Source organism: Coregonus clupeaformis, chromosome 13 (assembly GCF_020615455.1).
Source record: "Coregonus clupeaformis isolate EN_2021a chromosome 13, ASM2061545v1, whole genome shotgun sequence".
NCBI classification, from domain to species: Eukaryota; Metazoa; Chordata; class Actinopteri; order Salmoniformes; family Salmonidae; genus Coregonus; species Coregonus clupeaformis.
The window spans coordinates 44594798-44706063 of NC_059204.1; the positions used below are offsets into that span (position 1 = coordinate 44594798).

Sequence of the window (111266 nt, forward strand, 5' to 3'; positions counted from 1 at the left end):
CAGAGCTACATGGCAAAATAGGAAGTGCAAGAAGATTAAAACCAGACTTCCAATGAGTTAAATCACAAAATGTTCTCTTTCTATGGTTATCCTCATATAAGATACTTACATTTTGAGCAACATATTAAGTTGGATTTATTCTAAAATGTTAGGTAAAATGAAATTAACAAATCATTGAAATGACTTACATTAATTTTTATTAAGTATACTGTATATATACACTGTATATAAGAGTGTGCAAAGCTGTCATCAAGGCAAAGGGTGGCTACTTTGAAGAATCTCAAATATAAAATATATTTTGATTTGTTTAACACATTTTTGGTTACTACATGATTCCATATATGTTATTTCATAGTTTTGATGTCTTCACTATTATTCTACAATGTAGAAAATAAAGAAAAACCCTGGAATGAGTAGGTGTGTCCAAACTTTTGACTGGTAGTGTATATTTTTTTTAATCAATTTCAATTCACTCCAGAATATTTTGTGGCTGTGTGGTTGAGTGTGTAAAATTCAAATGAACTGTACCATCTTACTGCCCCAGAAGTCAGAGGTTCAATTCCCACTTCTGCCAGTCCCACTTTCACTCCTTCTCTGTCTGCTCCTTTTTCTAATGTCTAAATAAATCATTGAAAAAATGAAGGTTGAATTCCACCAAAAATATTCTCTGTATGCCCTTATCATCAATCAATATTTAAGCTATAAACCTTTTGAATTTATTAACAATTTGATTGTATGAGAGACACTGTCAGCAAACTCCCCCCACAAAACATTTTTTGTTTCCACTCCATTAACAACACCGATATTCAGATTAAAAAACCACTTTGAGTGTTTCAGAGTACTTCTATTCTGTTTTAAAACACTTTCTGTGTATCATAACACTATACATTGGGTTTACATTCAAACACCATGGTGTTTTAAGTCTTTCTATTTTTACAATGTACTGAGTTGTGTCTATAACGTTTCTAATGGATGATGCCCAAAACGGCAGACACCACTGTAATGTGCAGGTCTCAATATATTACCTTTAAGAACCTTTCACAACTGTGCCCCATATGAAGTAATCAAGGCCCAAAGGATCTGCTGATGATTGGTATATATTTGGTATATAGCTCAGCTGGTAGAGCACGGCGCTTGTAACGCCAAGGTAGTGGGTTCGATCCCCGGGACCACCCATACACAAAAAAATTTTATGCACGCATGACTGTAAGTCGCTTTGGATAAAAGTGTCTGCTAAATGGCTTATTATTATCATTTAATTGGTAACTGAATTAGATCTACGAGATTAGTGAAGTTGTTTATTGTGATAATGTTAAATACAGAAAGAGACTGCACCCATGGAAGATTTTCCTATGGAATGCAAAACAGATAATGCCGCTCATTTGGCAGCAGAAGCACCATAGTTTGGGGGTAGTTTGGTGGCCTGTCTAGAAAACCCACCGATATGTAAACAGATTGTTCCAGTCGCTAGCTGCAGCGAACTGAAAAGAGGAGCGACCCAGCGATGTGTGTGCTTTGGGGACCTTTAACAGAATGTGACTGGCAGAACGGGTGCCTAAGAGGGTTTTATAAATAAGCATCAACCAGTGGGTCTTGTGACGGGTATACAGAGATGACCAGTTAACAGAAGAGTATAGAGTGCAGTGACATGTGTCATCGTGAACAGCGCCGGAGAAGATGGCTGCCGTTTTACAGCCCTCTAACCAATTGTACTATTATGTGTGTTTTTCCGCGTTATTTGTAATTTATTTTGTACATAATGTTTCTGCCATCGTCTCTTATAACCAAAAAGAGCTTCTGGATATCAGGACAGCGATTACTCACCTCGTATTGGACGAAGATTTTTTCTTCAACGAGGCGGCCGCGAAGGATATCATACAGACACCCGACAAGGCCCAAATCCCCGTCATTCGCGTGAGGAAGAGACGGAGATATCGTGGACGTAGATCGGGGTGCCTTGTAAGGATCCAACGGCGAGCGAGTAAACTGCCTCTTCCATCAATCCTATTAGCCAACGTTCAATCATTTGAAAATAAAGTGGATGACTTAAGATTACGGTTATCCTACCAACGGGACATTAAAAACTGTAATATCTTATGTTTCACCGAGTCGTGGCTGAACGAGCGACAATGATAACATTCAGCTAGCAGGCTATACGCTACATCGGCAGGACAGAACGGCTGACTCCGGTAAGACAAGGGGTGGCGGTCTGTGTATATTTGTAAACAACAGCTGGTGCACAAAATCAAATACTAAGGAAGTCTCGAGGTTTTGCTCGCCTGAGGTAGAGTATCTTATGATAAGCTGTAGACCACACTATTTACCAAGAGAGTTTTCATCTATATTTTTCATAGCTGTCTATTTACCACCACAAACCAATGCTGGCATTAAGATTGCACTGAATGAATTGTACAAGGCCATTAATCAACAGGAAAATGCTCATCCAGATGCAGCGCTCCTAGTGGCCGGGGACTTTAATGCAGGGAAACTTAAATCCGTTCTACCTAATTTCTACCAGCATGTTAAATGTGCAACCAGAGGAAAAAAACTCTAGACCACCTTTACTCCACACACAGAGACGCATACAAAGCTCTCCCTCGCCCTCCATTTGGCAAATCTGACCATAACTCTATCCTCCTGATTCCTGCTTATAAGCAAAAACTAAAGCAGGAAGCACCAGTGACTCGGTTAATAAAAAAGTGGTCAGATGACGCAGATGCTAAGCTACAGGACTGTTTTGCTAGCACAGACTGGAACATGTTCCGGGATTCTTCAGACAGCATTGAGGAGTACACCACATCAGTCACTGGCTTCATCAATAAGTGCATCGATGATGTCGTCCCCCACAGTGACCGTACGTACATACCCCAACCAGAAGCCATGGATTACAGGAAACATCTGCACTGAGCTAAAGGGTAGAGCTGCCGCTTTCAAGGAACGGGACTCTAACCCGGACGCTTATAAGAAATCCCGCTATGACCTCCGACGAACCATCAAACAGGCAAAGAGTCAATACAGGACTAAGATTGAATCGTACTACACTGGCTCTGACGCTCGTCGGATGTGGCAGGGCTTGAAAACTATTACAGACTACAAAGGGAAGCACAGCCGCGAGCTGCCCAGTGACACAAGCCTACCAGACGAGCTAAACCACTTCTATGCTCGCTTCAAGGCAAGCAACACTGAAGCATGCATGAGAGCACCAGCTGTTCCGGATGACTATGTGATCACGCTCTCCGTAGCCGATGTGAGTAAGACTTTTAAGCAGGTCAACATTCACAAGGCCGCAGGGCCAGACGGATTACCAGGACGTGTACTCCGAGCATGTGCTGACCAACTGGCAAGTGTCTTCACTGACATTTTCAACATGTCCCTGACTGAGTCTGTAATACCAACATGTTTCAAGCAGACCACCATAGTCCCCGTGCCCAAGGACTCTAAGATAACCTGCCTAAATGACTACCGACCCGTAGCACTGATGTCTGTAGCCATGAAGTGCTTTGAAAGGCTGGTCATGGCTCACATCAACAGCATTATCCCAGAAACCCTAGACCCACTCCAATTTGCATACCACCCCAACAGATCCACAGATGATGCAATCTCTATTGCACTCCACACTGCCCTTTCCCACCTGGACAAGAGGAACACCTACGTGAGAATGCTATTCATTGACTACAGCTCAGCATTCAACACCATAGTGCCCTCTAAGCTCATCACTAAGCTAAGGATCCTGGGACTAAACACCTCCCTCTGCAACTGGATCCTGGACTTCCTGACGGGCCGCCCCCAGGTGGTAAGGGTAGGTAACAACACATCTGCCACACTGATCCTCAACACGGGGGCCCCTCAGGGGTGCGTGCTCAGTCCCCTCCTGTACTCTCTGTTCACCCATGACTGCATGGCCAGGCACGACTCCAACACCATCATTAAGTTTGCCGACGACACAACAGTGGTAGGCCTGATCACCGACAACGATGAGACAGCTTATAGGGAGGAGGTCAGAGATCTGGCCGTGTGGTGCCAGGACAACAACCTCTCCCTCAACGTGACCAAGACAAAGGAGATGATTGTGGACTACAGGAAAAAAAAGAGGACTGAGCACGCCCCCATTCTCATCGACGGGGCTGTAGTGGAACAGGTTGAGAGCTTCAAGTTCCTTGGTGTCCACATCACCAACGAACTATCATGGTCCAAACACACCAAGACAGTCGTGAAGAGGGCACGACAAAGCCTATTCCCCCTCAGGAGATTGAAAAGATTTGGCATGGGTCCTCAGATCCTCAAAAAATTCTACAGCTGCACCATTGAGAGCATCCTGACTGGTTGCATCACCGCCTGGTATGGCAACTGCTTGGCCTCCGACCGCAAGGCACTACAGAGGGTAGTGCGTACGGCCCAGTACATCACTGGGGCCAAGCTTCCTGCCATCCAGGACCTCTATACCAGGCGGTGTCAGAGGAAGGCCCTCAAAATTGTCAAAGACTCCAGCCACCCTAGTCATAGACTGTTCTCTCTGCTACCGCACGGCAAGCGGTACCGGAGTGCCAAGTCTAGGTCCAAAAGACTTCTCAACAGCTTCTACCCCCAAGCCATAAGACTCCTGAACAGCTAATCATGGCTACCCGGACTATTTGCACTGCAAACTATTTGCACCCATCCTTTTTACGCTGCTGCTACTCTGTTAATTATTTATGCATAGTCACTTTAACTCTACCCACATGTACATATTACCTCAACTACCTCAACTAGCCGGTGCCCCCGCACATTGACTCTGCAACGGTACCCCCCTGTATATATAGCCTCCCTACTGTCACTTTATTTTACTCCTGCTCTTTTTTTTCTCAACACTATTTTTGTTGTTGTTTTATTTTTACTTTTTTGTTTAAAATAAATGCACTGTTGGTTAAGGGCTGTAAGTAAGCATTTCACTGTATTTTCTGCACCTGTTGTATTCGGCGCATGTGACCAATAAAATTTGATTTGATTTGATTTGATTTGATAAGGAGCGTTGGTGGCAAATCCGATGGCCGAATGGTAAAGAACATCTAGCCGCTCGAGAGCACCCTTACCTGCCGATCTATAAATTATGTCTCCGTAATCTAGCATGGGTAGGATGGTCATCTGAATCAGGGTTAGTTTGGTAGCTGGGGTGAAAGAGGAGCGATTACGATAGAGGAAACCAAGTCTAGATTTAACCTTAGCCTGCAGCTTTGATATGTGCTGAGAGAAGGACATTGTACCGTCTAGCCATACTCACAAGTACTTGTATGAGATGACTACCTCAATCAATCAATCAAATGTATTTATAAAGCCCTTTTTACATCAGCAGATGTCACAAAGTGCTATACAGAAACCCAGCCTAAAACCCCAAACAGCAAGCAATGCAGATGTAGAAGCACGGTGGCTTGGAAAAACTCCCTAGAAAGGCAGAAACCTAGGAAGAAACCTAGAGAGGAACCAGGCTCTGAGGGGTGGCCAGTCACCTTCTGGCTGTGACAGGTGGAGATTATAACAGTACATGGCCATTAAGGCCAGATTTTTCTCCAAGATGTTCAAACGTTCATAGATGACCAGCAGGGTCAAATAATAATCACAGTGGTTGTAGAGGTTGCAACAGGTCAGTACATCAGGAGTAAATGTCACTTGGCTTTTCAAAGCCGGGCATTTAGAGGTTGAAATAGCAGGTGCGGTAGAGAGAGAGAGTTGAAAACAGCAGGTCTGGGACAAGGTAGCACGTCCTGTGACCAGGTCAGGGTTCCATAGCCACAGGCAGAACAGTTATAACTGGAGCAGCAGCATGACCAGGTGGACTGGGGACAGCAAGGAGTCATCAGGCCAGGTAGTCCTGAGTCATGGTCCTCAGGACTACCTGGCCTGATGTTACATTTCTGTGTCAATTCAGGTAGCAGTCAATGTCCTGCATGGCAGCCAGCATTGTAAATAAAGAGATGTGCAGAAAGATAATCAGCCTCTGTGTCTGTGGATCCTTTCCCCTTAATTTTTTTATTTTTCTTTCATGTCAGCCAGGCCCATCTTTTCAAAGAAACACAATTTATTTAAATCTCTAGTTGAGTAAAATAAGTATATAGTTTTGTTCTGGTCACAAGATAATCCAGAAAATTGTGGTAAATAGTGCCACACTCAGGCAGAAAACTGAATGTTCTATTCTCAGCCAGGCCCATCCTTTCAAAGAAAACAAAATGTATTAACGTTATATCTCTATTTGAGCAAAATAAGTGGTTTTGTTGTGATCACAAGAAAATCCTAACAATTCAGGTAAACCCACCACCCCATTCCACTATTTAACCCAATTTAATCCTACTCCAGGCCAACGATCTGGGAGGACAGACCACTACCACTCAACACCCCCTGCAACGCTTATGCAGTAAAACCTTGCAATCCCAAGTAGTTCTCTGCAGCTGCCACCACAATCTCTATTTTCTGTGACTTCTGTTCATCTCATGCCCTCCTGCACACTTCTCACATCTAGGAATCTCCCTCAGACACTGTGATGCAATATGACCATAAGCTTGGCACCTTAAACACTGTAGTATTTTCGGAATAAAAGCTCTCACGGGATAACTGACCTTCTAACTTGACCTTGTTGGGCAAAGACTCTGCATCAAAACTCAGCAGGACAGACAATGTCTTCTCCGTTTCACCAGGCTCTCCACTGGATCTGCTTCGCACCAAACGGCGGGCGTGACAGACACCAGGAATCTTCCATTTCAGCTGATCCTCCTCAACACTTAATGCCACCCCCGTTATCACTTCTTTCAGCGGCATCCTGGTCCGGAGGGCAAAGCAAGTCACAGTTCTTGGCCCAAGTCGCGTGGGCCCTTTTCCCTCTGGACGAAAGAAACAATAAATCATCACGAGTCCACTTCTCTTTACTTTCACTGACTCAACAGTATCCAACCTCTTCTCCACCCAACCTGACACTAAATATGGATCAGCCAGAATAGAAGGATCCATTCTCTCCACAAATCTCACTCCCGCTGGGCCAGAATCATCCTTGTCATCATCGGGACGAGGCTCGAACTCGGTGGTCCTCACCACAGGTACTTAATCCTCACTCAGGTTCCATCTCTGAACTACTTGGGCACATATTCCTCTTTTTGCACTTGACGCCAACCTTCCACATCACATCGCTTCCCTCTACACTCAGCTCCTTCTCGGCAGTCATCACTGCACCGGCCACCGCATTTAATTCATCCTCACTCTCATCACTGTTCAATTTTCTAGCGCTTCAAAAGGTTCTGTGTGATCCTCAATTCCATATTCACTCAAAACATATTCCACTTTTCTTCTTTTTTTCTTGTCCGCCATATTTTCTTTCATCAGATCTTCCAGGAGGCTTGTGCAATCCCCCACTTCATATTTACTCATATATTCCACTTTCCTCCTTTTTTTCTTGTCCTCCATCTTCCAAGAGGACAACCGATCCCCCTCCGCTCAGTTCACCCCATTGTAAATTGAGAGACTTTTCATCATATTAAAACGTGTCCCAGTGCAACATTCCTAGCTCTGCCTACTGGGGTGTGGCTTACGGAGCGCTCTTTGAAATAAGCGCTCGTAATGCAGTATTCCTACGGATTTCACCACACCGGTATGGTCAGATATGGAACAGACTCAATTGTATACCACTCATATACAGACTCTCCACATTTCTTTACCCTACTCGAAATTGGTATAACGTCTGTTATAAGTGGATGCACGTGGCTTTTTGACAACTTTGGGAAAAAAAACACTTTATATAGTTGTGCCTGTTGTCGTAGAGATAGAAAGAGGACTCATCATTGATATAACCCGCTTTAACATGGACGTTGCCATTGAGGGCTTCCACCACTTTAAAGTAGTCAATGTTATTTTTCTTCATTGGCTGATTACTCCCAACTCATAGGAATCCCCACCCAGTTGACTACTTTAAAATGGTGGAAGCCCTCAATGGCAACGTCCATGTTAAAGCGGGTTATATCAATGATGAGTCCTCTTTCTATCTCTACGACAACAGGCACAACTATATAAAGTGTTTTTTTCCCAAAGTTGTCAAAAAGCCACGTGCATCCACATATATCAGTGCTTTCATAACAACCTAACCATTACAAAACTTCTATTAGATCAAATAAGCCTCACGTAGCCTCACGATTTGACCTCGTTTTTTCCCCCAAGTTCCCATTTGTCTTAAACGCATCATTAGGGCTCAGAGTTTTTTCCTGGTCAGCTCACGTGGGCAGAAAAAATTATAATTAGTAGGCTAGCTAACTAGCTAGATCGGTTCGCCATTTTGTAGGCTCTGAGATGCAGAGTAGCCCACGTTTTGCGAGCATGGAGAGGCCAGGGATAGCCAGACTAGTAACTTGGGCTAAGGAACAGAAGTTGGGTATTGGAGAAAGGCCATCAGTGTGTGTTCTGCAAACAATATAGCGGATGAAGGCACGCATGAGTGTAGTGATTGGATAGATGTGGTTATGGACAACAAGGAAGAAGGAGAAGAGCCGAGTGCAGAGGGAAGATGTGTGTTGAGGAAGAATTGCGCCAAGTACAAACTGTACCCTGCTGTCTCTGATGGCTCAGAAATTGAACCTGACGAGCGTGAGGATGAATTACCTGTGGTGGAAGGTGTGGTGAAGACCTCCGAGTATGAGCCTCGCCCCGATGGTCATGCAAAGGATGACCATGGAGAAAGTGGATCCATGCCTTTTGGCTGACCCATATGTAGTCTCAGGTTGGGTAGAAAATAATTTGGGTACTGTTAAATTGGTGAAGGTAGCTTGAAGTGGACTTGTGATGATTTTCTGTGTTTCTTCCGCCCAGACGGAGCAGGTGCTTCTCGTCACGTGCCTCGGGACAAGACCTGTGACTTACTTTGCTCTCCGGAGTAGGGCGCCTTTGAAATGAGTGATTACTGGGGTGGTGTTGAGCTGGAGCAATTGAAATTTAAAATTCCCTGTATCTGTGACGCCCACCATTTGGTGCAACCCAGACCCGGTGGCGTGGTGAAACTGAGAAGACTGTCTGTCCTTTTGAGTTTTGAAGCAGAGTCTTTACCTGACAAAGTCATGTTAGGATATGTCAGTTATCCCATGAGAGCTTTTGTTCCGAACCCACTAAGGTGTTTCAGATGCCAGGCTTATGGTCATGTTGCAGCAGTGTGTAGGAGGGAGATTCTGAGATGTGAGAAGTGTGCAGGAGAGCATGGGACAAAGGAATGTGTAGTATCAGTGGAACAAACTGTGTGTGCCAATTGTGGGGGTGCCCATGTTGCTGGGGATCAGAAGTGCTTGGTGCAAGAGAGACAGGTTGAGGTTGCCAGGGTTAGAGTAGAACCAGGTGTCATATGCTGTGAGGCAGTGAAGAGAGTAGAGGATGATGGGTCAAGGGTGAGTAGTAGGCCTAGGCCAATACAGAGGGAAACAAATGTGTGCTTCAGTAAGGTTGGCTTCTTAGCATTCATTGCCATGGTTATCAACTGTACCGCAGAAATGGAACTTAATCACAGAAAATATATGTTGTGGTGGCAGCTGCAGAGAAGTACTTGGGTGTACAAGGTTTTACTGCAGAAGAGTTACAAGGTGTTTTGAACTAAAGAGTCCCGTCCTCCTAGGCTGTCAGCCTGGTGTAGGATCAGTTAGGGTCAAAGTAGTGGAATGTAGTGGAATGTATGATTTTAGTTTTTTTGAAATAGTGAACTATTGTTGTAGGGTTAGTTGGTTGTGCACATTTTTCCTTTCCCCCTTCCTTTTTATTTTTGTTTCACAAAATGTAACGTGCTCGACCACACACTCCCGCACAGTAGATGGCGGCATGCACAAACAAAATGTGCGAACTCCATGATACCAAAGAACAAGAAGAAGCAGCTAGCTAGATCACACAAACCCACGTTTTCCTCCAGCGTAGGGTGTGGCAGGAGTCAAACTGGAAGTCTAGCTAACTAATCAGTCGGTGTCATTCAAATACACTAGATAAGGTCGGAGTCTTGTCCTCCTCTGCCTCGCAGTACGCGGGACAGAATGGCGTCTACACTAGCAAGGCATTTTAGCAGGATTTTCCAATTAACGTTAAATGTCCAAAGAAAATCTGTTACGTTTTCGGGTGAGTAGTTAGCTACTATAAAAGTGTTTGATTAATGTCGCAACTATTAAACGTATAATTATTCCAGTCATTCAAAAACAACGTATACAGGGGGCGGGTGTCGCTAACGTTAACTCTACAACCAAAGTACAGTGAACTAAGTAACAGCTACCTACTTAAAGCAGAGATTCCTTTTCTAATGGAGCGTCTGCTAAATGATGTAAATGTAATATCGCTGCCTAAAGCTAGCTAACGTTAGAGGCTAGCTATTTAGTTAGCTAACTTTAGCTTACTGTAGCTAATAGCTAAATGCATAACGGAAAACATTGAGTTGTTACTGGCTAGCTAGACAGATTTTCAAAATAATTACTGTTTCTACGAAATCTCTGCTTCAAAAACCAAGTCGGTTAGCGATCTTCCTTTCCTAGCTTCCTTTCCTTCCCTACCTCCATTTCCTCTCCTCCTTTCCTATCTCTTTCCTTATCTCCTTACCTTTCCTAGCTCCCTTGTTCTACCTTACTTTCCTCGCTCCATTTCATTCTTACCTAACTCCCTTTTCCTACTTTCCTAGCTTTCTTTCCTTACCTCCTTTCCTAGAATTAACCACGTCCAGTAGAAAGGAAGGAAAGGGAGCTAGGCAAGGAGTAATGGAGGTAGGAAAGGAGGAAGAGAGAAAGGGACCATGACATTTCTCTCTCTCTCTCTCTCTATCTATCTCTGGTGAGTTATCATTGTTATTAGCATTACATAAGGCTTGTGTTGACATAGATAGCACATTTACCGAACTCCAATGACAGTTGACCACAATGTGTGATATCTGGGGGTTTTGTGTGATGTTGCAAGATAAGTGGGCGGCAGGTAGCTTAGTGGTTAAGAGCGTAGTGCCAGTAACCGAAAGGTCGCTGGTTCTAATCCCGAGCCGACTAGGTGAAAAATCTGTCGATGTGCCCTTGAGCAAGGCACTTAACCCTAATTGCTCCTGTAAGTCGCTCTGGATAAGAGCGTCTGCTAAATGACTAAAATGTAAATGTAAAGGAATATAAGAAAGAAAATGGGGAAAGGGAGCGAGGAAAGGAATCTAGGAAAGAAAAGGAGTTCACATGTATGTGGTAGGGATTAACCACGGCCAGTAGAGGAAAGGGAGCAAGGAAAGGAATCTATTAGGGATGTGCATCTTTCCCTTTCAAGACGATTCAATACATATCAAGATACATGGGCTCCGATACTGTACAGGAACGATACGTTTTGGTTGGATTAGAGAACGAATCAATGCGATTTGATGCACTAACATTTTCATAAATGTTCATTTTCCATTCTAAATTAAAATCTGCTTCTGATGGAGCTCATGAGCTGGGCATCTGAGCTGGATCTGTCCGAGCTGATGTCAAAAATCAAATCAAATTTTATTTGTCACATGCGCCGAATACAACCTTACCGTGAAATGCTTACTTACAAGTCCTTAACCAACAATGCAGTTTTAAGAAAAATAAGAGTTAAGAAAATATTTACTAAATAAACTAAAGTAAAAAGAAATAACACAATAAAATAACATTAGCGAGGCTATGTACATGGGGCACCGGTACCGAGTCAATGTGCGAGGGTAGAGGTTAGTCGAGGTAAATTGAGGTAATATGTACATACAGTGGGGAGAACAAGTATTTGATACACTGCCGATTTTGCAGGTTTTCCTACTTACAAAGCATGTAGAGGTCTGTCATTTTTATCATAGGTACACTTCAACTGTGAGAGACGGAATCTAAAACAAAAATCCAGAAAATCACATTGTATAATTTTTAAGTAATTAATTTGCATTTTATTGCATGACATAAGTATTTGATCACCTATCAACCAGTAAGAATTCCGTCTCTCACAGACCCGTTTAGTTTTTCTTTAAGAAGCCCTCCTATTCTCCACTCATTACCTGTATTAACTGCACCTGTTTGAACTCGTTACCTGTATAAAAGACACCTGTCCACACACTCAATCAAACAGACTCCAACCTCTCCACAATGGCCAAGAACAGAGAGCTGTGTAAGGACATCAAGGATAAAATTGTAGACGTGCACAAGGCTCGGATGGTCTACAGGACAATAGGCAAGCAGCTTGGTGAGAAGGCAACAACTGTTGGCGCAATTGTTCGAAAATGGAAGAAGTTCAAGATGATGGTCAATCACCCTCGGTCTGGGGCTCCATGCAAGATCTCTCCTCGTGGGGCATCAATGATCATGATAAAGGTGAGGGATCAGCCCAGAACTACACGGCAGGACCTGGTCAATGACCTGAAGAGAGCTGGGACCACAGTCTCAAAGAAAACCATTAGTAACACACTACGGCGTCATGGATTAAAATCCTGCAGCGCACGCAAGGTCCCCCTGCTCAAGCCAGCGCATGTCCAGGCCCGTCTGAAGTTTGCCAATGACCATCTGGATGATCCAGAGGAGGAATGGGAGAAGGTCATGTGGTCTGATGAGACAAAAATAGAGCTTTTTGGTCTAAACTCCACTCGCCGTGTTTGGAGGAAGAAGGATGAGTACAACCCCAAGAACACCATCCCAACGTGAAGCATGGAGGTGGAAACATCATTCTTTGGGGATGCTTTTCTGCAAATGGGACAGGACGACTGCACCGTATTGAGGGGAGGATGGATGGGGCCATGTATCGCAAGATCTTGGCCAACAACCTCCTTCCCTCAGTAAGAGCATTGAAGATGGGTCGTGCCTAGGTCTTCCAGCATGACAACGACCCGAAACACACAGCCAGGGCAACTAAGGAGTGGCTCCGTAAGAAGCATCTCAAGGTCCTGGAGTGACCTAGCCAGTCTCCAGACCTGAACCCAATAGAAAATCTTTGGAGGGAGCTGAAAGTCCGTATTGCCCAGCGACAGCCCTGAAACCTGAAGGATCTGGAGAAGGTCTGTATGGAGGAGTGGGCCAAAATCCCTGCTGCAGTGTGTGCAAACCTGGTCAAGACCTACAGGAAACGTATGATCTTTGTAATTGCAAACAAAGGTTTCTGTACCAAATATTAAGTTCTGCTTTTATGATGTATCAAATACTTATGTCATGCAATAAAATGCAAATTAATTACTTAAAAATCATACAACGTGATTTTCTGGATTTTTGTTTTAGATTCCGTCTCTCACAGTTGAAGTGTACCTATGATAAAAAATTACAGCCCTCTACATGCTTTGTAAGTAGGAAAACCTGCAAAATCGGCAGTGTATCAAATACTTGTTCTCCCCACTGTAGGTAGGGGTAAAGTGTTTATGCATAGATAATAAACAGAGGGTAGCAGCGGCGTAAAAAAACGGGTGTCAATGCAAATAGTCCAGGTAGCCATTTGATTAACTGTTCAGCAGTCTAATGGCTTGGCGGTAGAAGCTGTTAAGGAGCCTTTTGGACCTAGACTTGTCGTGTGGTAGCAGAGAGAACAGTCTATGACTAGGATGGCTGGAGTCTTTTGACAATTTTTAGGGCCTTCCTCTGACACCGCCTGGTATAGAGTTCCTGGAGGGCAGGAAGCTTGGCCCCAGTGATGTACTGGGCCGTACACACTACCCTCCTGTAGCGCCTTGCGGTCGGATGCCGAGCAGTTGCCATACCAGGCGGTGATGCAACCAGTCAGGATGCTCTCGATGGTGCAGCTGTAGAACTTTTTAAGGATCTGAGGACCCATGCCAAATCTTTTCAGTTTCCTGAGGAGGAGTAGGTGTTGTCGTGCCCTCTTCACGACTGTCTTGGTGTGTTTGAACCATGATAGTTTGTTGATGTGGACACTAAGGAACTTGAAGCTCTCGACCTGCTCCACTAAAGCCTGTCGACGTGAATGGGGGCGTGCTCGGCCCTCCTTTTCCTGTAGTCCACGATCATGTCCTTTGTCTTGATCACGTTGAGGGAGAGGTTGTTGTCCTGGCACCACACTGCCAGGTCTCTGACCTCCTCTTTATAGGCTGTCATCGTTGTCGGTGATCAGGCCTACCACCGTTGTGTCGTCTGCAAACTTAATGATGGTGTTGGAGTCGTGCTTGTCCATGCAGTCGTGGGTGAACAGGCAGTACATGAGGGGACTAAGCACGCACCCGAGGGGCCCCCGTGTTGAGGATCAACGTGGCGGATGTGTTGTTGCCTACCCTCACCACATGGGGGCGTCCCGTCAAGAAGTCCAGGATCCAGTTTCAAAGGGAGGTGTTCAGTCCCAGGATCCTTAGCTTAGTGATTAGCTTGGAGGGCACTATGGTGTTGAATGCTGAGCTATAGTCAATGAACAGCATTTTCACGTAGGTGTTCCTTTTGTCCATGTGGGAAAGGGCAGTGTGGAGTGCAATCAAGATTGTCATCTGTTGGGGTGGTATACATATTGGAGTGGGACCAGGGTGTCTGGGATGATGGTGGTGTTGATGTAAGCCATGACCAACTTTGAAAGGCATTTCATGGCTACAGATGTGAGCGTTACGGCGCGATACCTTGGCTTTCTTTGGCACAGGGAATATATAGTAGTCTGCTTGAAACATGTAGGTATTACAGACTGGGTCAGGCAGAGGTTGAAAATGTTAGTGAAGACACTTGCCACCTGGTCAGCGCATGCTCTGAGTACGCATCCTGGTAATCCGTCTGGCCCTGCGGCCTGTTTAAAGGTCTTACTCACATCGGCTACGGAGTGTACACAGTCGTCCGGAACAACTGGTGCTCTCATGCATGGGCTCCCGAGTGGCGCAGCGGTCTAAGGCACTGCATCTCAGTGCTTGAGGCGTCACTACAGACCCCCTAGTTCGATTCCAGGCTATATCACAACCGGTCGTGATTGGGAGTCCCATAGGGCGGCGCGCAATTGGCCCAGCGTCATCCGGGTTTGGCCGGTGTAGGCCGTCATTGTAAATAAGAATTTGTTCTTAACTGACTTGCCTAGTTAAATAAAGGTTAAATTAAAATAAATGCATGGTTCAGTGTTGCTAGCCTCGACGCGAGCATTGAAGGCGTTTTAGCTAGTCTGGTAGGCTTAAGTCACTGGGCAGCTCGTGGCTGGGTTTCCCATTGTAATCCGTGATAGTTTGCAAGCCCTGCCACATCCGACGAGCATCAGAGCCAGTGTACTAGGATTCCATCTTAGTCCTGTATTGACGCTTTGCCTGTTTGATGGTTCGTCGGTGCGCGTATGGGGTATTTCTTATATGCGTCCGGGTTAGTGACACGCTCCTTCCGGGTTAGTGACACGCTCCTTGAAAGTGGCAGCTCTAGCCTGTAGCTCAGTGCGGATGTTGCCTGTAATCCATGGCTTTTGGTTGGGATATGTACGTATGGTCACCGTGGGGACAATGTCGTCAATGCACTTTTTATTAATAATAATAATAATATGCCATTTAGCAGACGCTTTTATCCGTGCATACTTAAAAAAAAATAATAATAATTGTATGGGGTGGTCCCGGGGATCGAAACCACTACCTTGGCGTTACAAGCGCCGTGCTCTACCAGCTGAGCTACAGAGGACCACGCCGGTGACTGATGTGGTAAACTCCTCAATGCCATTGGATGAGTCCCAGAACATATTCCAGTCTCTGCTAGGGTTGTCACGATACTGGGATACCTGATTTTCCATGGCGAAAAGGAAAACACAAAGCAGATTTAGCTCTTTGGTCCTTTAAAAAACCTATTGTATGTAAATCTATTGTGTTCTTGGAAAAGAAACGTGATTCTGGTTGACACATAAGGCTGCTTGTTTCCAACATTGACTGTTTTCCTCAGGAAATATTATCCACTTCATGTTTTGTTTCCTTGCCACGATACCTCAGAGTATCGTAATACTGGTATGGTGACAACCCAACTTCTCTTCTAGCGAAACAGTCTTGTAGCTTAGCATCTGCTTTATCGGACCACTTCTGTATTGAGCGTGTCAGATTTGCCAAATGGAGGGCGAGGGAGAGCTTTGTATGAGTGTGTGTGTGGGGAGTAAAGGTGATCTAGAGTTTTTTTCGCCTCTAGTTGCACAGGTGACATGCTGCATTACAATCACCGGCCACTAGGATCACAGCCTCTGGATGAACATTTTCTTGTTCGCTTATAGCCCTATACTGCTCATTGAGTGCAGTCTTAGTGCCAGCCTCGGTTTGTGGTGGTAAATGGACAGCTATGAAAAATATAGATAAACTCTCTTGATAAATAGTATGGTCTAAAGCTTAGCATGAGTTATTCTAACTCAGGCGAGCAGAACCTCGAGACTCCTTTAATATTAGAGATCGCGCTCCAGCTGTTGTTAACAAACACACCACCCTCGTTGAGCTTTCCTGACGCTGCCGTTCTGTCCTGCCGATGCATAGCAACACCAGCTAGAATATTATCCATGTCCTTGTTCAGCCAAGTTTCAGAGAAACATAGAATATTACAGTTCTTCAGGTCCCTTTTGATTAAACAGAGCTCATCCAGTTTGTTCTCCATTATACATCCGGTGTACATTCGCTAATAGAACAGAGGGTAGAGGCTGTTTATTTGCTCGCTGACGTAGTTTCATCAGCCACCTTGCTTGCCTCTGAAGCTAAGCAGGGTTGGTCCTGGTCAGTCCCTGGATGGGAGACCAGATGCTGCTGGAAGTGGTGTTGGAGGGCCAGTAGGAGGCACTCTTTCCTCAGGTCAAAAAAATAAATATATATATATCCCAATGCCCCAGGGCAGTGATTGGGTACATTGCCCTGTGTAGGGTGCCGCTTTTCGGATGGGATGTTTAACAGGTTTCCTGACTCTCTGGTCACTAAAGATCCCATGGCACTTATCGTAAGAGTAGGGCTGTTAAACCCGGTGTCCTGGGTAATTTCCCAATCTTCATCATCCCCAGCTTCCAATTGGTTCATTTATCCCCCCTCCTCTCCCCTGTAACTATTCCCCAGGTTGTTGCTGTAAATGAGAATGTGTTGTCTGTCAACTTACCTGGTAAAATAAGGGTAAAATAAAAAAATATCTCAAAATAATAATCAGGGTATCTAGATTCTAGTTTGGGAACAGAACTGTATTGAGATTGGGCTTTTGTTCGATGAGGACATCAGCAAAATGTAGGCCCAGTTCCATCTCGCTCCATACACTCCCACTGCCAGCCACTGGCCTTCCTCTCCTCCGGAAATTCCAACCGGATGCTTCAGATTTATACATCCGGTGAAACATCTGGCTCTTTGTTCTATCTGTGCTAATTTTACCCTAGCTAGATAGCTAACTAAGTTAGCTAGTTAGTTACTGGAAAGGAGCAAGTTACAAGTAGTACCTTGCTAGCTATTGCTAATGCAAGCCTGCAGCTAACTTTGCTAACTCGCCAGCAGTTATTCATCAGTTGTGAGTATTATGACGCTTTCAAGACAATTTGGCACTCGGAAATGTCAGACTTGGAAACTCTTTGTAGGAAAATTAGCTCTGAGTTTCCCACTTGAAAAATATCAGAATTGACCAATAGGATGCTCTAAGCAAAAAAACGTACAGAAATGTTAACTCTGAGTTTCCGAGTTGTTGTTTTGAAAGCACCATTAGCTAGCTAGTCAGAACAGACCATGATTGTTCAAAGGTGTGACCAGACCAGTGGTGTTCGAAACCACCTAAAGTGAGACAGACCAAGACCATTGCAAATCAAGACCAACACGGGGGGGAACATATGGATTGGATTCTATAGCCATTCAGAATGGTGGAAAAATATATTCTGAGGGCATATAGTCACTCTTCAAATTATCACTAACCATTGCCAACACCTCCTTTGGCCGCCATTCCTTCCAGTTCTCTGCTGCCAATGACTGGAATGAATTGCAAAAATCTCTGAAGCTGACAAACTATTACAATTTCCCCAGATCTTCTAGGGGAGCAAGGAAATTCCGAAGAGCGTGACAAGGTTTGAGAATATGTTTCAACAAAAGTAAAGGACAGTAATGTTACGAGTAAAGTAGAAAGCCCAGGTTTTAATAGACTATAAGATATAAATGTCATGAATGGAGTGTGGATCTCTGGCCTGGCAAAGCGCTGACTGAACATGGGCTCATAATTATGATTTTTTTACTCCACTGGGGCCTCATCTATAAACCTTGCGTAACCACAAAATATGCCCCAAAACATGCGTGTGCCAGTTATCATGCAAAAGTTGGCTCTTGACCTAAGAATGTGCTTATCCTCCCGCAAACTTTAGACCATGCGTTCGCACAGTTTCTAGTGGTTGCGGTATTGCATTTCAAGAATGCAAAAGTAGGCTAGTAGTAGCCTTGTGCAAATGGGAAAATACAGTATGATGACACGCTTATTCATTAAAAAAAGTAACAGGTAGCTGATATAATAAGATGCAATCATTTGCCGTTAGTGATAAGAGCAAAAATCTAGGCCTATATATTTTATTTGGATTCTAAAATAATTAGAAATAGTCACCTATTTCCTATTTATTTCATTTCCATGGTCATTGCAGAATAAATTCCTCACCTTTTCTAACTCGTGGTTTCATACTCGGGAAAATTCACTGAACAAAAATATAAACGCAACATGTATAGTGTTGGTTTCATGAGCTGAAATGATCCCAGAAATGTTCCATATGCACAAAAAGCTTATTTCTCTAAAAAATGTTGTGCAAATTTGTTTACATCCCTGTTTGTGAGCATTTCCCCTTTGCCAAGATAATCCATCCACCTGACAGGTTTGGCATATCAAGAAGCTGATTAAACAGCATGCTTATTACACAGGTGACCCAAACTAAATGCATGCTCTTCAATCGAACGCTGCTGGCACCCGCCCACCCGACTAGAATCACCACTCTCGACGGGTCTGACCTAGAGCATGTGGACAACTACAAATACCTAGGTGTCTGGTTAGACTGTAAACTCTCCTTCCAGACTCACATTAAGAATCTCCAATCCAAAGTTAAATCTAGAATCAGCTTCCTATTTCGCAACAAAGCCTCCTTCACTCATGCTGCCAAACATGCCCTCGTAAAACTGACTATCCTACCGATCCTTGACTTCGGCGATGTCATTTACAAAATAGCCTCCAACACTCTACTCAGCAAATTGGATGTAGTCTATCACAGTGCCATCCGTTTTGTCACCAAAGCCCCATACACTACCCACCACTGTGACCTGTACGCTCTTGTTGGCTGGTCCTCACTACATGTTCGTCGTCAAACCCACTGGCTCCAGGCCATCCAAATCCCTGCCTCATCTTAGCTCATTGGTCACCATAGCAGCACCCACCTGTAGTCTGCACTCCAGCAGGTATATCTCACTGGTCATTCCCAAAGCCAACACCTCCTTTGGCCGCCATTCCTTCCAGTTCTCTGCTGCCAATGACTGGAACGAATTGGAAAAATCTCTGAAACTGGAGACTCTTATCTCCCTCACTAACTTCAAGCATCAGTTGTCAGAGCACCTTACCGATCACTGCACCTGTACACAGCCCATCTGAAATTAGCCCACCCAACTACCTCATCCCTATATTGTTATTTATTTTGCTCTTTTGCACCGCAGTATCTCTATTTGCACATAATCTCTTGCACATCTAGCATTCCAGTGTTAATACTAATTGTAATTATTTTGCACTATAGCCTATTTACATTTACATTTACATTTTAGTCATTTAGCAGACGCTCTTATCCAGAGCGACTTACAGGAGCAATTAGGGTTAAGTGCCTTGCTCAAGGGCACATTTACGTCATTTAGCAGACGCTCTTATCCAGAGCGACTACAAATTGGTGCATTCACCCTATAGCCAGTGGGATAACCACTTTACAATTCTTATTATTTTTGTTATTTAAAAAAATATATATATATATATGGGGGGGGTTAGAAGGATTACTTTATCCTATCCCAGGTGTTCCTTAAAGAGGTGGGGTTTCAAATGTCTCCGGAAGGTGGTGAGTGACTCCGCTGTCCTGGCGTCGTGAGGGAGCTTGTTCCACCATTGGGGTGCCAGAGCAGCGAACAGTTTTGACTGGGCTGAGCGGGAACTATGCTTCCGCAGAGGAAGGGGAGCCAGCAGGCCAGAGGTGGATGAACGCAATGCCCTCGTTTGGGTGTAGGGACTGATCAGAGCCTGAAGGTACGGAGGTGCCGTTCCCCTCACTGCTCCATAGGCAAGCACCATGGTCTTGTAACGGATGCGAGCTTCAACTGGAAGCCAGTGGAGTGTGCGGAGGAGGGGGTGACGTGAGAGAACTTGGGAAGGTTGAACACCAGACGGGCTGCGGCATTCTGGATGAGTTGTAGGGGTTTAATGGCACAGGCAGGGAGCCCAGCCAACAGCGAGTTGCAGTAATCCAGACGGGAGATGACAAGTGCCTGGATTAGGACCTGTGCCGCTTCCTGTGTAAGGCAGGGTCCTACTCTCCGAATGTTGTAGAGCATGAACCTGCAGGATCGGGTCACCGCCTTGATGTTAGCGGAGAACGACAGGGTGTTGTCCAGGGTCACGCCAAGGCTCTTCGCACTCTGGGAGGAGGACACAACGGAGTTGTCAACCGTGATGGCGAGATCATGGAACGGGCAGTCCTTCCCCGGGAGGAAGAGCAGCTCCGTCTTGCCAGGGTTCAGCTTGAGGTGGTGATCCGTCATCCATACTGATATGTCGGGCAGAGATGCGATTCGCCACCTGGTTATCAGAAGGGGGAAAGGAGAAGATTAGTTGTGTATCGTCAGCGTAGCAATGATAGGAGAGGCCATGTGAGGATATGACAGAGCCAAGTGACTTGGTGTATTGGGAGAAAAGGAGAGGGCCTAGAACTGAGCCCTGGGGGACACCAGTGGTGAGAGCACGTGGTGCGGAGACAGCTTCTCGCCACGCCACTTGGTAGGAGCGACCGGTCAGGTAGGACGCAATCCAGGAGTGAGCCGCGCCGGAGATGCCCAGCTCGGAGAGGGTGGAGAGGAGGATCTGATGGTTCACAGTATCAAAGGCAGCAGACAGGTCTAGAAGGACAAGAGCAGAGGAGAGAGAGTTAGCTTTAGCAGTGCGGAGAGCCTCCGTGACACAGAGAAGAGCAGTCTCAGTTGAATGACCAGTCCTGAAACCTGACTGGTTTGGATCAAGAAGGTCATTCTGAGAGAGATAGCAGGAGAGTTGGCTAAAGACGGCATGCTCAATAGTTTTGGAAAGAAAAGAAAGAAGGGATACTGGTCTGTAGTTGTTGACATCAGTGGGATCGAGTGTTGGTTTTTTGAGGAGGGGTGCAACTCTCGCTCTCTTGAAGACGGAAGGGACATGGCCAGCGGTCAAGGATGAGTTGATCAGCGAGGTGAGGTAGGGGAGAAGGTCACCGGAGATGGTCTGGAGAAGAGAGGAGGGGATGGGGTCAAGCGGGCAGGTTGTTGGGCGGCCTGCAGTCACTAGTCGCAAGATTTTATCTGGAGAGAGAGGGGAGAAAGAAGTCAAAGCATAGGGTAGGGCAGTGTGAGCAGGACCAGCAGTGTCATTAGACTTAACAAACGAGGATCGGATGTCGTCAACCTTCTTTTCAAAGTGGTTGACGAAGTCATCCACAGAGAGGGAGGAGGAGGGGGGGGGGGGGGATTCAGCAGTGAGGAGAATGTGGCAAAGAGCTTCCTAGGTTTAGAGGCAGATGCTTGGAATTTAGAGTGGTAGAAAGTGGCCTTAGCAGCAGAAACAGATGAAGAAAATGTAGAGAGGAGGGAGTGAAAAGATGCCAGGTCGGCAGGGAGTTTAGTTTTCTTCCATTTCCGCTCAGCTGCCCGGAGCTCTGTTCTGTGAGCTCGCAATGAGTCATCAAGCCACGGAGCTGGAGGGGAGGACCGAGCCGGCCGGGAGGATAGGGGACACAGGGAGTCAAAGGATGCAGAAAGGGAGGAGAGGAGGGTTGAGGAGGCATAATCAGGAGATTGGAGGGAGAAGGATTGAGCAGAGGGAAGAGATGATAGGATGGAAGAGGAGAGAGTAGTGGGAGAGAGAGGGCGAAGGTTGCGGCGGCGCGTTACCATCTGTGTAGGGGCAGAGTGAGTAGTGTTGGAGGAGAGCGAGAGAGAAAAGGATACAAAGTAGTGGTCGGAGACATGGAGGGGAGTTGCAGTGAGAAGTAGAAGAGCAACATCTAGTAAAGATGAAGTCAAGCGTATTGCCTGCCTTGTGAGTGGGGGGGGGATGGTGAGAGGGTGAGGTCAAAAGAGGAGAGGAGTGGAAAGAAGGAGGCAGAGAGAAATGAGTCAAATGTAGACGTAGGGAGGTTGAAATCCCCCAAAACTGTGAAGGGTGAGCCATCCTCAGGAAAGGAACTTATCAAGGCGTCAAGCTCATTGATGAACTCTCCAAGGGAACCTGGAGGGCGATAGATGACAAGGATATTAAGCTTAAATGGGCTAGTGACTGTGACAGTGTGGAATTCAAATGAGGAGATAGACAGATGGGTTAGGGGAAAAATTGAGAATGACCACTTGGGAGAGATGAGGATTCCTGTGCCACCACCCCTCTGACCAGATGCTCTCGGGGTATGCGAGAACACATGGTCAGACGAGGAGAGAGCAGTAGGAGTAGCAGTATTTTCAGTGGTAATCCATGTTTCCGTCAGCGCCAGGAAGTCGAGGGACTGGAGGGTAGCATAGGCTGGGATGAAGTCAGCCTTGTTGGCGGCAGAACGCCAGTTCCAGAGGCTGCCTGAGACCTGGAACTCCAGGTGTGTGGTGCGTGCAGGGACCACCAGGTTAGAGAGGCAGCAGCCACGCGGTGTGAGGCGTTTGTGTAGCCTGTGCGGAGAGGAGAGAACAGGGATAGGCAGAGGCATAGTTGACAGGCTGCAGCAGATGGCTACAATAATGCAGAGGAGATCGGAATGAAATGAACTAAACATCTGGGAAAGGAGAGAGCAGGCCTCCCTCACCAAAAAAAAATATAACTCTCCCAACTTCCACCTCAGAAACTATAATTGTTTCACTGAACCACCCGAATAAAACTCTCCCAACTTCCACTTTAGAAATTAGAATTGTTGTAAACTACAGCAGACTGTTATCAGTAGCTGTAATTAAGTACAGCAGCTACCAACCACCTAACGTTAATGCCTCGGATAATGAGGTTAGAAAAACAGCTGAATGGTGGCATCTAGCTGGCTCAATCACAGGTACTCTTAAGCATGAAATAACATTGGAAACAACTAACCACAGTTGCTAAAAGTTACCAGTAGCTACCCGCTAGCTAGCTAGCTAGCTTTGTTGGTCCAAGTAGTGGGTAAGCTAGCCTCGTGCTATTTATTGCCTTACCTCCATAACTTGCTACATTTGCACACACTGTATATATATTTTCTGTTGTATTTTTTGACTTTGTTTTTTTACCCCATATGTAACTCTGTGTTGTTGTTTTTATCGCACTGCTTTTGCTTTATCTTGGCCAGGTCGCAGTTGTAAATGAGAACTTGTTCTCAACTGGCTTACCTGGTTAAATAAAGGTGAAATAAAATAAATAAAAAATTGTGCTGGGGACAAAAGGCCTCTCTAAAATGTGCAGTTTTGTCACATAACACAATCTGTGCAATTGGCATGCTGACTGCAGGAATGCCCTCCAGAGCTGTTGCCAGAGAATGTAATGTTCATTTCTCTAACATAAGCCGCCACAACGTCATTTTTGAGAATTTGGCAGTACGACTATGTGTATGGCGTCATGTGGGTAAGCGGTTTGCTGATGTCAAGGTTGTGAAAGATGGGTGTTTTTCAGGTGGAGTTAGAATGCTTGTTTATGCTTGCGCAGTTTTACAACAGGTCTGATTTCTAACGGGATACATGCATGTGTATGGCTTGCGGCAAGTTTATAAATCTCAATAATTTTGTGAGTGCGCAGTCTTTTCAGAAATGGGGCTTGCAGATATTTATAACGGTTATAAATTAGGCCCCTGGTCTTGTCTGGTCTCGTGAAAAAATTATGAGTCCTCATTGACCGAGCAAAAATGCATCAGAGACCGAGACACTCAATATGTGATCTCGAGACCGGACTACAACACTTGACAAGACGCATACAAATTGGAACCACAAACAAAACCATTGTAAAAGCACCACCATCTCCAATTCCAAATCACATGGGCATGGCTATCCGTGTCATTTATTGAAATCATGTAGTTCAAGATTGACCCAATGGTTTGGTGAAACATATGCAAAATGTGATCATTATTTGACCCTGCTGGTCATCTATGAACGTTTGAACATCTTGGAGAAAAATCTGGCCTTAATGGCCATGTACTGTTATAATCTCCACCCGGCACAGCCAGAAGGGGACTGGCCACCCCTCAGAGCCTGGCTCCTCTCTAGGTTTCTTCCTAGGTTTCTGCCTTTCTAGGGAGTTTTTTCTAGCCACCGTGCTTCTACATCTGCATTGCTTGCTGTTTGGGGTTTTAGGCAGGGTTTCTGTATAGCACTTTGTGACATCTGCTGATGTAAAAAGGGCTTTATAAATACATTTGATTGATTTGATTGTTTTTGTAATGTTTCTGTTTTCCAGGAGTGCGACACAAGTCGTCTACAGTGCAGTATGCAACACGCCCTGACCTGCCGAAGCTGGCTTATAGAAAAGTGAAGGGGAAGAGCCCAGGTGTAGTCTTCTTGCCAGGGTTTGCTTCTAACATGGGTGGGAAGAAAGCAGATGCCCTTGAGGAGTTCTGCCAATCACTAGGCCACTCTTACCTAAGGTAAATTAGAAAAATAGAGCTGTCTGATATCTCTCTCTCTACATGCATCCATGCATGTACAGTGGGGAGAACAAGTATTTGATACACTGCTGATTTTGCAGGTTTTCCTACTTACAAAGCATGTAGAGGTCTGTAATTTTTATCATAGGTACACTTCAACTGTGAGAGATGGAATCTAAAACAAAAATCCAGAAAATCACATTGTATGATTTTAAAGTAATTAATTTGCATTTTATTGCATGACATAAGTATTTGATCACCTACCAACCAGTAAGAATTCCGGCTCTCACAGACCTGTTAGTTTTTCTTTAAGAAGCCCTCCTGTTCCCCACTCATTACCTGTATTAACTGCACCTGTTTGAACTCGTTACCTGTATAAAAGACACCTGTCCACACACTCAATCAAACAGACTCCAACCTCTCCACAATGGCCAAGACCAGAGAGCTGTGTAAGGACATCAGGGATAAAATTGTAGACCTGCACAAGGCTGGGATGGGCTACAGGACAATAGGCAAGCAGCTTGGTGAGAAGGCAACAACTGTTGGCGCAATTATTAGAAAATGGAAGAAGTTCAAGATGATGGTCAATCATCCTCGGTCTGGGGCTCCATGCAAGATCTCACCTCGTGGGGCATCAATGATCATGAGGAAGGTGTGGGATCAGCCCAGAACTACACGGCAGGACCTGGTCAATGACCTGAAGAGAGCTGGGACCACAGTCTCAAAGAAAACCATTAGTAACACACTATGGCGTCATGGATTAAAATCCTACAGCGCACGCAAGGTCCCCCTGCTCAAGCCAGCGCATGTCCAGGCCCGTCTGAAAAAAGTTTACCAATGACCATCTGGATGATCCAGAGGAGGAATGGGAGAAGGTCATGTGTTCTGATGAGACAAAAATAGAGCTTTTTGGTCTAAACTCCACTCGCCGTATTTGGAGGAAGAAGAAGGATGAGTACAACCCCAAGAACACCATCCCAACCGTGAAGCATGGAGGTGGAAACATCATTCTTTGGGGATGCTTTTCTGCAAAGGGGACAGGACGACTGCACCGTATTGAGGGGAGGATGGATGGGGCCATGTATCGCGAGATCTTGGCCAACAACCTCCTTCCCTCAGTAAGAGCATTGAAGATGGGTCGTGGCTGGGTCTTCCAGCATGACAACGACCTGAAACACACAGCCAGGGCAACTAAGGAGTGGCTCCGTAAGAAGCATCTCAAGGTCCTGGAGTGGCCTAGCCAGTCTCCAGACCTGAACCCAATAGAAAATCTTTGGAGGGAGCTGAAAGTCTGTATTTCCCAGCGACAGCCCCGAAACCTGAAGGATCTGGAGAAGGTCTGTATGGAGGAGTGGGCCAAAATCCCTGCTGCAGTGTGTGCAAACCTGGTCAAGACCTACAGGAGACGTATGATCTCTGTAATTGCAAACAAAGGTTTCTGTACCAAAAATTTAGTTCTGCTTTTCTGATGTATCAAATACTTATGTCATGCAATAAAATGCAAATTAATTACTTAAAAATCATACAATGTGATTTTCTGGATTTTTGTTTTAGATTCCGTCTCTCACAGTTGAAGTGTACCTATGATAAAAATTACAGCCCTCTACATGCTTTGTAAGTAGGAAAACCTGCAAAATCGGCAGTGTATCAAATACTTGTTCTCCCCACTGTATGTATGTCATTCCTTGAATTGGTCAGGAATTGTTGCCAATGTTTTTTGCCTGCATTGCTCTCATTGAGTTATAGGCTGCCATCATGACGATGTAGACTATCTGGTCTTTCCCAGGTTTGACTATACAGGCTGTGGGTCATCTGAAGGTGAAATGGTAGACGGCACTGTCGGCACTTGGAAGAAGGATGTTCTATATGTATTGGATGAGCTTGTGGAGGGGCCACAAGTAAGGCGCTCCTCTCTGATTCTATGATGAGAAGAATTCTAATCAGCCAGTGTAATACAAAGTATTAATACCTGAAGTAGACCTGCACAGACTCATGTATAATAGTGTATAACCACTAGGGATGGTAGTTTATGTAAAACTGTTACAGATTGCAGTGTGAATTGACCACTGAGTTAATAATAAACCCAGCCCTGATAGCCATGTGGAGGATATTAGGGTTATTATAGCTCTACTTGGCCTGCACTTGTACAATAAGCCTTTGATTCCTCCGGCATGCACCATTTACACTAGGGATATCAGTTCTATCATTAGAGGGTCATTTCTGATCTAGATAATTATTCTGATGTTGCAGATTCTGGTTGGCTCCAGTATGGGTGGCTGGCTGATGTGCCTGGCAGCCATAGCTCGTCCAGAAAGAACTGCAGCCATGGTTGGCATCTCTACAGCAGCTGACCACTTTGTAACTGTCTTCAATACACTTCCTATTGAGGTGAGTCAGCATTCAGAGTAAGCCATCTTGAGTTGTCAATAACCTTAAAGGGCTCTACAGACCAATGCATTTTCCCCCTCATGACAGACACTTGATTAAATGGGTCATATCAATAAACCGAAGGTGGGTTCAAAGCAAAGGGAACAAAAAATCCTTAATTCTGAAATCCATGCAGTTAGTCTTGAAATCGCAATAACAAAATTCAGATGGCATTATAGTAAAAACGTATTTCCTGAGGACATTTTCGAATGGTTGCCATCTTAGACAATGTCTCCACCCCTAAAATCTAATTTAAGCATTTTGTCTAAATACCACCTGCCTGTCATTCTAGGCAAGAAAGGAGATTGAAGAGAAGGGGCAGTGGGTGGTTCCTACCAAACACAACGAGGAGGGCTCCATCACGTTCACCACAGAGTTCCTGAAGGAGGCAGAGCAGCACTGCATTCTGCAGAGCCCCATTCCAGTGACCTGCCCTGTGAGGCTCATCCATGGGATGAAGGACCAGGATGTGCCCTGGCACATCTCCATGCAGGTAGCTGAGCGTGTGCTTAGCAATGACGTTGACGTAATCTTGCGCAAGCATGGCCAGCACCGCATGGTAGAAAAGGAAGACATCAAGCTCATAGTTTACACCATCGATGACCTAATAGACAAGCTGACCACTTTGGTTTGAGTGGGCAAAACTGGACCATGCTATGGGTGACACCTACCACCCCGATCCCAACATTTCCGCACTCCGACTGCTCTGTTCCTGATGCGTTACAAAATCAAGGTGCCACTGTACAAAATACATACAGTGAAGATAAGGACCTCTTACATTTTCTCCTGGCTCTCTCCATACCTTTTGTTAGGATTTTTATTTACCAGTGCCATTCCACTTTGTCACTTTGTTCACAGTACCACCGAACTTCTTGGGCATTCTGTGAACAGTTTTTTATGTATTCTCACAATGTGGTCAGATAGTAATTCCGTTAAACCGTCAATGAGGAACGTTACGTCCACTTGCGAGAAAACATTTATTTTATCCACTGTCAATTTTACTCCAACAAACACAAGTGTAATGGGCAGTTTTGCCTTTATGTATGTGCACTTAAAGACCAGTAAGAGGCAGCAAATGTCACTAGTATTTTAGGCACTTCACTATGTAACAGTCTCCAGCAGAAGAAATCGCTGGGGGGGTTGTCTGTGGAGAGATCAGTTGGAAAAAGGACTTTCTTCATCTGTACTGTATGATTCTCGTGCTGATATCCATGCACTGCCCATTTCCCATGCTGTCCATATTTGCGCTTTTGGTTCCATTGCTGACAGAACAAATCTATTTTCGCATTGATTTGTCCATGCCATTTGACTTTGCACACAAGGTCAGAACAGAATATTGACTGCATGGCAACTCATGTATGAAGAACTCGAGCATTGTGTGTTATTTTTTAAATGTATTGTAATGAGGGAACTTTATTGAGATTCAACTGACGTCACTGGGTTACTTTCAATGTTGGCTCAGTTCATGTGGGTTTTGTTGCTAGTGGGTCCTATTCCAAAATTACACAGATCTCAAAGAAACGATTGAACAGTAGCATCCTGAGATGTTAGCCTGGTTTGAGTGACTAGCACAAAAGCACGTTTCTTGGGAGTTGTTAGGTGAAAAACATTGCCGTGTAGGCAGCAGCCCATGTTTAGATTTTCCTGTTTAGTATAGTAAACATTCTGTTTTGCTGGTTAAAGCCAGGTTCCTCTTGTTGGTTTCCAACATATCACAACCTAGATCCTGAATGTTTAATCTTGTGAACAAAGTTTATTTATGACATGTTTCATATCACAGTTAAATGTTTATAGGTGATATTACTGTGGCATAATTGATGGGCTAGTTCACTGAAACACAATGGCCATACCTGTATATTGATGATAACAAGCAATACCATCTGAAGCTTATGCCAATAAACAAAGTACCAAAATGTATGGATCTGGCTTTTTTAAATATATATATTTTCTATTGTTTCTCTCATACCTATCTGGTTTCATTTGAGTTTTTATTTTAAATGAGCCATTTCCCAAAGGTTATGAAGTGTATCTCATTTCTTAACATATACACTGAGTATACCAAACATATTAGGAACACCTTCCTAATATTGAGTTGCACCCACCCTCCCCCTTTTGTCCACAGAACAGCCTCGATTCGTCGGGGCATGGACTCCACAATGTGTCGAAAGCGTTCCTCAGGGATGCTGGCCCATGTTGACTCAATAGCCTCCCACAGTTGTCAAGTTGGCTGAATGTCCTTAGGGTGGTGGACCATTCTTGATACACACGAGTGTGGAAAAACCCAGCAACGTTGTAGTTCTTGACACAAACCGGTGCGCCTGGCACCTACTACCATACCCTGTTCAAAGGCACTTCAATATTTTTTCTTGCCCATTCACCCTCTGAATGGCACACATACACAATCCATTTCAGTTGTTAGCTGGAATTCTATCTCTCATTGATTATATACAGTGCCTTGCAAAAGTATTCATCCCCCTTGGCATTTTTCCTATTTTGTTGCATTACAACCTGTAACTTAAATGGATTTTTATTTGGATTTCATGTAATGGACATACACAAAATAGTCAAAATTGGTGAAGTGAAATGGAAAAAAATATGAATAAAGCCATAGATTTTTGAGATGGCAAGTGATCCATGCAGTTACAGGTGAAAAAGTAGACCCAATGCTAATGAGGGTTGCTGTTTCACCTGCAAAAAAAACACGTTTTGTTTTAGCGGTTTACCCAACTGCATTAATATCTTATTTTTTCAGGTCAGAAACATGAAAATTGTGATTATTTTTACCCTCCTGAGTGGTAAGTGTGTGTATATAAAACGTTTTGGTAAACTTTCAAAAGGCTGGTCTGCAGAAATCTCAAAGATACTGCATTTAATCAATTACTGAACAGAAAAGTGCAATACCAATATTTTTAACAGGAGTTTTCGCTGCTCCATTCATGAAGGAAGAGGAAGCTAAGCGATTCATCAGACTGAAGAGACAATCAGGATACTGGGATCCCAACCACTCTCAGAACCAGTGGGGTTACACTATTCAAGAACAGGTGCCACATCTACCAGTGTATTTTGTGTATGGATTTAGGATTTTGTATTGCCTTTGACCAGTTTAGGCTTTCTACCTGTGTAAATGTATGTGTTTGTTTGCATGCCCTTGATATATTACTCTCTACCCAAGGCCAATGAGTACTGGACAGCTCTCCGAACAGATGCACAGTATTATATGGATATGGGACACCTGATGTTCGACCGCTCTGTGGCTATGTGAGTCTATTAAGACAACTGTCACCATCGATAACTGCAATGACACTAAAAACATTTCTTAACAAAGAGCACAGCTTACATACCGGTAATGTGTAATTCTGCTATTGACGTGTTTTTAAATAGTCTGATTGCATGTATTTGTGTTCCAGTGAAAACAACAGGCTCTATATGGAGATGCTGCGGAATGCTCGTGCTCACCTTGACAGTCATACGGTGACAATGGTCAATAGAGGAGCTGTGGAGATGCTCAGCAGCCACAGTCTCATGGATCATATCATCAGCACCTCACAGTGAGGGTGGATGAATACAATCATTTACAGTGAGGGAAAAAAGTATTTGATCCCCTGCTGATTTTGTACGTTTGCCCACTGACAAAGACATTATCAGTCTATAATTTTAATGGTAGGTTTATTTGAACAGTGAGAGACAGAATAACAACCAAAAAATCCAGAAAAACGCATGTCAAAAATGTTATAAATTGATTTGCATTTTAATGAGGGAAATAAGTATTTGACCCCCTCTCAATCAGAAAGATTTCTGGCTCCCAAGTGTCTTTTTATACAAGTAACGAGCTAAGATTAGGAGCACACTCTTAAAGGGAGTGCTCCTAATCAGTTTGTTACCTGTATAAAATACACCTGTCCACAGAAGCAATCAATCAATCAGATTCCAAACTCTCCACCATGGCCAAGACCAAAGAGCTCTCCAAGGATGTCAGGGACAAGATTGTAGACCTACACAAGGCTGGAATGGGCTACAAGACCATCGCCAAGCAGCTTGGTGAGAAGGTGACAACAGTTGGTGCAATTATTCGCAAATGGAAGAAACACAAAAGACCTGTCAATCTCCCTCGGCCTGGGGCTCCATGCAAGATCTCACCTTGTGGAGTTGCAATGATCATGAGAACGGTGAGGAATCAGCCCAGAACTACACGGGAGGATCTTGTCAATGTTCTCAAGGCAGCTGGGACCATAGTCACCAAGAAAACAATTGGTAACACACTACGCCGTGAAGGACTGAATCCTGCAGCGCCCGCAAGTTCCCCCTGCTCAAGAAAGCACATATACAGGGCCGTCTGAAGTTTGCCAATGAACATCTGAATGATTCAGAGGAGAACTGGGTGAAAGTGTTGTGGTCAGATGAGACCAAAATCGAGCTCTTTGGCATCAACTCAACTCGCCGTGTTTGGAGGAGGAGGAATGCTGCCTATGACCCCAAGAACACCATCCCCACCGTCAAACATGGAGGTGGAAACATTATGCTTTGGGGGTGTTTTTCTGCTAAGGGGACAGGACAACCTCACCGCATCAAAGAGACGATGGACGGGGCCATGTACCATCAAATCTTGGGTGAGAACCTCCTTCCCTCAGCCAGGGCATTGAAAATGAGTTGTGGATGGGTATTCCAGCATGACAATGACTCAAATCACATGGCCAAGGCAACAAAGGAGTGGCTCAAGAAGAAACACATTAAGGTCCTGGAGGGGCCTAGCCAGTCTCCAGACCTTAATCCCATAGAAAATCTGTGGAGGGAGATGAAGGTTCGAGTTGCCAAACGTCAGCCTCGAAACCTTAATGACTTGGAGAAGATCTGCAAAGAGGAGTGGAACAAAATCCCTCCTGAGATGTGTGCAAACCTGGTGGCCAACTACAAGAAACATCTGACCTCTGTGATTGCCAACAAGGGTTTTGCCACTAAGTCATGTTTTGCAGAGGGGTCAAATACTTATTTCCCTCACTGTATCTAAATGTGCTTTCTCTACGGTGCTGTCCTTGATGTAAGAGCGTGATTGCACAAGGCATTAACTATGTATTATCCTTTTTATTCTGTCCAAATAAACATTTAAAAAAGGAAAAAGCATATAACATTTTTGCACATGCATGATTCGTTTTTGCATAGACATGTTTCATATAACATAGGCAACTGTAACTTTGTGAAATGCATTTAAGAATAAACTATTTTATATGAATAATAATCTGGGTTTAGTTGAGGTGTAAGCCTACTTGCTTGACATGCAGTGCCTTCAGAATGTGTTCACACCCCTTGACTTTTTCCACGTTTTGTGTTACAAGGTGAGATTAAAATTGATTTAATTGTCATTTTATTTGTCAATGATTACACAAAATACTCTGTCAAAGTGGAAGAAAAATTCGAACAAAAAAAGAAACAAATCTTGATTACACAAGTATTTAACCCCCTGACTCAATACATGTTAGAATCACCTTTGACAGCGATTACAGCTATGAGTCTTTCTGGCTTAGTCTCGAAGAGCGTTGCCCACCTGGATTGTACAATATTTCCACATTATTCTTCAAACTCTGTCATGTTGGTGGTTGATCATTGCTAGACAGGCATTTTCAACTCCTGCCATAGATTTCCAAGCAGAATTAAGTCAAAACTGTAACCAGGCCTCTCGGAAACATTCAATGTCATCTTGGTAAGCAACTCCAGTGTATATTTGGCCTTGTTTTAGGTTATTGTCTTGCTGAAAGGTGAATTTGTCTCCCAGTGTCTGTCTGGAAAGCAGACTGAACCAGGTTTTCCTCTAGGATTTTGCATGTGCTTAGCTCCATTCCGTTTCTTTTTATCCTAAAAAGCTCCCTAGTCCTTGCCGATGACAAGCATACCCATAACATGATGCAGCCACTGCCATGCTTGAAAATATGAGGAGTGGTAGTGATGTCTTATGTTGAATATGACCCAAACATAACGCTTTCTATTCTGGACATAAAGATAATTTCTTTGCCATGTTTATTACAGTTTTACTTTAGTGCCTTATTGCAAACAGGATGCATGTTTTGGAATATTTTTATTCTGTACAGGCTTCCTTTTCACTTTGTCATTTAGGTTAGTATTATGGAGTAACTACAATGTTATTGATCCATCCTCAGTTTTCTCCTATCACAGCCATTAAACTCTTAACTGTTTTAAAGTCACCATTGTCCTCATAGTGAAATCCCTGAGTGGTTTCCGGCAACTGAGTTAGGAAGGATGCCTGTATCGTTGTACTTTTGACATGAGGTATTGTGTGTAGGCCAGTGACACAAAATCTCAATTTAATCCAATTACAATTCAGGCTGTAACACAAAACAATTTGTGAATACTTTCTGAAGGCACTGTATGCCTTGATTCAAATGCCTTGTGAATAAAACAACTGATCCATTGATTAATCAATAAAGAGAAAGCACACAAATATCAACCATAGTCAAATGAATGGGTAAAGAAGGGCCTATCTACAAATCATGCAAATGTAATGATACATTATATTAATTAAATAATTGGAATGAACTCCCAGTAAACTATTTGAAGGGTAAAGTCCTATAGTAACCATTCCTGGACATTATCACTGGATATTGACGTTTCTCCCATTTGGCCATGAATTCATCCCGATAGTATGCTACATCCCCTATCAGAGGCATCAATTGACTCTCGTGGCACTGAAAGCTGTAGCCAGTCCGAGAACGGATGCTGAGTACGGATGCTGAGGTTGGTACTGCATTCCTCAAGATGTCCATTTTTAACAGCATGTGACTGCAGAGCGGGACAAACGACCAGGAACGGAACGAAGCAGACCATACATCAATTGAAAATTCGTAAGTAAACGAATGAAATGGGAAAATGATGTGCCTAGACGGAGACTGACATTCCGAATGTGCCTAGATGTATTGCGAACGCTATAATAAATTATTTCATATTGCAAGCACTTACACTAGCAGTCTTTTCCCTGGAGGGAGTTAATCCAGGCCGTTTTGCCTACGTTATTTCCTTAACTCGATAGTTCGAGAGGGACTTATTTTTTGGCTGATCCATTTGTCTTTTTATTTAGCCTATGCAAGCAAGTATATTATGGCGTTTTATAAATCAATCCCTGGATGCCATCCAGTGGAGAGTGACAACGCGCGCATCACAGGAGGACTACTAAGCCTATCTTAAAATTCGATCATATTTCCCTCGATTTTTTTTTCGAGAGAAGTATCACACGGTTAAAACATAAATGTAATTATGGAGATTTCAATGTGAAACTAGAGGTGTCCGAATATATTAAGAAAATTGTTGAACTTTATGACTGCGTATCCTTGAAGCTCACAGATGCCCGTATCTAAATATACACATGACATCAGAAATGAAAGCCCAGGGCGGACTTCTGTGTGAGCTGCAATAGAGTGCATTATTTATTAATACAAATAATAAACAGAGAGCAGTGAAATAGTGTATGGCTCCAGTGACACACATCCTCAAATTACTAGACTGCAGTTCAAATGTTATGTCTTAATTTACGCACAATAAGTGATTTTCCTTCTAATTTTACAGAAGGGTTGGAGAGATTTTATATTTGTTAAATTGCACCCTTCACCTTGCAGTCACTCTCTTGGAAGAGCTCTAATTCCGGAAGCCATGGCTAACAGAGGACCCAGTTACGGGCTGAGTAGGGAGGTTCAGGAGAAGATAGACCAGAAGTATACTCTGGACCTGGAGGCCAGACTGGTGGACTGGATCATCTTGCAGGTTGGGGGGGACATAGAACGACCAGAGCCTGGGAGACTAAACTTCCAGAGCTGGCTCAAGGATGGAACAGTGAGTCTCTGACACAAACTCTGGTTGACGTAACCTTATGCATGTCTTCATTATTCTAAACCTAACTCTTAAAACACATATACAGATCATCTCAGACTCTAATTCACCATGGTCATAATAGGCCATATTTGATAGCCTTTGCTATTATGGGGTTTCTTCTCCTGGTCCAACCACTGCCACCCCTAATGCTAGGTGGGTGTAGGCCGGTTGTATTCTGTCATTCCATTATTTCATCTCTCGTTGCAGATTCTTTGTAGGCTCATTAACAGCCTCTATCCCCCTGGTCAAGAGCCCATAAAGAAGATCCCAGAGACAAAGATGGTCTTCAAGCAGATGGAGAAGATCTCACAGTTCCTGCAGGCAGCTGAAGCTTATGGGGTGATCACCGGGGACCTTTTCCAGACCGTGGACCTATGGGAAGGTACAGCTCTTCTAATACAGTAGTGACTCCACTCCACCATACACTCACATGCAGCAACCGGTTAGTCCTTATGATAGATAACTTCAGGTATGTGCCATGTATGTGAATATAGCCTTTCAATATAAAATAACTTACTTTGTCAAATCATACATTTATTTTCTACAAAAACTAATTTTTATTATAACCAATGAGGGAACAACATGGACTACAGGAGACCGCAGAGAGAGCACTCCCCCATCCACATCGACAGAGCCGCAGTGGAGAGGGTCAAAAGCTGCAAGTTCCTCGGCGTGCACATCACTGAAGACCTGAAATGGTCCCTTCACACAGACAGCGTGGTGAAGAAAGCTCAACAGCGCTTCTTCAACCTCAGGAGAATGAAGAAATTTGTCTTGGCCACTAAGACCCTCACAAACTTCTACAGATGAGGGTGATGCGGTCAGCCCAACGCATCACCGGGGGCACACTGCCTGCCCTCCAGGACATCTACAGCACCCAGTGTCAAAGGAAGGCCAAGAAGATCATCAAGGACCTCAGCCACCCGAGCCACTGCCTTTTCACCCTTCTACCATCTATCTAGAAGGCGGAGACACTTCAGGTGCATCAAAGCTGTGATGAAAGACTGAGAAAACAGCTTCTATCTCCAGGCCATCAGACTGTTAAACAGTCACCACTAGCCGGCCTCCACCCAGTACCCTGCCCTGAACCTTAGTCACTCTTACTAGCCGGCTAACACCCGGTAATCTACCCTGCACATTAGAGACTGCTGCCGTATGTCCATAGTCATTGAACACTGGTCACTTTAATCATGTTTACATACTGTTTTACCTACTTCATATGTATATACTGTATTCTAGTATTCTATAACTACTGCTGTACACACCTTTTCTATTCATATACTGTCCATACAGTGTATAGACACCATTATAAACAGTGCATTCGGAAAGTATTCCCTTCACTTTTTTCCACATTTTGTTACGTTACAGCCTTATTCTATAATGGATTAAATAATTTTTCCCCTCATCAATCTACACACAATACCCCATAGTGACAAAGGGAAAACAGATTTTTAGATTTTTAGCCAAAAAATATAAAACAGAATGCCTTATTTACATAAGTATTCAGACCCTTTGCTATGAGACTCGAAATTGAGCTCAGTTGCATCCTGTTTCCATTGATCATCTTTGAGATGTTTCTATAACTTGATTGGAGTCCACCTGTGGTAAATTCAATTGATTGGACATGATTTGGAAAGGCACATACCTGTCTATATAAGGTACCACAGTTGACAATGCATGTCAGAGCAAAAACAAAGCCATGAGGTCAGGGAATTGTCCGTAGAGCTCTGAGACAGGATTGTGTCGAGGCACAGATCTGGGGAAGGGTACCAAAAAATGTCTGCAGCATTGAATGTCCCCAAGAACACAGTGGCCTCCATCATTCTTAAATGGAATAAGTTTTGAACCACCAAGACTCTTCCTAGAGCTGGCTGCCTGGCCAAACTGAGCAATCGTGGGAGAAGGGCCTTGGTCAGGGAGATGACCAAGAACCCGATGGTCACTCTGACAGAGCTCCAGAATTCCTCTGTGGAAATGGGAGAACCTTCCAGAAGGACAACCATCTCTGCAGCACTCCACCAATCAGACTTTTATGGGAGAGTGGCCAGACGGAAGCCACTCCTCAGTAAAAGGCACATGACAGCCCGCTTGAGTTTGCCAAAAGGCACCAAAGGACTCTTAGACCATGAGAAACAAGATTCTCTGGTCTGATGAAACCAAGATTGAACTCTTTGGCCTAAATGCCAAGCATCACATCTAGAGGAAACCAGGCACCGCTCATCATCTGGCTAATACCATCCCTACGGTGAAGCATGGTGGTGGCAGCATCATGCTGTGGGGATGTTTTTCAGCGGCAGGGACTGGGAGACTAGTCAGGATCGAGGGAAAGATTAATGGAGCAAAGTACAGAGAGATCCTTGATGAAAACCTGCTCCAGAGCGCTCAGGACCTCAGACTGGAGCAAAGGTTCACTTTCCAATGGGACAACGACACTAAGCACACAGCCAAGACAACGCAGGAGTGGCTTCGGGACAAGTCTCTGAATGTCCTTGAGTGGCCCAGCCAGAGCCAGGACTTGAACCCGATCAAACATCTCTGGAGAGACCTGAAAATAGCTGTGCAGCAACGCACGCCATCCAACCTGACAGAGCTTGAGAGGATCTGTAGTGAAGAATGGGAAAAACTCCCCAAATAGAGGTGTGCCAAGCTTGTAGCATCATGCCCAAAAAGACTTGAGGATGTAATCGCTGCCAAAGGTGCTTCAACAAAGGACTGAGTAAAGGGTCTGAATGCCTATGTAAATGTGATATTTCAGTTTTTATTTGTTATACATTTGAAAAATGTATAAAAACCTTTTTGCTTTGTCATTAATGGGTATTGTGTGTAGGGGGAAAAAAACATTTAACCCTTTTTTTCCATTTTCATCTGAAATGATATATCCAAATCTAACTGCCTGTAGCTCAGGACCTGAAGCAAGGATATGCCTATTCTTGATACCATTTGAAAGGAAAAACTTTGAAGTTTGTGGAAATTTGAAATTAATGTATAACACATAAGATCTGGTAAAATATAATACAAACCAAAAAACATGTGTTTTCTAAATATAAATGTTTACAGCATCTTTGAAATGCAAGAGAAAGGCCACAATATAATATTGCAGTTTAGGCGCAATTTAGATTTTGTCCACTAGAAAGCAGCAGTGTGTGCAAAGTTTCAGATTGATCCAGTGAAACGTTGCAATTTATTTTTTTATTTTATTTTACCTTTATTTAACTAGGCAAGCCAGTTAAGAACAAATTCCTATTTACAATGACGGCCTACACCGGCCAAACCCGGACAACCAGGGAGTCTGTAGTGACGCCTCAAGCACTGAGATGCAGTGCCTTAGACCACTGCGCCACTCGGGAGCCCAATATCAGACTATTTTGAATGAAGTCTGCCCAAGTGTGCAGAATTGGTCAGTTGATACATTTTCAAGTACATAACTATAGAGAACATACAAAAATTATATGGTAATACAAAATGTAAGTTTACACATTCCCAGGAATGTCATACATGATGGATCATTAGCTTATACACTAACTTTCACACATCTAGATGGCCGGGCGGGGTGGGTGTGGAGCCAGAGACAGCAGAGGTTCAAACTGTAGAATATTTTTGAATATAAAAATGGATTTTATCGAACAAAACTATGCTACATTTTATCTCTAGGACCGTTAGGATGACAAATCAGAGCAAGATTACTGAATGTAAGTACATGATTTACCTTCAGAGGTGAATGTATCAAACCAGTTGCCGTGATACGTTTTTTTTTGTTGTGCACTCTCCTCAAACAATAGCATGGTATTTTTTTCACTGTAATAGCCACTGTAAATTGGACAGTGCAGTTAGATTCACAAGAATTTAAGCTTGTCCTGGAAAGTTTGCTGTTACTTACAACAGTCATGCTAATCACATTAGCGCACGTTATCTCAACCGTCCCGTATACGGGACACCGATAAGGCTGCAATGTAACAAAATGTGGAAAAAGTTAAGGGGTCTGAATACTTTCCGAATTATATATATATACAGTACCAGTTAAAAGTTTGGACACACATTCAAGGGTTTTTCTTTATTTTTACTATTTTCATAGTTTTGATGTCTTCACTATTATTCTACAACGGTAAAAAATAAAGAAAAACCCTTGAATGAGTAGGTGTGTCCCAACTTTTGACTGGTAGTGTATATATATATATGTATTTATATAAATGATATGTATATATATATTTATATTCTGGTCTCTGACAATGCTTGTTCTGATATTTCTTAATTTTATTTTTCTGGATAATGTATGCATTGTTTGTTTTTTATTGCTAGGTATTATTGCACCATTGGAGGTACAAACACAAGCATTTTGCTGCACCTGCGATAACATCTGCAAATCTGTGTACGCGACCAATAGACTTTGATTTGACCTACTAAAGCCAAATATGGTATTGAAATGTCTGTCTGGTATTTTGCGTGACTACAGGGAAGGATATGGCTGCCGTGCAAAGGACCTTGTCGGCACTTGGCAGTATGGCACTCACAACGGATGATGGTCAATATCGTGGTGAACCTGATTGGTTTCATAGGTGAGGAACCAATCACGTTAGCTGTTTGTAATGAGTTGTACAAAACAGCAATGATACTGTATGTCCATTTCTTTATTACATACCACTCCAAAAAGAACTATTTACAATGAGTCGTATGACTTGACCCATCCCCCCTCTCACCTGTCTGTTTATGTATCGGTTTGTTTACGTTTCATTGCTGTAGGTGTAGGCTTTCCTATCTGACTTGTATCAGTTTGAATCTCCTGTACAAACATCCATCACAGCAGGTAATTCAACAGTTTTGTCTCCTGTGCTTTCAGGAAAGCTCAGGGAAACCGGCGGGATTTTTCTGAGGAGCAGTTGCGTCAAGGCCGCAGACTGATTGGCATGCAGATGGGCGGAAACTCGGGGGCGTCTCAGTCTGGCATGAGGGGGTACGGCATGCCACGCCAGATAATGTAAAAATGTCATTTGGCTCCCCTAAATGAATCCAAAGTTGCTCTCTCATTAGTTCAGTGGCAGCGTGAAGTTTCCCTGATGATCTCGCTATAGGGGCCCTAGATGTAACCTCATACTGAAAAGAGCACTATTACAGGGCATTACAGATGATGTCCTTCAATAAGCCTTTGTGTGAGCTCACAGTGGCTCTTCTTCACTCAGTTACACAGTCAGGTGTGTCATTTCTGTCGGAGTGGATGTTGTTTGCGCATCAGACGGGTGTTCAAGGTTTCTGTCAACACGATTGTGACATGACAGCAACTGTGCAATTGTCCAAGAAGAAATGTTATTTTGAAAAGTCATTGTAATGATAGTCACGATAGTATTAAATTACAATATTCTTTATTCAGGTAATTTACAGCACCACTAGTCTTATTCTTTACTACACTGTGGAATGTGAATGCAACGCACTACAGCCATTTTTCTTTTTATAGAACTACCTTCGTTGCATGATTTCTTTATGAAAAATGTTCATGTTCAGTATTGAATGTTAAGTTAAATACTTGTTAAAGTACTTAAATTATATGTATTTTTTTCTTGTTTCATTTATGTTACTTAATGTACCCAGATGTATGAGTACTGTATGAAATGTCTAATAAAAAACATGAGCTGGCGCACACCCCAAAAAGTTGGTAGAGGTGCTGACTAATGACGAGTTAACTCTAGGCTATAAATATAAATAGAGTTGCACACTCTATATACAAGCTCCCAGTAATTTATTGGGTAAAGCACCAACATTTTGTCATCACTGTGCCTTCTTCAGTGTAATGTCATGAATGCTTGAACCAGGTTATGTAGACAAAGTGCAATTAATGCAACCAATGACAATAGTGAGGGGTGTGTCATAATTATTAGGGTGATGAGAATTTACAAAAATTTAACTGTTAAAAGACAATAGTTTACAACATGTTGAATATAAATTATATGGCTATTGCAGTGGAGGCTACTGAGGGGAGGACGGCTCATAATAATGGCTGGAACGGCGCTAATGGAATGGCATCAAACACATAGAAACCATGTTGTGTTTGATACCTTTCCACTAATTCCGCTCCAGCCATTACCACGAGCCCATCCTCCCCAATTAAGGTGCCACCAACCTCGAGTGCGCTATTGTTATATTGCAACGTAATTAGATATTATACATACATTTAGTATTAGCATCAACATACATTATTATTGAACTACATTTCATATACATATTTAATTGTTTCTTTCATTTAATCTTTGTTACATGTCATCTTTTGGTTCAACCGTAATGCACAATCAGCATCATCAACAAAGGGAACATCTTGTGTGCACGCTGATAAGTTGTTGAAAGAATATGTTCATTTAGTAGACTTGTTCATAAAAACGGAGACTTGTGTAGTGTCGAGTTAGTGTGGCTAATTATGCTGTAACAAAGGAGTCCGCTTATACTGAGCTTTGATCATAAGTTTTATTCATATCACAAGATTTCAGCATAAGTTTACAGATGTATATAGCATCCGGAGAGCAGTGTCCGAAAAGAATATGTCTGCTGCTCTGACCTTCTTTGTTCCCATCCAGTACTTATAATCTTTCCCAAAATATGGGTGGCTCCCTCTACTGTCCAATCAGACTCTGTCTGTTCTATGGTGTCACTCTAAAACTACTCCCTCTAACACTGAATAAACAGCCTCTCAGGTTCCCCTTAAAAACATTAGCAAAGTCATAATTCTTAATACACTACACTTGTTCATAGAAACGGCCTGAGGGCAAAGTCAATGTTCAGACCACTAGGGGTCAGTGTTTTTAGATAGGAGATCCAGTAGGCCTCCCTCTGTAGTAGCAGGGTCTCGACGTTACATCCTCTCCTTGGTAGAGTAACATGCTCGATACCTGTGTATTTGAGGGAGGAGATCAGATGGTTAGCTTCAACGAAGTGAGCTGCTACTGGATAGTCAGTGTTCTTACACCTGATTGAGCTGCGTTGTTCAGCTGTGAGTTGTTTTAATTGTCTATTCGTTTGTCCTACGTAGGCTTTCCCACATGAACAGGTGATGAGATATTTTACTCCCTTTGTCCCGCATGAGATAACACCCCTAACAGGGATTTTTCGACCTGTGTGTGGGAGTCTGAAAAAATATGTTTTGTAGTGCTGTCTCGCTGTGCACATGAGCCACATTTGTAGTTCCTATTTAAAATGGGTGCCAAGAGTGTCTGAGTGGGCAGGTCAGATCTCAATAGGCTGTTCCCAATATTGTGGCCAGGCTTGTAGACCACCAGTGGGGGTTACTTGAAGAGGTGTGCATTTATTTTGTCTGATTGCAGAATATGCCAGTGCTTTTCCAGGATTGCTTTCATTTTCTACGAACACTTGGTGTACTTAGTGCAAAAGACTGTTGTGTTATTTTTCTTCTTTGGTTGAGTTTTTATTTTCATCATTGCATCATCAAGAGTTTTGTCCTTCTAGCCTCTCATTTTGAATTTGTCTGTCATTTTCTTAGCATTGTTGTCAAAATCTGACTGTTGGCCACAGATGCATTTAACCAAGCACAACTGGCTATACGTAAAAATGTATGCACACATGACTGTAAGTCGCTTTGGATAAAAGCGTCTGCTAAATGGCATATTCATTATTATTACTTTTATATGGTAAACCATTCTTAAGGGGAAGGGGATGCACACTGTCCACACATAGCAGGGTGTTGCGGTCTGTGGGCTTTGTGTATACCTCTTTGTGTAATGCATTATTCTCGTTAATGATCCATAAGTCCAGATAGTTTATTTTTCTCTCATCAGTCTGCATGATGAATTTGAGATATTTAGTGCTCCCATTTAGCAGAGTTTGGAATTCATTTAGTTCCTGCTGACTTCCTACCCAGAGCACAAAGACATCCTTGATATATCTCTTCCATAGGATTTTAGAAAGTAGGGTGTGTGTGTCTGTTTTGTAAATTAATGCTTCCACAACTTGTTCCACATACAGATTTGTTGATGATGCTTATTGTGCATTACGGTTGAACCAAAAGATTGCATGTAACAAAGATGAGATGAAATGGAAACAATTAAATATGTATCTGAAAATAAATTAAATAATGTATGTCTATGCTAATATTCGGAACAAAAATATAAATGTAAAATGTTGGTCGCATATTTTATGAGCTGGAATATAAGACCCCAGAATTTTTCTATACACAAAAAGCTGATTTCTCTCAAATTTTGGGCACACATTTGTTAACATCCTTGTTAGTGAACGTTTCTCCTTTGCCAAGATAATCCATCCTCCTAACAGGTGCAGCATGATTAAACAGCATGATCATTACACAGGTGCACGTTGTGCTGGGGACAATAAAAGGCCACTCTAAAATATGCAGTTTTGTCACACAACACAACGCCACAGATGTCTCAAGTTTTGAGGGAGTGTGCAATTGGCATGCTGACTGCAGGAATGTCCACCAGAGCTGCTGCCAGAAAATTTGTTAATTTCTCTACCATAAGCCACCTCCAACATCGTTTTAGAGAATTTGGCAGTACGTCCTCACAACCGCACACCATGTGTAACCACGCCAGCCCAGGACCTCCACATCCGGCTTCTTCACCTGTGGGATCGTCTGAGACCAGCCACCTGGACAGCTGATGAAACGAGAAGTATTTCTGTCTGTAATAAAGCCCTTTTGTGGGGAAACAGTAATTCTGATTGGCTGGGCCTTGCTCCCCAGTGGGTGGGCCTATGCCCTCCCAGACCCACTCATGGCTGCGCTCCTGCCCAGTCATGTGAAACCCATAGATTAGGGCCTAATTTATTTTTTTCAATTCACTGATTTCCTTACATGAACTGTAACTCTGTAAAATCATTGACATTGTTGCGTTTATATTTTTGTTCAGTACTTTGTACATTATCTAAATATGTTGCTATATATATAGTCTAATATATTCAACAAGCTGTAAACTAGTCTTTTAACAGTTTCATTTCTTTTCATTCTCATCACCCTAATAAATTATGACACACCCCTTCACTATTGTCATTGGTTGCACTAATTGCACTGTTTGTCTACATATCCTGGTTCAAGCATTCATGAATTTACCCTGTGATGCCAAAACAGTGGTTTACCCAATACAATACTGGAAGCTTGTATATAGAGTGTGCGAGCAACTCTTACATTTTTATAGCCTAGAGTTTGTGTGAAATGTAAAATGTTATGGAATACATTTACTGAACTCTCCCCTATTGGTTTATCATTCAAACGCATCTAGGCCTGTATGGCGTAAATCTTTCATGTTGGTTTAGACCAAACAATCTCCCCCATTTGTCCTTTCCTCCAACGATGTACTGCTCCTTGCCACAGGCTGGGTGGATCTTAGCCATCTCTGCTGTCACAGTCAAGCACCAGATGGTTCTCTGGGTAATGGCAAATTCTGGGATGTAGTTCCAGCCGCTCCTGTGCACATGTCCTTGTCATTGATAAATGACAGTTGACCATTGACAAACAACCATAGGCCTCTGTCAAATATGTTAAGGTCAGTAGGTTCAGAGTAAATGTTAGCCATAAGATGTGACAAAATTAATTCCAGAAGTCAAACATTTGTTTATTCAATAAGAGGAAACTATATCCAGGTACTATTCATAACCACAGAATGGGACTAAATTTCGTATTAGGCTGCATGCATTAATTAATTTAAAATGGGTAACCTAATGTCAATAGTAACAGAAAAAAATGGAATGTTAAAAACAAACCAGACAAACATTTATACTAAAACGGCCTTCCTCTGGGAAGACTACAGGTGGACGACAATCCTCTCAATCAGCCGGGGTCTGTTTATCTTTATCCATCTTTCCCTAAAAAAATAAAAGTTTACATTTTCAATGCAATATCTATGGAATATTAACCCATAACACAAGCTAAAACAGATCCCCTAAAAAGTCCTGTATCTTTCCATTTGGTTGAGATTCCACAAGCATAGGTGATACCAGCTTAAATAAAACAAGGTTTCCCTTGACAGTGATCAATATTCGACACATTCATTGTTAAGAATTAACATTTGACAGTGAAACCCGATGAATGTTGAGAATGTATTCTGGCCTCCAAGGTCAACTACACTTTCTTACAAATACGCCACACCACAAAGTATGATTCCTAAGACTGACTCGTCATAGTTGAAAATTACCTTAAGGTTCATGTAATGTTCCTCACTGCTACAGTGGACTGATTTGGCTGTTTTCTCATTGGTGTAGAAGATGTTGCACAGCTTGCAGAATAATCCAGTCCTTGGTACCAGATAGTCTAACCCTGCAAGTAAAAGGAGAGAAAAAAAACACAATAATATAATATATAATATGCCATTTAGCAGACGCTTTTATCCAAAGCGACTTACAGTCATGCGTGCATACATTTTTTTTGTGTATGGGTGGTCCCGGGGATCAAACCCACTACCTTGGCGTTACAAGCGCCGTGCTCTACCAGCTGAGCTACAGAGGACCACAACATGTTTGTGTTCTGACGATATGGCACTAAAATATATTTATTAGATCCCTGTCACTCGATAATTAAAAAAAAGGCAGCCACACAAACAGAAGTCTGTTTTTCTCCAGCCTCTTACCAACAGGGTTGTCAGGTTGATAAGGACCCAGAGGTTCCTCCTGCTTCTCCTCCTCCTCCTCTTCTCCCTCCGGGATAGCTTCCACACCACTGGCTTCCTCACCCTCAGGGTCCCCACAGACCCCCTCACTGTCAGACACAGGGCTCTGGACATCCTGGCCATACAAACACAATCATGTCTATCACTCATTTGTTCTAATTAGCCTGAGACCAACACCAAGAAATATCTTCACTCTTCTCTGTGCGAAGTGCATTGACTGATTACTTCTTGACTAACCGGTAACTGTAAAAGGATTGTTCACGAACATGTCAAAATTAAATACATAAATAATCAGCTAGCATTTAACTAAAAAGGCAACCTTTCACCTTGTTTAAATTAAGGAAACAAAAACATAGCAAATAACCATCTCTTTCACTTCTGGAGAGGGGCTTTTGGCTGACTGGCCATTGGTCTTTTCATCTCCATGGTGATCTCTTGATCTTCTGTTTTTCTGACCGGCCAACCACAGCTCATATTTGACTGGTGGTTTCCTGGATCAGAAGAGCAGAATACAATGTCATGCAGTACTACATCATGAAAGTGTACTTAGATACAACCCTCATACAGTCCAGTTTAACCATAGATCACAACATTATTTATCAGATAATTTTATTGGCTGTATATTCTTCCAATAGATTCCAATCAATTAAACTGGCAGTGGACATGGACTGAATAGGATACTAGCATTCTTCAAATTCCATTTAGTCTAACTATCATTTCCATCTACTCTACTGCATATTCTTAGGGGTCATTGAAAATTATTTACCAGTATATTAGTGAGTCTCCCTTTTTGCACAAACTGACCCTTAACAGGGTACCGTAAAACTTGTGTGGACGTTCGAAGTACTTCACCATCTTCTGTGCGGCTTCCACACTCTCCAACTGGATATAACACTGAAAGAAGAATAAAAATCCATGTGAGAGTCCGTTATCAATAGAAAAACAAACTCCCCCCTAAAAAATGGGCCGGTGAAACTTTACCTTTCCATGACGCCAGTTCAAATTATAGCCAGTGATTTTCCCGAAAGGCTGGGCAAGTCGTAACAGAGAGACGTCCGAGTACTTCTGGAGTGGAAGCATACAAATGTAGATGGATCTCCCACTAGGACTCTACATTGACAGAAACAAAGTCACATTACACATAGTATGCATCTTTGTGTTACAAATATTGACTATGCTAGGTGTGTAGTTGAGTTTATAACTAAATTCTTTCATCAGATGCATACTACACCATTTAGCAGACACCAAACCCACCTCCAACTTTTTCAGTGAAAAGCACATGCTAACATCGACACGTTTCCGCAACAACTGTCCTTTGCCTTTGTAGAATTTCACCATTTCACGTACTTCCTCTGTAGTTTCAAGCTCTAACCATGCCTGAAAATATAGAAAAAGCTCAATGTCATAAAAACTAGGACAGCAAACGCTTGCACAAATCAGGGTTTGAGTAAAACTCTTTCCTGTATGCCAAAATACGTGAATGTCAAATTGTTATTCACCTACGACAACATTATTTCCATCCCATAAAGAAAACTAGATAAGTACCATACAAAATAAAACACACTGATCCCCAAATAACATATCTGCAAGTAACATAACTATGAACATACCTCCTGTCTGACGAAGGATATGTAATGGTTGACAACTTTCACATTTGCCCGCTCTGCCAGTTTCAATAGGGCCACCTCCACGCTTCCATAGCCCTTTCTAATTGGGCTAATTTGGACAACTTTTCCATCCTGTAGAAAACAATTTTACTGAGCAACCTACTATCAATAACGTTGGATAAAACAACTCTTCTACACTTGACACATTCCAAGTAGACGTTTCTCAATTTGTCGTTTTTGGAGGAATACCAACCCATGAAGCATCCTTTGACTCTGCAAATAAAAACAAAAGTAATTATTACTATAAATGATGATCTGCAGATTATTTTCTTAATGTGTTATCCACACAGGCTAAACCGTAATAATTGTTATGTCCTTTGCTGCCAATAAATAAATGTTTTGCATCATTCATTGCTTACCCAGCAATGTGTCCCCTCCAGTATTGTTGTCGAGTTCATCCAATGTAACAAAATCATCCATATTCTCAGGGAAATCCATGTCATCCATATTGTCCTGTTGGAAATAAGTACAGAACATCAATAAGTTAATTCACGAGTTTCAAGTTCCACAGTGCTGCACCAGAATCATATCAAATACTTGTGAGGTTGCAATTGGAAACTGTCAAAAGCAGCTCAAACACTGAACATAAAAGTATGCAAAACTGTATTCAATAGTCTTGAACTATGATATAGAGCCATGTCTCTTAAAGCTAGGAAGTGAACTCTGTGGCTGCACTATTACAAAGGATATTGTAAGCTGTAATTTGTTATTCAAACCTCTTGGTCAGTCCAGGTTAACCATGTTAGGGCTGAACAGATAGGCATGTCTACTGATCCATACATCTACAATGTTTGGCTGACTTTCGAGTGCTTAAGCACCTGTTCTGGATTACTACTGACAGTCTAGGTTTTCTGGAAACAATTGGAGCTTGTACAGAGATGTCTCGATCACCTTTGATATTCAACCATGGAATATAAAGGAGACCCTTCAAAGCTTATCTCCATCTGATTTGTAGGGCACTCATAAAACGGATGGAATTAATAACCCCTGAGCACATCATATACCCTACATACAGTGCCTTCAGAAAGTATTCACACCCCTTGACTTTATCAACATTGTTGTCACAGACTGAATTTAAAATGTACATTGTCAAACAATACCCCATAACGTCAAAGTAGAATTACGTTTTCAGAAGTTTTTGCAAATTAATTTAAAATTAAAAGCTGAAATGTCTTGAAGTCCAATAAGTATTCAACCCTTTTGTTATGGCAAGCCTAAATAAGTTCAGGAGTAAAAATTTGCTTAACAAGTCACATACAGTGGGGAAAAAAAGTATTTAGTGTAGCCACCAATTGTGCAAGTTCTCCCACTTAAAAAGATGAGAGGCCTGTAATTTTCATCATAGGTACACGTCAACTATGACAGACAAAATAAGAAAGAAAAATCCAGAAAATCACATTGTAGGATTTTTTATGAATGTATTTGCAAATTATGGTGGAAAATAAGTATTTGGTCAATAACAAAAGTTTCTCAATACTTTGTTATATACCCTTTGTTGGCAATGACACAGGTCAAACGTTGTCTGTAAGTCTTCACAAGGTTTTCACACACTGTTGCTGGTATTTTGGCCCATTCCTCCATGCAGATCTCCTCTAGAGCAGTGATGTTTTGGGGCTGTCGCTGGGCAACACAGACTTTCAACTTCCTCCAAAGATTTTCTACGGGGTTGAGATCTGGAGACTGGCTAGGCCACTCCAGGACCTTGAAATGCTTCTTACGAAGCCACTCCTTCGTTGCCCGGGCGGTGTGTTTGGGATCATTGTCATGCTGAAAGACCCAGCCACGTTTCATCTTCAATGTCCTTGCTGATGGAAGGAGGTTTTCACTCAAAATGGCCCCATTCATTCTTTCCTTTACACGGATCAGTCGTCCTGGTCCCTTTGCAGAAAAACAGCCCCAAAGCATGATGTTTCCACCCCCATGCTTCACAGTAGGTATGGTGTTCTTTGGATGCAACTCAGCATTCTTTGTCCTCCAAACACGAGGAGTTGAGTTTTTACCAAAAAGTTATATTTTGGTTTCATCTGACCATATGCCATTCTCCCAATCCTCTTCTGGATCATCCAAATGCACTCTAGCAAACTTCAGACGGGCCTGGCTTAAGCAGGGGGACACGTCTGGCACTGCAGGATTTGAGTCCCTGGCGGCGTAGTGTGTTACTGATGATAGGCTTTGTTACTTTGGTCCCAGCTCTCTGCAGGTCATTCTCTAGGTCCCCCCCGTGTGGTTCTGGGATTTTTGCTCACCGTTCTTGTGATCATTTTGACCCCACGGGGTGAGATCTTGCGTGGAGCCCCAGATCGAGGGAGATTATCAGTGGTCTTGTATGTCTTCCTTTTCCTAATAATTGCTCCCACAGTTGATTTCTTCAAACCAAGCTGCTTACCTATTGCAGATTCAGTCTTCCCAGCCTGGTGCAGGTCTACAATTTTGTTTCTGGTGTCCTTTGACAGCTCTTTGGTCTTGGCCATAGTGGAGTTTGGAGTGTGACTGTTTGAGGTTGTGGACAGGTGTCTTTTATACTGATAACAAGTTCAAACAGGTGCCATTAATACAGGTAACGAGTGGAGGACAGAGGAGCCTCTTAAAAGAAAAAGTTACAGGTCTGTGAGAGCCAGAAATATTGCTTGTTTGTAGGTGACCAAATACTTATTTTCCACCATAATTTGCAAATAAATTCATTAAAAATCCTACAATATGATTTCCTGGAGAGAAAAAAATCTCAATTTGTCTGTCATAGTTGAAGTGTACCTATGATGAAAATTACAGGCCTCTCTCATCTTTTTAAGTGGGAGAACTTGCACAATTGGTGGCTGACTAAATACTTTTTTCCCCCACTGTAAGTTGCATGGACACACTGTGTGCAATAATAGCGTTTAACATGATTTTCCCAAATCTCTGTACCCCACACATACAGATAATTGTAAGGTGAATTTCAAACACAGATTCAACCACAAAGACCAGGGAGGTTTTCCAATGCCTCGCAAATAAGGGCTCCAATGGGTAAAAAAAAATGACAAAAAAGAGAGACTATCCCTTTGAGCATGGTTTAGTTATTAACTACACTTTAGATAGTGTATCAATACACCCAGGCCACTACAAAGATAGAGGCATCCTTCCTATCTCAGTTGCCAGAGAGGAAGGAAACTGCTCAGGGATTTCACCATGAGGCCAATGGTGACTTTAAAGCAGTTACAGAGTTTAATGGCTGTGATAGGAGAAAACTGAGGACGGATCAACAACATTGTAGTTACTCCAGAATACTAACCTAAATGACAGAGTGAAAAGGAATAAAAATAAAAATATTCCAAAACATACATCCTGTTGCAATAAGGAACTAAAGAATACAAAGCGTTGTGTTTGGGGCAAATCCAACACATCACTGAGTACCACACTTCATATTTTCAAGCATGGTGGTGAACGCATCACGTTATGCGTTTGCTTGCCATAGTGAAGGACTCGTGAGGTTTTTTTGGGATAAAAATAAACGGAATGGCGCTAAGCCCAGGCAAAATCCTAGAGGAAAACGTGGTTCAGTCTGCTTTACAACAGACACTGGCAGACAAATTCACCTTTCAGCAGGACAATAACCTAAAACACAAGGCCAAATCTACACTGGAGTTGCTTACCAAGACGACATTGAATGTTCCTGAGTGGCCTAGTTACAGTTTTACGTAAATCTGCTTGAAAATCTATGGCAAGACTTGAAAGTGTCTGTCTAGCAATGATCAACAACCAACTTGTCAGAGCTTAAATAATTTTTACAAGAATAAATGTGCAAATATTGTACAATCTAGGTCTGAAAAGCTCTTAGACTCACCCAGAAAGACTCAGCTGTAATCGCTGCCAAAGGTGATTCTAACATGTATTGACTCAGGGGTGTGAATAATTCTGTAATTTTTTCCATAAATTTGTTTTCACTTTGTAATAACAGGTATTGTGTGTAGATGGGTGAGGAAATCAAATTTTCATTCAGGCTCTAACAGCAAAATTTAGAATAAGTCAAGGGGTATGAATACTTTCAGAAGGCACTGTACATAGTGTGCTATGGTACCAAGCAAACTCAATATTCCAACAATCCATGACTCAAACCAGCCACTGCTGACATGAGTCACAGAAAACATCTTGACTGTTTGTCTAGATTGATGAGGTTCAATCTGAAGTTTCAGGAAAAAATTATTTGCCACTGAAACCTCAGCCAGATTTCAGTGGTTCTAGGCATAATATGGCCACATCTGTTTCAACTGATCAGTGGAGGATCTCAACCAAACTACATTCTCAGCGAAGCTCCCAGAACTTCAACCAAGTTGAAGAGTTGAAGCACACATGCTTTAAGAACCCATTGCTAGGAACCCACATCTTGGTTACTTGACAAACGTATTTTCAATTATGAGAACAATAAGCCTTTCTTTGTTGGTTCCGGTCACAAATATGAATGACAAGAATTTCTTACATCTTCATGAAAGCTCTCCTTTTCCATCATGTTCTCCATTGAGACATCAGCATCACACAGAGCTGGATCATCGGCAGCCTTTATGTCAGAAGCCTCCAAGGTATTGTCTGCCAACAGTTCTGAGATTTCGGGTTCCCCCTTATCTTTAGAATCAGCCACCAGAGAGGCACTTTTGGAAGGAGCAGGGTTTTTAGTATCAACACCACTTCCAACCTCGTCATCTAACAAGCTTTGTTCAGCTTTCACCTGGACGCCCTCTTCGTCTAGATCTTTGTTTTCCAAATCAATGTCCTCCTCCTTGATATCCTGCTTGATCACTTCCTTGACCTCCTCTGAGGTAATTTGTTGATCTTCTCCTTGTTCCAATACTTTCTCAGTAGGTTGTTTGCCTGTACTGGGTTTCTCTTTGTTCGTGGAGTTTGAGGTCTTGCTGGTCTCCTCACTCTTGTGTCTGCTGCTGCGGCCTTTACTGGAATCTGCTCTTCTGGATGTGGTGGAGTCAGGACTTTCTCTACAAGGCAAAAACCATTGAGGTAAACTTCCCTGACACAAACTTCCTGATGAGTCCCATAGCCCCAGTTGAAGGACTCTTACTTACCTCAGGCGCTTCAGTGACAAGAATACTTTGACACTCTTTCCATTGATCTTGAGGGGGTTGGAGTGGTAGTACTTCACCATAATGTCAGCATCTTTCCAATCTACCATCTCAATCAGGGCCTGCAGATGAATAAGGGAGAATTCATTAGACAAAGCTAGAGAAGGTGCTGCATAATGGAGGTTTTGGTGTTGAATTGATCTATTCTAGTCATACAATCCCATGCTATTTAGAATTTTTTATTGTTTTCTATTTGAAATCACCAGAGAAATTTGCAGAATTGAATTGATCACACTTCAATTCCATATTGCGCGAACCTTACCTGATCACCTGAAAATGTTGAATGCCGCACATCCCCAAACATCTTGGCGAGATCGAGAATCTCTGGTTCTCTTTCCTTCCCAGGAGGTAGGCGGGAAAAACAAACCACTGTATTGGTAACTTGTTTGGTCTGCCGTTTTTCTGGTGGTTCATCCAACCTTGGCGGCTAAAGGAAAAAACAAGCTCATACTGGGATCTCTGTGATTAAGAATACAGAATCTCAAACTTTTAAGAGGCAGGTGCACTTACATGTATACTGCACACCATAGGTGACAGGTACAGAATCAACTTATTTCCCTTCACGAACGCTTGCTTTTCACTGAAGTGATTCACCATATTGACTGCCTCTTTGTGCGAACCAAACTCCAGGAATCCCTGTAACAAAAATACAACACTGGATCATCCAATAAACGTTAAACTACAGATGTAACTTTTTTTGGGTTGAGATAATGTTAAAAAAATAATAATAATCTGCAAAATTTAACTTTTTGGGCGACCTGACCAAATTCACATAGAAATGAGTTATAGATCTGTAATTCTCATTGAAAGCAAGTCTAAGAAGCGGTAGATATGTTCTATGTGCCCTATTTCTATGCTTCCCGTGCTTAAGTTTAGTATTTTACGTTCGGTTTTGTACACCAGCATCAATCAGCTGAAAAGACAACATTGCTGGCTATTGAAAAGCGGTTTAGATGGCACAATGATTCTCTACACTATACTTGCTCGATTTGTCACATAAACTGAAATTAGGCGAACTATTAGAATTTTAGCAACCAGGAAATGGCGGAGCGATTTCTGCATAGTGCATCTTTAAGAGATGAGTGCCTATTCCTCCGTAAAAAAAATACAAATATAAATGTGTGTAATTTACCTTGCAGGGGAACACCAGATGTTTTACAACTGTGCCGAATGGCTTAGCCAAAGTCATCAAGTCTTCAACACCAACAGAGCCAAGGGGAAATTTTGTGACCACCACCTTCGTGCCAGCCTAAAGCAAAACATAATCACACATTCAAGCACGCAGCTTTAAATAAACAACATCATAAGTAGCCAATTAAAAATTATCTATTTATAAGAAAACATTGCCACAAAAGGGACATAATTACCTTGGGCTTCAAATGGTGTCTTTCTGGTGCTGACCAGACTTCACCTAAAGATGAAAACATGAAAGGAGATAGTATTTATTTTGAAGTGGTTTGCAATTGGGCCTTATTTGGTCTGGATCAAACTTGATTTTGGAACGGGACTCGGGTTATGACCTCGTACGCGGTCTGAGCCATGTTGTCTCTTGTAAGGCATAGCAGGACGTGGCATTTTTCTGGGTGGTGAAATAGCATCTCTACTTGGGATGGAGTTGGACCTGGAAGGTAATGTAAACAGTGCTAAGTAAGATGAGGAACAGCTAATGGTTTAAATCATGACATGCCTATTTTCAACATAAAGATTCATTTCATGCCCCTCACATTTCCCTCCCGGTATCACGTATTTTCCAATCTGGATATCTGTAAAAAAAAATATATAAAAAAAAGAAGAAGAAAAAAATTGATTTTTTGACCTGTATCAGTCCATTTTCTAAATGTTTCACTTTGCATGGAAACACTTACAGACGCAAGAGTTCTCGACAGCCCTCCACATGGCGTAATCCATTGAGATGATCCTTCCATGTCTGTGAAAAAAGCAAACTCATATTAAGCAAAATGAATGCCATCATGGAAGGTTGAGTGTTCTGATTAAAATTATATAGCTATACAGTCCAACTGCAAGAGTATTGAAATATAACAAAGCTTACCTTAGAAGAATTCAACATGCAGAAGCATAGAGAGCATGTGTGTGGGTAAATCTTGGGCACAACTCCATGAAAATCATCCACTTGATAGGAGAAAGGAAACTTTTGCTGGCTGTCGGATATTTTTCCCCTTGAGGACCTAGTGTGACGGGAATTTCTCCTTGCCTCAGTCCGCTCTGGTCGACTGTGAATCTCCACTCTCCTATAGTCAGTGTCACAATGGCTGTTGGACTGGGGAGGGACTGCAGGGGGACTGTCCTGTTTGCTGCGGTCTCCATCATCTGTATCCTCCTGCTGGCTGTCTCTCTTCGGGGAGGCCTCTCCCTGCCCCTCTTGCTTGGCTCGTTTGGCCTTCAGTTGCATTATCAGATAAGGCAACGTCTCCACACTTATCTCGTTCTCTGGAATCTGGGCCAGAGCATCCACGTCTTCTGGAGAGAGCCCCAGAGTGGCATATAAATTCATAGTGCTCATCACTCCATCACCAGATCCTTGGTGTGCAGAGCTGTGACCCTCACTGTCCTCCATCCTCAAACCTCCAGGGAACAGAGAAGTTTATTCTGAAATTGGGAAAAAAACGATGTTCCGTCATTTCAACTGATGTAACTAAAGCAGCGTTTCCCAAACTCAGTCCTCAGGACCCCAAGGGATGCACGTTTTGGTTTTTGCCTTAACACTACACAGCTGATTCAAATTATCAAAACGTTATGCTTAGTTGATTATTTGAATCAGCAATGTAGTGCTACAGCAAACACCTAAATGTGCACAGAGTTAGAGAAACCTTGAACTACAGCCTATGAACATGTCTAGCTAACTCAATGGTTGGGTAAAACGTGTGTAGGCCTTAGAAGAGCCTTCGGAAGAAAGTATCCTTCCCACAACTGTGAAACTGATCTTCAATCATTCAATAATTAGTTAGTCTTCATTTGCTGTGAGTAATTAGATGTCAATTGATGTCACTCATTGAAATAAAAATAAGTTTCCCAGCCCAGAGCAACATAGTTGCAAGCTAGCTACAGCGGCGGGGGCCTTCCTCATAACAACAGCCAGTTGTTGTTAACTAGCTAACTATGCATCTTCAGTTCGGCAAAACGAAGCACAATATATTCTCACCCCAATGAAAACATGAGTTATCAAGTAAGTACCATGTAGCTATAACGTTACTGCATTAATGGCATTATTGTTAACTTGTTGCACGCACCGCTGGAGAATGCTGCCTTGCCGTCCACAGCCAGGAAGCTAACTTAGCCAGCAAGAAGCTAAGCATAGCTTTTAGTAAATATAGCAAGATATCAGCGTTTCGGAGTGAATATTTATGCATTAGGTTCAACTACTAGCTACATGGAAAATAAATTGTGAATGCTGTAAAACATACCTTTTAAGAAGTCCCCTTTCAGGTATTTCGTAAAATTTGGTGGCTACAGTCTGGCCAAATTTATTTATAACTAATCAATCTACCAGCGTCTCGTCAGCGACATTAAAAAAGTAGCTACTCCCTTAACTGAATTTCGAATCTTTTCAAAATAAAAGTCCCCCACGTAATTACATGAACATTTATTTATTCATTATATATGAAAAATAATTGTCTAAACATTAACTATGATCCATATTTAAGTGACATTTGCATTAAATGTGGATTTTAAGACATTTTCCTAAATTAAATAAATGCACCCAATGCATATTGGTATATAGAGAAACAATTCTGTAAAAGTGTGGTTGGGAATAATCAGTGGCCTCTGTAGAATCAATATATGGTGTTATTTAATTGGGTGCTCTGGTCTAAATAAACAGCGACACGTTCTACTCACCCACTCCATAGCTCCCAATGCCTATAAATAACTTATTGGTTTATAGAGAAAAATGTATTCTATGTGCCGATGTAAAAGTGGGGTTGGGAATACTCAGTAGGGTCTGTACAATCTATGTGTACGGGATAATCAACAAGGGGCTAGTCTCTAAAGGCTTCATTCATACATAAACGATATTTAAATCTGAACTTGTTCTCTAGCAGATTAGTAAAAATGGCTCACCCAGTGTTCAAGAATGGCCTTTTCCCCTTCATTCAGATTACAACATCTCACTTTCGGTTATTTGAAAATGAAATAATCTCCAAAATGTAGCTATTTTTGAAACAAGCAATAAAAAGCTGGTTGCAATTTGTACCCAAGAAAGCAAATGTAACTGAACTAAATGACTGTCGACCCGTAGCACTCACTTCTGTCATCATGAAGTGCTTTGAGAGGGGCTCTCCAGCGGGTGGTGCGGTCTGCCCAACGCATCACCGGGGGCAAACTACCAGCCCTCCAGGACACCTACAGCACCCGATGTCACAGGAAGGACAAAAATATAATCAAGGACAACAACCACCCGAGCCACTGCCTGTTCACCCCGCTATCATCCAGAAGGCGAGGTCATTACAGGTGCATCAAAGCTGGGACCGAGAGACTGAAAAACAGCTTCTATCTCAAGGCCATCAGACTGTTAAATAGCCTTCACTAGCACATTAGAGGCTGTCCCTATATACATAGATTAGAAATCACTGGCCACTTTAATAAATGGAACACTAGTCACTTTAATAATGTTTACAAATCTTGCATTACTCATCTCATATGTAAATACTGTATTCTATACTATTCTACTGTAGCTTAGTCAATGCCGCTCTGACATTGCTCGTCCATATACAGTTGAAGTCTGAAGTTTACATACACCTTAGCCAAATACATTTAAACTCAGTTTTTTACAATTCCTGACATTTAATCCTAGTATAAATTCCCTGTTTTAGGTCAGTTAGGATCACCACTTTATTTTAAGAATGTGAAATGTCAGAATAATAGTTGAGAGAATGATTTATTTCAGCTTTTATTTCTTTCATCACATTCCCAGTGGGTCAGAAGTTTACATACACTCAATTAGTATTTGGTAGCATTGCCTTTAAATTGTTTAACTTGGGTCAAACGTTTTGGGTAGCCTTCCACAAGCTTCCCACAATAAGTTGGGTGAATTTTGGCCCATTCCTCCTGACAGAGCAGGTGTAACTGAGTCAGTTTTATAGGCCTCCTTGCTCGCACACGCTTTTTCAGTTCTGCCACAAATGTTCTATAGGATTGAGGTCAGGGCTTTGTGATGGCCACTTCAATACCTTGACTTTGTTGTCCTTAAGCCATTTTGCCACAACTTTGGAAGTATGCTTGGGGTCATTGTCCATTTGGAAGACCCATTTGCGACCAAGCTTTAACTTCCTGACTGATGTCTTGAGATGTTGCTTCAATATATCCACATCATTTTCCTTCCTCATGATGCCATCTATTTTGTGAAGTGCACCAGTCCCTCCTGCAGCAAAGAACCCCCACAGCATGATGCTGCCACCCCCGTGCTTCACGGTTGGGATGGTGTTTGTGACGAGGTGTGAAAGAAGGAGTCAGGCGCAGGAGGTAAAATACCGAAGTCTAGAGTTTAATCCGTTTGCATAAATCAAACGCCCCACGCTCTCACAACAAAAAGAAGAGCTACACGCTCTCACAACAAAAACAATCACTCACAAAGACAGGGGGAACAGAGGGAACACTTATACACATACTAATTAGGGGAATGAGCACCAGGTGTGTGTGATTGACAAGACATGACAAGTGGAGTGATGAGAATGGGATCGGCAGTAGCTAGTACTCCGGTGACGACGAACGGCGAAGCCTGCCCAAACCAGGAGGGGGGGGCAGCCTTGGCGGAAGTCGAGAGCCAGACCCGATACCCCGGTACGAACACCGGGGCCTCCCTGCGGTGGCGGTCAGCGTTGGCCTTCTGACGATGCACGGCGTGCTGGAGGCGAACGTGGGCAGCGTCCCAAGTCTCCTCCGTGCGCCGAAACCAGTCATCCACCGCGGGAGCCTCGGTCTGGCTCTGGTGCCACGGTGCCAGGACCGGTTGGTACCCCAAAACACATTGGAAGGGTGTTAGGTTAGTGGAGGAGTGGCGGAGAGAGTTCTGAGCATATTCTGCCCATGGCAGTAACACCGACCACTCCCCCGGCCGGTCCTGACAGTAGGTCCGCAGGAACCTACCCACATCTTGATTCACCCTTTCCACCTGCCCATTGCTCTCGGGGTGAAAACCAGAGGTCAGGCTGACCGAGACCCCCAGACGTTCCATGAACGCCTTCCAGACTCTAGACGTGAACTGGGGACCTCGGTCGGACACTATATCCTCTGGTACCCCGTAGTGCCGGAAGACGTGAGTAAACAGAGCCTCCGCAGTTTGTAGGGCCGTGGGGAGACCGGGCAGAGGAAGGAGGCGGCAGGACATTGAAAAGCGGTCCACAACGACCAGGATCGTGGTGTTACCTTGGGAGGGGGGAAGATCAGTGAGAAAATCAATACTCAGGTGAGACCATGGTCGTTGTGGAACTGGTAAAGGTTGTAGCTTACCAGTAGCTTACCAGTTGTGGGAGGTGCCTAGGTGCCTTACTCTGGGCACACACTGAGCATGAGGAAACATACACCCTCACGTCCTTAGCCAAGGTAGGCCACCAGTACTTCTCGGTCAGGCAGCACATTGTACGACCGATACCTGGATGACCAGAGGAGGGTGACGTGTGTGCCCAGTAGATCAGACGATCACGGATAAGCGCAGGCACGTACTGCAGCCCAGCTGGACACTGCGGTGGAGATGGATCTGTGTGTAATGCCTGCGCTATATCTGCGTCCATCGCCCATACTACCGGCGCCACAATGCATGAGGCCGGGAGTATTGCGGTGTTGTCTCTGGGCCTCTGACAGTGCGTCTGCCTTCACGTTCTTCGTACCCGGAATGTATGAGAGTGTGAAATCAAACCGGGTGAAGAAGAGGGCCCACCTGGCCTGGCGAGGATTCAGCCTCCACGCTGCCCGAATATACTCCAGGTTACGGTGGTCTGTCCAGACGAGGAAAGGGTGTTTCGCCCCTTCGAGCCAATGTCTCCACACCGTCAAGGCTCGGACAACAGCCAACAGCTCCCAATCACCAACACTGTAGTTCTGCTCCGCCGAGCTGAGCTTCTTAGAAAATAAGGCACAGGGGCGGAGCTTGGGTGGCATGCCCGAGCGTTGGGATAAGACAGCTCCTATCCCTACCTCGGACGCATCCACCTCCACTACGAACGGTAGTGATGGATCGGGGTGAGCCAGTACCGGGGCTGAGGTGAACAGACCCCGCAATCTACTGAATGCCAAATCAGCCTCAGCAGACCAGCGGAGCCGGGACGGCCCACCCTTCAACAAGGAGGTAATGGGTAATGGGAGCTGCGACCTTGCCAAAACCCAGAATAAACCTTCGATAGTAGTTGGCAAAGCCAAGGAAGCGCTGCACCTCCTTTACCGTGGTTGGAGTCGGCCAATTACGCACAGCTGCAATGCGGTCTCACTCCATCTCCACACCTGTAGTGGTAATGCGATATCCGAGGAAGGAGATTGACTGCTGGAAAAACCTGCACTTCTCTGCCTTGGCATAAAGATCATTTTCCAGCAGTCGGACCAGTACTTTGCGAACCAGGGACACATGCTCGGCGCGCGTAGCAGAATACACCAGGATGTCATCGATGTAGACCACCACACCACGACCAAGCATGTCCCGAAACACCTCGTTCACAAAGGACTGGAAAACGGATGGAGCATTCATCAAATGGTAGGGCATCACCAGGTATTCATAATGCCCCGAGGTTGTGCTGAATGCTGTTTTCCACTCATCCCCTTCCCGAATACGCACCAGGTTGTAGGCACTCCTGAGGTCTAATTTGGTGAAAAAACGGGCCCCATGCATTGACTCAATCACTGAAGGAATGAGGGGAAGAGGATAACTAAATCGTACCGTCATATTATTCAGTGGTCGATAATCAATGCACGGGCGTAAACCGCCATCTTTCTTCTTCACAAAGAAGAAACTCGAGGAGGCAGGTGAAGTAGAGGGATGTATATACCCCTGGCGCAGGGACTCGGTGACGTATATTTCCATAGTGTCCGTTTCAGCCTGCGACAGGGGATACACATGACTGCTGGGAGGTACAGCGTCTACCCGAAGGTTTATCGCGCAATCCCCCTCCCGATGAGGTGGTAATTTAGTCGCTTGCGTCTTGGAAAATGCGAGTGCCAGATCATGGTATTCGGGGGGAATGTGCACGGTGGGGGTACCGTCTGGACTTTCCACCGTGGTCGCACCAACGGAAACACCTAGACACCTACCCGGACACTCACGCGACCACCCCGTAAGAACCCTCTGCGGCCATGAGAAATTGGGGTTGTGAAGGGCTAACAACGGGATACCCAAGACTACAGGGTAAGCAGGAGACTCAATAATCATAAAGGTGATCTGCTCAACATGTGTCTCCTGTGTAATCATGGTGACTGGTACAGTAACTTCCTTAACCAACCATGACCCTAATGGTCGACTATCTAGTGCTCTGATGGGGAGTGGAATGGTTAGGGGAACCAATGAAATACCTTGACGTTGTGCAAATGCCCTGTCCATAAAATTCCCAGCTGCGCCTGAATCGACTAGCGCCTTACACTGGGAACCTACCAAGTGATCTGGAAAGGAGATAGATAAAGTACAGTGCGCCGCAAAGGGCTCTGAACATGTTTGGGTGTTCGTTACCTGGGGTGATGTGTGAGTACCCTGCCTACCGCCTCCAGACCCAAAAGCACGTTGACTGCGACATGAGATGGATTGTCCCTTCGTGCCACCAGAGTGGCACTGTCGCTGTCCTCCTGCGCTCTCTCGCCCAGCAGCTCCCCCCAGCTCCATCTGCTCAGGGTCGGAGTCGTCTGGAGTGGGAACTGGCAGACCCCTACCAGGACGTCCTCTGGCCACTAGCAGATTGTCCAGCCGGATGGCCATGTCCACCAGTTGGGAGATCGATAGCATGGCATCCCGGCAGGCTAGCTCCCGTCGTACGTCCTCCCTTAGGTTGCACCAGAAATGGTCTATCAGGGCCCGCTCATTCCATCCGGACCTCGCTGCCAGCGTCCGGAACTCCAGCGCGTAGTCCTGAGCGGTCCTCGTCCCCTGCCTTAGATGAACCAGTCGTTCGCCCGCCCCTCAGGCGGGTGATCAAAAACGGCCCGAAAGAGGCAAGCAAACTCCCCGTAGTTCTCCAACGTGGTACCTCCCTCATTCCATACCGCGTTGGCCCACTCCAGGGCTCTCCCACAAAAGGCAGGAAACGAGGACGGATACCTTCTCCCGCTCCCGGGGCTCCGGCCTGATGCTGGAGAAATACAACTCCAGTTGGAGTAGGAATCCCTTACATCTCGCTGCAGTCCCGTCAAACGCTGGTGGCCGGGATATCTGGATCCCTCCAGGGTCTGGGGTGTAGGTGGCTGGATCCAGTTGACCACCTGGTCTCGATAGATCGGATCCTCTCCTCTCCAGGCGTTCCACCACCTGAAGAACCCGATCCATCGCTTCCCCCAAGCTGGCCAACATCGAGGAATGCTCCTGGACCCTTGCCACAACGCCAGGCATGCGGTCTTCTCCTGCTGACTCCATATCAGATCAGGTGAGTGATTCTGTGACGAGGTGTAAAAGAAGGAGTCAGGCGCAGGAGGTAAAATACCGAAGTCCAGAGTTTAATCCGTTTGCATAAATCAAATGCCCCAAGCGTCAAACGAAACTGTACAAGGGAAAAACATCCACCTTGGCAATAACACAGTGAAATGTAGCTCAACCGAGCTACACGCTCTCACAACAAAAACAATCACTCACAAAGACGAGGGGAACAGAGGGAACACTTACAGTGGGGGAAAAAAGTATTTAGTCAGCCACCAATTGTGCAAGTTCTCCCACTTAAAAAGATGAGAGAGGCCTGTAATTTTCATCATAGGTACACGTCAACTATGACAGACAAATTGAGATTTTCACATTGTAGGATTTTTTATGAATTTATTTGCAAATTATGGTGGAAAATAAGTATTTGGTCAATAACAAAAGTTTCTCAATACTTTGTTATATACCCTTTGTTGGCAATGACACAGGTCAAACGTTTTCTGTAAGTCTTCACAAGGTTTTCACACACTGTTGCTGGTATTTTGGCCCATTCCTCCATGCAGATCTCCTCTAGAGCAGTGATGTTTTGGGGCTGTCGCTGGGCAACACGGACTTTCAACTCCCTCCAAAGATTTTCTATGGGGTTGAGATCTGGAGACTGGCTAGGCCACTCCAGGACCTTGAAATGCTTCTTACGAAGCCACTCCTTCGTTGCCTGGGCGGTGTGTTTGGGATCATTGTCATGCTGAAAGACCCAGCCACGTTTCATCTTCAATGCCCTTGCTGATGGAAGGAGGTTTTCACTCAAAATCTCACGATACATGGCCCCATTCATTCTTTCCTTTACACGGATCAGTCGTCCTGGTCCCTTTGCAGAAAAACAGCCCCAAAGCATGATGTTTCCACCCCCATGCTTCACAGTAGGTATGGTGTTCTTTGGATGCAACTCAGCATTCTTTGTCCTCCAAACACGACAAGTTGAGTTTTTACCAAAAAAGTTCTATTTTGGTTTCATCTGACCATATGACATTCTCCCAATCCTCTTCTGGATCATCCAAATGCACTCTAGCAAACTTCAGACGGGCCTGGACATGTACTGGCTTAAGCAGGAGGACACGTCTGGCACTGCAGGATTTGAGTCCCTGGCAGCGTAGTGTGTTACTGATGGTAGGCTTTGTTACTTTGGTCCCAGCTCTCTGCAGGTCATTCACTAGGTCCCCCCCGTGTGGTTCTGGGATTTTTGCTCACCGTTCTTGTGATCATTTTGACCCCACGGGGTGAGATCTTGCGTGGAGCCCCAGATCGAGGGAGATTATCAGTGGTCTTTTATGTCTTCCATTTCCTAATAATTGCTCCCACAGTTGATTTCTTCAAACCAAGCTGCTTACCTATTGCAGATTCAGTCTTCCCAGCCTGGTGCAGGTCTACAATTTTGTTTCTGGTGTCCTTTGACAGCTCTTTGGTCTTGGCCATAGTGGAGTTTGGAGTGTGACTGTTTGAGGTTGTGGACAGGTGTCTTTTATACTGATAACAAGTTCAAACAGGTGCCATTAATACAGGTAACGAGTGGAAGACAGAGGAGCCTCTTAAAGAAGAAGTTACAGGTCTGTGAGAGCCAGAAATCTTGCTTGTTTGTAGGTGACCAAATACTTATTTTCCACCATAATTTGCAAAAAAAATCATTAAAAATGCTACAATGTGATTTTCTGGAGAAAAAAAAGCTCAATTTGTCTGTCATAGTTGACGTGTACCTATGATGAAAATTACAGGCCTCTCTCATCTTTTTAAGTGGGAGAACTTGCACAATTGGTGGCTGACTAAATACTTTTTTCCCCCAATGTATACACATATTAATTAGGGGAATGAGCACCAGGTGTGTGTGATTGACAAGACATGACAAGTGGAGTGATGAGAATGGGATCGGCAGTAGCTAGTACTCCGGTGACGACGAACACCGAAGCCTGCCCGAACCAGGAGGGGGGGCAGCCTCGGCGGAAGTCGTGACAGTGTTCTTCGGCTTGCAAGCGCCCCCCTTTTCCTCCAAACATAACGATGGTCATTATGGCCAAACAGTTCTATTTTTGTTTCATCAGACCAGAGGACATTTCTCCAAAAAGTACGATCTTTGTCCCCATGTGCAGTTGCAAACCGTAGTCTGGCTTTTTTATGGCGGTTTTGAAGCAGTTGCTTCTTCCTTGCTGAGCGGCCTTTCAGGTTATGTCGATATAGGACTCGTTTTACTGTGGATATAGATACTTTTGTACCTGTTTCCTCCAGCATCTTCACAAGGTCCTTTGCTCTTGTTCTGGGATTGATTTGCACTTTTCGCACCAATGTATGTTAATCTCTAGGAGACAGAACGCGTCTCCTTCCTGAGTGGTATGACGGCTGCGTGGTCCCATGGTGTTTATACTTGTTTGTACAGATGAACGTGGTACCTTCAGGCATTTGGAAATTGCTCCCAAGGATGACCCAGACTTGTGGAGGTCTACAACATTTTTTCAGAGGTCTTGGCTGATTTCTTTTGATTTTCTCACAATGTCAAGCAAAGAGGAAGTGAGTTTGGAGGTAGGCCTTGAAATACATCCATAGGTACACCTCCAATTGACTCAAATGATGTCAATTAGCCTGTCAGAAGCTTCTAAAGCCATGACATCATTTTCTGGAATTTTCCAAGCTGTTTAAAGGCACAGTCAACTTAGTGTATGTAAACCTCTGACCCACTGGAATTGTGATACAGTGAATTATAAGTGAAATAATCTGTCTGTAAACAATTGTTGGAAAAATTACTTGTGTCATGCACGAAGTAGATGTCCTAACCGACTTGCCAAAACTATAGTTTGTTAACAAGAAATTTGTGGAGTGGTTGAAAAACGAGTTTTAATGACTCCAACCTAAGTGTATGTAAACTTCCAACTTCAACTGTATTTATTTATATATTCTTAATTCCATTGCTTTACTTAGATTTGTGTGTATTGGGTATATGTTGTGAAATTGTTAGATATTACTGCACTGTCGGAGCTAGAAACACAAGCATTTCGCTACATCCGCAATAACATCTGCTAAACATGTGTATGTGACCAATACATTTGATTTGATGTGATTTTTTTATTTGAATTTCAGTTTAATCCACCAGAAAAGACAGAACAAATATTATTTCAAACATTATGGTTCAACTCAAATATACAAATCGATACAAAAATATTATTTTTTAGAAAAATGTTTAAAAACGGTATAATCTTTGTCAATGATATCATAAATAGGACTGGTGGAGTTGTCACACATGCAGTTAACAAAAATATATGGAAATGTCTGCTCTATCCAAAATTACAACCAAATGATTGCAGCATTACCGCAAAAATGGAGGCAAGCGTAAAGGGGAGAAGGTAAGGAACTTGTCTGTCGGCCCTGAATTAAAGACCAAAATTGGCAAAAGAAAATAATGATCAATCAAAAAGTTTACCAGTTTCTTTAAAGGACAAAATTCACAACTGCACCATACAGGTTGCAAAATAGTTGGGAGATTTTTGATGTACCGATTCCATGGCACATGGTTTATGAACTGATACACAAAACAACACCGGATTCAAAACGTAGAGTTTTTCAATTTAAATTATTATGCAAAATTCTTGCAACCAATATAATGTTATATACAGTGAGGGAAAAAAGTATTTGATCCCCTGCTGATTTTGTACGTTTGCCCACTGACAAGAAATGATCAGTCTATAATTTTAATGGTAGGTTTATTTGAACAGTGAGAGACAGAATAACAAAACAAAAAATCCAGAAAACGCATGTCAAAAATTTTATAAATTGATTTGCATTTTAATGAGGGAAATAAGTATTCGACCCCCTCTCAATCAGAAAGATTTCTGGCTCCCAGGTGTCTTTTATACAGGTAACGAGCTGAGATTAGGAGCACACTCTTAAAGGGAGTGCTCCTAATCTCAGTTTGTTACCTGTATAAAAGACACCTGTCCACAGAAGCAATCAATCAATCAGATTCCAAACTCTCCACCATGGCCAAGATCAAAGAGCTCTCTGAGGATGTCAGGGACAAGATTGTAGACCTACACAAGGCTGGAATGGGCTACAAGACCATCGCCAAGCAGCTTGGTGAGAAGGTGACAACAGTTGGTGCAATTATTCGCAAATGGAAGAAACACAAAATAACTGTCAATCTCCCTCGGCCTGGGGCTACATGTAAGATCTCACCTCGTGGAGTTGCAATGATCATGAGAACAGTGAGGAATCGGCCCAGAACTACACGGGAGGATCTTGTCAATGATCTCAAGGCAGCTGGGACCATAGTCACCAAGAAAACAATTGGTAACACACTACGCCGTGAAGGATTGAAATCCTGCAGCGCCCGCAAGGTCCCCCTGCTCAAGAGAGCACATATACATGCCCGTCTGAAGTTTGCCAATGAACATCTGAATGATTCAGAGGAGAACTGGGTGAAAGTGTTGTGGTCAGATGAGACCAAAATCGAGCTCTTTGGCATCAACTCAACTCGCTGTGTTTGGAGGAGGAGGAATGCTGCCTATGACCCCAAGAACACCATCCCCACCGTCAAACATGGAGGTGGAAACATTATGCTTTGGGGGTGTTTTTCTGCTAAGGGGACAGGACAATTTCACCGCATCAAAGGGACGATGGACGGGGCCATGTACCGTCAAATCTTGGGTGAGAACCTCCTTCCCTCAGCCAGGGCATTGAAAATGGGTCGTGGATGGGTATTCCAGCATGACAATGACCCAAAACACACGGCCAAGGCAACAAAGGAGTGGCTCAAGAAGAAGCACATTAAGGTCCTGGAGTGGCCTAGCCAGTCTCCAGACCTTAATCCCATACAAAATCTGTGGAGGGAGATGAAGGTTCGAGTTGCCAAACGTCAACCTCGAAACCTTAATGACTTGGAGAAGATCTGCAAAGAGGAGTGGGACAAAATCCCTCCTGAGATGTGTGCAAACCTGGTGGCCAACTACAAGAAACCTCTGACCTCTGTGATTGCCAACAAGGGTTTTGCCACCAAGTACTAAGTCATGTTTTGCAGAGGGGTCAAATACTTATTTCCCTCATTAAAATGCAAATCAATTTATAACATTTTTGACATGCGTTTTTCTGGATTTTTTTGTTGTTATTCTGTCTCTCACTGTTCAAATAAACCTACCATTAAAATTATAGACTGATCATTTCTTTGTCAGTGGGCAAACGTACAAAATCAGCAGGGGATCAAATACTTTTTTCCCTCACTGTACATGTCAGCAGGGACGGAAATTAAGCTAGCCCGAGGCAAATACTTTTCAGACTGGGCTAGTAGACAATGTGCCAAACTAGCCTGACACTGCTGTGAAATGTTGCCTTTACAAACGTCACATGCCACAGATTTAGGACCTGAATGTTACCCGGGCTAGTAGAACCCATGGTCTGCTGGCCAGTGCCCAAGATCCTTATGTTACATCCCTGCATGTCAGTCCTTTTCAGACCATCCCCATTATCACTGTTGGTCCTCCTCAGTGACCTCACAGCTAAGGGTTTTAACTTTCCTCTTGAGAATTAGAATCAGAAGTACAGTAGTATAGCGCATCGCCAATGGCGATTTTAGCATGTAAATCTTGGTGGGGCAAACAAAACAAAACATTTTTAGATGCATGCCAGCAAAGCCACTACACAACACTAAACAATACATTAATTGCACTATAACGGTGACAAACGGTGCCCACAAACTGTTAGGGCCTACATAAAGCTGTCCCAACAGCAGAGCTTTCTTTTCAGCACCATGGAGTGAATCCTTACCACTGCTACACCTGGCTATCAGCGGAGCCTTGTCTGGCAGAGAAACAGTTAATTCAGCCTAATTTACTGCCTTTTAAAAAACATAGCTGATATGGCTGACTTGCTTAAACAAATGTGGTTTCTACTGACAATTGAGATGAACAAACTATGGCATAAGGGGACGACGAGCGGATAATGGCAATCCGTAACTTCGATTAAGACTTTAATGAGCAAGCTAGGACGGACATAGTCAATATAACTATTTGTTCAGCACTTTTGAAATGTACAGCAACAGAATTCAGAACATTCAGGCCGTTCTTACAGTATTCTCCATGTACACCAACTCAGAACCATAGGATAAATAAAGGGGGCATATAAGCAGACAATGAAAGCTCTTACAATATTCGATGATTACATTTCTCTACAACAAGCTATAGGCTACATGTGCACCACCAAGTCAGAACAGATTATTAGGGTGAGGCACGTGGGCTACTAACAGCTTACTACACAACATACACGTAGTATTACTTTCTTAGCTACAGTATACACGTCTCCCTGGCATATTACATCATTTATGCAGCAGCATACAATACATTTTTGGACTCACCTTGTTGTGCTGTGCTCACTTGAACAGGAAGGTGGCGCGGCAGTCCTTGTGGGCAAATTTTGTTATCAAACTTTGCCATTAAAGTCTGGCATTCTCTGGATTTATGGTGCTTTCAAGACAACTGGGAACTCTGAAAAAAACAAGGTTGATTCATGATTTCAGTGATCTTCAGGTCAGAGCTCTAGAAAAAGGCCAGAGTTCCCGACTTGGAATTCCGAGTTGGATGACCGTTCAAAACGTATTTTCCCAGTCGGAGCTCCTTTTTTTCGGAGATTTCCCAGTTCCGAGTTTCCAGTTGTTTTGAACGCGGCAGAAGTCATGCTGGATTGACAGCATGGCCAATGTATTCAAACTTTTCTGGCCCATGGTGTTGAATGTTTATCCTTTTAAGCTTGGAAAAGAGACACTTAAACCCAGACATGGACCTCACACCCACTCCACTGAATAGCAGGCTAGTGATTGCTTTGCAACGCTTGCAGTTAGCCACTGATTCCTTCCAAACCACTCATTGTTGAATTTGGGATTACCAACTTGATGTGTAATGTTTATGTCCAATGGCCGATGAGCACCGATACGTTTTATCTATAATTTCTCTTCATATGACAATGATTGAAAAGGATTTGCCAGTCGATTGCTAGCTAAGATTTTGAAAGTATGATGTTGACATTTTTAAAAATCTAAACAGGTGGGGCTCAAAACAGGTGGGGCTACATCACCTCTTTGGGCAAATTGTGCCTTAGACTGTCCAGATCATCAATATAGTTGAGCATACCAAATAATTCCTCCATCCCAGCAGAAATGTCCCATCCACATAGTAGGATTTTAGATGTGCAGACAGACCAAAGCCCAGTCTATTTTACCGTTACTATAGTCAAGTCTGTGGGTTACGGTATTTAAATATAGATGTTACCATTTTAGTAATCAACTTAGCTAGCTAGTAAAGGTAACTTTTTTTTTGTCTTTAAGATGGGCATACCGGAAACCCAGTGACAGGGCCGGTCCTTGCCGTTCTGCCACCCTAGGCGAGACAAAAAAAATTCCCCACAAAACATGAATAGTCCCAGTAAGCAGAATGATGTTGAAAAGACGTCTAAAATACGTATTTTCCAGACATTGAAGTTAGGTTCAATTTAGGTTCTGAATGAAAGTTGAAAATACGTATTTTACAGATGTTTAAAATACATATTTTCAAGGACGTTGAAAAGGCGTCTTTTCCGGACGTTGAAAAATATGTATTTTCCGGACATTGAAATCAGGTTAATTTTCGTTTCTGAATGAAAGTTGAAAATACTTATTGTCCGGATGTTGAAAATATGTATATTCCGGATGTTGAAAACAGGCACATTTTTGGGTTCTGAATGAAAGTTCAAAAGATGTAATTTATAGACATCTATGTTTGGGCCAAATTAAGGCTGGTCCGGACCAAACTCCAATGTCCGTGGATGTGGAAATCAAGGCTGGTCCGGACCACACCAAAAAAAGACGTCCAAAAGGTCAGTGCTTATTGAGGTGCCTACAGAGTTGCCTAAAATTGAATTTTATGAATGCCCATCCATGTGGTAAGCCTACCATTTGTAAACATCCAAAAGACATCAGCTCGTGCTTACTGGTGTGTAGCCTACCATGTCAGCCTGCAATGGAATTTTATGAATGCCCATCCATGTGGTAGGCCCACCATTTGTAAAACAGGCCTTTGCATTGGCTTTATTAGTCCTGATTCTTGTTACTAATCAATTTGGCTATTTAAGCGCTGAATATAATATTTGATTGATGGCAATACAGCTGTAGAATATAGAATTAGAAGTTCAGTTTTAATTGATAACTTGGGATTTTATCACTTGACATATCAATCATATAGTGGGAAGGATCCTATAAATAAGACTGTGTGAATTCAGGTAACACTCCGAATAAATAAATACTGTGCCTGAAGATTTGTCTCTGGTCATGAAACTACAATACAGACTGGCTGGCTAAACAAAGTCAATTCTGAATGTCAATAGATTTTTAGATTAATTCTTATCAATGAAAACATTCTAGAAATGAGTTATCACTCATCTAAATCTGGTATCCGGGGTAATCTGGTTAATGATTATACACTGCTCAAAAAAATAAAGGGAACACTTAAACAACACTATGTAACTCCAAGTCAATCACACTTCTGTGAAATCAAACTGTCCACTTAGGAAGCAACACTGATTGACAATACATTTCACATGCTGTTGTGCAAATGGAATAGACAACAGGTGGAAATTATAGGCAATTAGCAAGACACCCCCAATAAAGGACTGGTTTTGCAGGTGGTGACCACAGACCACTTCTCAGTTCCTATGCTTCCTGGCTGATGTTTTGGTCACTTTTGAATGCTGGCGGTGCTTTCACTCTAGTGGTAGCATGAGACGGAGTCTACAACCCACACAAGTGGCTCAGGTAGTGCAGCTCATCCAGGATGGCACATCAATGCGAGCTGTGGCAAGAAGGTTTGCTGTGTCTGTCAGCGTAGTGTCCAGAGCATGGAGGCGCTACCAGGAGACAGGCCAGTACATCAGCAGACGTGGAGGAGGCCGTAGGAGGGCAACAACCCAGCAGCAGGACTGCTACCTCCGCCTTTGTGCAAGGAGGAGCAGGAGGAGCACTGCCAGAGCCCTGCAAAATGACCTCCAGCAGGCCACAAATGTGCATGTGTCTGCTCAAACGGTCAGAAACAGACTCCATGAGGGTGGTATGAGGGCCCGACGTCCACAGGTGGGGGTTGTGCTTACAGCCCAACACCGTGCAGGACGTTTGGCATTTGCCAGAGAACACCAAGATTGGCAAATTCGCCACTGGCGCCCTGTGCTCTTCACAGATGAAAGCAGGTTGACACTGAGCACGTGACAGACGTGACAGAGTCTGGAGATGCCGTGGAGAACGTTCTGCTGCCTGCAACATCCTCCAGCATGACCGGTTTGGCGGTGGGTCAGTCATGGTGTGGGGTGGCATTTCTTTGGGGGGCTGCACAGCCCTCCATGTGCTCGCCAGAGGTAGCCTGACTGCCATTAGGCACCGAGATGAGATCCTCAGACCCCTTGTGAGACCATATGCTGGTGCGGTTGGCCCTGGGTTCCTCCTAATGCAAGACAATGCTAGACCTCATGTGGCTGGAGTGTGTCAGCAGTTCCTGCAAGAGGAAGGCATTGATGCTTTGGACTGGCCCGCCCGTTCCCTAGACCTGAATCCAATTGAGCACATCTGGGACATCATGTCTCACTCCATCCACCAACGCCACGTTGCACCACAGACTGTCCAGGAGTTGGTGGATGCTTTAGTCCAGGTCTGGGAGGAGATCCCTCAGGAGACCATCCGCCACCTCATCAGGAGCATGCCCAGGCGTTGTAGGGAGGACATACAGGCACGTGGAGGCCACACACACTACTGAGCCTCATTTTGACTTGTTTTAAGGACATTACATCAAAGTTGGATCAGCCTGTAGTGTGGTTTTCCACTTTAATTTTGAGGGTGACTCCAAATCCAGACCTCCATGGGTTGATACATTTGATTTCCATTGATAATTTTTGTGTGATTTTGTTGTCAGCACATTCAACTATGTAAAGAAAAAAGTATTTAATAAGATTATTTCATTCATTCAGATCTAGGATGTGTTATTTTAGTGTTCCCTTTATTTTTTTGAGCAGTGTATAATTGATTAAGTGTCTCTTTCCTTGTAGAATGTTGACAGCTGTATAGAACACATTGTATTGCTAAGATGCTAAAACTTAACTTAACTCACCAACACAGGATAAACTTTATCCCTCATGCTGGCCCTGACCAAACCGGTAAAAGGCTCTGTATGGTCAATCCGCCGTCTGCAGTAGCCGTACAGCATTTACTGAAATACAGCCTCTGCAGATGTCAGGGCATTTATCCTTCTTGCCTTCGCTGAGCAGAGCAGAGGAAGTTGTCAAGGAAGTGAGTTTGTGTTTGTACTGGACCTCCCGCCCCCACCTACCATCAACCAATCATGTCAATCTGGAGCCAGACTTATAGTGGTCTTCTCCCCTTTTAATGCTCTTGTGCTCATCCTTGAAAAGGTCTGAAATAGACACCAAAGTCGACATACTGTACAAACAATTATCTAGGCTAAGTAATACAAAATAATGTTTTGATCTACTGCTCTTCTAACTAACTAGCTAAAGTGTAGTCAGTGGTTAGCTAAGACAGAGAAAGGGGACGGAAGATGTTCAATTATATTATATTATTATTATTACATTATTATTATATTATATTATTATTATGTTCAACACTTTATTCAATTAATTTCAATACAGCACATGGATTCATCATGGATTGGCCACAGGTTTCTGATCGTGCTGGTGAAAGGTAGCTGACAGTGTCGGCTAAAGATGACATACAGGAGCTTCCTGCAGGAATTTGTAGTCTTGCTGAGGTCTTCTCTGTTGCTAATTAGCATTTCAGATTTTTTGGAGTAAATTGAGGCAAATATATTGATAAAACTCACCTTGTCCGAGAGAATTACACGGTTAATAAAACGTCACGCCAAGGTAAGCCTACACCAAACACATACTTAGTTTGAAGTGTTTCACAATGTGAAAAAATGAATGGTGAAAAAACGGTTTGACCGTAACATTTATGGGTATTATGACGCGTCCACTGTGGCGGCCTATACCATTATGGGCAAGTTTCTGATAATGAAGGTTACGTATGTAACCACGGTTATGTGAGCTATTGGATCACTCCAATATAGTATCTTTCTGCTCGGCAGGATACATTCCGAGTAAGAATTTCAGATTCGTCCTGTGTACCGGTAGTGCTGCGGCTGACCCCCTTAAATAGCTGTGGCCGCACTACTCCTACCTCGTGTCCTTTTTGAGGCGAGGTAGATCACCGACTAGAGGATTGGAGTGGTTACATATGTAACCTTCGTTATGTAGCACTATATTGGATAACTCCAATATGGTAGCACAATACCAGATGAAATTGGTGAACTAGGCATGGCCGACGAGCAAAATCCTGTAGGACTGAGCTCATGGCAGTCATGGTTGCTGTGTCAGGGTTGTGGGTTCGATTCCCACGGGGTGCCAGTATGAAAATGTATGCACTCACTAACTGTAAGTCGCTCTGGATAAGAGTGTCTGCTAAATGTAAAACAATTTAAAGAAATGTGTCCCTCCATCCCCCTCCAGGGAAGTGGAGGCAACACCCAACATGGCCGCCCGACAAGGTTGGCGGCAGAAACTTTGACTCGATAGTACCTAGCAAAAGTGCTAGACGACGCCCAACTGGGCGAGGAGCAAATGTCATCAAGGGGAACTCATCGAAGCAGGGCCCACGATGTAGCCACTCCTCTAGTAGAATGTGCCACTACAGCAGACGGCAGAGACTGGCCGGCCTGCTGATATGGTGTAGTAATAGTGTCCACAATCCAATGTGAGAGTCTCTGTTTCGATAGGCTCTTCCCCAGAACTCTCTGACCATAACACACAAATAGCTGATCTGACTGTCGTATTGTCTTAGTCCGTGTAACATAAGTGTCTAGTGCCCTCACCGGGCAAGGCACACTTGGGGAAAAACCCAACCCACTCACAGCCATGGAAGATACGTACAGTGAGGGAAAAAAGTATTTGATCCCCTGCTGATTTTGTATGTTTGCCCACTGACAAAAACATGATCAGTCTATAATTTTAATGGTAGGTTTATTTGAACAGTGAGAGACAGAATAACAACAAAAAATCCAGAAAAAAATGCATGTCAAAAATGTTATAAATTGATTTGCATTTTAATGAGGGAAATAAGTATTTGACCCCTCTGCAAAACATGACTTAGTGGTGGCAAAACCCTTGTTGGCAATCACAGAGGTCAAACGTTTCTTTTAGTTGGCCACCAGGTTTGCACACATCTCAGGAGGGATTTTGTTCCACTCCTCTTTGCAGATCTTCTCCAAGTCATTAAGGTTTCGAGGCTGACGTTTGGCAACTCGAACCTTCAGCTCCCTCCACAGATTTCCTATGGGATTAAGGTCTGGAGACTGGCTAGGCCACTCCAGGACCTTAATGTGCTTCTTCTTGAGCCACTCCTTTGTTGCCTTGGCCGTGTGTTTTTCGGGTCATTGTCATGCTGGAATACCCATCCACGACCCATTTTCAATGCCCTGGCTGAGGGAAGGAGGTTCTCACCCAAGATTTGACGGTACATGGCCCCGTCCATCGTCCCTTTGATGCGGTGAAGTTGTCCTGTCCCCTTAGCAGAAAAACACCCCCAAAGCATAATGTTTCCACCTCCATGTTTGACGGTGGGGATGGTGTTCTTGGGTTCATAGGCAGCATTCCTCCTCCTCCAAACACGGCAAGTTGAGTTTATGCCAAAGAGCTCCATTTTGGTCTCATCTGACCACAACACTTTCACCCAGTTCTCCTCTGAATCATTCAGATGTTCATTGGCAAACTTCAGACGGGCCTGTATATGTACTTTCTTGAGCAGGGGGACCTTGCGGGCGCTGCAGGATTTCAGTCCTTCACGGCGTAGTGTGTTACCAATTGTTTTCTTGGTGACTATGGTCCCAGCTGCCTTGAGATGATTGACAAGATCCTCCCGTGTAGTTCTGGGCTGATTCCTCACCGTTCTCATGATCATTGCATCTCCACGAGGTGAGATCTTGCATGGAGCCCCAGGCAGAGGGAGATTGACAATTATTTTGGGTTTCTTCCATTTGCGAATAATCGCACCAACTGTTGTCACCTTCTCACCAAGCTGCTTGGCGATGGTTTTGTAGCCCATTCCAGCCTTGTGTAGGTCTACAATCTTGTCCCTGACATCCTTGGAGAGCTCTTTGGTCTTGGCCATGGTGGAGAGTTTTGAATCTGATTGATTGATTGCTTCTGTGGACAGGTGTCTTTTATACAGGTAACAAGCTGAGATTAGGAGCACTCCCTTTAAGAGTGTGCTCCTAATCTCAGCTCGTTACCTGTATAAAAGACACCTGGGAGCCAGAAATCTTTCTGATTGAGATGGGGTCAAATACTTATTTCCCTCATTAAAATGCTAATCAATTTATAACATTTTTGACATGAGTCTTTCTGGATTTTTGTTGTTGTTATTCTGTCTCTCACTGTTCAAATAAACCTACCATTAAAATTATAGACTGATCATTTCTTTGTCAGTGGGCAAACGTACAAAATCAGCAGGGGATCAAATACTTTTTTCCCTCACTGTATGCGGACAAAAGTAAGGGCCGGTTCACATGTCTGTCAGACAGGACCTTCGACAAGAAAGAGGGGTTAGGCCGGAGGATAACACTCCCCTTGTCTGTACCCATTCGGAAACATTCAGTGCTCACTGAAAGAGCATGAAGTTCACTAACCCGCTTAGTAGAGGTAATAGCCAACAGGAATGCCACCTTCATGGATAGGTGTGTCCAGGGGCCTTCGCTGGACATAGACGTCTAACTCCCTTCATAAACTTGGAGAGCAATGGGTGGCCACCCATGGGTCCCTCCGGGCCATCGTCATGGCACGCCAGAATTGCGGCCAAATACACTCTTAAAGTAGATGCCGCTCATGATTGTAAAAAGTGTAAAACCGTTGGTACATCACACGACTCGGGGGCAACAGTATGATCCCCACACCAAGTACAGAATATTCCCCACCGCATTTGATATGATGCGTTGGTGGAGGAAGCCCTGGCGTTCTGCAATGTGTTCACCTCATTGTCCTGAATGCATAGACTTGCCCATTTATGCCTGTCTGGGGCCAAGCCCAAAGCTGGAGGCAGCGCGGATCCGGATGCCACAGCATCCCCCGAGCCTGAGGGTGCAGGTCGGGTCTCAGCGGCAGCTGCCATGAGGGTCCCAGAGAGAAGGGACAACAGGAGGCTGAACCATAGTTGTCTCTGCCAATATGGGGCAATCAGGAGCAGCCGGTGGCCCTTCAAGCTGACCCTGTCTAGCGTAGCTGTGATAAGGGGAAATGGTGAGAACGCAAAAAGTGTCGTTGTCGGCCAACCGTGAGCAAGGGCGTCCAAACCCAGAGGGCCTGGAGGGTCCGACATCAAGAACCAGCTGGGACAATGAGTGTTCTCCTGAGATGCAAACAGGTCCACCTGCGCTCTCCCGAACCGTTCCCACAGCTGTAGCGTCAACTGAGGGTGTAGACTCCAGTCCCTTTCTGGCGGGCCATTTCTCAAAAGCATGTCCGCTGCCCGGTGCAGGATCCCGGGGATGTGCGCTGCCCGCAGTGACGCTAAGCGGGTCTTAGCCCACAGCAAGAGTTCCCGAGCCATTTCGTGGAGGTGCCGTGACCTCAGTCTCCCCTGGTGATTGATATACGCCACTACCGTGGTGTTGTCTGATCTGAGCAGGACATGCTTCCCCTCCAAGTAGGGCAGGAACTGTTGGAGTGCCAGGCGAACCACCCTGAGCTCCAGCACATTGATGTAAACGCCACTCCATGCCCCCCAACCCGCTAACAAGGCATTGGTGCACACTAGCTCCCTACGGTGGACTCTGTTCAGTGTCCCTCCCTCCAACAGGAAGGAGTGAGAGTGCCATTTCAACAGAGTCCTCATACATGCATTTGTCACCGATAGCTGATGATGTCTGTGTCGTCTCTGGTGTAGATGGTGAGACTTGAACCATCGCTGGAGTGGCCTGAGGTGAAGAAGGCCCATCGGAATCAACAGAGAAGCCAACGTCTTAGAGAGGATCTCATGTTAAATACTAATGAAGTAATATGGCTACAGGTTCATCTGCCTCGCCTAAAGCCAATTCTGGTGGGAAGCTGCTATAGACCACCAAGTGCTAACAATCAGTATCTGGATATTATGTGTGAAATGCTTGATAATGTATGTGAAATCAATAGAGAGGTATACTTTCTGGGTGATTTTTAAATATTGACTGGCTGTCATCAGGCTGGCCACTCAAGAGAAAGCATCAAACTGTAACCAGTGCCTGCAACCTGGTTCAGGTTATCAGTCAACCTACCAGGGTGGTTACAAACAGTACAGAAATTAAATCATCAACATGTATTGATCATATCTTTACTAATGCTGCAGAGATTTGTTTGAAAGCAGTATCCAAATCCATTGGATGTAGTGATCACAATATAGTAGCCATATCTGGGAAAACCAATGTTCCAAAGGCTGGGCCTAATATTGTGTATAAGAGGTCATACAATAAGTTTTGTAGTGATTCCTATGTTGTTGATGCAAAGAATATATGTTGGTCCGTGGTGTGTAATGAGGAGCAAACAGACACTGCACTTGACACATTTATGAAATTGCTCATTCCAGTTACTAATAAGCATGCACACATTAAGAAAATGACTGTAAAAACGGTTAAATCCCCGTAGATTGATGAGGAATTGAAAAGTTGTATGGTTGAGAGGGATGAGGCAAAAGGAATGGCAAATAAGTCTGGCTGCACAACCGATTGGCAAACGTATTGCAAATTGAGAAATCATGTGACTAAACTAAATAAAAAAGAAGAAGAAACAACACTATGAAACAAGGATAAATTACATAAAGAATTATAGTATAAAGCTTTGGAGCACCTTAAATGAAATTTTGGGAAAAAAGGCAAACTCAGCTCCATCATTCATTGAATCAGATGGCTAATTCATCACAAAACCAACTGATATTGCCAACTACTTGAATAAGGTATTCATTGGCAAGATTAGCAAACTTAGGCATGACATGCCAGCAATAATTGCTGACACTACACATCCAAGTATATCTGACTAAATTATGAAAGACAAGCATTGTAATTTTGAATTCCGTAAAGTGAGTGTGGAAGAGGTGAACAAATTATTGTTGTCTATTAACAATGACAAGCCACCGGGGTCTGACAACTTGGATGGAAAATTGCTGAGGATAATAGCGGACGATTTTGCCACTCCTATTTGCCATATTTTCAATTTAAGCCTACTAGAATTTGTGCCCCCCCAGACTTGGAGGGAAGCAAAGGTCATTCCTCTACCTAAGAATAGTAAAGCCCTCTTTATTGGCTCAAACAGCTGACTAATTAGCCTGTTACCAACCCTTAGTAAACTATTGGAAAAAAATGTGTTTGACCAGATACAATGCTATTTTACTGTAAACAAATTGACAACAAACTTTCAGCATGGTTATAGAATAGGACATTCAACAAGCACAGCACTTACACAAATGACTGATGATTGGCTGAGAGAAATTGATGATAAAAAGATTGTGGAGGCTGTTTTGTTAGACTTCAGTGCAGCTTTTGACATTATCGATCATAGTCTGCTGCTGGAAAAACGTATGTGTTATGGCTTTACACCCCCTGCTATAATGTGGATAAATAGTTAATTGTCTAACAGAACACAGAGGGTGTTCTTTAATGGAAGCCTCTCAAACATAATCCAGGTAGAATTAGGAATTCCCCAGGGAAGCTGTCTAGGCCCCTTGCTTTTTTCCATCTTTACTAACGACATGTCACTGGCTTTGAGAAAAGCCAGTGTGTCTATGTATGCGGATGACTCAACACTATACACGTCAGCCACTACAGCAACTGAAATAACTGCAACACTTAACAAAGAGTTGCAGTTAGTTTCGGAATAGGTGGCAAGGAATAAGTTAGTCCTGAATATTTCCAAAACGAAAAGCATTGTATTTGGGTCAAATCATTCACTAAACCCTAAACCTCAACTACATCTCGTAATGAATAATGTGGAAATTGAGCAAGTTGAAGTGACTGCACCAATTTGTAAGTCGCTCTGGATAAGAGTGTCTGCTAAATGATGAAAAAGTAAATGTAAATGTGACTAAACTGCTTGGAGTAACCCTGGATTGTCATGGTCAAAGCATATTGATACAACAGTAGCTAAGATGGGGAGAAGTATGTCCATAATTAAGCACTGCTCTGCCTTCTTAACAACACTATCAACAAGGCAGGTCCTTCAGTCCCTAGTTCTGTTGCACCTAGACTACTGTTCAGTAGTGTGGTCAGGTGCCACAAAGAGGGACTTGGGAAAATTGCACTTTTAAGGACCAGCACGGCTGGCCCTTAAAAGTACATGGAGAGCTAACATTGATGACATGCATGTCAGTCTCTCCTGGCTCAGAGTGGAAGAGAGATTGACTTCATCACTGCTTGTTTGTGAGAGGTGTCGACGTGCTGAATGTACCGAGCTGTCTGTTAGGAATACTGGCACACAGCTTGGACACCCATGCATGCCCCACAAGACATGCCACCAGAGGTCTCTTCACAGTCCCCAAGTCCAGAACGGACTATGGGAGGCGCACAGTACTACATAGAGCCATGACTACATGGAACTCTATTCCACATCAGGTAACTGATGCAAGCAGTAGAATCAGATTTTTTTTAAACAGGTAAAAATACACCTTGTGGAACAGCGGGGACAGTGGAGAGACACACACACAGGTACATACACACATACATATAGACACTCACTCTACACACACGTACACATGGATGTTGTATTGTAAATATGTGATAGTGGAGTAGTGGCCTGAGGGAACACACTAAATGTATTGGGTAAAGTGTTATGAAATATAATGTAATGTAATGTTTTAAATTGTATATAACTGCCTTAATGTTGCAGGACCCCAGGAAGAGTAGCTGCTGCCTTGGCAGCAGCTAATGGGGATCCTTAATAAATACAAATACAAAAATACAAACGTGAGTAGGCAGAGTAACTGCTGGCACTCTAATACGGACACGGCTGGTCCAAGCCGGAAAACGATCTAGGTAGGCCTGTATCTTCCCCAATCTCACCTGAGGGAGACGTGCTCTCATAAGAGTTGAGTCGATCAACATCCCCAGGAAGACCGCCGTCTGTGAGGGAGTCAGGTTGCTCTTCTCCCTGTTTAGGGTGAGGCCCAGGTGTTGAATGTGCTTCAAGATTATCCTTGTGTCTGCTGTGACTTGCTCTCTTGATTGAGAACACACCAACCAGTCGTCCAGGTAGTTCAGCACTAGAATGCCCTGGGACATGATAGGCACTAGGACTGCTTCCATGCATTTTGTGAATGTACGCAGCGCCAGTGAGAGGCCGAACGTGAGGACTTTGAATTCATAAGCCACTCCTTCGAAGGCAAACCGGAGGTACTTCCAGTGATCTCGATGAACAGGAACGTGGACGTAAGCATCGTTCAGGTCAAGTGTGGTGAACCATTGGCCGCTCAAGATTGCCTGCAACACCCGCGCTAGCGAGAGCCTCTTGAACTTGAGTTACTTTAAACATTTGTTGAGGCCGCGCAGGTCCAGGATCATCCGAAAGCTAACGTCCTTTTTCGGAACTATGAAATACGTGGAGTAGAACCCACTTAGCCGTTCTAGCGGCTCTACGTTCCTGATTGCATCCTAGCTCAGGAGCGAGGCTATCTCCAGCCGGAGCGCTTCCTTCCTCACCCCATCTGCCACCGAGGTGACCCAGATGCCCCTGTAGGGTAGGCAGGCGGCATCGGAACTGGAGTTTGTATCCACCCAGGACTGTGTCCAGTACCCAGGGAGACTCCACCTGCCTCTCCCATTTTGCCCTTTAGGCCTGGGAGAGACGGCCAAGGCCGACCGCCAGTACCTCAGTAGAACTGCCGGGGCCCATTCTTCTTAGCCGCGTGCCGCTGCTTGTAAGGGTGGTCACGACACCTGTCCTTGTGCAATAAGGGTGTAAAACGCTGGTTCCCATTTCCCTGCCCCTGCTGTCTCGGTTGGGGAGGAGGGGGGCCAAGATGTTGCTGGAGCACACTCAAGACATCTTTTCTTCCAGCTCCTCTGAGGGGCGGCGGTAGGGCGCACAGTTGCCAAGAACTCCTGCAAAGTCTCTCTGTCTTTGTGCAGTTTTGTAGTCTGCTGTATGATGTTGTCGACCCTTGGCCCAAAGGTGGAACCTGCCGTGAAGGTGAGCTCCAAGAATGTTTTCTGAACTGGCGGTGGCAGTTTAGACTGTGCCAGCCAAAGATGGTGGCCTCCTTAATAAGCTCGTCACCACCCCCTGGGAGGCGAGGGATCAGCAGGGCGAGATAGGATTGCAGCATCGTAGGCACGTTTACGAGTCGCGCCATGATGGAGAGGGTCCCGAAAGTGCTTTGCCGCTGTTCATCGCTTACTCTTTCAGGTCCTGGTTTGAGGCGAGGCACCTTGCCAATGATCTCCTTGTCAGGGAGGATCATGGCAGCCACCATGTCATCCATCACCGGATAGTGGTCTAGCCCCAAGGACTCTGCATCCAGTAGGAGAGTCCACAGCCTGGTCTGATTGTCGCAAAGGAAGCGCCATTCAATCTTGCTCCAGTATTCGCAGAGAGCCAAAGCGAACTTAGGGCAGATGGGGATAAGGAGCTGCTCAGATGGTGCTTCTTTCAGCTTGATATTAAGGGCGGTAGCCATTCTCGCTAAAAGCTCCTGTGTTGCTTCCGTCACCACCGGGGGTGCCTCCGTAGCGGCACTCCCAGCTACAAATGGTGCTGTGGACTGGGTCGATCCCTGATGTGCTTGGAACACTGAAGCACTGTCACCCAACCCAACTCGTCTCCAGCGTGGAGAGAGAGGGCGTCGTTGCCGTCATCATCCCCCCGTAAAGCGTCCACTTCTTCCCGCAGGCTTTCCACCTGCGGGGGGGTGCCCAAAGCAGCCAAAGGGGTGCTGCCTCGACGATGCATCACCCCAAAGGGGGGAATACAGTCATCAGATGGGGAGGACTGTCCTGTGACCTTCATCCCCTCCAGGCGTGCTAAGCGCATGCGCTCTCCAAAGGCTATTGGGTTCTCCAACCACTCTACGTGTGTGATCTAACCCAAGACAGGTCATGCCGGCAGAGTATGCATCCCCTGTGGGCAGGGGTAACCCGCATCTCTCACAATGAAACACCATAATAGCTATGTAGTTTCTCTGTGAAAGTGAAGCCAACAGTGTGATTACTATTTGTCTATAGTATACACTGTGCAATACTGTAATGGTCAAAATACTACGGACCTACAGTCCCAAACTTAGTCTCATACACTATCTGAAGGAGAGGAGAAGTGAATGGGGTGTGAACTGCCTGATCGTGGCGGAGGGGCAGAGCACACAAACTCACACACGTTAGCTCAATCTTAACATTTACATTTACATTTTACATTTTAGTCATTTAGCAGACGCTCTTATCCAGAGCGACTTACAGGAGCAATTAGGGTTAAGTGCCTTGCTCAAGGGCACATCGACAGATTGTTCACCTAGTCGGCTCAGGGATTAGAACCAGCGACCTTTCGGTTACTGGCACTACGCTCTTAACCACTAAGCTACCTGCCGCCCTTAACTTATTGTGTGGGTCGGCTGTAACTCACGCCACGTTAATGTTTATTCTACTATACGTGGTGGTGTTGGCAGGATGTAAGGAGTGTGCTTAGTCCTTCAGTGGTCTGCTCTTGTTAAGCTAGCTACTGCATAGCTCATTCACCGTGGAACACACAAGAGTCTAGACAAGATGGCTGTGCCCTGTGAGAGATAAGCGTGGTGCGGCTAGCGACACGCTGAGATAAGATGATAACTAATACCTTTTTACAAATTGTTTTTTAGTAACTATTTTGGCTATTTAGAATTGCATAAGAGTAGACTAGTCAGGCACATGTAGCACTTCATCTTGAATATTTTATTTTATTTTTTATTAACAAACAAAAGAGGAGTAGTCACATGCAAACAAGCATACATACAAACTATTTACATTGCCAGGAATCCTAAACAAACAAATCATATTCATTAATAATACAAGTTTTAATTGCCTTTTTGTTTTTCATTTTAGTTAAAGTAGTGCCATATTGTTTAAATTCTTTTATAAAGTGAAAAAAGTTAGGTTTTGAATTAGATCATTTGTATTTGTGAATATGAAATGTACCTAATATTATTAGCAGTTGAATTAAATATACTACATCTTTATCAATGTCAGAATTTCTGAAATAAATCATTATATCAAAACTATTAAATTGTACAACCTGTCCTGTTTTCTTTGTAACAATGTTCTGTATGTCAATCCAAAAAATTATACTATCAATATAGGTTAAAAAAACTAATGAAAAATGGTCTCCTTCTCCATTACACAGAAATCACAATTATAGTCAATATTCTGCTTGAATCTTTCCAAAACCTTTTTCACAAGATAAATTCTATGTAACATTTTTAATTAAACTTTCTTTACCTTGTTACTGATACAATATTTGTTAGGAATTTTCCATGCTTTCCCCCATTGTATATCACCATAGATATTCGACCAAATAAATCTTGCTGAGGGAAATGTAGTATCACAAACAATATTCCTAATCTGTTTATTACTACATTTATCTTTGAGGATGTTAATATTGCCAATTAATATATGTATGTAAATCTATGTTACTTACATCAACCACAGAGGGAAATTTTTTTGGAATCGTATAAAAAACAATTGCATATTCTTTCGGGGTTATTGGAATTCTAAACGTATCAAGGAATTCCCCATATGAGAGTAGATATCCATCCTCATTCAGTAACTGACTAACCAAAATAAAAAAATTCTCAAACCAGTTATGAAAAAAAATTGACATTTTTAAATCGCATATCTTTGTTGTTCCATAGAAAGTATCTGTGAGGGGGGAAATTATGTTTATACGCTAACATCCAAGCTAAAAGTGCCTGCTTATGGAATTTGGCCAATTTTACTGGGATTTTATCAACATCAAAATTACACCGAATCAGAAATTCTAAACCACCAACAGAGTCAAATAAATACTCAGGGAAGACATTCCAAATATTGTTCTGGTTCTTAATATACGTCAGTATCCAATATATTTTACAAGTATTATTTAGAGTATTGAAATCTAAAACCTCAAGGCCTCCTTGTTCTTGGGTATTCCTGAGAATATCTTTCCGTAGATAGTGAGGCTTGTTCCTCCAAATAAAATGATAAAGAATCTTATCTAAGTCCTATACATTTTTAGGGGGTAAGTCAAGTGATAACGAGACATAAACCGATCTGGGTAACCCTTCAGCTTTGGACAATAAAACTCGACCATATAATGAAATATCTCTCAGTAACCAGAGGTAAAATTTCTTCTTTGTTTTCTCAATAATGGGGTTAAAGTTTAATTCACTCCTTTGTTTTTCATCCTTGCATATAACCATTCCAAGATAAGTTACCTTATCTTTAATTGGGATACCATATACTTCCTGTAAAACACAGATGACGCAGATGCTAAGCTAAGCTACAGGACTGTTTTGCTAGCACAGACTGGAACATGTTCCGGGATTCTTCAGATAGCATTGAGGAGTACACCACATCAGTCAATGGCTTCATCAATAAGTGCATCGATGACGTCGTCCCCACAGTGACCGTACGTACATACCCCAACCAGAAGCCATGGATTACAGGCAACATCCGCACTGAGCTAAAGGGTAGAGCTACCGCTTTCAAGGAGCGGGACTCTAACCCGGACGCTTATAAGAAATCCTGCTATGCCCTCCGACGAACCATCAAACAGGCAAAGAGTCAGTACAGGACTAAGATCGAAATCGTACAACACCGGCTCTGACGCTCGTCGGATGTGGCAGGGCTTGAAAACTATTACAGACTACAAAAGGGAAGCACAGCCGTGAGCTGCCCAGTGACACAAGACTTCCAGAAAAGCTAAACCACTTCTATGCTCGCTTCGAGGCAAGCAACACTGAAGCATGCATGAGAGCACCAGCTGTTCCGGATGACTATGTGATCACGCTCTCCGTAGCCAATGTGAGTAAGACTTTTAAGCAGGTCAACATTCACAAGGCTGCAGTGCCAGACGGATTACCAAGACATGTACTCCGAGCATGTGCTGACCAACTGGCAAGTTTCTTCACTGACATTTTCAACATGTCCCTGACTGAGTCTGTAATACCAACATGTTTCAAGCAGACCACCATAGTCCCTGTGCCCAAGGACACTAAGATAACCTACCTAAATGACTACCGACCCGTAGCACTGACGTCTGTAGCCATGAAGTGCTTTGAAAGCCTGGTCATGGCTCACATCAACACCATTATCCCAGAAACCCTAGACCCACTCCAATTTGCATACCGCACCAACAGATCCACAGATTATTCAATCTCTATTGCACTCCACACTGCCCTTTCCCACCTGGACAAGAGGAACACCTACGTGAGAATGCTATTCATTGACTACAGCTCAGCATTCAACACCATAGTGCCCTCAAAGCTCATCACTAAACTAAGGATCCTGGGAATAAACACCTCCCTCTGCAACTGGATCCTAGACTTCCTGACGGGCCGCCCCCAGGTGGTAAGAGTAGGTAACAACACATCTGCCACACTGATCCTCAACACGGGGGCCCCTCAGGGGTGCGTGCTCAGTCCCCTCCTGTACTCCCTGTTCACCCATGACTGCATGGCCAGGCACGATTCCAACACCATCATTGAGTTTGCCGATGACACAACAGTGGTAGGCCTGATCACCGACAACAATGAGACAGCCTATAGGGAGAAGGTCAGAGACCTAGCCGTGTGGTGCCAGGATAACAACCTCTCCTTCAACGTGACCAAGACAAAGGAGATGATTGTGGACTACAGGAAAAAAAAGAGGACTGAGCACGCCCCCATTCTCATCGACGGGGCTGTAGTGGAACAGGTTGAGAGCTTCAAGTTCCTTGGTGTCCACATCACAAACAAACTATCATGGTCCAAACACACCAAGACAGTCGCGAAGAGGGCATGACAAAGCCTACTCCCCCTCAGGAGACTGAAAAGATTTGGCATGAGTCCTCAGATCCTCAAAAAATTCTACAGCTGCACCATCGAGAGCATCCTGACTGGTTGCATCACCGCCTGGTATGGCAACTGCTCGGCCTCCGACCGCAAGGCACTACAGAGGGTAGTGCATACGGCCCAGTACATAATTGGGGCCAAGCTTCCTGCCATCCAGGACCTCTATACCAGGCGGTGTCAGAGGAAGGCCCTCAAAATTGTCAAAGACTCCAGCCACCCTAGTCATAGACTGTTCTCTCTGCTACCGCACGGCAAGCGGTACCGGAGTGCCAAGTCTAGGTCCAAAAGACTTCTCAACAGCTTCTACCCCCAAGCCATAAGACTCCTGAACAGCTAATCATGGCTACCCGGACTATTTGCAATGCCCCCCCACCCCCACCCCCATCCCATCTTTTTACGCTGCTGCTACTCTGTTAATGATTTATGCATAGTCACTTTAACTCTACCCACATGTACATATTACCTCAACTACCTCAACTAGCCGGTGCCCCTGCACATTGACTCTGCACCGGTACCCCCCTGTATATATAGCCTCCCTACTGTTATTTTATTTTACTTCTGCTCTTTTTTTCTCAACACTTTTTTGTTGTTTTATTTTACTTTTTTATTAAAAAATAAATGCATTGTTGGTTAAGGGCTGTAAGTAAGCATTTCACTGTCATGTCTACACCTGTTTTATTCGGCGCATGTGGCCAATAAAATTGATGGTTCAATTGCGATTGTATCAACCCTTTCAGCCATATCTTCAGATATCAGCCAAATCTCCACCCCATATTACTTTGGCCAACGGAACTTTAGACATAATTGTACTTATTTTCCTCTCAATGTCTCTAAATAAAATACAGTTACTTTACTTGTTATTGGTAGCATAAGTATTCACAACAATGAATTGAATGTGGTTGACATCTACCAATAGCATAATCCATCTCCCTGCATTATCTGCTTCATGACTCAGTATATGACCCTTAAAGTTGCCTTTTAAAATAGCGACACCTGCTGACCAATTGGTACCAAATGAAAGCCAAATATCATTCACCCATTGACACTTCCAAAACGCAGTATCTGTGGAACAGGCATGAGTTTCTTGAATTAAATAAAAGTCGGCACACTTACCCTTACAATACAAAATAAACATTTCCTTTTCAAAATATTACGGATCCCCTGGCATTAATAGAAAAAACCGAGATCCCTGGCATTGATAGAAAAAACAGAGATGGACATTTACTACCACAGTGACTATATGAAGAATATTAAACTTGTATACGTTCATATGAACCGGGTTCTTACAAAATTAAACGTTCTAACTAGTTGCAAATAGAAACAGTCCGTTGCACCACGCAGGTCGTAGATCTAAAGTGAAAACTTGTTTTTTTATTACAATTGCAAATAACATCTGCACCATGCATTGGTAAAACGAATAGCCATCAAGTTAACATTAAGTGTCAGAGCGAATTTTCCTGGCATAAAATAACGGGAAAAAAAAACTTGCCTCACACAAATAATGCTCTTTCCTCACAAACTGCAACGTTTTACCAGTTGCAAATAAAAATAAGTCCTGCACCACTCACTTCGTAAATCCAGTAGCTATCAAACTAGGCGTAAGCGCGAATTTCCCTTCCATTACCAAAAGCCTTTGCTCCCGCGAAGTATGCACTTTTTTCCTCCTTCCTTGCTCTCTCAATCATCGGCCACAGACGATTCCTAGCTTCTTTATCAAATGCTGTCAGGTCCTCCTTGAACCTCAGGTCATTTTTCTTTGCACTTTTCCATGTCAGATCCCTCGCTGTCCTGCAGATGAATCTCATGATCACTGGTCGCGGTGGCTGGTTGTTCTCCCCCATCTCTCAGCCTACCCAGGGGGAGCACTACATCCAGAAGACCTGCAACAACAAATGTCCTTCACGTTTGCTTTGATGTTCTCGTCAGATCTTTCTGCGATTCCGTAAATTCGAAGATTCCATCTCCGACTGTACTGGTCAGTTTCGTTTACCTTCGACTCCATTTCAGTGCGTTTCTTCTCCTGCTTTGAAACCTGAGTTTTCAATGTTGCGTTCACCTGCTTCAGGGTATTTACAGTGAGGGAAAAAAGTATTTGATCCCCTGCTGATTTTGTACGTTTGCCCACTGACAAAGAAATTATCAGTCTATAAATTTAATGGTAGGTTTATTTGAACAGTGAGAGACAGAATAACAACTAAAAAATCCAGAAAAACGCATGTAAAAAATGTTATAAATTGATTTATATTTTAATGAAGGAAATAAGTATTTGACCCCTCTCAATCAGAAAGATTTCTGGCTCCCAGGTGTCTTTTATACAGGTAACGAGCTGAGATTAGGAGCACACTCTTAAAGGGAGTGCTCCTAATCTCAGCTTGTTACCTGTATAAAAGACACCTGTCCACAGAAGCAATCAATCAATCAGATTCCAAACTCTCCACCATGACCAAGACCAAAGAGCTCTCCAAGGATGTCAGGGACAAGCTTGTAGACCTACACAAGGCTGGAATGGGCTACAAGACCATCGCCAAGCAGCATGGTGAGAAGGTGACAACAGTTGGTGCGATTATTCGCAAATGGAAGAAACACAAAATAACTGTCAATCTCCCTCGGCCTGGGGCTCCATGCAAGATCTCACCTCGTGGAGTTGCAATGATCATGAGAACAGTGAGGAATCAGCCCAGAACTACACGGGAGGATATTGTCAATGATCTCAAGGCAGCTGGGACCATAGTCACCAATAAAACAATTGGTAACACACTACGCCGTGAAGGACTGAAATCCTGCAGCGCCTGCAAGGTCCCCCTGCTCAAGAATGCACATAGACAGGGCCGTCTGAAGTTTGCCAATGAACATCTGAATGATCAGACAGGGTAAGGGAATCTTCGTTAAGGAGCCAACCCCCGAGCCCTAGTGGTGATCGGTTCTTTCTCCTAACTCTGTGTTTGTTCGTCAAGTGTAGCTGGGTTTACCTTTTTGCCGTGTGTGACATGCACCCAGGTGGATCTAATAGGACTTGGTAGCGCCCTTCCCAACAGGCCTGCTTCCAGTTTTTCTTCTTTTAGGGACTGGATGCTCACCAGTCTCCTGGTTAGATAGAGTGGTTCACCTTCTCCTTTAGTTCAACTGTGGGGCACAAAACCTCTGACATACGGGTGTGGTTAATAAACTATCTTCACACATGTTCAGCTCTCAATTTCTATTTCTGACTGCATTCTCTTTTTTTTTAAAGTATTTTGTCCTCTCCTTCGTATATATTTATTATTTAATCCTACCATCCCCCCTTTGACACATGATTTGCCCATGTGTCAATATTACCACCTACCTAAACAATCACTTAGGTAATATTGGTAATTCATTATCCAATTGCCATCCCTCCACTCTCTCTTCTGTTATTTTATGGTTCAAATCATATATATTATTACCAAATTATAATCTTCTTCACACTTTTCACAGTATTATAAATTACCCTCAATTTAGTAAAATAAACTATCTTAAAGTCCTCTTTTCATGCCTTTAGAATTTACTAGTGTGGATGATTAATTAACACCAGAAAGTTAAAACAGAGTTCAGAGGGCATTGAAATCATTCAACAAACTGTTCCATCCCATAGTATACTAAACATTACCATTATTCTAAATATTTCATAAATGTTAGTTATCCCAAGTGTTCATTAAGTCCTCATGACATTCATTCTCATAATAAATCATATATATACCCCAAACTCAGCCAAAACCTAAAAAACTCCATAAAATTCACTGTGTGTGCTCCTCTAAGACCTATCACCCTTGACCTGCTGAAAACCCAATTTGAAAAACAACAACCACAAATAGCCAGGCCTCACTTAATTTGGTAGCTCACTTTTATGACCTAAATACTGCCTAACTTCACTACTGCTCCCCCTAGCCCTGGGCAACATTCCAATAAGATGAGCTAATCTCTTTCTCCTGGTTATAATCTAAAGATGGTAGTACACACAAAACATGATACAGATATCCCCAGTCTTAACCCATCAATAATTGTTTTATCAATCTAATTCCTCATAACTAATCCATAAAACCACTCAAAATTCCTCGAGTATACAATTATTATTTAATTGATTACCCTAACTCTGCTACATGTGATCTCATCTCAAATGATCCATTATCAATTATTTGTTCAACCCCCTAGGAAAATCTGTCTCCCCTTCTATTGTTCCTGTCCCCCCTGTAAATCTCATACTTCACTTTTTAGCCAATACAATCACGGTTACATCAAAAGTAATGCAATTTCTATATTAGGGTGTAAGGTAAATTATTCCTGTTTTCTTTTTTCAGCTAAACGTTTTATATCCCTCAATTAATAGTATTTTCTCCCTAATATATCTTCATTGTCACGATCGTTATAGGAACCGGACCAAGGCGCAGCGTGATAGGCGTACATCTTTTAATGAGCACTTTACACAATAACAAAACAACAAAATGATACGTGAAGTCCTGAGGTTAACACAACACAAACCTTAACTGAACAAGATCCCACAATAAACTAGTGCCAAAAGGCTGCCTAAGTATGGTCCCCAATCAGAGACAACGAGCTACAGCTGTCTCTGATTGGGAACCACCCTGGCCAACATAGATCAACACGATCTAGAAACAAAAACATAGAAAACAAAACATAGAAAATCCACACCCTGGCTCAACATATAAGAGTCCCCAGAGCCAGGGCGTGACATTCATACTCTTCTGCTTTCCCTAAATTAGATTTAATCCCTTGCCTTTCCTCTACTATCCTTCTATCATTGCTCGATCAATGATAATAACTGTAATAACTATTCATAATAATTGTAATAACTATTACACATTATAGTTTGCCTTTTTTCTGATAATGTTATAATTGTAGCCTATTCCATCACTTTAGTTTAAAATATAAGTTTGTTTATGTAACAAATCTAGAACCCACCACAGGCTGGCGCTATTCCCCCAGCACAACAGCCAATGCCACTTGCTTCCCCGTAACGAAAATAAATTATCGTTCTAAAATGTATTTTCCCGCTAACCCATTTCAGTTCGCTCTTCAATTTCTTTAACTGTTCTCTCTGATTAGGCCCTAATTAATAAAACAAATACTTGCTATCGTTGATAAGCATACATTTAATGATGTTCCTAACATTTGAACTATCTCTCACCCTCCCCTTGCTCCTTCGGGGAAAGCGCATGGGGACCTTGTAACATATTTTCATAGACCTTTCTAGAATACTTCTACTTAAGCTATCTAATTCAACCTTTCACATTTCTCAATCCACATAGTAATCTAGGTATATAGCCCCAATGCGAAAGCTTTACCCACTGTCCCTACCTGTGTTCGAACCAGGAACCCTCTACATACATCGCCAGTCACTCCACACCATCTGCGATTCTCTTAAAGCAACTACTTCCAGTTCATAGAGCAAGTGACGTCACCAAATGAAAATCGCACTTGCTTTCACCTCAGCAAAAAACTCTCTCTCCCTTTACCCATTCCCTATTGAATAAGTGAGTTTTTCTATTTAACCCCAAAACACGCTACAAATTGTCCATTCAACATTACCAAACTATATACTCAGTAGCATCCAGTCACCACCCACACCAGCCGTTGAATTCACTCATACACACAGACTTCACCTCATGCCACAGAAATGCCAAATAAACCATAATAGTTCAATGGAGCCCCCTATTGGCTCTCCACTATCTATACATTTCTTCCATAACCACATTAGTTATGGTCTGATTACCCATTAAACCTTATCACATGATCAAACAACGGCACAACCTTAAACTCATATGGGGCGTCAGTAACCAATAGTGCCGCGCCAACAACCGAGAGGTCGCCGGTTCCAATCCCCGAGCCGACCAGGCGAAAAATCTGCCGATGTGCCCCTGAGCAAGGCACTCAAACCCAATCGCTCCTGCAAGTCGCTCTGGACAAGAGCGTCTGCCAAATTACCAAAAATGCAAATGTAAATATTCTCTACTTTCTCACCCATGACGTACGTCTACGTTCGGGTGAGCAAGTTCATACGTATATATATCGTCAGAAACCCACAGGCACCCCTCAAACAATCACCCTGTGGTGTTCCCAGCCAACTCCCAGTCTTTCCTGACTCCAAAAGCCACACTTTTGCTGTCTCCAGCCCCTCCCCTCGCAACTCTCTCTTTCCGTGTCCAGTGGGAACAGGCTTTTTGAGGAGCTGTTTTTTGTTTTAGTGTTTCCAATATTCTGCCGTTATTTAAAGTACTTTAGTCTATTTATTTAAATCAAATTATTCCCACCTAATTAGTTAAAGTCGGTGCATATTTATATTTCAACGATAAACCGAATTATTTCAGTCTAATTGTTTAACCAGTATTTTGCAGGGTCAAACATCAAACGTTAAATCAAATAATTAACCAAAAAGCCTCAACCCAAGCACCTAAAACCAGTATTATGCTATGTCAAACATCAAACGCCACAGTTCAATCATATCAGCTCAAACGTTTCAGTTCAGTCACACTAGCCATTCATCACTTTAGCTTTATGTTCCCAATTGTTATTAACGGGTTATACGGTTTAAGCAACCACAAACCCAACAGTTATCCCCAAATTATACAGTTTGGACAGCCACAGACGTCTTTGATTCCCAATTAGTTTTCTATCAAGGTATACAGGTTTGTCATTCACACTCTCATGCATACGACAACACTCGCACTGTCTAACTTTTAAAGTACCTCCTATGAGCCTCAGTCATAGCTCGCACTGTCTAATCTATTTTAAAGTACCTCCTATGAGCCTCTAGTCATAGCTCACACTGTCTAATCTATTTTAAAGTACCTCCTATGAGCCTCAGTCATAGCTCGCACTGTCTAATCTATTTTAAAGTACCTCCTATGAGCCTCAGTCATAGCTCGCACTCCCATGGGTTTAACCATCACAATTATCAAACATTTGCATAGTATATTATGAAATCGAAGTAGTATACTGTAATCGTTATTTATAGTACAATAGCGTTCACTTACATCAAACAGGTGCTTCACAAAATTAATTTGGATAAAGCCAATGTGCAGAACTTTAGTTACATAACAATAGGTGTCTGCTTACCTGTTTTTAGAAGCCCGGGCACTTTGTGAAACACACCGTTCGACGACAGCGATGTCCAATGGGCTGGGTGAATTCCAGCGAAGTTCCGCTACCAGATCACAGTCGGAGGTCACCAATTGTTAGAAATTGCGTAATTCAAATCTGGTATTGGAATAAGAGAAAACATAATCAAGAGATATTCAATCCAAGCTAAATTTATTATATGCAAAATGTATGTATGATAAGTATGTTGGTTCGTATACGGGCTCACTGAAATACCACGCAGGGCAGACAGAGAACTGATCCATTGTTACAGGTTCTTCTTCAAATACTCTGACAGAGATATTTCCCACTCCCTGCTGGCCAATCAGAGTAGAGACTGAGCGTGGTTTAGACTTACTCAGCCAATCCGTTGGCGCACCGGCTGGTCCCAGTCCCTTGGCGCTCCACTGTTGCACACTGTTGCCAGGCATAAGTTGTTATCATAACAACCTGTAGAGTCAGCGCCCATAGACACCTTTCCACTGTACTCTAAGTACCTACGTTCAAGGACGGTTCACAGACAACGGTTCACAGACAACAAAGAGGCAGTGTTCGTATCTGTAAGAAATACAAGTCTTATCTGTAAGAAATACAAGTCTTATCTCATCCTACCCCCTAACGTTCCTCACATGAATCACAGCTTGTTATGTGAAACAATTCATATCAGTACAGTATAAACCTTCTATGTTTAATCACCAATGCATTCCTTCTAAGCTATTCATCCCTCCAGTTATGAGAAAATAGATCCCCACATTGGGGTATTCGGGTATGAATCACATTCACCCCCCTTTTCTACACTGTAAGCATATGAATGGGTTTCAGCAATACCTATTTTCTCCTTGGAAGTCTCAACATCCATTATCTCAGCAACAGTTTGGTTTTGTCCTGACTACTTGCTGCTAGCTATGAAGACGTTAGCTAATGTTAGCTAAACACGCAGAAACTTTTCGATAGTTAGCTTGTTCGTTGGAAATCGTCAAAAAAAATGTAATCAATGGCTTGATTAATTTCAAAATAGCTACATTGTATGGCTATATATTTTTTTTCTTGTTGCAACTGCAGCCTAAAATTATAAACTTCGTGAGAAAACCCTAAAATTGTTCCTCATCTAGGAATGTTACGCCCTATCATGCCTCCATCTTGGATCACTTTTACATTTTAGTCATTTAGCAGACGCTCTTATCCAGAGTGACTTAAAGTTAGTGAGTGCATACATTTTCATACTGTGGTGGATAATTAATAGAATTTCGTCACATTTTATTGTAGCCTGATGCAAAATGCAATGTGTTCCCCAGTTCAAAATTACTATATATTATTATTACTAAATCTAACAATTTTGTTTTGTACAGCTTCCATCGCTCCTCAAAGAAGCGATGTGGGTAAGCATCAGTCACCTATCTTACTCAATTTAATTTCCTAATTCCTATTGTGCATACAGTATTGTGAATGGCAGATGTAATTCTTACGTTCACAATGCATGAGACACAGTTGAGTTTAGTACATCTGAGCAGATTGAAATTGACCTATTCCTTTTCCCCTTAATTTCCATTATTTTGTATTAACTAGCCGACGGTGAATAGGTGCATTGTGAATAACATTAAAAAAAAACATGTTAAAATAGGTTAACAAGGATACATTTATCCTCATTATTGGAAAAGTGACCACATGCCTGAACTAATGATATATGATAGGCTTATGTGTTTTCTATAGGTTGAAATGAAAACTTTGTGGCAAGGCTCAGCCAACAACCCCCCAAAAAGGTGATGGGGACCCTCTTTAGCCGAGAGACCATGGCAAAATCTTATGAGGCAAAACCTCAAAATCCGCATTAAAAACAATAAGTACATTTACCCACCAGAGATGTTTCCATCAAATTGATTTGTTGTGGAAAAAAACCGTACGTGATGACCTATAATAACTTTTGCGGTTACATTTCCATGTATAGAATAAAAAATAAAAGTAAATGGGTTTCTATCGCATTTTTAACTCTAGGTTACTGATCGTTTTGCCACCAAAAAATAGCATTTTATAGCAAATGTGCCCACTCTGGTGTTTGTACATGTGCTCTAGCCAACAACTCACAGATTCCGGGCTTGAATGACGGGCCGTCAAAAACAAACAACTAGAAATATGTGTACTGTTTTAATAAAAAAAAAATCCACCACCATTTTGGATTTTCTGACAATTTAGGATGTCTTGGGGGTGGTTAATGGTGTTTTATTAAAGTACACATTCTCCCTTTTTTTTCTTTTTTCTTTGACTGCCCGCCATTAAAGCTAGTTAAGGAGGGAAATTATGCCTTTGCAGCCTGAATGGAGGATGCTTTATGTACGAGCCAGTCCACGGGGGACAGGAGTTTATTACCTGCTGGGCACATCAATCCTAGATGATAGTGCAGATTTCTATAGTAATTACTAGAATATTATTGTAATAAAATACTAAATAGCCTTGGTTTCTCAAATGACTGCCTCGCCTGGTTCACCAACTACTTCTCAGATAGAGTTCAATGTGTCAAATCGGAGGGCCTGTTGTCTGGACCTATGGCAGTCTCTATGGGGGTGCCACAGGGTTCAATTCTTGGGCCTACTCTTTTCTCTGTGTATATCAATGATGTCGCTCTTGCTGCTGGTGACTCTCAGATCCACCTCTACGCAGACGACACCATTTTGTATACATCTGGCCCTTCATTGGACACTGTGTTAACAAACCTCCAAACGAGCTTCATTGCCATACAACACTCCTTCAGTAGCCTCCAACTGCTCTTAAACACTAGTAAAACTAAATGCATGCTCTTCAATCGAACGCTGCTGGCACCCGCCCACCCGACTAGAATCACTGCTCTCGACGGGTCTGACCTAAAGTATGTGGACAACTACAAATACCTAGGTGTCTGGTTAGACTGTAAACTCTCCTTCCAGACTCACATTAAGCATCTCCAATCCAAAGTTAAATCTAGAATTGGCTTCCTATTTCGCAACAAAGCTTCCTTCACTCATGCTGCCAAACATGCCCTTGTAAAACTGACTATCCTACCGATCCTTGACTTCGGCGATGTCATTTACAAAATAGCCTCCAACACTCTTCTCAGCAAATTGGATGTAGTCTATCACAGTGCCATCCGTTTTGTCACCAAAGCCCCATATACTACCCACCACTGTGACCTGTACGCTCTTGTTGGCTGGTCCTCACTACATATTCGTCGCCAAACCCACTGGCTCCAGGCCATCTATAAATCACTGCTAGGCAAATCCCTGCCTTATCTTAGCTCATTGGTCACCATAGCAACACCCATCCATAGTATGCGCTCCAGCAGGTATATCTCACTGGTCATCCCCAAAGCCAACACCTCCTTTGGCCGCCATTCCTTCCAGTTCTCTGCTGCCAATGACTGGAACGAACTGCAAAAATCTCTGAAACTGGAGACTTATCTCCCTCACTAACTTTAAGCATCAGTTGTCAGAGCACCTTACCGATCACTGCACCTGTACACAGCCCATCTGAAATTAGCCCACCCAACTACCTCATCCCCATATTGTTATTTTGCTCATTTGCACCCCAGTATCTCTATTTGCACATCATCTCTTGCACATCTATCATTCCAGTGTTAATACTAATTGTAATTATTTTGCACTATGGCCTATTTGTTGCCTTACCTCCATAACTTACTACATTTGCACACACTGTATATATATTTTCTGTTGTATTTTTTGACTTTGTTTTACCCCATATGTAACTCTGTTGTTTTTATCGCACTGCTTTGCTTTATCTTGGCCAGGTCGCAGTTGTAAATGAGAACTTGTTCTCAACTGGCTTACCTGGTTAAATAAAGGTGAGAAAAAAAAAATCACAATTGTGTAAAATAATCTTATAGGATTACTATAGACTTTTCTGCATATTGTGCATTACAGTTGAACCAAAAGACTGCTGTCACAGTCAAGCACCAGATGGTTCTCTGGGTAATGGCAAATTCTGGGATGTAGTTCTAGTCGATCCTGTGCACATGTCCTTGTCATTGATAAATGACAGTTGATCATTGACAAACAACCATAGGCCTCTGTCAAATATGTTAAGGTCAGTAGGTTCAGAGTAAATGTTAGCCATAAGAGGTGACAAAAGTCATTTCCAGAAGTCAAACATTTGTTTATTCAATAAGAGGCAACTATATCCAGGTACTATTCATAACCACAGAATGGGACTACATGAATTAATTTGAAATGGGTTACACAATGTTGTCAACAGTAACAGAAAAGACTGGAATGTTAAAAACAAACTGGACAGAAATGTTTATACTAAAACGGCCTTCCTCTGGGAAGACTACAGGTGGACGACAATCCTCTCAATCAGCCGAGGTCTGTATCTTTATCCATCTTTCTCTGAAAAAATAAAATAAAATCAGTGTACATTGTCAATCCATTATATACGGTATGTTAACCCATAACCAAGAACACCAGCTAAAACAGATCCCCTAAAAAGTCCCATATCTTTCCATTTGGTTGAGATTCCACAAGCATAGGTGATACTAGCTTAAATAAACAAGGTTTCCCTTGACAGTGATCAATATTCTACACATTTATTGTTAAGAATTAACATTTGACAGTGAAACCTGAGAAATGTTGAGAATGTATTCTGGCCTCCAAGGTCAACTACACTTTCTTACAAATACGCCACACCACAAAGTATGATTCCTAAGACTGACTCTTGTCATAGTTGATAATAACCTTAAGGTTCAGGTAATGTTCCTCACTGCTACAGTGGACTGATTTGGCTGTTTTCTCATTGGTGTAGAAAATGTTGCACAGCTTGCAGAATAATCCAGTCCTTGGTACCAGATAGTCTAACCCTGCAAGTAAAAGGACAGAAAGAAAACATGTTTGTTCTCAAAATATGGCACTAAAAGTTATTTATTAGATCCTTGTCACCCCTGATAATAAAAAAAGGCAGCCACACAAACAGAAGTCTGTTTTTCTCCAGCCTCTTACCAACAGGGTTGTCAGGTTGATAAGGACCCAGAGGTTCCTCCTGCTTCTCCTCCTCCTCCTCCTCTCCCTCTGGGATAGCTTCCACACCACTGGCTTCCTCACCCTCAGGGTCCCCACAGACCCCCTCACTGTCAGACACAGGGCTCTGGACATCCTGGCCATACAAACACAATCATGTCTATCACTCATTTGTTCTAATTAGCCTGAGAGACCAACACCAAGACATATCTTCACTCTTCTCTGTGTGAAGTGCATTGACTGATTACTTCTTGACTAACCGGTAACTGTAAAAGGATTGTTCACGAACATGCCTAAATTAAATACGTAAATATTGAGCTAGCATTTAACTAACAAGGCAATCTTGCACCTTGTTTAAATTAAGGAAACAAAAACATAGCAAATAACCATGTTTCACCTCTGGACAGGGGCTTTTGGCTGACTGGCCATTGGTCTTTTCATCTCCATGGTGATCTCTTGATCTTCTGTTTTTCTGACCGGCCAACCACAGCTCATATTTGACTGGTGGCTTCCTGTATCAGAAGAGCAGAATACAATGTCATGCAGAACTATATCATGAACGTGTACTTAGATACAACCCTCATACAGTCCAGGTTAACCATAGATCACAACATTCTTTATCAGATAATTTTATTGGCTGTATATTCTTCCAATTGATTCCAATCAATTTAACTGTCAGTGGACATGGACTGGATAGGATACTAGCATTCTTCAAATTCCATTTTGTCTAACTATAATTTCCATCATCTACTCTACTGCATATTCTTAGTGGTCATTGAAAATTATTTACCAGTATATTAGTGAGTCTCCCTTTTTGCACAAACTGACCCTTAACAGGGTGCCGTAAAACTTCTGTGGACGTTTGAAGTACTTGACCATTTTCTGAGCGGCTTCCACACTCTCCAACTGGATATAACACTGAAAGAAGGGAAAAAAATCCATGTGAAAGTCCGTTATCAATAGAAAAACAAACTCCCCCCTAAAAAATGGGCCGGTGAAACTTTACCTTTCCATGATGCCAGTTCAAATTATAGCCAGTGATTTTCCCGAAAGGCTGGGCAAGTCGTAACAGAGAGACGTCCGAGTACTTCTGGAGTGGAAGCATACAAATGTAGATGGATCTCCCACTAGGACTCTACATTGACAGAAACAAAGTCACATTACACATAGTATGCATCTTTGTGTTACAAATATTGACTATGCTAGGTGTGTAGGTGAGTTTATAACTAAATTATTTCATCAGATGCATAATGTGTACACCATAGATACTACACCATTTAGCAGACACCAAACCCACCTCCAACTTTTTCTGTGAAAAGCACATGCTAACACTGACACGTTTCCGCAACAACTGTCCTTTGCCTTTGTAGAATTTCACCATTTCACGAACTTCCTCTGTAGTATCAAGCTCTAACCATGCCTGAAAATATAGAAAATTCTCAACGTCATACAAACTAGGACAGCAAACGCTTGCACAAATCAGGGGTTGAGTAAATAAACTCCTCCCTGCAAAAATGCGTGAATGTCAAATTGTTATTCACCACTGTTGCTATGACAACATTAGTGCCATACAAAATACACTGATCCGCAATTAACATATCTGCAAGTAACATAATTATGAACATACCTCCTGTCTGAGGAAGGATATGGAATGGTGGACAACTTTCACGTTTGCTCGCTCTGCCAGTTTCAATAGGGCCACCTCCACGTTTCCATAGCCCTTTCTAATTGGGCTAATATGGACAACTTTTCCATCCTGTAGAAACAATTTTACTGAGCAACCTACTATCAATAATGTTGGATAAAACAACTTTTCTACACTTTTGACACATTCCAACTGCACGTTTCTAAATTAACAATGTCTTTTTTGGAGGAATACCAACCCATGAAGCATCCTTTGACTCTGCAAATAAAAACAAAAGTAATTATTACTATAAATTATGATCTGCAGATTATTTTCTTAATGTGTTATCCACACAGGCTAAACAACCATAATTATGTCCATTGCTGCCAAGTAAGAACTTTTTGCATCATTCATCGCTTACCCAGCGATGTGTACCCTCCAGTATTGTTGTCGAGTTCATCCAATGTAACAAAATCATCCATATTCTCTGGGAAATCCATGTCATCCATATTGTCCTGTTGGAAATAAGTCCAAAACATCAATAAGTTAAAGAATTCAAGAGTTTCAAGTTCCACAGTGCTGCACCAGAACCATATCGAATCTCATAAATATTTTGGAGGTTGCAATAGGAAACTGTCAAAAGCAGCTCAAACAATTAACATAAAAGTATGCAAAACTGTATTCAATAGTCTTGAACTATGATATAGATCCGTCTCAAAGCTAGCAGGTCTCTGTGGCTGCACTATTACAAATGACATTGACAGCTTAAATATCCTATGTTATTCAAACCTCTTGGTCAGTCCAGGTTAACCATGATAGGGCTGAACAGATAGGCATGTCTACTGATCCATACATCTACAATGTTTGGCTGACTTGAGTGCTTAAGCACCTGTTCTGGATTAATACCGACAGTCTAGGTTTTCTGGAAACAATTGGAGCTTGTACAGAGATGGATCTATCACCTTTGATATTCAACCATGGAATATAAAGGAGACCCTTCAAAGCTTATCTCCATCTGATTTGTAGGGCACTCATAAAACTGATGGAAGTAATAACCCCTGAGCACATCATATAGCCTACATACAGTGCCTTCAGAAAGTATTCAGACCCCTAGACTTTTTCCACATTTTGTGGTGTTACAGCTGGAATTTAAAATGGATTACATTTAGATTGTGTGTCACTGGCCTACACACAATACCCCATGTCAAAGTGGAAATATACTTTTAGACGTTTTTATATTAATTAAAAATGAAAAGTTATGTCTTGAGTCCAAAAAGTATTCAACCCTTTCGTTATGGCAAGCCTAATTAAGTTCAGGAGTAGAAATGTGCTTAACAAGTCACATAAATTGCATGGACGCAATAAGTGTGTAACATGATTTTTGAATGACTACCCCATCTCTGTACCCCACACATACAATTATCTGTAAGGTCCCTCAGTTGAGCAGTGAATTTCAAAACACAAAGACCAGGGAGGTCTTCCAATGCCTCGCAAATAAGGGCACCAATTGGTAGAAAAAAACAAAAAAACAAACAGACATTGAATATCCCTTTGAGCATGCTGAAGTTATTAATTACACTTTGGATAGTATATCAATATACCCAGTCACTACAAAGATGCAAGCATCCTTCCTAACTCAGTTGCCGGAGAGGAAGGAAACCGCTCAGGGATTTCACCATGAGTCCAATTTGACTTTAAAGCAGTTAAGGAGTTGAATGGCTGTGATAGAAAACTCAGCTGTAATCGCTGCCAAAGGTGATTCTAACACGTATTGACTCAGGGGTGTGAATACTTATATGAATTAGATATCTGTATTTCATTTCTCAATAAATTTGCAAACATTTCTAAAAACATGTTTTCACTTTGTCATAATTGGTATTGTGTGTAGATGGGTGAGAAAATCAATATAATCCATTTTTTATTCAGGCTGTAAAACAACAATGTGGAATAAGTCAAGGGGTATGAATACTTTCAGAAGGCACTGTACATAGTGTGCTATGGTACCAAGCAAACTCAATATTCCAACAAGCCATGACTCAAACCAGCCATTGCTGACATGAGTCACAGAAAACATCTTGACTGTTTGTCTAGACCAGGGTTGCCCAACCCTGTTTCTGGAGCGCTACCCTCCTGTAGGTTTTCGCTCCAACTCCAGGTGTTACTAACCTGATTAATCTTATCAACCTGCTAATTATTAGAATCAGGTGTGCTAGATTAGGGTTGGAGCAAAAACCTACAGGACTGTAGCTCTCCAGGAACAGGGTTGGCCAGTCCTGACTCTAGATTGACGAGGTTCAACCTGAAGTGTCAGATCAATTTTATTTGCCACTGAAACCTCAGCCAGATTTCAATGGTTCTAGGCAGAAGATGGCCACATCTGTTTCAACTGATCAGTGGAGGATCTCAACCAAACTACATTCTCAGGAATGCTCCCAGAACTTCAACCAAGTTGAAGAGTTGAAGCACACATGCTTTAAGAACCCATTGCTAGGAACCCACATCTTGGTTACTTTACAAAATTATTTTCAATTCGGGGAACAATAAGCTTTTCTTTTTTGGTTCCGGTCACAAATATGAATGACAAGAATTTCTTACATCTTCATGAAAGCTCTCCTGTTCCATCATGTTCCCCATTGAGACATCATTACAGAGAGCTGGATCATCGGCAGCCTTTATGTCAGAATCCTCCAAGGTATCGTCTGCCAACAGTTCTGAGATTTCGGGTTCCCCCTTATCTTTAGAATCAGCCACCAGAGAGGCACTTTTGGAAGGCGCAGGGTCTTTACTATTAACACCAGCACCAGCTCCAACCTCGTCATCTAACAAGCTTTTTTGTTCAGCTTCCACCTGGATGCCCTCTTCGTCTAGATCTTTGTTTTCCAAATCAATGTCCTCTTCCTTGACCTCCTCCTCAATATCCTTGATCTCTTCCTGCTTGACCACTTCCTTGACCTCCTCTGAGGTGCTTTGTTGATCTTCTCCTTGTTCTGTCACTTTCTCAGCAGGTTGTTTGACTGTACTGGGTTTTTCTTTGTTCGTGGAGTTTGAGGTCTTGCTGGTCTCCTCTCTCTTGTGTCTGCTGCGGCCTTTACTAGCATCTGCTCTTCTGGATGTGGTGGAGTCAGGACTTTCTCTACAAGGCAAAAACCATTGCGGTAAACTTCCCTGACAAACTTCCTGATGAGTCCCATAGTCCCAATTGAAGGACTCTTACTTACCTCAGGCGCTTCAGTGACGATGACAAGATTACTTGGACATTCTTTCCATTGACCTTTAGGGGGTTGGCGTGGTAGTACTTCACCATAATGTCAGCATCCTTCCAATGTACCATCTCAATCAGGGCCTGCAGATGAATAAGGGAGAATTCATTAGACAAAGCTTGAGAAGGTGCTGCATAATGGAGGTTTTGGTGTTGAATTGATCTATTCTAGTCATACAATCCCATGCTATTCTGAATTTAAAATAGATCAACTGCATTGTTATTGTTTTAATCATTGTTTTCTATTTGAAATCACCAGAGATTTGCAGAAATTGATTGATCACACATCAATTCCATATTGCTCGAACCTTACCTGATCGCTTGAAAATGTTGAATGCCGCACATCCCCAAACATCTTGGCGAGATCGAGAATCTCTGGTTCTCTTTCCTTCCCAGGAGGTAGGCGGGAAAAACAAACCACTGTATTGGTAACTTGTTTGTTCTGACGTTTTTCTGGTGGTTCATCCAACCTTGGCGGCTAAAGGAAAAAACAAGCTCATACTGGGATCTCTGTGATTAAGAATACAGAACCTCAAACTTTTAAGAGGCAGATGCACTTACATGTATACTGCACACCATAGGTGACAGGTACAGAATCAACTTATTTCCCTTCACGAATGCTTGCTTTTCACTGAAGTGATTCACCATATTGACTGCCTCTTTGTGCGAACCAAACTCCAGGAAGCCCTGTAACAAAAATACAACAGTGAATCATCCAATAGACATTCAACTACGGATGTAACTTTTTTTTAGCGAGAGAATGTTAAAGCTGCAATATGTAACTTTTTGGGCGACCCAACCAAATTCACATAGAAATTAGTTGTAGATCTCTGTCATTCTCATTGAAAGCAAGTCTAAGAAGCGGTATATCTGTTCTATGTGGCTATTTCTATGCTTAAGTTTAATCTTTTACTTTCGGTTTTGTACACAAGCATCAAACAGCTGAAAATACAATATTTTTGGTTATTGAAAATATATTTCACAGCGGTTTAGATGGTACAACTATCTACAATATACTTGCTTGTTTTGTCAAAAACTTAAATTATTAAAATTATTGCAACCAGGAAATGGCAGAGGGATTTCTGCATTGTGCATCTTTAAGAGTTTTTCTTATCAATTTGTGTGACTTACCTTGCAGGGGAACACCAGATGTTTTACAACTGTGCCGAATGGCTTAGCCAAAGTCATCAAGTCTTCAACACCAACAGTGCCAAGGGGAAATTTTGTGATCACCACCTTCGTGCCAGCCTAAAGCAAAATATAAAAATCACACATTCAAGCATGCAGCTTTAAGCAAATAAATTCCATCATAAGAAGTTAATGATCAATGCTCTATTTATAAGAAAACATTGCCACAAAAGGGACATCATTACCTTGGGCTTCAAATGGTGTCTTTCTGGTTCTAACCAGACTTCACCTAAAGATGAAAACATGAAAGGAGATAGTATTTATTTTCAAATGGTTTGCAATTGGGCCTTATTTGGTCTGGATCAAACTTGATTTTGGAATGGGACTCGGGTTATCACCTCGTACGCGGTCTGAGCTATGTTGTCTCTTGTAAGGCATAGCAGGACGTGACGTTTTTCTGGGCGTTGAAATAGCATCTCTACTTGGGATGGAGTTGGACCTGGAAGATAACGTAAACAGTGCTAAGTAAGAAGAGGAACGGCTAATGGTTTTACATCATGACATGGCTGTTTTCAACTTAAAGCTGAATTTCATGCCCCTCACATTTCTTTCCGGGTATCATGTCTTTTCCAATCTGGATATCTGTAAAAAAAGAAAAAAAAAAGAAAACAGAAACGAAAAAAACGATTTTGAATAAAACCACGTAATAGGAAATATCTCAATAGATTTTGTGACCTGTATCAGTCCATTTTCTAAATGTTTTACTTTGCATGGAAACGCTTACAGACGCAAGAGTTCTTGACAGCCCTCCACATGGCGGAATCCATTGAGATGATCCTTCCATGTCTGTGAAAAAAGCAAACTCATATTAAGCTAAATGAATGCCATCATGGAAGGTTAAGTGTTCTGATGAAAATTATATAGATATACAGTCCAACAGCAAGAGTATTGAAATATAACAAAGCTTACCTTAGTAGAATTCAACATGCAGAAGCATAGAGAGCATGTGTGTGGGTAAATCTTGGGCACAACTCCATGAAAATCATCCACTTGATAGGAGAAAGGAAACCTTTGCTGGCTGTCGGATGTTTTTTCCCTTGAGGACCTAGTGTGATGGGAATCTCTCCTTGCCTCAGTCCGCTCTGGTCGACTGTGAATCTCCACTCTCCTATAGTCAGTGTCACAATGGCTGTTGGACTGGCGAGGGACTGTAGGGGGACTGTCCCGTTTGCTGCGGTCTCCATCATCTATATCCTCCTGCCGGGTGTCTCTGTTTGGGGAGGCCTCTCCCTGTCCCTCTTGCTTGGCTCGTTTGGCCTTCAGTTGCATTATCAGATAAGGCAAAGTCTCCACACTGATCTCGTTCTCTGGAATCTGGGCCAGAGCATCCACGTCTTCTGGAGAGAGCCCCAGAGTGGCATATAAATTCATAGTGCTCATCACTCCATCACCAGATCCTTGGTGTGCAGAGCTGTGACCCTCACTGTCCTCCATCCTCAAACCTCCAGGGCATAGAGAAGTTTATTCTGAAATTGGGGGGAAAATGGTGTTCAGTCATTTCAACTGTAACTAAAGCAGAGTTTCCCAAACTCGGTCCTTGGGACCCCAAAGAGTGCATGTTTTGGTTATTATCAAAACGTTATGCTTAGTTGATTATTTGAATCAGCTGTGTAGTGCTACAGCAAAAACCAAAATGTGCACCGAGTTTGGAAAACCCTGAACAAAAGCCTATGAACATGTCTAGCTAAATCAATGGTTGGCTAAAAAAAGTGTAGGACCTACAGAGCCTTGGGAAGAAAGTATCCTTACCACGACTGTGAAACTGAATTTCAATCATTCAATGGTTAGTTAGTCTTCATTTCCTGTGAGTAATCATGTCAATTGATGTCCCTAACGGAAATAAAAATACGTATCAGTAGCTAGTTACATTGGAGGGGCCTTCTGCACAACAGCCAGTTGTTGTTAAGTAGCTAGCTATGCATCTTTAGCTCTGCAAAACGAAGCCCAATATATTCTCACCCCGATTAAAAAATATTAGCTATCAAGCAAGTACCATGTAACTAAATTATAACGTTACTGCATTAATGGCATTATTTTTAGCTAGTTGCACGCACCGCTGGAGAATACTGCCTAGCCTCCAAAGCCAGGAAGCTAGCTAGCAAGAAGCTAACCATAGCTTTCTAGTAAATACAGCAAGATATCAGAGTTTCGGGTTGAATGTTTATGGATACAGTTCAACTACTACATGGAATTTCGTAACATTTGGTGGCAACAGTCTGGCCAAAGATATTTATAACTAATCCATTTTACGTTACCAGCGTCTGGTCAGCGACATTAAGAAAGTAGCTCCTTACCTTGTTCAAAATAAAAGTCCCTCACGTAATTACACTAACGTATTTATTCATGATATATGAAAAATAATTGTTTAAACATATTCTATGATTCAAATTTAAGTGACATTTGTATTAAATGTGGGTTAAAAAAAATCCCCAAAGTTCAATAAATGCCCCCAATGCAATACACTGTATATGAAACACATATTGGCATATAGAGAAAAAAGTATCCTATGTGGGGTTGGGAATACTCAGTGGCGTCTGTAGAATCTACATATGGTGTTATTTCATTGGCGACTCTGGTCTAAATACAAAGCAACACTTTATACTCTAGCAGAGTGGAATTTACCTTCTACATAGTTGCATTATTTTCCAGAGAACGCATTTGGAGCAAAAAATCTGTTAATTTGCTGTTAGAAATGTGTTCAACATCCACTAAAGTAGTGTTAGAAATTGCGTAATTCAAATCTGGTATTGGAATAAGAATCAAGAGATCTTCAATCCAAGCTAAATTTATTATATGCAAAATGTATGTATGATAAGTATGATGGTTCGTATACGGGCTCACTGAAATACCACGCAGGGCAGACAGAGAACTGATCCATTGTTACAGGTTCTTCCTCAAATACTCTGACAGAGAGAGAGAGTTCCCACCTCTCTGCTGGCCAATCAGAATAGAGACTGAGCGTGGTTTAGACTTACTCAGCCAATCCGTTGGCGCACGGGCTGGTCCCAACCCCTTGGCGCTCCATTTGTTGCACTCTGTTGCCAGGCATAAGTTTATCATAACAACCTGTGGAGTTAGCACTTTTTTTGCAGTACCCATGTCCTTGGACAGTTCACAGATGGAAGTTTACATACACTAAGTTGACTGTGTCTTTAAACAGCTTGGAAAATTTCAGAAAATGATGTCATGGCTTTAGAAACTTCTGATAGGCTAATTGTCAACATTTGAGTCAATTTGAGGTGTACCTGTGGATGTATTTCAAGGCCTACCTTCAAACTCAGTGCCTCTTTGCTTGACATCATGGGAAAATCAAAAGAAATCAGCCAAGACCGCCACAAGTCTTTTTCATCCTTGGGAGCAATTTCCAAACGCCTGAAGGTACCACATTCATCTGTACAAACAATAGTACGCAAGTATAAACACCATGGGACCACGCAGCCGTCATACCGCTCAGGAAGGAGACGCGTTCTGTCTCCTAGAGATGAAGGTACTTTGGTGCAAAAAGTGCTAATCAATCCCAGAACGACCTTGTGAAGATGCTGGAGGAAACAGGTACAAAAGTATCTATATCCACAGTAAAACGAGTCCTATATCGACATAACCTGAAAGGCCGCTCAGCAAGGAAGAAGCCACTGCTCCAAAACCGCAATAAAAAAGCCAGACTACGGTTTGCAACTGCACATGGGGACAAAGATCGTACTTTTTGGAGAAATGTCCTTTGGTCTGATGACACAAAAATAGAACTGTTTGGCCATAATGAACATCGTTATGTTTGGAGGAAAAAGGGGGTGCTTGCAAGCCAAAGAACACCATCCCATCCGTGAAGCACGGGGGTGGCAGCATCATGCTGTGGGGGTGCTTTGCTGCAGGAGGGACTGGTGCACTTCACAAAATAGATGGCATCATGAGGAAGGAAAATGATGTGGATATATTGAAGCAACATCTCAAGACATCAGTCAGGAAGTTAAAGCTTGGTAGCAAATGGGTCTTCCAAATGGACAATGACCCCAAGCATACTTCCAAAGTTGTGGCAAAATGGCTTAAGGACAACAAAGTCAAGGTATTGGAGTGGCCATCACAAAGCCCTGACCTCAATCCTATAGAACATTTGTGGCAGAACTGAAAAAGCGTGTGCGAGCAAGGAGGCCTATAAACCTGACTCAGTTACACCAGCTCTGTCAGGAGGAATGGGCCAAAATTCACCCAACCTATTGAGGGAAGCTTGTGGAAGGCTACCTGAAACGTTTGACCCAAGTTAAACAATTTAAAGGCAATGCTACCAAATACTAATTGAGTGTATGTAAACTTCTGACCCACTGGGAATGTGATGAAAGAAATAAAAGCTGAAATAAATAATTCTCTCTACTATTATGCTGACATTTCACATTCTTAAAATAAAGTGGTGATTCTAAATGACCTAAAACAGGGAATTTTTACTAGGATTAAATGTCAGGAATTGTGAAAAACTGAGTTTAAATGTATTTGGCTAAGGTGTATGTAAACTTCCGACTTCAACTGTACCAACGGTTGTCGGAGAGGGATTGTCCTTCCCAACTCGTGACATTAGTGAAAGTTCTCTAGACGACTATACATGCCAGCTGCAGACTGATATTATAAGGTCCAGTGCGTGGTCTTCTTCTTCTCGTGTAGAGGTTGAGAGTTTCAGAGTTTCACCATTTCAAACGTATGGACTACTGTCTCATGTTTTCTGGTCTAACCATTTTGTAACGTTTAGCTCACGCTTCACGTCTGCTGGTCTGTAGCGTGTCAACCATTTTAAGCCGTGGGGCTTCCTGGTCTGTAGCGGTTAAACCATTTTGCTATATTCAGCTCGCGCTGCATGTCCGGCTGGTCTAATGTTAATTTGTTTTTCATGGCTTTTTATGCTTGGGTAAAAAGGGGCGTTCCATCACGCCGACCCAATGTCTGTGCTTACTTGGGCGTGGTTACTGACTGGCAAAAGTTTATATGAAAAACTATTATCTCATTTAAAAGGCTAAAATCACATTGCTATCTTCACAAACGTATTCTCATACTTAATCATATATTTTATACAACATTTAGATGCAAACCTGATAACTGAAATGTGTACACTTCCAGAGATAGTTATTTAGTAATACCATCCTTAATGACATCATGTCACGCCCTGACCTATATAACTATTGTTTGTTGAGTCAGGGTGTGGAAATCTATGTTAGATATTCTATGTTTATATTCTAGTGTCCTATTTCTTTGTCTGGCCGGGTATGATTCCCAATCAGAGGCAGCTGTCGCTCATTGTCTCTGATTGGGGATCATACTTAGGTAGCCCATTGCCTACTGTGTATTGTGGGATCTTGTTCCTGTTAGGCTTGTATGTGTATAGCCCTTTGGACTTCACGTTACGTTGTTTCTTGCTTTGTTGTATGTTTATTGAGGTAATAAACATGTACGCTTTTCACGCTGCACCTTGGTCCGACCCATCTCTCAACGTTCGTGACACATCACAAAACAATAAACAATATGACATGATTATTCTTTAGATCCCCACCAACCATTCCAACCACTTAGATGTCAGAAATAACGTTCCAATGTCCAATCTTTTGGAGAAAAAGGTTTTGGCGGCAATCTGTCCCTGTAACACATAGACATTCAGATTACCAATACCAAGGACCAACAAGGAGTTGTTTGTTGCAAATCATTTAGGAAAGGTGCGAGGGGTCATAAAAAACCCCACATCAATCAATCCTGTGTTCATAAAAATGACCACAGGAGAGAGAGAGATCTGTAGACTGTTGCTTCCCTTTATTCTGATCTTGGGCTTCTCACATGGGACCATCACATGAGAGTCATGACAAAGGCCAATGCCTTTAAGGACCATGAACCAAAACCTCAACTGTCCCACACGATTCTCTGCCATCTGCAGTAAGACCAAGTTAAAAATGTTTCATTTTTAGTTTAAAGATATCAGTGTTTTCTGCATGCAGGGTCACCAACAACAAAATGTAGCCTACACAGATGCATTTCAACATACAAATAGCAGGCAGACCTGTCAACATTGGGAAATGTTTTTGAGTAACAGTGTAACCCCCATGCTCGTTCTCCACCATTATGATACTCTATAGCTAGGTTTCCATCCAATTGGCGACAGATTTCCAAGCAAATATTCAAAGATCTGCATAAAAACATGCGCATTTACACATCTGAGATGTATTTCCATCAAATTGATTTGTTGCGGATAAAAAGCTGTGTGTGATAACGTAGTGCACATAAAAATAACTTTTGCGGTTACATTTCCATGTACCGAATAAAAAATAAAAGTTAATTGGTTTCCGTCGCATTTTTAACTCTAGGCTACTGATCGTTTTGTCACAAAAATAAATTGCATTATATGTGTCCACTTGTGCTCTAGCCAACAACTCACAGATACCGGTCTTTAATGGCGGGTCGTCTGAAAAAAAACTGGAAAAATATGTGTAGTCTTAATAAAACAATATTCCACCACCATTTTCTGATTTTCTGACAATTTAGAATGTTTCACACCCTTGGCCAAAAATGGGGGTGGTTAATGGTGTTCTATTAAGAAAGTACACATATTTTCCGGGGTTTTTTTCTCGACTTCCCGCCATTAAAGCTACTTGAGGGAAGTTATGCCTTTGCAGCCTGAATGGAGGATGCTTTATGTATGAGCCAGTCCATGGGGAAGTGTATTACCTGCTGGGCACATCAATCCTAGATGATAGTGCAGATTTCTATAGTAATTACTAGAATATTCTTGTAATAAATGTGTATGTTAGTTTTATAGGATGACTATAGATTTTTACTGCATATTTTGCATTAAGGTTGAACCAAAAGATTACATGTAATAAAGATGAAATGAAAATAATATTTGTATATGAAATTAAATAATATATGTTGATGCTAATACTATGTACAATGTCTAATTATGTTGCAATATGATAGCCTAATATATTCAACAAAAAAAATCATTCTCATCACCCTAATAACGATGACACACCCCTCACTATTGTCATTGGTTGCACTAATTACACTGCCTACGTAACCTG

The 111266-nt window shown here is 42.8% G+C and overlaps 4 protein-coding genes and 1 pseudogene across 9 annotated transcripts; 2 read left to right on the forward strand and 3 right to left on the reverse strand.

The window, feature by feature from the left end:
• Positions 1 to 9870: 9870 nt before the first annotated feature.
• LOC121579573 (palmitoyl-protein thioesterase ABHD10, mitochondrial) lies at positions 9871 to 29029 on the forward strand. Its single transcript, XM_041894289.1, has 5 exons — positions 9871 to 10095; positions 24501 to 24687; positions 26474 to 26585; positions 26938 to 27075; positions 27407 to 29029. The coding sequence occupies exons 1-5, from the start codon at positions 10014 to 10016 to the stop codon at positions 27746 to 27748; spliced, it is 861 nt and encodes a 286-aa protein (XP_041750223.1). The 5' UTR covers positions 9871 to 10013; the 3' UTR covers positions 27749 to 29029.
• A 4722-nt stretch (positions 29030 to 33751) lies between these two features.
• On the forward strand, positions 33752 to 40709 carry LOC121580250 (transgelin-3). The gene is made up of 5 exons (XM_041895306.2): positions 33752 to 33965; positions 34734 to 34947; positions 35194 to 35368; positions 39437 to 39539; positions 39821 to 40709. Exons 2-5 carry the CDS (start codon positions 34768 to 34770, stop codon positions 39960 to 39962), a joined length of 600 nt encoding a protein of 199 aa, XP_041751240.1. The 5' UTR covers positions 33752 to 33965; positions 34734 to 34767; the 3' UTR covers positions 39963 to 40709.
• Positions 40710 to 44525: 3816 nt separating this feature from the next.
• On the reverse strand, positions 44526 to 55906 carry LOC121579575 (matrin-3). 4 transcript variants are annotated; one of them, XM_041894295.1, is made up of 21 exons: positions 55794 to 55906; positions 54422 to 54978; positions 54237 to 54298; positions 54096 to 54134; positions 53892 to 53992; positions 53739 to 53782; positions 53504 to 53620; positions 52882 to 53007; positions 52634 to 52798; positions 52315 to 52433; positions 51717 to 52227; positions 47623 to 47716; positions 47457 to 47476; positions 47207 to 47335; positions 46851 to 46973; positions 46578 to 46706; positions 46363 to 46490; positions 45973 to 46087; positions 45558 to 45711; positions 45126 to 45247; positions 44526 to 44796 (listed from the first exon to the last, which is right to left on the reverse strand). In XM_041894295.1, the coding sequence occupies exons 2-21, from the start codon at positions 54944 to 54946 to the stop codon at positions 44758 to 44760; spliced, it is 2862 nt and encodes a 953-aa protein (XP_041750229.1). In that variant the 5' UTR covers positions 54947 to 54978; positions 55794 to 55906; the 3' UTR covers positions 44526 to 44757. The 4 variants fall into 4 exon arrangements, with proteins under 4 accessions (XP_041750229.1, XP_041750227.1, XP_041750228.1 ...); XM_041894293.1 differs by having other exon boundaries at positions 45961 to 46087; positions 55794 to 55905; XM_041894294.1 differs by lacking the exon at positions 55794 to 55906 and adding an exon at positions 55620 to 55660 and having other exon boundaries at positions 45961 to 46087.
• Positions 55907 to 76003: 20097 nt separating this feature from the next.
• Positions 76004 to 81668, reverse strand: LOC121578926 (annotated as a pseudogene).
• A 15610-nt stretch (positions 81669 to 97278) lies between these two features.
• Positions 97279 to 106491, reverse strand: LOC121579574 (matrin-3-like). 3 transcript variants are annotated; one of them, XM_041894292.1, is made up of 22 exons: positions 106476 to 106491; positions 105970 to 106050; positions 105130 to 105686; positions 104945 to 105006; positions 104764 to 104802; positions 104559 to 104659; positions 104406 to 104449; positions 104164 to 104280; positions 103594 to 103719; positions 103346 to 103510; positions 102992 to 103116; positions 102369 to 102906; positions 100195 to 100288; positions 100033 to 100052; positions 99777 to 99905; positions 99447 to 99569; positions 99156 to 99284; positions 98940 to 99067; positions 98547 to 98661; positions 98132 to 98285; positions 97871 to 97992; positions 97279 to 97525 (listed from the first exon to the last, which is right to left on the reverse strand). In XM_041894292.1, exons 3-22 carry the CDS (start codon positions 105652 to 105654, stop codon positions 97493 to 97495), a joined length of 2889 nt encoding a protein of 962 aa, XP_041750226.1. In that variant the 5' UTR covers positions 105655 to 105686; positions 105970 to 106050; positions 106476 to 106491; the 3' UTR covers positions 97279 to 97492. The 3 variants fall into 3 exon arrangements, with proteins under 3 accessions (XP_041750226.1, XP_041750225.1, XP_041750224.1); XM_041894291.1 differs by lacking the exon at positions 106476 to 106491 and adding an exon at positions 106275 to 106443; XM_041894290.1 differs by lacking the exon at positions 106476 to 106491 and having other exon boundaries at positions 105970 to 106443.
• Positions 106492 to 111266: the final 4775 nt, after the last annotated feature.

Coding starts and splice junctions, on each gene's coding strand:
- LOC121580250 (XM_041895306.2), top strand. CDS start 34,768: ATGGCTAACAGAGGACCCAGTTACGGGCTGAGTAGGGAGGTTCAGGAG. Junction 35,369..39,436: donor GACCGTGGACCTATGGGAAG/GTACAGCTCTTC, acceptor GCGTGACTACAG/GGAAGGATATGGCTGCCGTG. Junction 39,540..39,820: donor GAACCTGATTGGTTTCATAG/GTGAGGAACCAA, acceptor CTGTGCTTTCAG/GAAAGCTCAGGGAAACCGGC.
- LOC121579573 (XM_041894289.1), top strand. CDS start 10,014: ATGGCGTCTACACTAGCAAGGCATTTTAGCAGGATTTTCCAATTAACG. Junction 24,688..26,473: donor CTAGGCCACTCTTACCTAAG/GTAAATTAGAAA, acceptor GGTCTTTCCCAG/GTTTGACTATACAGGCTGTG. Junction 26,586..26,937: donor AGCTTGTGGAGGGGCCACAA/GTAAGGCGCTCC, acceptor CTGATGTTGCAG/ATTCTGGTTGGCTCCAGTAT.
- LOC121579574 (XM_041894292.1), bottom strand. CDS start 105,654: ATGGAGGACAGTGAGGGTCACAGCTCTGCACACCAAGGATCTGGTGAT. Junction 104,660..104,763: donor CATGATACCCGGAAAGAAAT/GTGAGGGGCATG, acceptor GTTATCTTCCAG/GTCCAACTCCATCCCAAGTA. Junction 104,450..104,558: donor TAGCTCAGACCGCGTACGAG/GTGATAACCCGA, acceptor TTTCATCTTTAG/GTGAAGTCTGGTTAGAACCA.
- LOC121579575 (XM_041894293.1), bottom strand. CDS start 54,946: ATGGAGGACAGTGAGGGTCACAGCTCTGCACACCAAGGATCTGGTGAT. Junction 54,299..54,421: donor GCATGTTGAATTCTTCTAAG/GTAAGCTTTGTT, acceptor CTTTTTTCACAG/ACATGGAAGGATCATCTCAA. Junction 52,228..52,314: donor TTGTCACTGAAGCGCCTGAG/GTAAGTAAGAGT, acceptor TTTGCCTTGTAG/AGAAAGTCCTGACTCCACCA.